We start from the raw sequence: 122,977 nt of genomic DNA, 5'->3' as shown, positions 1-122,977 counted from the left end.
GAGAAACAGATATGGGGACTGGTGTCCATATGGGACAACCTCCTTTTAAGTGATTAAGTCTGTAACTGGCAGCTGACACTGAATTCCGTCTGTTCAACATTTTAAAAAATGGAATTATTGATGGGAGAATTCTCAAGAACAAGCAAATTGTTTCTTGCTATAGATAGTTCTTCCTTAAGACCACAGTTGTTCCCCAAGGAATTTTATATTTTGCTATTTATGAAGGCATAAAACAGCAACAAAGGGCAATAATGCCTATAGCAATGAATACACCAGGGTCATGTTGATATGCGAAATGGCTGCTTGTAAAATTCTGATGTTTTTGTTAATGTTTCTAAACACTATACTTTGAAGTCACAATTATTTCTTTCTATTAGTTTCATGTTAGTCTCCTGGTGTTCTTCACTCATTAGTGGCCCCAAATGAGGTGTCATTCCTCAATCCTGCTCACAAGAGCTAAAGAGGTATCTTAATGGTAAGTGGAAGGGAGCTTTGTCCTAATTGATGGATTGCTCAAGAATGAACTACTGTTGGGGTTTGGAGGCTACTGAATGCAATTTACACTTTTAATAAAAATCTTTATTCTTTAAAAATCAAAATTTGTTGCTAGTCATTAAAAATCAAGATACTGGGTTTTGGAAGATTCAGATTAAGATCCAACGGTGGCCGGAGCAGAGTTTTGGTTTCCCCTCTAGACGGGCGTCCCACTCCCTTTGCCGCTGTCCACACCTGCTCTACTTGCCTCATTTTGATTTCGTGGAGTCACCTGAAGGCATTTGACTCTGTGGTCACTGAAGGCCTTCTGTGGTAGGCTGAACAATGGCCCCCAAAGATAGCCAGGTCCTAATCTCTGGCACCTTGGAATGCTAACTTAGATGGCAAAAAGGTTTTTGCTGATGTGACTAAATTAAGGATCTTGAGGGACCTCCCTGGCGGGCCAGTGGGTAAGACTCTTCGCTTCTACTGCAGGGGGCACAGGTTCCATCCCTGGTTGGGAAACTAAGATCCTGCATGCTGCGCAGTGGCCAAAAAAAAGAGTAAATTAAGGATCTTGAGATGGGGAGAGGAGCCTGGATTCCCCAGGTGGGCCTTATGTAATCACAGGAATCTTTACAAGAGGGAGGCAGAGGGAGACCTGAACGCAGAGACGGAAGGTAGTGTGATGGCGGAAGGAAGACGCTACCCTGCTGGCTTTGAAGATGGAGCCACGAGTGAAGGAACGCAAGGAGTGCACGTTCTAGAAGCTGGAAAAGGTAAGAAAACAGATTCTCCTCTCAAGCCTCTGAGGAAGCAGGGCCCTGCCAGCACCTTGATTTCAGCCCCGTGCAATGGATCTTGGACGTCTGGCTTCTAGAACTGTAAAAGAATAATTGCGTGTTTTTGTTTTTTTTTTGCGGTACGCGGGCCTCTCACTGTTGTGGCCTCTCCTGCCGCGGAGCACAGGCTCCGGACGCGCAGGCTCAGCGGCCATGGCTCACGGGCCCAGCCGCTCCGCGGCATGTGGGATCTTCTCAGACCGGGGCACGAACCCATGTCCCTTGCATCGGCAGGCGGAGTCTCAACCACTACGCCACCAGGGAAGCCCGCGTGTTGTTTTTAAGTCACTTTGTGTGTTATTAATTTGTTACAGCAGCCATGGAAACTGATAAACCCTCTCGTACATGAGAGCAAGTTAATGATCTTTGCTCCTGGCCCCCACTGTAACTACTTTTTTGAGACCTCCCTGACTCTGCCGTGAAGAAGTTCTTGAACCCTTGTAGTCCAGCATATGAGTGGTCTGAGGAGGAGGAGTGAGGCAGGAGGTACTTGGGGAAGGGTGTTGGCCATTTTCAGCCATCTTTCTGGGGCTCCAGCAGAGCTGGGGTTTGGGCAGACCATGGGCAGAGGAGGTGTGCAGGCACGGGAAGCACTAAGACTGACTTCCCAGAGCCTCCTTCCTGTGACAGCCTTGCACACGTTTTAGTCTGGTCCAGTATCCCTTCCCCCTTCGGCTGTTTTGGGGAAGTCCGCTGCCTCCCTGGAAATCCACCCCACTGTAGTCCCCGCTCCTTAGTCAGGGCCTGGAATGTGACCCAAACCAGCCCATTCCAGTGATCCTCTGGGATGGTGGTTCTCAAGCTGGATTGTGCGTCAGTCACCTGGAGGGACTGTTAAAGCACAGGTTGCTAGGGTTGCATCAGAGTATCTTATTCAGTAGTCTGGCCTGACGGTTTGCATTCCTAAGGAGTCCCCAGGTGATGCTGGTCCAAGGGCCACACTCTGAGAGCTCCTGCTCTGGGACTTTGAATCCCTAGAACGTGGAAGACAGGTGGTGAGTGTAACCAAAATGGATGGTTCCGGATTTCCTACAATGACATCTCTGAATCTGACCTGGTTCTGGGCATTCCAAGGGGCTAGTCATTCCTCTTTTCCTTTATTTCTCCGAGTTCGATTACTTTACGCTTGAGGTATCGAGATTTGATATCTGTTGCTTGCAACCAAAGATATCTAATGGATTGGACTTGCAAGGAACACTCTTGATAGGGGAAAAGGTGGGGCTCATGGAACACTAGACATACAGAGGATAGGTTAGACATAATCTCTAACTGCCAAGGCCGTATTAATGTGGATCATAACGATCATTCACAGAACGCCTGCTATGTGCCTTATGGATGCTAGCATATGGTACATCTTATGGCATCTTACCAGCCTTACTCTGAAGGGAAGATATCTTTACCTTTATTTTTTAAATAAATTTACTTATTTTACTTATTTACTTTTGGCTGCGTTGGGTCTTCGTTGCTGAACGTGGGCTTTCTCCAGTTGCGGCGAGCGGGGGCTACTCTCCCGTTGCGGAGCACAGGTTCCGGACGCACAGGCTCAGCGGCCATGGCTCACGGGCCCAGCCGCTCCGCAGCACATGGGATCCTCCCCGACTGGGGCACGAACCCACGTCCCCAGCATCAGCAGGCGGACTCTCAACCACTGCGCCACCAGGGAAGCCCTTTACCTTTATTTTTCATTTGAGGATATGGAGGCCCAGGAATTTACTATTTTATTGGGAAGATATAAAATCAACATAATATTCTTAGTGAATGGTAGGCAATACTGAGAAAAGGACAGTATTTCCCTTCCTCTTAGCATTTTTCTCCCCTCTTTCTTCATTTTCCCTGGGTGACTAATTGCCCCATTAGCCTGCCCCCTCTGCCCCTTAAAATTCTTTTAAAGGGGCAAGAGGAAACTGACTTTTTGACCATAAAAATTAGGCATTTAAAACTTTTTCTAGTTTGCTTTTCAAGTATTAGATGCTCCATAAGTCCTAGAGATATAAAAAGAGCCTTATTTGCCTTCTGACCCACAAGCAGATAAATAAAAACAAGTTTGATCTTTGGAATTCATATGGAAAGCATCTAGAATGAAGTGGGATGTTAGCGAGTGTTTGCGGGGAAAATAGCTGCTCATTTTATCTTTATAACTAAAAATACTTATGGGGCACTTCTAATGCCCTACACTACATCCTCTTGATTTGCCGTTTACTTCAGCCTTGGCTATAGCAACTGACTTGTGCCTGACAGTCCCTCCTGTTAATTGTATAGAGTATCTCTTGCTTTTGGCCCCAGCGTCTCTTCAGTGCCTTGGTGTGGGACATCCATGGGAATCTGTTTACTTATATTCAACCTGGAAGTGAAAGATTATGAAAAACCCATGGTTTAACCTTTCTCTAACGGAGGATGAGCCAGTGGCTAAATGTTCCCTTCCAGCTCTTACTTCTTGGGAGGACAATCTTCAAGGCTCCTTAGAAGGTCCCAGTGAGATTGAGTGTAAGTTGCCCAGAACAGGACCAACCCAAGAATGCTCTTCGGATTAGCTGTCCCTCCTTCCCTGTTTTAGTCTTCTCGGTCCCCCACGTTTCTTCTCTGGAATCACTCCTACAAATAACTAGCTGCTTGCAAGCCTAGGTCTCAGGCTCTGCTTTCTGGAGGAACTCAGGCTGGGACAACATTTATTGTAGCAAATTATAATATACAGATAAAGAAAAAGAACACTAAAACACCCATAATTCTGTTCTCTCTAGAGATCTCTTTTGGTAAGATTTGGGTGTATATTCTTCTTAATGCATACACTCTCTTTAAGGGACACCACTGGGATCATGCCCTACATACAGTTATGTATCCCGACTTTGCTATATTGTGAATAATTTTCACGTAGTTAAGTTTTCTTCTCCAACGTAATTTAATAGTGGCACAGTTTTTCAATAGCTGCACAGTTTTTCCTTTACTCATTCATTATATGTAGTACTATGTGCCAGACACTGTTTTGAGCACTGAAGACATAGCAAAGAACAAATAGATGAGGTCTCTGCTCTCACGAAGCTGACAAGCCAGTTAGGATCTTTCTTACATTCTAATGGAGAATAACTTAATTAACCAATGCCCTATTGTCAACTACTTAGATTGCTTCTGATATTTAGCACTATAAACAATGCTTCAGTGAACCTCCCTGAACGTATTCTTTGAACTCCTCAATCTTCTTCTCTTGGATAAATTCCTAGAAGTGGAATTGCTGGAAGAAAGAGGATGTGAGTAAATGAAGGTGCTGGGATTCCCACCTAGATCCACCTCTGGCACCCAGGCTGTCAACAACCATGCTGGTGATATCACTGAATTTAAAAATAGACACACACACACACACACACACACACACACACACACACACGCATGGTAACCAGAGGTGCCACCAAATGGTTCCTAGCTGGTCTAGATGTGTGGGCTCTATGATTCTGATAATTAATAGGTCAGGTATGGACTAAGAGAGGATTAGAATCCTGGGTCTGCAAATTACCAGTTGTGTGATCTGTGGCTATTTATCTGTAAAGTGAAGACAGTAGTTCTCACTTTAAGTGTTGTTATTAAGTAAATATTTATTGAGCTCCTATTAGTCACTGGCCTCCAAGCTAAGAACTGACAGTCCAGTAGGGAAGGGAGATGTTAGTAAGACATCACACAGATATAAAATTACAAATTGTGTTCTGTGCTATAAGTATGGGATGCTGTTAAGAATGAATAGCAGGGAGACGTGATTTGCGGGGGCGGGGTTTGGGAGGTTTGGGAGTTTGGGAGAACTGAGATATGAAAGATGTGTGAGAGTTAACCAGGTCAAGGTGGGGATAAAAGTCCCTGAGGAGCGAACAACAGACACAAAGCCCTTAGAAGGTGGTATGCTGTTGTATGCCTCTTACTTTCCAATCTCATAGCCCTCTCACTTGCAGTTCCTTCTGGAAAGATCTCTTATGAGATCTGATTTCCCATGGCTGGTTTCTCTCCTCATTTAGCTTTTAGTTCACACGGCGTATCAGACAGTCCATTCTCTGAACATCCTTCTAAAAGTAATCCTCCCATCCCTGTCCCTCGCCTTGTTTTATTACCTTACCTTGTTTTAGCTTCTTCATAACGCCTCCCACGGATTCAAACGTTCATATTCGTTTGTTGAACGCCTCCTCCTTCCCACCCCCTCACTTGAATGCAAACCCCTAGAGGGAAGAGATTATTTTTGTTGCTGCAGATTCAAATACTGAATTCTCAGCACCTGACATAGTAGTTGCTCAATGCATGTTTGAATGAAAAAACAGGGCTTGGCTCACAGTCTGCGCTTGGCAAAAGCCACAAGCGGAAAGTTGAGAAGCTGGGGCGGGGGCAGGGTACAGACCCCGGCCTGGGTTGCCGCAAGCCACAGCGCCAGGGACAGCCGGAGGGGAGCACTGGGGGCGGGGCGGGGCCGGGCACGCCACCCGGAACCCGAGCGCGGCAGCGGCGGCGGTTTCCGGCGGCGGCGGACACTTCCCGCGGAGGGACCGTCCCGTGGCACCTGGTGGGCCGGAGAGGACGCGGCGGGCCGGGAGCGGCGGCGATGGCCGAACACAGTCTGGACGAGTTCCGCCGGCGCTGGGAGGAGGAGCTGGCGCAGACCCAGGCGCTGAGGAAGCGGCGGCGGCCCGAGGCTGCCGAGCGGCGGCCGCGGCGGCCCGAGGTGGTCCCTGGGCGCGACGAGCAGCAGGCCTCGGGGTACCTGGCGCTGGCCCAGGGCCTTTTGGAGGGCGCGGGGCGGCCCCCGGTGGCGCGGGCGACCCGGGCCGAGAGGCAGGAGGCGGCGAGCCGTTCCCGCTCCCCTCCGGCCCGCGAGGCTGCCGGCGGCGGGGAGCAGCTGGTGGATCAGCTCATCCGGGACCTGGTGAGTGGCCGTCGCCTCCCGCCGAGGCACGGGCTGGCCGTCGCCCCGGTACAAATGGCCTAATGAGTTGGAAAGTAACTGTGTGCCACCAGTGTGGGGGTGGGGAAATGAGTAGAGGTACACACCCCTGTGTTTGTGCGTGCATTGAGTATCTCTGGAAGGTGTGGTTCCCAGCTGGGGGCGATTTTGTGCCCCGTTTTGGCAGTGTCTGCAGACATTTTTGGATGCCACAATTGGGGCGGGGGTGTGTTCGCTGCAAGCGTCTAGTGGGTAGAGGCCAGGAATGCTCATGAACATTCTACAATGCACGGGACAGCACCCACAAAAAATTATCTGGTCTAAAATGTCAGCAAGTATGAGACCGAGAAATCCTGATCTAGAAGGGTTCCTAAACTTTTAACAAGGTTGCCTTTGTGGAGGACAACTCACGACGTGGATAGGAAGGAATTTAAACTTTTCTCTATATAGTGTTTGTACAGTTCAAGTTTTTCTAACTGTTCATGCATTACTTCAGTTAAAGCAGAAAAAAAACTTTTGATAAGAACCTCCATGTTAATCATAGTGCTCATGTTGTGGGGCATGAATCCCTTCCAGAATCTGGAGGAAGCCAGGAACCCTCTCTCTTAAAAAAAAAAAAAAAAAAAAAAAAAAAAAAAAAAAAAAAAGCCCCTTTCACAAAGGTGGCACAATCAAGATCACCTGAAACACATTCATGTTTAAGAGTTGGAAAAAGGCAGCAGGTTTTAATGACTTAAATTGGGCTCAAAGGCAGCGTCTATGGCTTCTCAATAGGGAGGAATTCTGTAATTAAGCTGTTTCCAGAAGAAGTGGCTTATTCAACATAATATGTAGTAATATTCAAATAACATTAGTAGCTATAAGATTTCTCAGAGTTTCTGGTTCTGTGCTCTGCCTATCTCTAAGGTTAGATATAAACTGTGTGTGTGTGTGTGTGTATGTGTGTGTTATAAGCGTTCTCATTTAATGTGTTAATTCTTATATATGAAATTCATATTGGCGTCATGCATGCTTCTGTAAGAAGCGGGTCATCATTGAAGAAGCCTGACATGTAAAAATTAAATTTGTTGGGCTTCCCTGGTGGCGCAGTGGTTGAGAGTCCGCCTGCCGATGCAGGGGACACGGGTTCGTGCCCTGGTCCGGGAAGATCCCACATGCCGCGGAGCGGCTGGGCCCGTGAGCCATGGCCACTGAGCCTGCGCGTCCGGAGCCTGTGCTCTGCAACGGGAGAGGCCACAACAGTGAGAGGCCCGTGTACCGAGAAAAAAAAAAAATTAAATTTGTCAGTGGCTTGGGAAGGTGACTTAGCACCTGGTAAGTTGTTCAGGCCAGTCCAGATCTGCACAGTAGTTATCCCCACAAAAGTAAACTTGTAGGCTGAGGCAAGACCAGCTTTGGGGGTAAAGAGAAACAGGAATGTGGATTATTAGGACAAAGGCACATTTGGGGCCTCACAAATCCTCCCCACTGAATATGGCATTGTATTCAGGAGTCAGAACAATCCTGGGAGGTAGGTATTGTCAGTCTCATTTTACAAACGAGGAAATGCAGGTTTTCTGTAATTTGCCCAGGGTTACCCAGCTGCAAGTTCTTGGGATTGAATTTGGATTCAGATCTGTTGGACTTTAAATTTCACCAGGTAGGAGTTCCCAAAACTTGACTTGCTGTAACAATCACATTAAGCCTTATTAAAATATAGGTTCTGGCCCTTCCCAGCCCTGCTGCATCAGTTTCCAGAGGAGGGGCCCAGAAACCTGGTGATTGGGATGATTAGGTGAGTTTGAGACATTGTTCTCAGCTGTACAGCTTATTTTGGTTTGAGTTCTTGATTCCCTAGTCTTTCTAGTCCTAACATTCCTGAGGCACAGGCATTGATACCAAAAACAGTGGAGCCCTAACTGAAGTATCCTGAAAATGGAAGCGGCCTGCCTGCTGGAGGATCCAAGGGACTTAAGAATCTGTTTCATTTATAGTTAGAAAAAGCCTGCCCTGGAGTATATGCCCTCGATCCCTTCTGCTCCCTTTGGAATCACCACATTAGGTTCTGCTAGGCTCTAAGCTATCGTGAGGAGCATCCAACTTTGGGGCACCGCTAGTGGTTTTGTTTTTTTGTTTGTTTTTTGTACTTAGCAATCATCAGTAACACTGCTATAAATAAAAAATAAAGTATTAATAATTCATTGTGTGCTTACTTGTTTGTCTCCTGGGTATTGTCTTGTCAGGGTTTAGAGACATTGTCTTCTTCAGTTCTCCCAATGGCCCTCTCCAGTGGACAGCATTAGTCCCATATGACAGATGAGGTTTAGGAAAGTAATTGTTTTAAGGGACCCACCCAGTATCTTCAGTCTGAGAAATGATGGCAGCCTTTATAGAAAAGGTATTTCAGGGGTTGTAAGTCCCAAAGCCCACAGAGGGCAGGGAGGAAATGCAAATGAGTGAAGTAGGCTACATGTTACTCATTTGATCCTTCTTTTCCTAGTTCATCAGGTGTTGTGTCTTCAGATTCCAGCCATACTTTTGTAATAATTTGTTTCATAACGGCTACCGTTCTTTTTGTCACATTAAGTAGTAAACATAACGGTGTAGATATTTTCTTCACAATACCCCTAAAGAAAAATACTTAACCGTTTTTTCTTGAAGCACAGCCCTCCTCTTGGTCTTGTTTCCCCCCTTTTTAAAAATTAAAAAGAAAAGGCAACCTCTCTATTGAAGTGTACCAACCATAAATGTACATCTTGATGTATTTCCAAGAGCGTACACATCAATGTAAACAGCACCCAGGTTACAGAACAACATTACCAGCTTTTCAGAACCCTTATGTGTGCCATTCCACCCAAGGGTAACCACTCACCTGACTTCTAACGTCTTATTTATTTATTTATTTATTAAAAATTGGGCGGTCTCAATTATCCTTTATTTGTAGTTTACCTTGAATTACTCTGGTAACCTATTGAAGTTTTTTTTTTTTTTTTCCCTCCACTTCACGCTGTCTTGGCGCATGTACGTGTCACCGGCTCTTTTTTTGTTAATTTTATTTATTTATTTATGGCTGTGTTGGGTCTTCGTTTCTGTGCGAGGGCTTTCTCTAGTTGTGGCAAGTGGAGGTCACTCCTCATCGCGGTGCGCGGGCCTCTCACTATCGCGGCCTCTCTTGTTGCGGAGCACAGGCTCCAGACGCGCAGGCTCAGTAATTGTGGCTCACGGGGCCAGCTGCTCCGTGGCATGTGGCATCTTCCCAGACCAGGGCTCGAACCCGTGTATCCTGCGTTGGCAGGCAGACTCTCAACCACTGCGCCACCAGGGAAGCCCCTAACGTCTTATTTTAATTTTATCTGATTTTGAACTATATAAGTAGAATCATACAACACATACTTTTGGGTTCTTGTGCACAGCATTATGTATGAGATTTATCCCTATAAATATGCCACATCTTACTAATTCTGTTGATGGGCATTATTGATAACTAGTTTGTTAATAGGCAGTTTGGGGCTGTCAGGAATAGTGCTGCTGTGAACATTTTGTACATCTTTTGGAACATATGTACACACTCTTCTTGGGTATTTGCTTAGGAGTGGAATTGCCGGGTTACAGGATATGTGTATGTTCAGCCTTAGTAGATAATGACCATTTTCCAAAGTGGTTGTGCTGTTTTTTTCACCTTTCATAGTAACTGGAGTATGTGGAATATAGTGTTTCACTTTCTTCTTTGCCATAAATATACCACCACCCAACTGAGACGACATATGGCGACTGAACGTGACCCTAGCATGGATGAGATGATAGTGACGAATTGGAAAATGTTAAGCTGTGGCTGGGCTGAAAGCGAGAACCTCTGCCCAGGTCAGCTCCTTGTTGCCGTGTAAGAATGTGGTCCCAGTGTTGCAGAGTCTTTAGGGTTTTTTCCCCCCAAATTGCGATTATGTATTTTTATGTGGGCTCTATCAGTTTTTGCTACAAAAAACCCCCAAAACTTTGGCTTAAGACAACCAAGATTTATTTAGCTCACCATCTTGCAGAGTGACAGTTGAGCTGGGCATGAGTGGGCTCATGTACCTGTCTGAGGTTAACTCCTGTCGGCGAGGCAGCTCCACTTCTGGTTGTGTGTGTGTGTGTGTGTGTGTGTGTCTGGATTACGTGTCTCATCTTCCAGCACGTTAGCCCTGGGTGGACCTTACCAGAGTTATGAGAGCAGCAAAAAGGCAAGTCCCAACCCCCAAGTGCTTTTGAAGTCTCTGCCTAGGTCATGTTTGTTATTGTCTCATTGACCAACGCAACTCATACGACCTCACCCAGAGTCAGATACCCAAATGCTTGAACACAGAGAGGCATGAACAAATTAGGGGACTAGTTAATATAACTATCTACCACACAAACTCTTCCCACTTTTAGTTTTTGTTAACATATGTACACGATAGAAAACGACACCTCTCCTTCGACTAGATTTGCCTTGGGCCATGAGTTTGTGATCTTTGCCTTATGTCTTCCCAAGAATCCTTTGATCTGTGGGTGACTCCTGAAAAGGAAAATTTAGTTCCATTTTGGACTCCCCAGAAACTCTGACAGGCTCGTCCAGTTGACATGAAAGGGAAATAAAAAGCCGGTACCACCTCCTAACACCCCCCTCCCCTTTTCCCCCGCCTTTGGAGCACTCTGTTTACCAGCACATCCTGTTGTGTTTTTGGTGCAGTCTCCGTCACTTCAGTTTTCAGTATCATCACTAGAGCGAGAACAACTAGTACGTTAGCACTCAGCAGTGAAATTGCCTCTTGATGGGAGCGTGAACAGCATCGCCTTACAGTGTCACATGGCCGGTACAGGCAAGACCTTTGATGGACAAGCCCAGCTGAAACGAAAACTTAGAAATGACTCCCACTGAGCCTCGTCTTCTCTTGTGAAGCTTTTGGTCATAGTGCTTAGAAACCATCTGCTTCAGATGGTGAGTTAGGGACACCTAAATTGTCTTCTTGGTATATGGTTGAGTTAGTGAAAGAAATGATACAGCCCTGCATAGAATTTTAGAGGCAGTAGGCACTTTGTCTTTTTTGTCTTTTTTCCCTTTCTCAGTAAATTCAGGCTTCTCACAGATAGTGGAGTATAATTGCAAGTATGCTGCTGCTTTCTTCACTGTGGTGGTTATGAAATCCAGTTGCTCGGTCCCATCTCTATTTAGGTGATGTGTCAGGACTCTGGGCTGCAAGCAGTCAGCACCCAACTCATACTGGCTTAAAAAAAACCAAACTGGAATCTGTTGATTCATGTAACTGAAAATTCCAGCTGTGGTCCTTGTTCTGGGTGGTTTTATGATGTAACTAGAAGTCTCTCCATCTCTCTTTTTTTTGTCCTCCCCCCACCCCAGTTTTACTGAGATGTAATTGACATAGAACATTGACAGGTACAGCACGGTGACTTGACATATGTATATGTTACAAAATGATTACCACAGTAAGTTTAGTGAACATCAGTTACCTCAGTAGTTACAAATTTTTTTTTCTCTGTAGAAATCTCTCCATCTCTCAGTCCTGCTTTCCTTTTGTTGGCTTTATTCATAGAATTGGCTTTATCCCAATTTGGGATAAAATGGCTGCCAGCAACTCCAGTCTTATATTCTGTCAGCTTAGCAACCCAGGGGAAAGAGAGCATCTGTTTTATGCAGCAGAAGTTACGAACTTAAATTCCCATTGATCCAGACTGGGTCATGGAGCCATCCTCAAACCAGTCACTGACGCAAATTGGCCAGGCTCATATCCACTGCCCACTCCTGAAGATAAGTGTGGGGTCAGCCCCACCTAAGCCATGTTGACCAAGAGTGGGGTGGTTTCCTAAAAGAAAAGAGGGGATGGATGTTGGGCAGAAACAACAGATGACCACTTTAAGTGGGTAACTGTTTGAAGTGGCGCTAACTGTAGCAACGTAGGTGATTTCTGTTCATCCAACATATTTATGGATCAGCTGGGTGCCAGGGAATCAGTAGTAAGCAGAATGGACACAGTCCCTGACCTCAGGAGCCTAGTCTTGCTTCTTTTAACTGAAAGGGTAACATTAATGGAGCAGGATGGCTCTGGTTACAAGGCCAGGCTCAGAATCGGGCGGACCTGAGTTCAGATGCGGTCTCTGCTGCTAACTTGTTGTCTGACCTTGGGCAGGTCACTTACCCTGCCTTATCAAATGAGGACCAGGCTAGTATGATCTTGTGTAGAGGCTGGGACATTCTTAGCACCAAGCTGGCTTACAATAAGTAGACAGTAAATTAAAACTGGTGCTATTATTATCATTAGTATTGCAGAAAAGTTCATTATACTATCTCACTTCCTCTTTGCTAAAGCTCATCCCTGGTGAGCCTCTTGCTTCAAGCCGCCCCCTGGAATCCCTGGAGGGCAGTGTCTCTTGTCTTCCTCTTGTAACCCCACCTATGGTACTCAGTGCAGTGGGGGCCCCGTCGGCATGTGTGGAATTGAAATAACATGGGCAGAGCTGCTGCTTCCAACAGCAGCCTCATAAGGAGGCTCTGTGATGGTTAGAACCCCTGTGAACATTCAGAGCGTTACGATTGGGGTTTTCAGGCCTGATGAAAGTTTTAATACTGTTGGCCAATATTTATTGCTCACTTTGTCAATATTTAATTTGTCAGAGCCTACATCTATGTTGTCAACAGGTCAATTTGATGACTTGACTTTCCTCTTTTTTTATTTTTTATTTATTTTTTATTATTTTTTTTTGCGGTACATGGGCCTCTCACTGTTGTGGCCTCTCCCGTTGCAGAGCACAGGCTCCGGACGCGCAGGCTCAGCGGCCATGGCTCACGGTCCCAGCCGCTCTGCGGCATGTGGGATCTTCCCGGACCGGGGCACAAACCCGTGTCCCCTGCATCGGCAGGCGGACTCTCAACCACTGCACCACCAGGGAAGCCCTCCTCTTTTTTTTAAAGTTAGAAACAAGTAAGGAAACTGACTAATACAAAATGAGAAGGCAACCGAGTCAAATGTGAACTCATGCATTGGCTTACCTGGAGTGACTTTCCTTCCGCTTTCTGTCCTTTGCCTTCCTTTTAAGGCTTAACTTGATTCTTGTTCCTATGTTAACTCTCTCCTGATCCCTCCAGCCCGAGGTTCTCTGCCTTTTCCTTTACTCCAACTAAAACGTTCTCTTGTCAGTGCCATGTATTTTTTTTCCTGTTACGAGTGAGCACATGTCTACTTGGGCACGTTTTATAATGGTCTCTGTGTACACTAGAACAACTTGTAACTTAGGACGTCTGTTTGTTGAAAGGTTCTGCTGCTTGAAGCAGCCTGGGCTCCATTCATTCACTCCTCAAGTACTCATTAGGCGGCTTCTTGGTACCAGGTACTCTTCTAGTCACTGAGGCTACAGCAGTGAACAAGTCAGAAAAAATTCATGCTCTTAGAAAGCCCACATCCTGGGCAAGAGGGAGATGGACAATGAACAAATAATTGTCAGGTAATAGATGCCCTGGAGAAGAATAAAGCGGGTGGAAGGGATAGTGTGTGTATGTGTTGGGGGTAGTGCTGTCCAAGAGGGCCTTCCTGGGAAGGTCATGCTTATGGAAGGGGTGAGGGAGCAAGTGTGCAGAGATTTGGGGGAGGGCATTCTAGGCAGAGAACGGCAAGTGCAGAGGTTCTGTGGTGGCCAGGGCCAGCTGGCCTCGTGGGCCCGTGTGACCTGTGCAGTCACATAGGGCCTCAGGCTTAGAAGCACCCTGTGCTCGGTTTAATGCTCTGTTGTTGCCATCTTGACATTCTTAATATTAAACAAGGGGCCCTGCATTTCCAGTTTCCACTGGGCTCTACAAATGATGTAGCCAATTCTGATGGTACGAATGTGCTTGGAGTATTTGGGACCCTTGACGTGAAGCTCTTTCCGCAAACAACCCGTACCCGCACAGGCCCCCCTGGGACCGGAAGCTTTTGATAAGGGAGCTCCCCCTCCCCCTCCCCTCCTGACTTCTTTCTGGAGAGAAAAACTGTATCCCAGTTTAGACTAAAAGGGGGCTTAGAAAGCAGAGGTCGTGCGTCCTCTGCCTCCCTAGCTTTCTCCACTGCCCAGCCTCCTGGGGTCGCCCCAGCCCGCGCTGCCCGATTGTTTAGGTGGCTCTCTTGTGTCCACCCCTTGCCAGAGTGCCCAGGGGAATCATACCAGTAGGTGGTGGATGATAATGGCTCTTGAAGTTGGGAAGCCCATTAAAAAGAATCAAATCCCATGGACGTTTAATGTGCATCTACTGTATGCAGTGCAATGTGCCTGTTAGATACTGTAGTGTTAAAGTTCAGCTATATCATCCATGTATGCTGTCAACAAAAATTTATTGAATACCTTTTGCTCTTTCTCATAGCGAGGCAAGGGATTAGGTTAAATGTTAAACAATAAGTTGGCCTTTTGTGGACTGCTTGGGAGCTTAACCACTCTTTACAGCATTGTTGCTTCGGAGAAATGATTTCCAGGTTCTAAATAGCTGGCTTCCTGATGAACTTGGGAATACCTTGGGGGGCTATCTCTATTGCCTTTTGTAGACTCCAGTTTTTATTCCATTTTATGGGACAGTGATTTAGCTCTATAAAAGATTTTAGCTCTTTGAGTGTTGATATCATTTCTTATACATTTGCTAACAGTACCTCCCTCCCCCCAGCACCTGGCATGGACCTGAATTCAGATAATGTTTTGAACATAAAACACCTTATCTTAAAAATGTATTGTTTTTCTTTGTGAAACTATCACATGGTTATTGTAAAAAATATTGAGGAAATTCAGAAGAATAGAAAGACGAAAACAAAAATCTCTTGTAATGTCATTGCTCAGTGGCTACAGCTGTTAACATTTTGGTGGACTTTTGTCATTGTTTTTCTTTTGTATAAATAAGAACATGTTTTGAGACACATTTGGGAATGTAAATGAATGGCTGTTTATCTTGACAGTGTTTCAGACCTTTTTTTCCCCTAATCAACTAATTTTATTTTTCTTAAAGAAAATGCGGGTGAAACTGGAACTCATCTATTCCTCCTGATTGAGATTGTGTGCGTCTATTCCTTAGCAGTATGTAGAAAGTTGAGATAAATTCATGTAGAAAACAGTCTCCTTTCAGTGACAGATTTAGCAGAAATGCTATATATCTATTGTTTGAACTCAGGTGCTTTTCTTAGTTTCTTAACACACCATCTAGAGAGATCTCTCCTGTTGTTTGCCCTGGAGATTACCCTGGGAACAAACCTTAAGTCAGTTTCTTCACTTTTTACTGATTTGGCTCTTAGTAATTATTCCTTCTTCTACTAAACAAGAGAAGACAGATTAAATGTCTAACAGTAAGGCACAAAACCAGTCCATTTACAGACTTAGTCTTACATTAGCACATAAGAGTACAAATCAGCCTCCCTGGGGATGGATCTATTTGCAATTTCTCTTAGCGTTTTTGGAGTAAGTCCAGTAGACTTTGGGAAAATCTAGTATTCACTGACTTTGAATTAACAAAGTAACATGACCCCTTTGTGGTGGCTGTTTTTTTTTTTTTTTGGCTTGATTGGGAAAGGATTGATTCTTACATCTTTTGGTAAGTTAGGGTTGTGGTTCTCAACTTTTGGTTTGTATGAGGATTCCTGAGGAAGAGTTGCTTGAGCCCCATCTCTGGGAATTTGGGACATTAGGTCTGAGTGAGACCGTGGGTTTTTGGTTTCACACACACACACACACACACACACACACACACACAGACACACACACACACCCTCCACAGATGATTTTGATGTATAATATAGGACAAGAGTCACCAATACTGGAGAGAGAATCAATATCTCAACCATTAAAAAAAAAATTAAAACCCAAGTTGTATGTTGTCTAAAGGGTATCCTTCTTTAAATTTGAAGGAATGTTAATACTTTAAATTTACTGGTCTTCTGTAGCATAAATTTGTCCATTCTAAATTATTCTCTAAACATTGTAGTCATACATTTTTATAGTACGACCACGTTTCCTATATTTCAAGTGTCTCTTTTCTTCTTGGAATATCTTAGTTTCTGAACTGCCAACTTGTCCATTTCCATATTTAAGTTAGTATAGATATAGTTGGTTAATGTGGCCCATAACTTTTAGGGTGGCTGTATGCTTCAAAATAGCCTAGATGGAAGTCTGATAGAACCTTTTATTTTTTTTTATTTTTAATTATTTTCTATTTAGAGACTGCAGTTAAATTCTTTTTATTAACATCTTTATTGGAGTATAATTGCTAAAAATAGGGAACACTTCAGAAATTTGCGTGTCATCCTTGTGCAGGGGCCATGCTGATCTTCTCTGTATTGTTCCAATTTTAGTATATGTGCTGCTGAAGCGAGCACTGATAGCACCTTTTAGATGGCAGGGTATTTCTCTGCACACTAGTAGCAAGTAGTAGTTTTTTTTTTTTTTTTTTACTTTGTGAACCAGGGTAGTACCAAATGAGAGTGCTTAGGACCTTCTGCTACTATTAAGGTATATGTGGTTACTGGGCTGAAGCCTCTGTCCAGGATGTGGCTCCACATCCTTGTCCAATTATGCTGTACCTATAAAAGAATTGGATTTTTAACCACAGGATCGAGCATGCTCGTAACTCTCAATCTTTTGTAAGGTGTTCCCCAAGTGATATGTTACTGATAATAAGAGAGAGAAGTTTATGAGTGATTTACTTAACCCTGAAGCTGATCTAGCTTTTTGTTTTTGGTATAATAACATCACTCTAACTTACCTGCATTCCACTGTTGCCTCCTTAGTAGAAAGGGAAGTAGGTTACCTAGACTAATGTCTCTGGAGTTGTGCATAAGAGCCCTTGTGAATGTGCTGAACACAGGACTGTTTGGGAATAAAGATTAGATTTTCCGTGAAACAGACTCTGAGATAGAGATTTGCATGCAGGTGGTTTCATGGGTTGGCCTTTCTGAGGGGTCCCACATACAGGTCTTTATACTTTATACTCAGCTGTTGAGTAGTCATTGGATGCACACTGCCCTCGAGGAGGGAGTGTAACCTGGAATGAGGCAGCTTGGCCAAGGGCAGTGCCTGGGAAGGGACACAGCTATAAGCCAGTGGCAGGCAGTATTCTGGGCATCTGGGGGGAAAGTGTCATGGATCCAGAGGGGGAATCTGAGTGACCCACCACAGCCTCCACTACAAGAGCCAGTGATAGAATGTCTTGCCAGAAGGATTCTAAGGGTGCAACATGAAACTTCAGCATTTGGTCTCCTGACCTTGTGGGTCTACATATTTCTTAAGATGTGGAGATGTGGACCTTCCTTTAGTATGTTGGTTTCTTTTTTTTTTTTCCCTGCCATTCCCAGCCAGTGGTAGCAACAGGGAAGCTCATTTATATAAGAGTCTGGGACTTGATCTGTTTGGGATTGACCATCATTTTGTAGTTTAGATGCAATTCTAAGAGCACAGTGATTTTTTTTCCCACTCTTCACACCTTTTATTTTATTATTTTAAACATTTATTGGAGTATAATTGCTTTACATTGTTGTGTTAGTTGCTGCTGTATAACAAAGTGAATCAGCTATATGTATACATATATCCCCATATCCCCTCCCTTTTGGGTCTCCCTCCCACCCTCCCTATCCCACCCCTCTAGGTGGTCACAAAGCACTGAGCTGATCTCTCTGTGCTATGCGGCTGCTTCCCACTAGCTATCTGTTTTACACTTGGTAGTGTATATATATCCATGCTACTCTCTCACTTCATCCCAGCTTACCCTTCCCCCTCCCCGTGTCCTTAAGTCCACTCTCTACGTCTGCTTCTTTATTCCTGTCCTGCCCCTAAGTTCTTCAGAACCTTTTTTTTTTTTAGATTCCATATATATGTGTTAGCATGCGGTATTTGTTTTTCTCTTTCTCTTACTTCACTCTGTATGACAGATTCTAGGTCCATCCACCTCACTACAAATAACTCAATTTCGTTTCTTTTTATGGCTGAGTAATATTCCATTGTATATATGTGCCACATCTTCTTTATCCATTCATCTGTCAGTGGACACTTAGGTTGCTTTCATGTCCTGGCTATTGTAAACAGAGCTGCAATGAACATTGTGGTACATGTCTCTTTTTGAATTATGGTTTTCTCAGGATGTATGCCCAGTAGTGGGATTGCTGGGTCATATGGTAGTTCTATTTTTAGTTTTTGAAGGAACCTCCATACTGTTCTCTATAGTGGCTGTATCCATTTACATTCCCACCAACAGTGTAGGAGCGTTCCCTTTTCTAAGAGCACAGTGATCTAAAAAAAAAGTTTGGCTTTGTGATGTTGGTGTTTACATAATTATCATTCAGTGCTTGGAAGCAGTTGTTGCTCTCCAGAACTTATAAATGATCAGGAACAGTAACCCCGTGTGTTAGCAGTGAGACCAGCGTGGAGTCTCTGACTGTTTATTGGCGTGGGAGCCCTCATACCCCGGACTGGCTACCTCCTTTTCATCCTCTGTACACCAGAGCAGATCCGTCTGTAGTTATTACTGTAGTATAACCTTTTAAAATTGATGATTCTTTTTTAAAAGCCCTCTTGGAAAAGCCCTTGTTGTGTGGATACTTTCAGTATTCATACTTCTGAATGACAGCTTCTGCTGTACCATTCCCTTTCCACTGTCATTGACTATCATGTGCTTATCTCGTGACAAGGGGAGACAACTTTCTGTGTAAACACCAAGCTGACGTGGGGGCTACGTGGAATGTGGACCTAATCAAAAGTATGTGTTGAAGGAAAAAAAGGGACCTGGAATGCCACTCAAGGACAGAAAATAGTGCTATTAACAATCAATTATTACATGCTTAGCCTGGATACTTGTGCCAGGCCCTTTCCATGTATTATTTCATTTTATTCTCATAACTGCCCTATGAATAACATATTAGGTGTGTTAATATCTGTTTCATAGATGAGGAGGCTAAGAATCAGCTGCATTTAGCCTGGTCTCGTGGCTAGTCGGATGGCAGAACTGGGATGATCAGTTGGAATCTGTGCTCTAACCCTCCGTGCTCTGCTGCATCCCAGAGGTCGTGGGGGCTGGCCTGAAGGCGGATGGTGGCAGAGGTTGGAGTGTGCTGAGGCAGAGGCGGTGTTTTCTAGGATGAGAGTAGAGAACTGGCCAACTGAACAGGCAAAAGGGAGAAGGCACCTGCCACCAGAATTGTGACTTTTCTGCACCAGCAAAACTAAAAACAGAGATGACTTCTCATGCTTCATCGCAGTAGTGTCAAGTACAGACATCAGTTCATAGGGAGTCCCGAAGGGACTGATTGAAGAAAGCAATGCCTCTGGCAGCGGGGAGAGAAAAAAAAAAAAAAGCTAATTATGAGTTCAGTTTGCATGAGTGCAGACTTTTCTTTGCCTTTATTCTGCTTGTATGAGGACAGGGAACATTTTTCTCTTGTTTCTTAACTGAGTGGATAAGGTAGACTTCTCCACTTCACCATAGTCAAAAAAATCCAAAAGAGAAAGCAGAAGAAAGTCCAGAGCTGTGAATGATAGTCTTGTACTGTGTGCAGCTTTCCTCGATTCCCTCCATAGTTACGATAAGGAGTCTCAAGTTGGATCTGGGCATAGAGAAGGTGATGCCTCTCCTTCTTGATGAGCTGTAGGAGGGGACCTAGCATGACATTAGACAAATGACTTTCCATTATTTTTTTAGGCAAGGACCGCTTTGTCTTCCAATTACACTTGCAGATTTTTTTCTGTTGTTTTCTGTACAGCCAACACTGCTGTCCTGATTTAACATTCCGTTCCTTCTTTGCCCGCCGAGAACTGTCAACTCTTCCTCTTTTTTCCTCTAGAGATTCTTCTTGGCCTTCATGCTTAGCCTTGCGCTGTTTTTGCAGTTGAATACATTACCTCCTTATGCCCTGGATTATGTTTTAGCCCTGAGACTCCTAGATGAATGGAAACGTGATTCCAGAAAGATCTTCACCCTGAATCGTGGTAGGGTTTGAATCAGTGCTCACACTCCCTTAAAAATGCTGAGATTCTTTTCATGCAGCCTTGCAATATACAACTGTTGTATTTGAGTGGTGAATTAATAATTTGCTTGCAACCAGTAAGTCACCGATGTCAGCCAAAGCTTATTAAAAGTGAATTTCATTAAGCAAGTTTTGTTGGGATGCAGAGCTCTGCTTTCCCCAGCTTTACGGGAGCATGCACCAAAGTGAGCTTTGGCAGGTGGATTCGGTGACAGGCAGAGGGATACATGTGCACACTTGGCCTTTTTTCTGTTTCACCCTCGTATTTCTTTGTGCTACCAGGATCGTCATGACAGCCTTATCTCTCAAATAAAGCCTGTTACCTCATCCCTAATTGCTTATCCAAAGGCAGGCGAGCTCTAATTTCTCCACATTAATAAATGACACCGAAGAAGAACTGCTCTGTTTGCACTGGCTCACTCAGGTTAAGCAGCACAAGCCCCCGGGTGCATTAGGAAACCTTGTGCTTCTCCTGTGGCCACGGGGAGATGGACTCACCTTACCCAAGAGCAGCACTTCATCTGTTTACTCTTTGCTCACGTTCACAGCCCTGTCCCCCTCTTCCTGATGAAAACACCGCAGTGACCTAGGTCAGCATTTCTTCTCTGTGGGCACTCATCCCCCTCCAAGTTGGGGGCTAGTAGCAGTTGTCCTGGAAGGACCAGTGGCCTCCCTGATTCCAAGGCTCTTTCTTGACTGCCTACCACTCACCTTTCCTTAGAAGCTGAGAGGTTTTCCACAAACCTTTGCATTGATTCCTGTGGCACACCCCAGGTTGTGAGATGGCACCCCTGCTTTTTTGTTTTGTTTTGTTTTTTTCTTTTTTTTTTGCGGTATGCAGGCCTCTCACCACTGTGGCCTCCCCCGTTGCGGAGCACAGGCTCCGGACGCGCAGGCTCAATGACCATGGCTCATGGGCCCAGCCGCTCCGCGGCATGTGGGATCTTCCCGGACCGGGGCACGAACCCGCGTCCCCTGCATCGGCAGGCGGACTCAACCACTGCGCCACCAGGGAAGCCCTCCTTTTTGAAACATTACGGGAAATGGTCTTGTGGAGTTTATAAGTGAATGTAAGGAGGGTAAGCTTGTGGGGTCGGAGAATTGAGAGTAGCTGTCAAGCTCTGAATTAGTTCTATGACAGTGCTCTGCGGAATAGTAAGAATGCTTTGCTCCTCCTGGGAATCAGCATCTTCTCTCTTGTCACCACTTAAGGCTATTGCTGGTCATTTAAAGGGCCTGTAAATATGAACATTTTCATATCTCAGAATCTTAAGCTTATTTCTTTTCTTTTTTCCTCCTCAGAATGAAATGGATGACGTGCCCTTCTTTGATATCCAACTGCCTTACGAGTTGGCAATCAATATATTTCAGTATCTGGACAGGAAAGAACTAGGAAGGTGTGCGCAGGTAAGCTGTCATTAATGGATGGTCAGGATTTACCTACATGTGTAATTCAAGTATGGGAAGCTCCTCCATAGCAGAAATTTACTTTACAGAATGACAGACTTTAAAGAATTAATGAGTTGGATAGCAGCTTTACTTGAAGGAAAGCAACCTTGACCTTAAACAATTATGTTCCATATCACCATGTCGTGTTTATCTTTTTGTGACCGTCTGTCCCAGAGCCGTGCTCCTCCTGCAGTCTGAGTTATGGCTGACCTGTGGCAGCGTGCTCAAGGCTGACAAGGTTGTACTTGCCTTTACTGAGATCTCCAGACCTGTTAACGTCCTCACCGTTTCTAATGCAAAGATGCAAGGCCTTGGTTCAGTCACGCCAGTCGTTAGGTTGGGAGCTGAGGGTCAGCCTGGGGACAAAACAGTGAAGTCATGTTCCACTGTATGATCCAAATTACCCTTCAAACACCAGAGTTCCACTCAGTGAGGCGAGAGGCATGTGAGAGCTGAGATCCACCGAGGGAATTGCAGATCGGCGTCACCCATCGCATGCCTACTCTGGGGCACGTGCCCATGGCGTGGAATGGTGGGAGATACAGTCTAGGCTGGACTTTATTGTGTGCATGAATCACAGGGGATCTTGATAAAATGCTAATTGGGATTCAGGAGGTCTGGGGTGTGGCCCAGTGATCCGCATTTCTACCAGGTGATGCCAGTGTGGCTTTGGCCATGCTTTAAGAGGCAAGCATTTATATCAGTAAAGTTAGTCTGTTATTCTCTTCCTTTTGGTGAAGAATGTCTAATTTCTCATAAGTTAAATGTGTATGTGATTGCTGACCATTTGGCTTTTCATGGACAACTGTGTTCCCAGAAGGCACTGGAGTATCCATTGCCAAAGAAGTAATTTGTTTAGTGGTTACTGTTTCCCATCCCTGGATCCTATAATGCATTTGATACAAGTTTCTGTACCTTCAGGAGAAAGAGTTCAGTGAAATTGAGTGGTAGGAGAACTATACAATAAAAATCCGAAACACCACCATGAGTATGAAGGTAAAAATATTAAGGCAGTTTGAGGGTGGTGAAAACTGTAGACAGACTCTAGAGCTGTCAAACTCCATGGCAGTTCAGTGAAATGACACAAAATACAGGACAATTTAGAGAGTTTCTGGTTTTACTCTATTCCCCTATTATGGTTTTACTCTATTATGAAGCATTTTGCTTAATCAAAATTATTTTTCTACTTAAATATGAATTTGAGAAAGTGTTCAGTATTTTTGATTGCCACAGCATCAGTTAAGGGAGGGTATTGGCAAATATTTTTTGATGCAGGGTGTGGAAATATTTTGGAAGAAACTATGCAGAGGCTAAAATTCACAAAATAAAAATGTTTGAAGTGTAAACCATGCTCAGAGCCTATCGACTGCATTAAGTAAGAGTACCTACATTGTCTTCTTCTTTGCCTTGGAAATTGGATTTGTTATATTCTAACTTTACACATTGGCCCTGTTCCCAAGAGTTGAAAACAAGGGTGTAGCTAAACGAGTCCAGCTCCTGGATTTCAGCCTGATGCTGTTAGCCAAAGTCTTGGAACAGGGTCTAATAGCTAGCTTTCCACAAAGTCAGCCTTAGATGATAAAATCTTCATTCTTGATAGGGAGCTGCTGTTTAAGGAATCATTCCTTTTTACATTACTTTTGCTCTCCTGCTTTGTAGAGGGCCATGTGGCTTTCACATCTGCTGCTGGTTTTCTCATCCAAAGAGTTTATCAGTGAAAGATAGGATCTGGTGGAAGAAGAAATCCCCCTTTTGGTACAGTGGGGCTGCATTCCAGGGTAGATTGGTTATGCTGGTGAGATTATTCTGCAGGTGTGAACAGTTTAATTTGCAACACAGTAGTCCAATTGTGCACCAGAATTCTTCCCTCTTGGGCCAGTTGGATTTGGGTTTTTGTGGTTGAACCTAATTTTTAGAGCACATGTATAAGAGTAGAAAATATCCTTAAACAGAACCCCTGAGGTGGCTCTGATCTTCTAAGCCAGGATTTTTTTCGTAGAGCTTTTGCACAAAGATGACGATGGATGGCCAGTAGTTTGTGACTTGGCTTTGTTTTTTTCAAGCATTAAAAGAAAACCACAAAGTAATAAAAATAAGTAGCATTTTCATTTGTTTCTCATGGTGTTTTTATTTTTGAAACAGGAAAAGGGCCTTCTGTTGAATGGAATGTCCTGCTGCTTTATGATTTTATTTTAGAGGGGGCTCGCTCTCTCCGTCTCGCTCTTTCTCTCTGGTTCTCTTTTAATTTAGCCGCCTTGGGATTTCAGTGAAAGTGGTTGGGCCACTTATGTGGAATTGGCACCATAAACTATATGAGTGCCCTTGGAGAAAACCTGTTTGCTTAGATCCTTATGCCAAATTGGTAACTGACTAACAGTAAGGAACCCTGATTGGGGCGGACTTCTGAGATTTCATTATGCCACAGACTATACTGGAGAATTGATTTGGCTCTTGACTTTGTCTCCTTTCTGCATCCCCTCTCTTTTCTGCTTTGTGAGGCTTTACGCTTCAAAACTAAAGTCCCCTTACGTTAGTTTGTGATCCTGTGTACCCTGAATGCTGACCTTCCTAGCTCCTTGGTATCCATACTTGTCCCTCGAGGGATTTAGTATCTCTGTGGGAGAGCATCATGCTGGGATGTCTCAAACAGTGTGGGTTTTAGTAAGCAGTTATGCTTGGGGCAGTTCATTGAGCAGTTTATCGTTTTGCTACTTATAATTTTTTGTTCTTTTGTGTGTGTGTGTGTATGTGTGTGTATGTCCACAGGATTTCCAAACACTTTAAAGGGTAATATTTTAAAATGGACAACAATGACAAAATTGTCGATTTCGAAATTACAAAATTGTTTGGTTTTTATGAGAAAAGTGAGTGTGCTGTTATATTACAACATGAGTAATTCTAAGGAGTAAAGGTTTTTAAGTATTTACCGATGTTCATTTAAAAAACTTTAAAAGTAATTAGAAATTCATAAGTTGCAAAAAATAGTGCAGAGAAGTTCTGTGTACCCTTCCCCCAGTTTCCTCCATTGGTAATGTCTTGCAGACTGTAGCCCAATATCAAAACCAGGAATTGACATTTGCAGAGTCCATGGAGCTTATTCAGATTTCACCAGTTTAATACTCACTTATTTGTGTGTATTTAAGTCTACGCAGTTTTATCATGTGTGTAGATTTGAGTGACCACACAGTCAAGATATAGAATTTTCATCACAAGAATCCTGCTACTCTTTTATAGCCATGTCCTTCCCTAACCCCTGGCAACCTCGAATTTGTTCTCCATCTCTATAACTTTATTTTTTCATTTTCAATTTTAGCATATATTTTAGTTATGTGTATTTCCTAATGTGTAAGTTTAGATATAGAGCTGCAAAGGCAACAGGGCCATGATTTTCAAGTAAAAGGTAGAAAAACATCCTTGAAGAATGTAATAAAGAAAAAGAAAGAAGATGGGAGAGGTTAAAAACTTAAGATTTATGTTAAAATTGGCAAGCAAGAAGTACGTGTTGCAAAAATAAATAAGTAGCTCTGGAACTAAAGCCCAGTGTATTAGATTATGATATTTCAAGTTTCAAGGCAAATGTGATCTTATGATCTTCCCAGATGTCCAAATAGGAGAAACTAAAATTTGAGTTTTTCTAGCTACAGATCTTAATGACATTTTTTTTTTTTTTTTTTTCTTTTTGCGGTATGCGGGCCTCTCACTGTTGTGGCCTCTCCCGTTGCGGAGCACAGGCTCCGGATGCGCAGGCCCAGCGGCCATGGCTCACGGGCCCAGCCGCTCCGCGGCATATGGGATCCTCCCAGACCGGGGCACGAACCCGTATCCCCTGCATCGGCAGGCGGACTCTCAACCACTGCGCCACCAGGGAGGCCCCTTAATGACATTTTTAAAGGTTGGGAATTTAGAGCCAAGCGTGCCTGGTTGATTTTCAGAGCAGAAATTATTCTGAGGACCTGTAGTTGCTGGCAGGGTTCCGTTAGTTCTTAATTTCCACCTTTGCCCCCAGACTTCTCTCAGGGAGATATGTGCATGCCTGACACCCAAGCATCCACAGAAATTTCCTTTTGATTCCCCAGGTTGCAGTGGCTGCTCCCTCTAAAAGGGGTTAGGGAGAAGCAAAGCAACTCCGGAAAAAAAGATGGGGAACTAGATGAAACAAGAATGGCAAAATATTGATAATCATTTGAACAGAGTGGGGGTGACTTGGGAGTTTTTTACGCTGTTCACTTTACTTTTGTGTGGTTGAAATTTTTCATATTAAAATTTAAAAGAGAAAAAAATCAGAAAGCAAGAGATTATATTTGAATAAGAAAGTCAAAGCCTTCTGAGAGCAGCAAATGCCAGGAGCTGACCTTTGAAAATAAAAACAATCCAGTTTTTTTTCATAATTTTTGAATTTTATTTTATTTTTTTATACAGCAGGTTCTTATTAGTTATCTATTTTATATATATTAGTGTATACATGTCAATCCCAACCTCCCAATTCATCACACCACCACCACCCCCTGCCACCGCTTCCCCCCCTTGGTGTCCATACATTTGTTCTCTACATCTGTCTCTATTTGTGCCTTGCAGACTGGTTGATCTGTACCATTTTTCTAGGTTCCACAAGTATGCGTTAATATGCGATATTTGTTTTTCTCTCTCTGACTTACTTTGTATGACAGTCTCTAGATCCATCCATGTCTCTACAAATGATCCAATTTCATTCCTTTTTATGGATGAGTAACATTCCATTGTATATATGTACAACATCTTCTTTATCCATTTGTTGATGGGCATTTAGGTTGCATCCATGACCTGGCTATTGTAAATAGTGCTGCAGTGAACATTGGGGTGCATGTGTCTTTTTGAATTATGGTTTTCTCTGGCTATATGCCCAGCAATCCAGTTTCTTTAGGTGTTGAACTTAAAAAAAAAAAAAAAAGTTGGACTTATTCTTCTCATTCAGTTATTTACAGAGGGCCTACTATGTGCCATGTACCATTCTACATGGTGAACAAAACATAAAAACCCCTGCCTTTTGGAAAGCTTTACATTATGTGCAGTATCTATATCATTAAATATCGAATATATCTGATGGTGGTAAGTGCTATGGAGAAAAATGAGACAACAGAGATGATGTTGGGGGTTGCATCATCTGGGGTGGCCAGGGAAGACTTCCTAGAGAAGGTGACCTTTCAGCAGAGACCTGAGGAGGGAAGAAGGAAGCTGGGCAGGTCTCTGGCAGAGGGGGATAGCAGGTGCAGAGGCCTTGAGGCGAGTGTACCTGTTGTGTGAGGAACAGCAGGAAGGTCAGACTGGCTAGGCTGTGGCAGCCGAGTAATGGCCTCCCTGAGATGTTCATGCCCTAATCCTCAGGCCTGTGACTATGTTATCTTTTATGGTAAAAAGACCGTTGCAGATGTAAGTTAAGGATCTTCACATGGAGTCATCTTGGATTATCCAGGTGGGTTCATTGTGACCTCAGAGCTCCTTAGAGGGAGGCAGGAGGTCAGAGAGGAGAGGAGATGCTATGTTGCTGGCTTTGAAAATGGAGGAAGAGGTTGCAAGCCAAGGAATGTACATGGCCCCTCAAAGCTGGAAAAGGTGAAGAAACAGATCGTCCCCTGAAGCCTCCAGGAGGAATGCAACCCTGCTGCCAACACCTTGATTTTATTTTATTTTTTGGCCACGCTGTGCAGCTTATGGGGTCTTAGTTCCCCAACCTGGGATTGAACCCGTGCCTCCTGCAGTGGAAACATGGACCTCCAGGGAGTTCCCCCAACACCTTGATTTTAGACTTCTGGCCCCCAGAACTGTAAGAGAATAAATGTGTGTCATTTAAAGCCGTAAGTTTGTAATAAGTTGTTAGAATATCAATAGGAAACTAACACAGGGATGTAGTGAGCAAACAGGGCTAAGAGAAGGAGAGATGGTCCAAATTCAAAAGGCACTTAATCTGTTAACAGAACTTGAACTTTTATTCTGAATGAGATGGGAAGCCATTGAAGTGTTTTAATCAGAGGAGTGACAAGGTCTGACTTATATGTTAAAAGGGATCATTTTCGCTGCCATGTGAAGAATATGCCGGGGGACAAGGCCGGCAGCAAGGAGACCAGTTTGAAGGCTACATGGTGGTTTGGACCAGGACTGTGCTGGTAGAAGTGGGTGGAGTCAGGGTTGCTGACGGGTTGGGTGTGGGGAGAGGAGGAAGAGTCAGCAGGACTCCAGGGTGTTTGGCCTGAGCAGCTGGGTGGATGAGGTTACCATTACTAACCAGGGGAAATGGTGGGATGAGCAAGTCTGGGGGGAAGATCAGCACTTGAATGTGAGGCTGCAGGTGGGTTCTGGGTTGAACTCAGGGTTGAAGATGTAAATTTGGAAGCAGTCAGCACATGGATGGTATTTAAAGCCAGGAAACTGAGTGTAGATAGAGGAGGAGATTAGGGGTTGGGCCCTGGCACGACAGTGAGTAGACGATAAGCAGACTGAGAAGGCGGTACCTGTGAGCTGGGAAGAAACCTAGGGTGCACAGTCCTCTGAACCAAGGGAGAGCAATTTTCAAGGAGGTGAAAGTGATCAAAGGTAACAAGCGGTCAAGTGAGAGGAGGGCTGAGAAAAGACTGCTGGGTTTAACAAAGGGAGGTCAGTGGTGTGTCCTCCCCAGGTAGACTTCCTTATGTCATTGTGTGACTGGAACAGTGACACTTTTTCCCCTGTTGTGGGCCTCACTGGTAACCTTAATCCAGGCAGAGTTAATAAAGCTAGTTTTTGAGACAAGGGTTTTTTTTTTTTTTTTTTTAATGCTGCAATTCATAGTGGTGCTATAAAGCAAAATGCTGGAGACACTTTTATTAGCAAATTCTTGCAGCTGAGGCTCACTCAGTGGGACTTTTGCTGGGCAGGGCCAGTCCAATCCTAGTGTATTAAAGAAAGACCATTAGGCCTTTGGAAAATTCAGGCTCGTAAACTTTCTAGATTTAATGTAATTTAAGAAATCAAAACAATTAGATTTCCTTTTGGTGATACTCTTTAAAATTTACTTGTGAAAGTTTTAACTAGGTGTTTTTCTTGTTGATTTTTTCCCCCTTCAGGATTAAAAGAAATTCTTACAGCCTGTCATTTTTGTTCTCCTTTAAAAGAAGAATAAAAAGGCAACCCTCTCTTTTTCATTTGCTAAAGAAATTGTTGGCACATTTGTGTTCAATACCTAATCGTAGATACAATCCTGATCCCTTTTTGGAAGTAATTCTCACCTCTAGCTTTTATAAATCCCTCAAAGAGCTTTATTGTTTGTTTTCCAGGATTAAACTTTATCCTGAATATTATTTTCTACAGAAGAGGCCCTGTGGTCTAGGGGTTAGTGGTGGCGATGACGCACCGAAACATCAACTTTTTGTTCTCAGGTTTTTATCCCATAACCCTGTTGTACAAATTTCAGATTGTGTTATTTAAGACAATTTGACATTTTCTTCAAAGCTGATATAAAAAAATGTTTTCGGCTTCCAAGATTTTTTAAGGTCTGACATATATTTGAGAGTTCTTGAAAGTCCCTGAAAAGTTTCTCCGTTTTAAAGTGGCTGGAATTTGTACAGTTTAGTACTCATTAAAACTCATCCAGAATGTTTAATTGGGATATTCTAGTTTGTAGTCACTGAGCATTGAATTTGGATCCTCCTGAAATGATGATGATTCACTGGCTTCATCTAACAAAGTGCAGCCTTGTAGCTAATTTTTGGACTGCAGAATTACAAAGATTACCCGCTGTTGGGGGCCAGTCTTGTGATCCAACTCGACTGTAAGGGCAGAGACCAGAACTTTTCCCTCTAGCTTCCTCAGCCATGGGCAGGCGGCCCCAATCTGGTCATGTCCGTGGGGTGTCACCACCTGCAAAAGGTGTCAGTTTGGCAGGTTGAGGTGGAAAGTAGATAAGAATTGCTGGCCTTAGTGCCTGCGTACAGTTGGTGCCCAATATATGTTTTAATTGACTGAGTGATACCTATATCAGTGTTCTGTAAGGTGTCCTCTGGAGGACACTGGGCTTTTGAGACACTCCTTGTAAGAAGAGTTCAGGAGCCAGATAAGTTCGAGGAATGCAGCCTCTTATATTTCCTTCTTAGAGATATGCAACACGTGTCAGTCTGTTAAAAGCTCTGAGAAGTTCTGCAGTGAAGAGTCCTGCTTAGTTTTGTTTAAACCAGTGTTCTCCAAACTCGTGTGACCGTGGAATCCTTTTTTTTTTTTTTTTTTTTCTTTTTGCGGTATGTGGGCCTCTCACTGTTGTGGCCTCTCCCGTTGCGGAGCACAGGCTCCGGATGCGCAGGCCCAGCGGCCATGGCTCACGGGCCCAGCCTCTCCGCGGCATATGGGATCCTCCCAGACCGGGGCACGAACCCGTATCCCCTGCATCGGCAGGCGGACTCTCAACCACTTGCGCCACCAGGGAGGCCCCGTGGAATCCTTTTTTAAAGTAACTTATTAATACCCTAAGGAGCTGCTATTCTATTGAATATGCTTTGGGAAGTGCTGGTCTGTGTAGTGAAATAATGAGTCTGGGTCTTTCATCTAGTAGTTACATTTCATAAATTCTACAAAATTTTACATTTTATAATTTTTACACAAAAGCGCTGATGTATCCCAGGGATCAGAGTAAACTGCCATGTGGTTGGCTAGCACTTTGTGCCTTTGAGAACCCATGAGGGTGTCTGTGTGTTCACCCTTATACTTTATTTAACCCTGAATTGCAGGGGCCTATGGGAGAAGTACTCTGCTCTGGAGCTATTTGAGCTGTAGCCTGGCTCCGTCACAGCTGATGTTGGTCTGTCCCTATCTGTGCTTCATGATTGCCTAGTGCTGAGACTCACTTTGGCACAGACAGATGGACAGACACCACCCAGTGTCATGGACAGGCTCAGCTGTGAACCAAACATGCCAAAAATAAAATCATGGTGTTCTGTCTAGTCGAAACTGGAACTCCAGTGTTACTGAGTCATTATCCCATTCTTTATTGCCTGACCACTTGTGATCAGATGAGGGTTTGTTTCCCCGATGCCTTTATGGCTAAGATGGAGAAGTGTGGGATGACAGTGTGGTTAAGTGGATTTGTAACTGATGCTGTGGCCGTGCCTGGGGTGGGCTGCTTAATGGATCCATGTCAGCCTTGGGGGAGGGCTCTAGTGGTTTGCCACGGGCTCCGTCCTCAGCCCTATCCTGGTGAATTTTTTTAAATAATTAAGACATGAAGCCCCACAGACTGTATTTTGCTGATGACTTATGTAAAGGAAAAGTAGCATACCTACAATGGATAACAGAATTGAGATGCAAAAATGATATAAAATGCTGGGGGTGGGTATGTGCGATGAGCTGGAATTTAAAATGGATAGAAGGTTTAGAAACTTAAGAATTTAAGTTTAAAACATAATAGTGTGAGAGTAAGAAATGGGGACTTTTTTTTTCTTTAATTGCAACTTGTATTTAAAAAGACTCTGAAGATTGATAAATACCAAACTGAGGTTACTGTTGGCGAGAAAAGGATGTGGACACTGGGAGATGCATAGGAGTTTTAAGCTTATTGGTAATATTTCTTAAGCAGGGTGGTGTATCCGTGGGTGTTTGTAATATGTACCTTTTTGTCTGCCTTAAATATTTAATAAAATAAACAGACTCCAGAAGCTCTGGACCATACGTTCTGTAACCATGAGGATGTATCTTCAAGTGAAGTAGCAAATTAGTATCTGGTAAAATCCTCTGTTCATGGCACTTGACAGTCTATATCTGGGGTATTGTTTAGTCCTGAGTATCACTTTTGAAGAGGGACACCAGAGATGCATAAATACTAGGGTACATCTCAGAGATAATGGGTAGGGGAGCTAGTCCTATGACAATTAGTTGGAGAAAATGGGTGTGTTTAGACCAGTGAAGAAGTGACTAAGGGGAAATGTGATGGCTGCCTTCAGCCATTTAAGGAGCTGTCAGTATGTCTTTTTTGTTCCTCTTTTCCTATATTACTATCTTCTTTTTTTTTTTTAAGAAGTTTATTTATTTAAGTGTGTTGGGTCTTCGTTGCTGCACGTGGGCTTTCTCTAGTTGTGGCGAGCGGGGGCTACTCTTTGTTGTGCACGGGCTTCTCATTTGTGGTGGCTTCTCTTGTGGAGCACGGGCTCTAGGCGTGTGGGCTTCAGTAGTTGTGGCACACGGGCTTAGTTGCTCCGTGGCGTGTGGGATCTTCCCAGACCAGGGCTCGAACCCGTATCCCCTGCATTGGCACGTGGATTATTAACCACTGTGCCACCAGGGAAGCCCTGTTTGGTTCTTTAAAAAAAAATAAAATATTGTCTCTTTGTCAATATTCTCTACTTTGTGAGACATTTTGCTCATAAGTTTATTTCTTTAGATATGCTTTCCTTTAGTATTTTGAATATATTTATAATGGGGTATCCCACTCCCCAGGTTTTCCTTTTAAGGCTTTCGATTAGCCTCCTTTTAGCCCTACTTGGTAGTGCCATGTCAGGCAGCTGCACTGTTAAACAGTTGTCCCTTATTTTTTTCTGACAAATGCCCTGGATATAGGACAGAGTTAGATCTAAGTCAGATTAGATAAAGACAAGCCATGAGAACAGAGCTTTCTAGCAAGCTGCCAGACAGGCCAAATAGTGACGGTTCTCTGGGGATGGTAGCTTTGCAGAGCTATAAACCCATTTGGCCTCTCTGGGAGCTGCTAGACTGCTGGTTTTTACAGCTGCTATAGTTGGAGGCTGTTGGTTTTCAAGGCTACCATGGAGCTAGAGGATGAGGATGGGATTAATGCAAGTCAAGACAATACAAAGGTTGCTATTCTTACCAAGATTCAGCCATTTTTCTTGAATAGATGCTTCTCAGAATGTTGCAAGCCTTTAGTTAATTTCTAGAGTTCTGAAAAAGTTGATTTTGACAGTTTTTGGCAGTATTCTTGTTGGTTTTGTGGAGGAGCAGATTTTCGGAGATCTACAACTCTGTAGTCCTGGAAGCTAACTCCCTAGAGGTATTTCTCAAATGAGGCGCCCTTGTGTCATGAGAGTCTGCCATGCACGTGCTGTGTGCTCTCTCTCTGTCTCGTGTTCTCTCTTCTTGTCTGAGTATTTGATGTCTTGAAGTGGCCCCAAGGGAGTGTTAAGGAGCACACGTTACCATGAACCACTGGTCGTGACTCTTACTGTATTAGAAGTGAGGCTAAACCTTTGGGTGGACAGCAAGCAGAGTGTGGTGCAGACCCTGGATCACGTTGATCTGCTGGATCAGTTTCTCATTTTGCGAGCAGAGTCCATCTTTTGCAGTCTGCCCAGCTTTGTACATTATCCCATGATGAAGTAAATCCATCATTCCCCAAAGTTAGGGTTGGAAGACAAAGCACTAATAGCTAAAATGGCCATTTCCTCTGGATACTGTTGGGATTTGAAATTCAGTCCAGTCATAATATTAATTTCTCTATATCAGATCTTTTTTTTTTTTTTTTCCCTGCATTACGCGGGCCTCTCACTGTTGTGGCCTCTCCCGTTGCGGAGCACAGGCCCTGGACGCACAGGCTCAGTGGCCATGGCTCACGGGCCCAGCCGCTCCACGGCATGTGGGATCTTCCCGGACCGGGGCACGAACCCGTGTCCCCTGCATCGGCAGGCGGACTCTCAACCACTGCGCCACCAGGGAAGCCCTCTATATCAGATCTTACCATCCTAGAGAATTGCTTGAGTTTTCTGTTAAATAATTTTTTTAATCTACGCATTTAAAATCTAAGTTTTTGCACATAATATAAATCTGAATTTCTCATATGACTAGAAGTTTTGGGTTATGGATATTTTATTACAGCTCTTTACTTCAGACGTCATTGGTCTCTAGCTCTATAAGAGGGAAATACAAGTGCTTATTGGTAAAAAGTAAAGAGATTCTGTTCTGAAAAACTGTGTATGATTTTATATCTATTAACGTGTTACAGTGTGTATTTTATGCCTTTTATGTATTTGTGTATTTTTTCTCTTTATATTTTATACATATATATGTATAAAATAATTTAACCAAGTAGTTTAAAATGTGATATTACATGGTAGTACAACAATTTTGAAATCTTGAAAGATAAAACAGGAAACATTTGCTTGTATTTTTTTTCGCCTCAGAGTGTTTTGTTAATGAGACATTTTATACTGCCATAAACCCAGGGCAGTAATAAAGGTGTTGATTGATTTTTGGATGACAAGGGACTTCTCTAATTGCAGAATTTGACATTTGTGTCACTTCTGCTGTTTTAGGTGAGCAAGACGTGGAAGGTGATTGCAGAAGATGAAGTACTCTGGTACAGGCTGTGCCAGCAGGAAGGGCACCTTCCCGAGAGCAGCATCTCCGATTATTCTTGCTGGAAGCTCATCTTCCAAGAGTGCCGAGCCAAGGAACACATGTTAAGAACCAACTGGAAGGTAGGCAGTGGCCAATATCATTACCTGTAGGGGAATAGCCTGCAAGGACACAGGAATCCGAGCCCGGGATTAAACACCGAGTCCTTCCAATTTCACCTGAGATTAACTGCCAGAAACAAAGAGAGGAGGAGGATGGTGAGCGTCCGTTCAGCCGTTGGTGATTTGTTGCCCCTTTTGTTGCCCATTAGAGTATCTGCCCTTGTTTTCAAGCACACTCTTTGGGAGCGTCCTGTTGTCCTCTAGGAGAGGAGGGGCGAGACCGAGGATCCGGTCCCCTCGCCTCTGATGGTCGGGGTCTTTGGGCTAGTGCTCAGTGCAGCCCCTTTTCACTGCCACCATCTCCCTGGATGGACCAAGAAAGCACCGCCTGAATACAGAAGAGGGGCTGAAAATGCTATTTCCAGCAAATTCTAAGAGGGAGATCATTAAGCATCTCTAAGTACTGGCTTCTCTTCCCTCACATAACCTATTGGCTTGCTTCCATAACATTTATCACTTCAGAATTTCTACAGAAATATTAGATCACAGCTATGAATTTGCACAGAACAGTGTTTCTGTAGAAAATAACTGTCAAGAACAGTGTTACATAAAGCTGTTTAAGGCATGACAAGACAGCAGTGTGGTGCCCGTTTCTTCCCACCTGGGTAGCTGGAAATTCAGTTGGAAGGAAAGGACAGAGCTGTATTCTTTCCCCTCCCGTAAAGGTCAATCCTAATAGACTTTGAGATTAACAGGCTTCTGCTCATTACTGATCGTGACGTATTGCCTATGTGCATGTCTGTCCCCAGTCACCCCATAACCTGATTAGTGACCGATACTCTTGATCTGGGCAGCGTCACAGTTGCTAGCAAAGTTAATAAGAGTAGTGTCCCTCTAACTCGGGTTTCTCAACCCCAGCACTAGTGCCATCTGGGACCGATACTTTGCAGTGAGGGCTGTCCTGGGCATTGCAGGATCTTCCGCAGCATGTCCAGCCTCTCCCCAGTATATGCCAGAAGCGTTCTCTTCCTCCCCGCAGCTCTGACAACCAAAAAGTCTTCAGACCAGTCCGATGTCCCCTGAGGGCAAAATCAGCCCTGGGTGAGAACCATCCTTCTAAAGAGGATTAACATAGCCATCCTTCGGCCATGAAGACCCACCACTAAGTACAAATCCCTCTGGCCCCCGCTCTGTGTATCCACTCCAGGTAATAAACTCGCATGGAGCGCCCCCCTCGCCCTCTTGCCCATTCGCTTGGTTATGTCTGCGTGAAGGACATAAGTGAGAGCAGGCATTGGGTTTGCCAAAGCTGCTTAGACAGGCTGGGGGCCGGAAGGCAGAGGGTCTGAGCCTGGCAGGAGGAGCCATAATTTAAGGAAAGCTTGAGAGTGAGGCATTTGCTAGGGCCTTTCTGTCCGGGAAGGAGGGATACTTTTGAGATTTGTGAGCATGAGAGCTGGAGATATTCCATGTACCCTGGCTCGAATTCATAAATGTCAGATTCTAAGAGAGAAAGCAGCAGCTGAGTTCTTTGTTTCCTCTTTGGTATTAGAAAGCTAGGGAGGGAAGCAGGTACAGCCGCCTCATCCAGGCTGGAGGGGGCAGAAGTGAAGGTGTTTAAAGACCCGCCTCATAGCATCTGGCACTTAATGCCAGTATACAGGTTACATGCAATCTAACTGAACGTCTGTTCTGTTGTTTTTCTCCAGCAAGCCCAAAGCCATGTGTTTGATAAGTGCTCAATAAGAGGTCGTTGCTTGAATGACCTGGAGTCAAACTGCAGGGAGACTGGAGGGAGGCTTCTCTGTGGAGTGTCTCTGGCCCATTTCCTGCACTGTTACCTGTGAGGACTACAGAAGTAAAATGTCAAATGACGACTCTTGCGTTAACTGTAGTGATGGGATTCTTGTGATTCTAGAATGAAAGGAATTCTTATGAAAACATGAAAGGTAGTGCAGAGCAAGGTGTTTTCCCTTTGTGTGCCTCTGCTTTCTCATCTCTAATGTGGAGCTGAGAGTAGCTGTGTCTAATGATATATCTAACACTCCTCCCACAGGGCGTGGCCTGTGTCTGCTGCTCAGTTAGCATTGGCCTTGGCACGCAGATGCTATGGTTTGGTGCTATTCGTGGTCAACCTCAGGATGGGTTGGGAAGGTGATTTGGTGTGGCATCTCCTAGGTTGGTGTTTGAGGAAGCTGAGAAGGGGCCCCAGGGTTCTCAGTACTTCCACACAGGGGATGACCTGTGAATGCAGGAACTTACCTGGACCTGCAGTTCAGAGCCAGCGTGCAAATGATGCTCCTTTCCCTGGTGTTTGCATACACTCATTTCACTGTAGCATTCTAGGATCTCTCTAATCCAGAATACCAGTGTGGGGTTGGAGCCCTTGATGGGGAGGAAGCCACGTGACGAAACTTAGTGGAGGACGTGAGCACGCAGGCCCTCTCCTTTTCTTTCAATAGCTTGTCCCTCAAAAGAGCTTTGCTTTTCTTGTCATTTTGTCTGTGACCCTCGAACAGATGATTCTCAAGTCCTTCCCTTCCATCCCCATGTCTCCACTAGCAGGACAGCCCCACCTGGATGTGTCCAGTTGTGTCCCTCAGCCTTGGACTTGGTCCTCGAGTTCAGTGAGATCACCATGCAGACCGTCTTGCACAGTGCCTGGAGTACAGCTGCTTAATAAACGTTGGCTTTAATGGAACAGATGTCATCATCTGTCTCCTAATAATATAAATAGTAATAGTAACTACCATTTATTGAAAACCTGCTGTGTGCTGAGAACTGTGCTTGCCATTTACACACACTGTTTCTAATCCTTGTGCTGGTACAGCAAAGTTGAAATTATGGATGGCTTGGTATTTTTTTTTTTAATTGAAGTATATAGTTGACTTACAATATTGTTTCAGGCGTACAGCAAAGCAACTCAGTTATGTGTATATATTTTTTGATGGCTTGGTGTTGAATACCTTTTATTCATGCTTGCTTTTTGGCTTAACTGTCCTGCCCTGCCCTTCCCAACATCCCACATGTAAATACTTTCTATTCTTCAAGATTCCCTTTATTTTAAAAATAATTATTTTATTTATACATATTTTGAATCAATAAATAAACAATCGTGTTGCAGTAAATCAAAAGTCATAAAAGGGCATCTACTGGAAAATACATCTCCCTCTCACCTCTCTCCACCTACCACCTAGTTCCCTCCTCAGGAGCAACTGTGTTACGGGTTTTAGGGTTTCCTTTAAATACCATTTCCATGAACCTCTGACCTCTCAGTCAAAAACAATGTCTTTTCTTTTCCCCATCCTGATTTTTATCTTGTTGTATATACTTTTTCATTTTATCCTGAGAGCATTTATAAGAGGTGTTAACAGGTAAAATACCATTAACTACTTTCTCTCCTCTGAACTGAACTTTTTAAATACACTTTATACATGTCTTCACTAGCAGCCTACTGCAGAGTGGAGAGGTTAACGTCCTGTAATCCCCTCAGGGACAGGGCCAGCGTCTCGCGTGTCCCGTGCCCAGGAGTTTCATTCAGTATGCTTGTAACTCATAAATACATAGCTTAACATATTAGTTGTCTTTGTCCTTTCAAATGTCTTGATAACTATGGACACGGTCCATGCCATAAAAAAACTGCCATGAATGTAGTTGAGAGCGAAATGCTTTGTCTCCCAGCTATCCAGAGAATAGTATAAACCGCACCCCCTTTTCTTATGCAGAATCGCAAAGGTGCCGTGAGTGAGCTGGAACACATTCCTGACGCAGTTTTATGTGATGTGCATTCTCACGATGGTGTTGTCATTGCTGGGTAAGCAAAAACAGTTTTTCAGTTAATATTCTTCATCCTAAGGTCTTTCACTTTTCATGGACCACCCTCTGCGTCCCAGCCACCTTATTCTCCCTTGGGAGTGCGTGCCTTCCCACTTACAGCCCTCGTGGAGATGGGCCGTCTCCATGACTCTATCCTCCAGTAGTTGAGATCTCTGAAGCTAGTGGTGAGAAGCGAGTGGTGTGGAGCGGCTCTGTAATCCATTTGTGTCTTGTATCTTTTGAGCTTTTAAATCACTCTTATGGCATGTTCTGTTAGATTTTCATTAAGGCAAACAGTTTGTATTTTATGAAGACATAAAAAAGTCAAGCAATAATAATAAGTGTTGGCAGAAACAGGTGCTTTTTTTTTTTTTTTTTTTTTTTGCGGTATGTGGGCCTCTCACCATTGTAGCCTCTCCCGTTGTGGAGCACAGGCTCCGGACGCGCAGGCTCAGCGGCCATGGCCACGGGCCCAGCTGCTCCGCGGCATGTGGGATCTTCCCGGACCGGGGCACGAACCCGTGTCCCCTGCATCGGCAGGCGGACTCTAAACCACTGCGCCATCAGGGAAGCCCCAGGTGCTATTCTTGCTCTCTTGTTCTGAAGCCTTTATTATGAGGAAGGGCTGTGGCCACAGGTAATCTTCCTTCCCCACTACACAGTTCGTATTTGCAGTTAACTTGCCCTGAAATAGGCTTTTTGTTTGTCTCCATTGCCAAGAAATTTAATTCTAACTTCTGTAAATTCCTTTGGCTTCTGTTCCAAAAACCACTTTCATGAATTCTTCATATTTTATTACAGAGATGTTTTTATGTGTTTCTTTAATGTATAATAAGAAGATAACTTTCTTCTTGGATTAACAAGATGTCTTGAACTGGAGTCTCACATTGTGTACTTAATGCCATAGAGACCAGGACACGTAAACTTCTGAGTCTGGATTGACTTCGGAGTGAGACACCTAAAAGTGGTTTCTACCTGGAGGAGCAAACAAAAACAAACCTTGGACTTAACAGCTTAGTAGTAGGAGAGCCTTTTTTTTTAAAGAAAACTCTTTCCTTCAGAAGCATTCCTTAATTGAAATTTCCAAGAGTCAGATTATTTTAATATTTTGTGGTCCGTAGTACCTATGTAAAAGTATTTTGCTTCAAACAAGATAAGCCTTAGGAGGAACACTTTCCATTAGCTTGTGTTTTACTGGCCATGATTTTGAGGCCAGTAAATACCCTTCTTGGGAGTGCTATAGAACTGTTACTTTCAGAAAAATTAATGGACCAGAAATCTAGAATTTTATCCCTTCAGTTACCAGTGTGGCTCAAGGCTTCTGCCCCTCATTGCTCAAGTATGGGCCTGAGAGCTCATGCTAGGGAAAATTCTTTTCACCTGCTAATTCTGAGATTCCTCAATAACTCCCAAAGGGACTGGGATCATTCTAGCTTAAAGAAGTTTCCTGGTGTGTCAGAGGCCTTTGAGGACAGACTGTTGAGCCTGAACTGAAAGAGTCATAAAAGGAATTAGAAATAAGGGAGACGATTCTCGAAAGCCAATTATGAATTTCTTATCTGGACACTAGTCCAGATGCCAGTCCTTCTTTCCTGCCTCTCCGTTCCCTCGAGGCCTGCTCAACATTACAGATTATGCCAGCACAAAGCAAAGCGATGGCAGAGTTTAGTGGATCGATAAGATGAAACTTGATGTGTGGGTCAGAGAGGCTCCTCATGGCCCCTCTTTCTAAGAGAACCTTACGTTTATGGCCTAGCATCAGATACTTCAATCTTGCTTGTATATAGAGCATTTTGTGTTTATCATTAAAATTTTATTAGGTGGTTACGATGCTTGTTTTCTGGGTCAGATCTTGAATCCCTTTTCATTTGAGACAGCGGTGTTTGTGGTTACCTCATTCCCAATCAATGTTGTATTCACCAGGCTTTCTGCAGTTATGTATCTCCAAGGAGCTTCTTAAAGAGACAGTGGCCATCTCACCATTTCCTTCTCTTTTACTTCTCTTGCATTTCTCCTATTTTGCATCTTCCCTTCCTTTTTCTCTATTTTTTTACACAAGTAGAATCTGTTCAGATGCTTAGTTTTTTTATATCTGCAGCTAACCGATGTGACATTTTTGCATTTAAACCTGTTAAATGTATTTTATATAATTGATGAAGATTATGTTGCAGAATCTCGCCCCAGCTTCTTCCCAGCTTTTCAGTCCTTTCGTGTGAATGTTCCTGGTTTGGAGCTGCATTGCTTAGGCTTAGACTAATTTGTGTCACACTTAAGCTTAGAGCGAACCCAGTCTTGGCTCTGCCTTACTCTTCTTTGCGCACAGAAACAGGGCACCCTTCAGACACGCATTCACTCGGACACGCTGAGACACTCGAGTCCCTGTCCAGTGAAAGGACCTGGACGCCTCTCACCTGAGGTTTGTTTTTCCAGCAGAGGAAACAGACGTTATTCTCAAAGCTTTTGATCTTTCACTCCTGTCCATGAGTGTTTGCTTCCTTTCCTATCTCATGGGTGATAGTTCTCCAGTTACCTTTTCCTGATGTTTGGAGCCTTTGAAATTTGTTTCCAACCTCCCTTTCTCCTCATTATTCTTCCCAGGGCACCTTTGGTTCCCGACCCCCCACCACACTGTCCTAGTTACCTCTGACCATGTCATTTTTTTAACTTGAGATGCAATTTCCATACCATAAAATCCACCCTTTTAAATTGTGTCAGTGATTTTTAGTATATTCACAAGGTTGTATAACTGCCCACCATTATCTAATTCTAGAACGTTTTCATTACCCCCAAAAGTAACCCAGTCCCCGTTTTTTCACGCCCAGCTCAAGCCTTGCCTCCTCCCACAGGTTCCATGGGGCGCTAGCCTATTAGCACCCACTGCCGCTCCGACCGGGCGTCTACCCTCCTCACACCTCCGGAGGGGTGATTATCTGCAGCTTATAAGGCAGCTAATCGCGCGGCCTTGAGGCTTCGCCTAAGCATTTTTGTCTTAACTTTACAGCCATGTATTTTTTTTTTCAGTTAATTTGTAAGCATCTTTTAAAAGTAGAGGTGATATATAATATTTCATTAAATGCTCTGTAGTACTAATACATTTTTGTTAGTCTGAATACATTTTTGTTAGTCTGAAAAAAAGCATTAACATTTGATAGACTCCCTTCCCCCCACCTGTATACTACATGTTACGTGGGAAGCTGGAGGAATTCCTACTTTCTTTTGTCTGTTCTCCGACTTCGTTTTTTTCAACTTAGAATCACACAGCTTGAAACCCGGAAGGAACTTAGAGATTCTCTTCGGAAACGCGCATTCTGGGTGAGGTAGCTGAGGCCCCGCAGGGTCCGGGGAGTGCGGCTGGCACCCGTGCCCGCCTGCCCCGCGGTGCTTCTGTCAGGGGCGTGCAGAGAGCCGGGCCCCGGCGCTGCCTTCTCCAGCCCTCGCTCGCTACTCTGATGGCTTGGCTATTATAGCGTCACTTTGGTTTCTTTTATGGCATGTATGGACCTTTCCTTTCTGTTAAAAATGAAAACGGTAGTAAAACCACATTGTCTTTGCAAAACTATTAGAAAGTGGAGAAGAGAAATTCCACCTAAATCCCTAAATTCCCTAAATGCTACCACAATTCCCGTTGTGGTTTTTGGTGTGTACCGTTTATTTTTCTGCCTGTTTTTTAATACATATTTTAATTACTGGATTTAGGCAGATGGATTTTTATTTTTTCCAGATTACGAAATTATTTTAGGGACTTCCCTGGCAGTCCAGTGGTTAAGACTCTGCACTTCCACTGCAGGGGGCACGGGTTCGATCCATAGGTGGGGAACTAGGATCCTGAATGCCGTGTGGCACAGCCAAGAAATTTTTAAAAAGAAATTATTTTAAAATGCATTCATAATCCTCAACTTCTTTTCCATTTAACTTTTTGCCTTGAAGTCTCTAAACCATCCCTCAAACCCCGTCTCCTGAGTGCACCTTCCTTTTTTTCGGTCAGTGCCATAAATAAAGGTAAAGATCAAGAGTTTGATCTTGTTGACTGTACCATCTTAAAATGGTGGGGGCCATGTATTAAGCATGTTTGTAACCTCAGAGCCTAACACCAGTCCCAGCACCGAGGAAACTTTGGGGAAGGTATGTAGAGAAGGAAAACTCCTTGCACTTCTGAGACCCTGCACTCTCTGAGCCTCCTTACCGCATCTTTGACTTACCAAACTCTTACTCTGGCCCTTCCTCGTGCCTCTCTGTGGTGTCATGTGGCCACCTAGCAGTGATATGCACCATCCCAGAAAATACCAGAAACAGTTGTTTTCTTTGCTGGTCAGGTAAGTCGAAGTTCCTTCAACGGTGACTATGTATGTAATTCAAATACAACCTTTACTTTGATTTTTTTCTGGATAAAATTTCCCATTTCTTTAACCTGAGAATAATTTGTGCTGAGAAGCCACCAATCTCTGCGATAAGCCACCTGTCTCTTTCTCTCAGAGCTCAACCTCTGTCTGTTTTCTTTGTGATCTGGTAGCGTTCCTGAAATTCGGTGAGGTTTAGTGTGTGCCTTCCTTGGATTTAGAAGAAGAGATGTTATCTAGAAAGTTGGTTGATAATAAGTGATTAGGAAGCATGGTGTTTGTTTCTTTGTTTTTGTTTGTTTGTGGTGAGAGCTCTGAGAATTTTAGAATGTCTCTCAAATTATACGTTTAGCATTGAGGGAAAAGACTAGAAGGGACGAGGTTATGACGGCATCCGCGTCCTGTTTTGTGAGGCCTAGACTGTCCTCTTTCTCCACAGTTGCACTCTGGGAGTTAAGGGTGTTGAAAACAGATGACATCGTGAGTTCAGAAGGGTCACATTATAACCTGAGATGTAGGTCTAGGTATAATTTGCCAGGAATATATTCGCTTTACTGCCATCTAGTGAAGGAGAGCATCTCGGGTAAAACTTGCGGGAGAAAGTCAAGCGGGGGGCTCACTGGGAGCCTTGTGCCAGCTCTGCTAACCATTAAGCTATTAGCTCGCGAGAAGCTTTTATCAGATGCCCAGGAGTATGGTGGTGTTTTGCAATGAAGTCCCTCCTCACTGTTACTTAAGATTCATAAGTCTGAAGCGTTTCAGTTTGCATAAGAAAGCACACTATTCACATTAGAGGACCATTCCCCGTGCCCCCCGCCCCCGTTTTGGTTTTAAAAAACATCACGCCCCCTCTTTGTGTCAAGGTTTTTCTCAACACTCCTAAATGCCTCTCCTTCCATTTTCCACTGTGGTGATCTGCCTTTTTAGGGTGCAACTCCTGCCTTGACTGGAAGGAACAGTGACTGTGTATCCATGTTTCTTCCCTGTCAAGTGTGGTTGGAGGGAAAACTGGATCGTCTGATGTCTCCAAGTGCTAGGTGTCTTCTTTCCCTGAAAAGTACTCAGTTGTCCTGTTTGGTCTCCTGCATTTCCTCCATCTCCGTTCCCTCTGAGGCAAGTGACACCAAGCAAAACCGCCCACACATCTCTAGCAGCCAAGTGACCTCTGGCTGTCGTTCTGGCTTTTATCCTTCCTAGAGCTCTGTCACAACCTGGACAGAGTCGAGAGGGTTGCCAGTCTTATGTAGACATGAAGCAACATTTTTTTTTTTTTTTTTTTTTTTTTTTTTTTGCGGTATGCGGGCCTCTCACTGTTGTGGCCTCCCCCGTCGCGGAGCACAGGCTCCGGACGCGCAGGCTCCGGACGCGCAGGCTCAGCGGCCATGGCTCACGGGCCCAGCCGCTCCGCGGCATATGGGATCCTCCCAGACCGGGGCACGAACCCGCATCCCCTGCATCGGCAGGCGGACTCTCAACCACTTGCGCCACCAGGGAGGCCCCATGAAGCAACATTTTGAGCTTCCAGTTTATATATGTAAAATTTGGTGTCTGAATCTCTGGTTGGTTCACTTTGCCTATTGACACTTTATTGGAATGTTATCATTGTTTATAATTAAGAACTGTTGGAAAATAATAGTTCAGACATAGGCACGTGTCTAAGGTAACTTGAAATATCTTGCTTTTAGCCATTTTTTCTCCACTTTTCCCAGTAATTAAAAATGTGCCTTTGTATTGACCATGCACCATGCCAAAATATGGCTTTGATCTGAAATAGTGTGTATTTGCCCTGAATTTTACAACACTTGCTATTCAGGAGCTGAGGACCTCAAGGATGGTGTTTATAATACTCTAGCTTCATGTGAATGTATAAAAATGGATAATACCTAGGATTACTTTGAGGCTCTTGAGATGATAACAGATGCTTTGTAAATACAGATTGGTGATAAAAATTGAGGCTCTTGAGATGCTAACAGATGCTTTGTAAATACAGATTGGTGATAAAAATTGCGTTAGATAAATGTCACCCCATATTTATACTTACTAAGGACTTGCTTTCTGTCTTCTTTTTAAAAAACTTTTTCTCTTGACAGTTCCTTTCAACCTTGCGTTATATAGATTTTGTGCTGCTGCTTATTATGACATTGGATTGTTTCCCATAAAGAATTCGATCATTACCCGCTAGGGACCTCTTTTTATAAATACTTTTATTTATTTATTTTCTGCTGTGAGGTATACATGCTTTTCTGGTAAATAAGTCTGAGGTAAGATATTGATAAGAGACCAGAGGAGAGCTTTACATTTATTATATCCTTAATGAAGGAGCTCCAGAATATCCTTAATAAATACTGGTGAACTCATGACTGCATTTATCCATCTCTGGCTCTCCAAGGAATAATGGGAAGGGCCACAGCTACAGTAACTCTGCATAATCATCATTGACTCTGACTCTATTGATTGTGATTAACCAAGATGTATGGAAAACAGTTTTCAGTGTGTAGTGCATGGATCTCGTAAGGTCCATTAAGATGTTCATTATTTTTCAATTGATGCATCTTAAGCTGCCCTTGATGTTTGTAGTAGTGCATTTCCACAGAAAGACTGCACCGTGGGATTGAGTTCATTTTGTTAATTGCATAACACAACACAGTCATGTTTCATAGAAAACAGTAAATACTCTTGCTTTCATTGATTTGTAATCTTTGGTATTACTAAAGAAAGTATGGAGTATGTGTGACTAGATCCTAAAACCTCTGCATGTTAAGGGCATAAACGTTTCTTGAAACGTGGGCACTGCACTTGTAGGGACCCCTGCCTAATTGCTTTGTAGGCTTTAAACCACTTCCATCTTCTGAGTTTAAGTCAGAATCGTTCATTCAGTATGTACTAAGCACCGATGAATACTGCAGACACATTCCTTGCTCATAGGCCAAAGGGATACAGTTACAGGTGGTTACAGGACAGTGTGAGAGAGGTTAGGGTAGGGGAAGAGTGGGCACCATAACACACTGACTGGCGAGAGGCTCCTAGTGTAGGCTTCAGGTCCGGCAGGGTTTCTCCTGAGAAGTGACTTCTCAGTTGAGTCTGGAAGGGATGACTAGGAGTTGGCCAGGCAGAGTTTTTATTTATTTATTTATTTGGCTGCACCAGGTCTTCGTTGCGGCACGCAGGCTCCTTTAGTTGTGGCATTCGGCACCTAGTTCCCTGACCAGGTATCGAACCCGGGCCCCCTGCGTTGGGAGCATGGAGTCTTACCCACTGGGCCACCAGGGAAGTCCCCAGGCAGAGTTTTGTATGGAGTAAGGACGCAGGTAACTTGCATAGATTCCGTGGCTCCTCACTCCCAAACCAACGGTGGGCATGAAAAATCCGTGACAGCATTTATTTTTCTGGTGAGTTGGATGGAATACAGCTTCAGAATCCTTCTCAACACAGGGCTGTAGGCAGCCACTACTGATTTATTGGGTTTGACACACAAATGAAACCATTTGCTGTTCCTGGCCTGAGGCCTCATAACAAGGCTCCGTTTGGCTGCTGTGAGTACTTGATCAGAATAGACTTGTGACTTTGGGGGTGGCTGTATGAGTATGGTCCTGTAGAGGATGAAGTTTTACCAGCCATCCCACATGTGCTCCCACATCACCTGTGAAGCATGTGTAGGCGGCACCTTTGCATCTGCCCAGTCCCACGCCCCTTGCCAGCATACTGAGCTTTTTTGTTGTTGGCTTCTTGCCTTCCAGTTGAGCTGTAGTGGTAGAATTGATGAGTTAGGGTCAGGGGCTATGTCCCGCAAGCCTGAGTCACAGTATTGAAAACAGTAAGTTCCTTATATTGCACTTAAATGGGGATGGTTCTTAAAAGCCGTATGTGTTTACAGACACTCATCGGAGGAGGCAGAGTGACTTGTTGGCTAAAGCAGCAGTTAGAGAAAAGCCTGGGGACCCGGTTTGACCCCAGCTGTGCCACTAAAATGTTTCTTGTGACCTTGGGTAAGTCACTTAACCTGACTTCCAGATTCTTAAAACAGTGCCCCAGGTTGTTGTGAAGAGCCTTGAAAAAAATTTTTTTAGCAAATCACTGGCAGCTGGAAGCAAAATGGAACCATCCCCCCACAGCTCCCACCTGCTTGGCTCCTTAGACGAGGAGAAAGGTTCAAGGTTGTTTGTAGCTGTACAGCATTTCTTCCATTTTCTTCAGGTCTCCTAGTCCAAATAAGTAGTCTGCTTATTGGAAATGTTCTAGTTAATGAAAGCTCTTCAGTGGTAAATCATTTTAAATTGGCAGTTCCTCTGGTGTGCCGAGCTTGAAAGAGGCTCTATTCCCATTCTTTCAATAAAAAATCAGCTGTGGTCTCTGACCTATTTATTTGGAGGTAAACTCAATGTTGTCAAGCATAAAAAAAGACTGGGAAAAGCATACATCTTCACTGGTCCGTGCTGTGGGCCGGGACCTCCTTACTCGTTTGGAAAAGGCTTCTTTCTTAGTTTTTCTTTAGTGTTCTTACATCAGCTAATATATTAGTCGCAGTTGTACTTTGCACAGGCACTAATTAGAGAGCCATCAACATTGGGGTCCAAAGGCTTACTGACAATGCAACTGTCATAGTGGTGTCTTAATTGGTTGAGTGTAATTGTCATTAGGCAGCCGTAAAGACATCTGGAGCTCTGGAGAAAAATCAGCCCTTTCCCTACCTCCCTTTCCTATCTGTTCTTGCTTCTCCTGGCCAACGTTATTAAGCGCTTTTAGATCACATTTAGGGTTTGGTCCAGGTCCCTCTGCCCCAAACAATGTTTTACCCTCATGAAAATGTCTGTTTCTTTAGCACGAGTTCATTAACACAGTCTGAGCACCACTGCTGTGGTTGCTTTCATGTGTTAGATTTTAGAGCCTATTGCTGAGTCATCGTGTAGTACCTGCTGAAATAGGATATTTATTCTCTTTTCCCATCACAAAGGAGACACCGAGTCTTTTATATTTGCCTCGTGAGTTGTTTTGCAGCATTTATGCTATTATCATGCTTTTTGGCCATGAAGAATGGAGTTGATTTAAACGGATATATATGGAAAATTTCATGTTTACCAAAATAATTTAGCTAATTCCGTGTTTTATAGAGAGGTTTTAATCAGTTTGGAAGTAAATTCAAGAAGTCTGACGCATCTCGATGCCTGCATTCCGGGTGTTTCACTGCTCATTAGCACTAGAAGGTGGGCAGCAGAAAGAAAAGGAGATGCCACTCAAACCAGCTGGGGACCCCCTTCTTCCAGCTGTGTGTAAGGCACTGTGACGGGGGCTGTGGCGTTGAGGTGGGGCGTTCACGAGGACTTCACGGTCAGGGTGAGGAGACGTGGGATGTAGCAGTGAATGCCATTTCTTCAGGTCCAAGGGCACAGTAGTTGTTGAGTCAGAGAGGCTTCATGGAGGAGGAGGGCCTGGGCTAGGCCTTGAGACGTTGGTGGGCTTGAGTGAGGTAGGTGGTTCTCAATCTTGGTGGCACGTTGGGAAACACTGTTGTCTGGTTCCACCCCCAGAGAGTCAGATTTCATTGATCTGGTGTGCCCTTGGGTATTGGGAGTTTTAAAAGCATCCCAGGTGACTCTAATGTGTAGCCAAGGTTGACCCACCCAGCTGGGTCATGGGGAGGGAAGGGGCTCCAGAAAGGTGGAGCCAAGGTGCAGAGGCACCTATGGTGTGGAAGCCAGTGAACGGCAGGCCTGCCTAGAGGCCAGCTCATGCTAAGGAAGAGGAGGAAATGAGGCTGAAAGAGGGGTGGAGGCCAGTTTATGGAGAGTTCTCAGTGCCTGGCCGTTAGTTAAAGCTTCATTCAGTGTGGTGTTGAGGCCTCAGGATTTACAGAGGGCTTCCTAGGTGTCAAGTACTATTCTAGTTCTACTGTTCTGGTCACTGGATCAACATCAGTGACCAAGACCCAACCCCTGACCTTAGAAGCTTGTGGGTTCGTACGGGAGGTGAACAGTCAGATGACTACACACGTACTCACACAATTGCCACGAGAGGAAAGTCTAGACCGCTGTCATGGTAGATGATAAGGCTCGCGGGGTCTAGTGTGGAGGGCGAGGGAGAGAGGGAGAGAGATCCACGTAGTCAGGTATTTTTTTTTTTTTTTTTCTTTTTGTGGTATGCGGGCCTCTCACCGTTGTGGCCTCTCCCGTTGCGGAGCACAGGCTCCGGATGCGCAGGCCCAGCGGCCATGGCTCACGGGCCCAGCCGCTCCGCGGCATATGGGATCCTCCCAGACCGGGGCACGAACCCGTATCCCCTGCATCGGCAGGCGGACTCTTAACCACTTGCGCCACCAGGGAGGCCCCGTAGTCAGGTATTTTTGAGGGCTTGGCTGGTGCGGGGCTGGCTGCAGGTGGGCGAGGCTCAGGAGTGAGGAGGCTGCCGTGGGGCGGCTGGGAGCTGATGCGGGAGCAGGACCCGGTGGCAGCCTGGGAACGAGAAGAGCAGGACGGGCGTGCGGACCGCATGTGTAGCAGTGTGGGTGGCCGGGGAAGGAGGTGTTGAGGAGCCCCTCGGTTTTGTACCAGTGACCTGGGATGGGTGCTGTCACCGACAGAATCAGGAACTTGCAACAGGCCAGTCTGGTTGTGGGCTGAGGCTTTCTGAGGAGAGCACGTGTTTAATTTTAGGTGGGTGGAATTGCAGTGGGAAGGGGACAACCTCATGGAAGAAAAGGCTGGTCGGGAGCCTTTTAGATGTGAAAAGGTGCTCCTCTCTGTGTGACCTCTGCCCTCCGTCTCTCCTCTTCCCCCAGAAGAGAGAGACAGATTGTATTTCATAGCTCACGGTTGTGTGGTTCAGCAGTTTTCCAAGTTTTGGTTTGATTGTTGTTGCTTTACCTTGGAACTCCTTGTGTAAAGGGAGCTTGCGGATGGTGGAGCTCAGGCCACCCAAATCCTGTCCTCTGTACCCACTAAGGGGGCACCTCAAAGGACTACGTGAAGACGGCTGGTGTGGTCCCATATACAGGCCATAAGAGACAGAATGACCAAGACTGATGGGAAGGAAATACATTTTCCTGGTTTGGGTACTGCTTTCTCTCAGAGTTCCGGAGTCCTCTGATCTCCTGAGGTCCCTCTGCCTTTCACTTACCTTCTCTGTGTTTCTGAAAGACATTGCCATTCTTACGCTTCTTTTCTGAACTGGCTGGTTCCTTTCACATGGAATTTAACCTTAAGAATCTAATAATCATACACAGCCTAGAAATTCAACCATGTTATCTCTGGTGAGTGTCTCTGTTGCTAAGCATGTGGCCTTATTGCAGGGAATGCTCGAGTCATTTTAGGGTGTCAGGGTGAGCCTGGTAGTTTTGGTGCAGTGCAGTGTGTGTTCTTACGGAGGTTTCCTCATTGAAGGTGGTCTGGAGCACTGCCTGGAGGGTCTGGGAGCCAGCGGCCATGCTTTGGCCGTGGCGATATCAATATCTGCCTTTGCTTGTGCATCGCCAGGTGTAATGACACTCATGGAGTGAGCGTTTCTATTTACTGGAAGATCAGTGGTCAGACAGAGCCCCATCAGTCCAGTTTTAGAAAGCACATCTCTCCTATTTGCCTCTTTACACTACGCATACACTCCAGTCACTGTCCTACAGGGAGAGAGTCCAGTGCTCCAACCTAGAGAATGTGTGTGACAGAATGGCCTTTGAATTCATAATGTACGTATTTGCTGTCAACTAATAATTTGAGGGAAACACTGCTACATTTAGTAAATGAAGCATTCCTGAATCAGAATATTCCCAGTTTCTTTATTAAGAAACCTCACATGAGAAATTCATCTATAACTACTTCCTAGATGCATCATGTCATAGACTTCAGTAATTAAACAAATCTTGGAGTTATCTTGTTCAATTCTACACTTGTAATGTGAGGTCAGAGAATTAACTATGGCTTGGCCTCAGGAAGACAGAACACCTTTACAGTTGTCTGCCTGTCTCTGTGTTTGTGTGGGTTCATCATGAGACTCTTACCCCGTTTCTTTTTTTTAAAAAATCTTTATTGGAGTATAATTGCTTCACAATGCTATGTTAGTTTCTGTTGTACAACAAAGTGAATCAGCCATATGCATACATATATCCCCATATCCCCTCCCTCTAGGTCGTCACAAAGCACCGACCTGATCTCCCTGTACTCAGCCATAAAAAGAAACAAAATTGAGTTATTTGTAGTGAGGTGGATGGACCTAGAGTCTGTCACGCAGAGTGAAGTCAGAGAAAGAAAAACAAATACCGTACGCTAACGCATATATATGGAATCTAAAAGAAAAAAAAATGGTACTGATAAACCTAGTGGCAGGGCGGGAATAAAGACACAGACACAGAGAAGGGACTTGAGGACACGGGGCTGGAGGGGAGAGGTAGAAGCTGGGGTGAAGTGAGAGGAGCATCGATATACATCCATTACCCCGTTTCTAACGTGCTTTCCCACCGTTGCTTTACATGCTGAATCAAACCCCCTGTAGCAGATGTGAGGAGCTTAGCGTAGACACCTCAGGGGCAGCCAGCACACCACCTCATCACCTGGCCATTCCATTAACGTCAGGGCCTGGTGTCTGAGCAGGTTCCGGCCCTGCCTTGGCTTCGATGGAGCGAGGCATTTGCTGGAGTGGCAGGAGGAATCGGAGAGAGTGAGGGCTCCTGTCCTCTGAGCGGGCAAGACCGGGGAGTGTCAGACATTTCGGCAAGAGCTTTCATGAGAAGGCAGCACTGTCTGGCTGCTAAAGGCAAGATTTAATTGTTTCAGCAAATCAATTAGTCTTTAGGGACTTTAATCAGTCAACTCTGATGCATGGATGAAGTATTAGAAAGCTTGTGCCTGTAAGACCATTAGTCCTTAGCAGTTCCCTCTCTGTCTTTCGCGTGTGTGCGTCTGTGTATAAATAGTGTGGCTTCTACACATTTCTGCTAGTGATCCCTTTACTGGGAGGACTTAAGTTAGCAGATTGGTTATAATGGTCAAAAAGGAAAAACGAGGAGATCTTGCTACCCAATTTTTTTTTTTTTCGGTACGTGGGCCTCTCACTGTTGTGGCCTCTCCCGTTGCGGAGCACAGGCTCCGGACGCGCAGGCTCAGCGGCCATGGCTCACGGGCCCAGCCGCTCCGCGGCATGTCCGATCCTCCCGGACCGGGGCACGAACCCGCGTCCCCTGCATCGGCAGGCGGAGTCTGAACCACTGCGCCACCAGGGAAGCCCGCTACTCAATTTTTTATTCTAGTATTCTCATTTGAAATTGTCCCATTGTGTTACGAGAACAGGAAACGTGCTCTTGGCCTTTCTGTTACGAGTTGCCATTTCCTCTTGTTGGAGTGACTCGTGTAAGCAGTGCTGCAGCAGTGGCCCCACACCGGCCAGATCGGACGCCTCTGTCGTTTTAAGGCTTCTCCACTCTCTCCACGGTGGCCCTGCTCTCCACTCCCCGTTTGGAACCAAGCGTGTCCTTCTCTTCCAGATACACATCAGGGGACGTGAGGGTGTGGGACACCCGCACCTGGGACTACACAGCCCCCTTCCTGGAATCGGACTACGAGGAGGATGAGCCTGGAATGCAGCCATATGTCTCCTTTGTGAGGATAAACAGCTCGCTGGCGGTAGCGGCTTATGAGGATGGTAAGTAACCACAAGCCTCCTTGACAAAGCTTGACAAAAATTAAGCAGCTGTGGCCGGCTCCACCCATAATCCCTCCATACATACATGTGGGCACACACATATTCACACACACACACCCTTATTCTTGTCTTTATGTGAAGAAGTTGGCCAATAACCCTCAATGCATTAGTAGGCATTGGAACACAGCGCCCTTTGAAACTGGTGTTTAATTCCTACTGGAACTGTAGGGCTGGGTTTTAGAGCCAGACACAAGGCTGGCCAAGCCATCTTAAGCAAATAACTTGTTTGGTGTTAAGTATACTTGGCCTACTTTTCCCTTAGTCTCTGCTTGATCCAAAGGAAACAGTGAAAAGAGGATAGACATAGATAATCTGTTGACAAATATGGAAATAGAAAAATAAAGGTAGGCAGGGCCTACCTTTTCCTGGCACTTACATACCATACGAGATAATTTATGGTAATATGTTGTCTCTCTGGGACCAACAGAATTCTCTTTGTGTGGGGGCAACTGTGGATTTACAGCACTAGGTAAGAAGAGTCTCATAATTTTGATGGCCGTGATATTGTATTACTACCTCTCATGCTCCTGACTTCCATTATGTTGTAAAGTTTGAGTCTCCAAAAGCTTTGTTTCCCCACTTGCCTGAAAGTTGGATCACAAGATATTGCAAAATGTTAGCATTCCTGTCATGGCATGGTTGCAGATCTTCAGAGGTAGCTCAGAGGGACAAAACTGTAGTAAAGGAGCTAATGGGGAATTTTATATCCATATGCCTTTAAGAAATAAAAATTAGAGCTGAAATATTAAATATTTTCATTTTATTACTTTAACAACATGAACTCTGTTTTTTTGGTTTGACATTAGTTGGGCACCATTGATGGATTTTCCTTCAGCCTCTAGAAATTCAGCTAAGCTGTCTCTGGGGTATGTCATAGTTCGTGTATGTTGGTTAACATCCTGGATAGATAACATAAGAGCAGCTTGAGTGTGATTCCTATGTGCCGAATTATCACTGAGGTTTTTTTCAAACAACTATGCAGAAGTTGTAATACTTTTAAGTTAGAATCATATACAGTTTTATTTATTTATTTATTTATTTTGTGGTACGCGGGCCTCTCATTGTTGTGGCCTCTCCCATTGTGGAGCACAGGCTCTGGACGCACAGGCTCAGCGGCCATGGCTCACGGGCCCAGCCGCTCTGCGGCATGTGGGATCTTCCCGGACCGGGGCATGAACCCGTGTCCCCTGCATCAGCAGGCGGACTCTCAACCACTGCGCCACCAGGGAAGCTCCCATATACAGTTTTAGAACCATCCAGTAGCCTCTTCCTGCCACACACACATTCTTCTTCAGATCGGGAGACTGAGGTCCAGAGAAGCCGACTAAGTTATTTCCTTGAGGTTGAATCATTCATCAGTAGCAAATCGAGAACTTTGGTTGTATCTTCTAGGCCGTGCCAGGGATGTAGTGCTGTTTATGTGATGACTCCACAGAGACACTTATAAAGAGGTGCATCTCAGTTTTTTGCACCCTCACATCTCATATCTTGTGAGCTTGAAAATACAGCTTTTGGTGATGTGCAAGTGTGCTGCTGGTTTTAGTTTGTTGGTTAGAATTGTAGTTGTCACCCTTATCCCTGTCGTTGCACAGAAATATTAGGAAACCTTGTAGATAGGCTAGGGAAACTTCTTTTTTCAGTAAATACTTGGCACATAATTGTCATAATGTATTTTAAATACTTGGTTTAAAAAAATTTCGTAGTTAAAATTCAAACAAAGCACAAAAGGATAATATATAAAAAAAGAAAATGTATACAAAGAAGTTGAAGTGTTCCTGCCTGCTCCCCTAGTCCTAGTTCCTCTGACGTTTCACACGTATGTCCCACTCTGTGTACTCTTCTGCATGTTGCTTTTTCACCTAATGACACATCTTGGGATCTTTCCATATTAGCACTTATAGGTAAACCGTGTTCTTTTTTAGCTTGTGTAGTATTGCATTATGTGGCTGTACTATATTTATTAGGGCCCTTAATGGTGCACATTTGGATTGGTTTTTGTTGTTGTTGTTATTAGAAGCAGTGCTGCAAAACAATATCCTTGAACAAGTATTGTGATGGACTTATGCAAGTGTAGTCACAGAGTAAATTACCAGTAATTACCGGATTGGAGGCTACAGATGCTTTACATTTTGATAAATGCTGCCAGATTGCCCTCCAAAAGGGTTTCACTAGTTTATAGTCTCACTAAAAGTATATGAGAATGACTGCTTCCTCATGCTTGTCTGATAGGTGGACATGGTATTTCACTGTTGTTTTTGTTTACCTTTCTTTATATAAGTATATATGAACTTATATATATAAGTATATAAGTATATATTTTCATTGTGTTCTTAGGTGTTTGTATTTCTTTCTCTGCAGATTGTTTCCCCATTTTCTTTGGGTTGTTATCTTCTGCAGTTGAAAATAAAGGGCTAAGGAAATAACCCTTGTCATTGATTTTAAATATTTTCTCAATTTGTCCCTTATTCTTTTTTTTTTTTTTTTGGCGGTATGCGGGCCTCTCACTGTTGTGGCCTCCCCCGTTGCGGAGCACAGGCTCCGGACGCGCAGGCTCCGGACGCGCAGGCTCAGCGGCCATGGCTCACGGGCCCAGCCGCTCCGCAGCATATGGGATCCTCCCAGACCGGGGCACGAACCCGTATCCCCTGCATCGGCAGGCGGACTCTCAACCACTTGCGCCACCAGGGAGGCCCTGTCCCTTATTCTTCAGTGGACTTTGTTTATGGTTTATTTTTCTAGACAGTAGTTATGTGTGTATGTGTATATATGATTTTAATTTTTTAATCCGTAAATGAGTGGGTTTTATTTTGTAATTTAATGCATTTGACTAAGTAATACATTTTTAAGGGATGTAAGATCAAGCTAATATATAAAGTTATGCATTGCCAAGTCTTGCTTCTACCCATTTTTGTCCACTCCATTCTAAAGCAGCCATATTTTTTAGTTTGTTTTCGATCCTTCCAGTATTTCTTTATTGTAAATACAAGTAAGTATTAGTATCTATTCACATTCTCTCCTCCCCCCGCCCTTTTTTTTTTTTTTGGCTGCGTTGGGTCATCTTTGCTGCGCGTGGGCTTTCTCTAGTTTCGGTGAACGGGGGCTACTCTTCGTTGTGGTGTGTGGGCTTGTCATTGCGGTGGTTTCTCTTGTTGCAGAGCACGGGCTCTAGGGGCGTGGGTTTCAGTAATTGTGGCGCACGGGCTTAGTTGCTCCGCAGCATGTGGGATCTTCCTGGACCAGGGAACGAACCTGTGTCCCCTGCATTGGCAGGCGGATTCTTAACCACTTCGCCACCAGGGAAGTCCCTTCCCTCCTTTTCAAACAAAAGATAGCATACTAGTTTATATCATCCCATACCTTGGTTTTTTTACTAGTTTATATCATCCCATACCTTGGTTTTTTTCACTTAATGGCGTATCTTTTTTTTAATTGGATAAATTTGACATGTAACATTGTGTAAGTTTAAGGTATACAGTGTGTTACTTTGATACATTTATATACTGTAATATGGCTGCCATTGTAGTGATATTTATCACTACATAATTACAGTACAATATTGTTATCTGTATTCATTATACTATACATTAGAACCCTGTGGTTTATTCACCACTTGTTACAAGTTTGTACCTTTAAACACCATCAATCTTATCCCACCTGTCCCCCCACCCCCTGGTAACCACCGTTTTACTCCGTTTTTTTAAACAGGTTTGACTTTTTCAGATTTCACATGTAGGTGATACCATATAGTACTTGTCTTTCTCTGACTTTGTCTCACTTAACATAATATGCTCAAAGTCCATCCACGTTCTTGAAAATGGCAGGATTTCCTTCTTTCTCATGGCTGAATAATATTTTATTGTGTATGTATACCACGTCTTTTTTATCCATTCATCCATTGATGGGCATTTGGCTTGTATCCATATCTTGGCTATTGTAAATAATGCTGTAATAAACCTGGGAATGCTTACATCTCGTTAATGACATAGCTTGAAACGTTGTCCATGTCAGTGTATGGAGAAGATGCTCCTTTTTCATGGTATTCCATTGTGTACAGGCACTGTGGTTTATTTACACAGTCCTTTATTGAGGAACAGTTGTGTTATGCTTTTGCTATTACAGTGTGGTAGTGAAAAGCCTTGTATATATGACATTTCATGTAAATGCAGGAAGGATTATTTCCTACAGAAATATCTGGGTCAAAAGGTGGGTGCGAATGGGCTTATATTACTTTGCACTCGAACCAGCAGGGTATGAGGTTGTGCCCATTTTCTCAGCAAAGTATGTTTCAAACTGTTCAGTATTTGTCACTTTGATAGATAAGAAATGGTATTCAAATGTTTCAACTTACATTTCTCTTAGTGTGAGAGAGGTTGAATTTTTTCACATGTGTACCTGCTACTTATAATTCTTTTTTCTTCTGTTACTGTTAGGGCTTTAAATTTTTTTTTTTTTATTGAGATGATACTATATAAATTTCAGGTGTACAACATAGTGATTCACAATTTTTAAAGGTTGTACTCCATTTATAGTTTTTCTAAAATATTGACTATATTCCCTGTGCTGTACAATATATCCTGGTAGCTTATTTATTTTATACATAGTAGTTTGTACCTCTTAAACCCCTACCCCATCTTGCCCCATCTGCCCCTCCCCCTTCCCTCTCCCAGTAGTAACCACTAGTTTATTCTCTGTATCTATGAGTCTGCTTCTTTTTTGTTGTATTTGCTAGTTTGTTTTATTTTTAAAATTCCACATATAAGTGAGATCATACAGTATCTGTCTCTCTGTCTGACTTATTTCACTTATCATAATGCCCTCTAAGTCCATCCATGTTGTTGCAAATGGCAAAATTCTATTCTTTTTTATGGCTGAGAGGTATTCCATTGTGTGTGTGTGTGTGTGTGTGTGTGTGTGTGTGTGTACACCACATCTTCTTTACCCATTCATCTGTTGATGGACAATTAGGTTGCTTCCATATCTTGGCTATTGTAAATAATGCTGCTATGAAGATTGGAGTGCATGTATCTTTTCAAATTAATGTTTTCATTTTTTTTTCAAATATATACCCAGGAGTGGAATTGCTTAGTCATATGGTAGTTATATTTTTAGTTTTTTGAGGAACCTCCATACTGTTTTCCACAGTGGCTGCACCAATTTACATTCCCACCAGCAGTGTATAAGGGTTCCCTTTTCTCCACATCCTTGCCAACATTTGTTATTTGTGTTCTTTTGGATGATAGTGTTATGGCTTATCTTTATATTTGAATCTTGACCAGTATAGAGTTCATCCTAGAATAGTATATGAATCTGATTATATCTTTCCAGCATCTCTTATTAGAAAGCCCATCTCTACCTCACTGGTTTGAGGTGCTGCCTTTACAGGTTTTTGCATCTGAAACTCTTTTAGTATTTCGGTCTGTTTCTGGATGTTACATTCTGTTCAGTTGATCTGTCTAGTTGTTTACACTTACATCATCACGTTTGTCTGTCTTACTATTTTGGGTTTCATTTTACCCTTCTGTGGGTAAAATCTATAGTACTTCCTTGGCTGCATCATTTACATTGAAATCTTTGCTTTGTCTTGAATTCCTTTTGGTATTAGGATTGTTTCTTTGATAAAAGCTCCTGTGTTTTCTTGCTCCTGTCTCACTCAGCTTGTTTTACCAGTCTGATGGGAATTGTTACTTTCTGAGATAAGCAACAGCTTCTCATTCCCCCCTCCAACCTCACCCCAGACCTCAGGTAGCATTGTCTTTGGTCTTACTTCAGTTTAACAGATTGTCACTGTGGTATTTGTACCAACCTACTCCTGAGTAACTACTTCTGGGCAAAGACAGGTTGAAATAATCAAACACACATTTTGTATTGCTTCTTTCTAGGAGCAGGGAACATGCGCTTCTTAGGCAGTGCCATAGCACAAAGGAAATTCACCTCGTGAGGTCTGAAATTCGTGACTGTGCCCCACAGAAAAGAAGAATAAGATAATAAAATGAGCCAGTGAACTTCAGCTCCCTGTTTGTGCCAAAGGGAAGCTCTGTAGCTATTGAGACCCCCTTGATGGTCTGTCTGTACACATATTCTCCGCAGAAGGAGTCAGGTCCAGAGGGGGAGATGGAAACTGCTTTGGGAAAAAGTTAGTCATCCCCACGTCCTTTTTAGTCTCCTGGCCCTGCAGGAACACTGTACCACCCACCTGGGGTGTTGAGATTTGGCAAGATGATCCACAGTTGTGATTTTTTGAATTCCAACCCACTGGCCTCATATTTCTTCTGCCTTGTTTCCGATTGTCAGCACTGGCCGTCCTCCAGTTTGATTTTACCACTAATTGTGTTGCACGTTACCGTACCGAAATGAATCAAATCAAAATGCTTTTCCTGGAGCATTAGATAAAGCAGGCGAAGGTTCTGAGTAATGAGCAGATGCTACTAATGCAGGGACAGTGCAGACCTTGCCAGGACTCCATCTGCTCCATGCTTGCCTGCCTTTGGCCTGGAGCCGCAGCACTGGGGAATGGCAGTATACTCGAAACCCGCTCCCTGTTCAGAGTTTGTCACGAAAACTCACTCTTCGGTGAGAAATGAGGTTACACACTTCTTAGGTGCAAAGAAGTTCTTATTTGTCCCCCTCAGTGGAGAGAGGAGAGACAAGACCCAGTGCACATTAGCATGTGGAAGCCTAGATAGGACAGCCAACAGTCGTCTTTCTGTGGTGCCATCAAGCAAGGCAAAGTGGCTTATCCACTCCTACAGCACTCCTAGTGCAATTGTCTGAATACACCCATGCTCCATTGTCTAGGGTTGTGCCTGACCTGGGCCGAAGTGACTATGATTTCTCATTTACTGTCGTGCACACAATGGGTGGGAGTGGGTCTCTCCAAGTGTCTTCTTAGCAGTGAATAGTAGGACTATATTTTGGACGGCTGTAGAGACTAGGTGCTTCTGAAGTTTTATTTGTAATTTTATGTTTAATAAAAAATCAGTTCTTCAATAGTTTTGTTTATGTGTCTCATTTGTATGTTGATGATGACATTTCAATTTAATAGCATAACCTTTGAATGTAATATTCAATCTTCTCCTCTCCCCTGGTGTTTCAGAAGTGGATTATTAACATAATAATGCATTGCTTGGGAGATGGCTAAGATACCTGACTGTGGATTGTGGAGAATTTTGTGTTTTCAAGGCCTGCCTTTTCTGGTCATTTTTCTCTTAAAAGTTTCAATAAGTAATTCTTGCCTGAAACCGTTGCCTACCCTTAGGTCTTAGGAGTCTTATTCAGACACTCAGTGGATAAAACAATATGAAACAACTTTCTGATAAAAACCAAAAAAATACCAGATGGAGTCCTTTTTTCTTAACAGTAAGAGTGCTCACATTTTAAAGATATTCAGAGTGGATTTAAAAATTGAAATGCAGAGTTTTGAACTGAGGTGGTTCTTTCCATACTGAGGAAGTATTTCTTAGGGCACTGAACTTTAAAGTTGACTGCCGCCTGGAATGGTCTAGGGTGTTAGATTTTGTTTCATAGACAAGCCATAGAGACTATGTTTATGTGATGGAGGAAGTTGCTGAATAAAAATGCTTTTTTAAAGTTTTTCTATTCTTCAGTGAGGGGAGTTTGAAGTTATATTTGTTTTACACTTGCTTATATGTGCTTTGGACTGAATATGCATTGTAACTAAATAATAGTTCAGTGTTCCTCAAGTAGCATTCCACAGATAAAATCGTGGGTGGGAGTTGTGAGGTCTCTAGAAAATTTTTTTTTTTTTTTTTTTTTTTTTTTTTTTAGTAGTAGAGGGAAGGATTATTTATTTATTTATTTATTTATTTTTGGCTGTGTTGGGTCTTCGTTTCATGTGAGGGCTTTCTCTAGTTGCGGCAAGCGGGGGCCACTCTTCATCGCGGTGCGTGGGCCTTTCCCTGTCGCGGCCTCTCTTGTTGCGGGGCACAGGCTCCAGACGCGCAGGCTCAGCAGTTGTGGCTCACGGACCCAGTTGCTCTGCGGCACGTGGGATCTTCCCAGACCAGGGCTCGAACCCGTGTCCCCTGCATTGGCAGGCAGATTTTCAACCACTGCGCCACCAGGGAAGCCCAGGAAGTTTTTTAAAATCTGTGTATTTTTATGGTAATTTTAAAAAGGAATCTGGATCTTTTGACCTTGTAACTAAACCATACTGAGAGATCTCATTATTTGAATTTGCATTTTGTAGTCACAGGCTGTTGGCACCAAGTGATCACCTGTGTGCCTTGTAATGCTTTGTTTTTCACACTGACTGATTCATAGATGAATTCTTAGAGGTCTGCAAACTCAAATTTAAGAAACACTGGAGAGGGAAGTTCTCATGCTTTAGGCACACATTAGTAGATGATCAATTTCTAGGATGACTACAAAATTTTGAAGTTACTAGTGAAAATAATTTGAAATAGTTTTATCATGCAGGAAACAGTGGCACATTGCATTTATGATACAAGGTTTGGTGTTAATCCTTTGGTTAACTTGGGGGTGGTTTTACTGAACACTGATATATTTTTTTAAATCCATCTTTATTGGAGTATAATCGCTTTACAACGTTGTGTTAGTTTCTGCTGCACAAGAAAGTGAATCAACTATATGCATACATATATCCCCATATCCCCTCCCTCTTGAGTCTCCCTCCCACCCTCCCTATCCCACCCCTCTAGGTCATCACAGAGCACTGAGCTGATCTCCCTCTGCTATGCAGTAGCTTCCCACTAGCTATCTATTTTACATTTGGTCGTGTGTATATGTCAGTGCTACTCTCTCATTGTGTCCCAGCCTCCCCTTCCCCCACTGTATCCTCAAGTCCGTTCTCAACGTCTGCATCTTTATTCCTGCCCTACCACTAGGTCCATCAGTACCAGTTTTCTAGATTCCATACATATGCGTTAGCGTACGGTATTTGTTTTTCTCTTCCTGACTGACTTCACTCTGTATGACAGACTCTAGGTCCATCCACCTCACTAAAAATAACTCATTTTCGTTCCTTTTTATGGCTAATATTCCATAGTGTATATTGAACGCTGATTTTTTTTTTAACATCTTTACTGGAGTATAATCGCTTTACAACATTGTGTTAGTTTCTGCTGTACAAGAAAGTGAATCAGCTATATGCATACATATATCCCCATATCCCCTCCCTCTTGCATCTCCCTCCCACCCTCCTTATCCCACCCCTCTTGGTGGTCACACAGCACCGAGCTGATCTCCCTGTATGTTGCAGCTGCTTCCCACTAGCTAGCTATTTTACGTTTGGTAGTGTATATATGTCAGTGCTGCTCTCTCACTTCATCCCAGCTTACCCTTCCCCCTCTGTGTCCTCAAGTCCATTCTCTACGTCTGCATCTTTATTACTGTCCTGCCCCTAGGTTCATTAGAACCATTTTTTTAGATTCCGTATATATTGAACACTGATTTTTAATGACACAGCACGATGCATAAATTTTGAACTGAATGAAATTTAGAAACAGTATATCAGTATATGGGATGTAGCTAAGGCAATGCTTAGAAGGAAATTTATAGCATTAAGTGCTTATATTAGAAAAGAGAAAGTCTCAAATCAACAGTATAGTTTTTCACCTTAAACTAGAAAAAGAAGAGAAAGTTAAACAAAATAAGCAGAAGGAATAAAGTAATAAAGATAAAGGCAGAAATCAATGAAGTAGAATAGAGAAAAAAACAGTAGAGGAAAATCAATGAAATGGGCAACTGTTCCTTTGAAAATTTTGACCGAATTGACAAACCCTAACCAGATTGATCAGGAAAAAAAGAGAGAAGAAATGAATTACCAGCATGAGGAATGTAAGAGGGGACATCACTACAGATCCTATAGATATTAAAAAGTTACAGTGAACTATTATGAACAACTTTATGCCAGTAAATTCAACCAGTTAGATAAAATGGATACATTGATTTTTTGAAAAACAAACTACCTAAGTTCACTTAATAAGAACTGTAAAACATGAATAGCTATATTTCCATTAAATAAATTGAGTTTGTAATTTAGAAGTTTCCACAAAGAAGACTGCAAGCCAAATGGCTTTACTGGTGAATTCTCCCAGACATTTAAGGAAGAAATAATACCAGTTCTACACACTTCCATAAAATAGACTAAGAGGAACACTTCTCAACTCAGCTTGTGAGGCCAGCATTACCTATCAAGACTAAAGAAGAAAAAATAATAACTAATATATGATAACAAGTATACTACAGATTGATAGTCCTCATGAACATAGATGTAAAAATCCTTTAGTGTTATCATTAGAACTTTCATTGTAAATCCATCCTGATTGAGAAGTCACTTAGTTTTCAGGGCAGCTACTGAAAACATTTGTAAGATAAAAGTTAATATGTTTTTACTTTTGTTAGAGATAGCCTTTCAAATTATTTTTTAAAACCATTTTATTATGGAAAATTCAAAATATGCAGAAGTGGAGAGAATAGTATGATGAGCCCCCACATCCCTGTCCCTCAGCTTCAGTAGTTACCAGCATTGCTTTTAAATTACACAGGTTTCTAAATATTACACAGTTATATCACTCAACATATGAGTGGAGCTATTTTTGAAGACAGACATATTTTCCTGTTAGCAGTAAACAGTAGTTTTAAAAAGAAAAAGAACAAGGAGGCTAAGACTTAACTGAATGCCAGTCCTGGCCCAGGCCCTACTGAATGCCAGTCCTGGCCCAGGCCCTGTGCCGGCCTGATCCAGGAGAAGTGGTGGTGATGTTACAGATTCCTTTGGAGGTTTTTTTTTTTTTTTTTTTTTTTTAAATTTATTTTATTTATTCATTTTTGGCTGCATTGGGTCTTCCCTTCTGCGCGTGGGCTCCCTTTAGTTGCAGCGAGCGGGGGCCACTCTTGCGGCGGTGTGTGAGCTTCTCATTGTGGTGGCCTCTCCTGTTGCAGAACACGGGCTCTAGGCACGTGGGCTTCAGTAGTTGTGGCATGCGGGCTCAGCAGTTGAGGCTCGCGGGCTCTAGAGATCAGGCTCAGTAGTTGTGGCGCACAGGCTTAGTTGCTCCGTGGCATGTGGAATCTTCCAAGACCAGGGCTCGAACCTATGTCCCCTGTATTGGCAGGCGGAATCCTAACCGCTGCGCCACGAGGGAAGTCCTTTCCTTTGGAGTTTAGTTCACTTTAACCCATCAATGAATCGGAAGTAGAATTTGAGTTTTTAATTTAATTTTGTATATCCATGTTAAATATTAATTATAAAATTATGTGGATTGTGATTGGGAAAAATAATAAAGATATCTCATCACTGATAAAATTAATATTTATAAAGATATGTGTACAAATTATAACAAATTGTTTGATGTAGTATTACATGTAGAAAAAACATCTAGTAAAAAAGTGTTCTTTCTCTCCCTACCACTACCGGGTCCTGGTTCCCCCCAGTCACCCCCTCTCTTCTCTAGAGACGTTCACCACTCCCAGTGTCTGATATAGTTTTCCAGATATACTCTATATTGTTTACATCACTTAGTTACAGTGCAGGAGAAAATTGGCTGGAGTTAGTGGCTGTGTGCACAATGATGTCTTTCTTGCACTATCTGCCTTCTCTGCACTTCCCCTTATAGAAGAGCTGGTCCAAATTCTTCCTCATTGATCTGTTTTTCCTTTGACTTTGCTAACTGTAAATGTTTCTATTTAGTCACATTGTCATATTCCTACACTATATCACTTGCCTCCTTTTTAATTTACTGTCTCTTTGTTTTTGATTCTTCTTTTTAGAATGTTCTTTCTTTCTGCTTTGAACTTGAGACTACTAAATATATTCATCTTTCCTCCTTCTTGACTCAATTTCTGCCTTGGTGATCTTATGTCTTGTCGTTCCTTTGCTTATGCACTAACCAGTCACTTCATTGGTCCACAAGCCCATTCACATTCCCTTGTCAGTCTGGAATGCAGCTTCCAGAATACTTCATATGTATTGTTTTTCTGCCATAAGCAACAGAGTTCAGCTTTAGAGCTCTGTTCAGCTGGGACGTTGAGGATGAGTGGATGCAGCATCTAGGTGAGGGATAAACTTCATTTAGTTTTTTGTTTCAAGACCCTCCATGATTTAGCCCTTCTCTATGTCCCTTGTTTACGCTGATTTTAATGTCCTACTGACCTCTTCTCCCATGAAAGCAGAACTTGTTTCTTGGGGTTTTGTTTGTTTGTTTGTTTGTTTGTTTTTTGGTGGTATGCGGGCCTCTCACTGTTGTGGCCTCTCCGGTTGAGGAGCACAGGCTCCGGACGCGCAGGCCCAGCGGCCATGGCTCACGGGCCTAGCCGCTCCGCGGCATGTGGGATCTTTCCAGAACGGGGCACAAACCCGTGTCCCCTGCATCGGCAGGCGGACTCTCAACCACTGCACCACCAGGGAAGCCCCAGAACTTGTTTTGTCCTCTCAAACTTTACGCCACTTACATCTCTGGCTTACATTTCATAGTGATGTTGTGTAGACTTAATGAGTGAAGAGGTACACGTTTAGTGAGTGCCGTGGGTATATTTATTTATTTATTTATTCTAAATGCCCGATTTAATACATGAATCAAACATGAAGAAGCCCAAAGAAATAACCCTTGAAGCATCCTTGAAAATCTCTTAACAACTGGTTTCTTCAGCACACGTCTCTTTAACACACAGATTCTTTAACATGTGCCCATGATGCAGATATTTTACGCAACTGGTTACAAGGAGCGCCTTACGCTTAGACATGAGACATGCAAGAGGGAAAGCAGTCATTCAGCTGTGGGTTTATGAGAAGCGTCTATATCAATGAACCCCAGTCCCACCAAAAATGTTACTACTGGGACCTGTGCTTGGCTGCCTCCTGACTCTCCCCTCTCCCAGCTCTTCCTACTTTCCCAGCCTGGTCCAAGCTTCATCAAAGCTATTTTTGGTTACTGCATCACACACACACCACACACCACACACCACACACCCACCACACACACACCACACACACACCCCAGTCAGCACTCCCATGACTGCCATGGGCCAAGGAGAAGCTCAGCAGGCAAACCTCCAAATATTTGGGCTGAGAGCAGTGCCTGAAGGGCAAATATCAGGGCCCCTGGACTGGGTGGGGCCCAACTCCATCCTCACCCCATCCTGGGTCAGAAGCATCCCCACACACACACATGCACTTGGCCAGCCTCCTCAGGGCTGGGAGGTGGCCTGCCCTGGGCCCCTGTTTGCTCCAGGTTTACACTGTAGTAAAAATACGCCTTTTCTCTGTCGGCCAGAGATCTGCAGGATTGACTTTCTTGCATGGCTCCTCCTTTGACATACAGGGAAGAGCAAGGAACATTTACTGATCACCTACGACCTGTATGGGTGTATTTTAAATTTCTGTTAAGGTGCTTTTTCTCATTGCAGAATTTCCTTTGACTCCTCCTTAATTTCTTATAGGCAAGTGTTTATTTACATGGTGGAAATTTATGAATAGTCAACGTCACTCAGTGTCTGAACTGCAGTTAGTTGATCTTGTCTACTTAATTATTATGAAGCTGAGACCAAGCCTCAGGTGTTTATTGTGCAAGCTCAAGTGAACAGGAGCTCATGGCTAAAATAAGTTCTGATCAAGAAAGCGCTATGGGGGCTTCCCTGGTGGCGCAGTGGTTGAGAGTCCACCTGCCGATGCAGGGGACATGGTTCGTGCCCCGGTCCGGGAAGATCCCACATACCGCGGAGCAGCTGGGCCTGTAAGCCATAGCCGCTGAGCCTGTGCGTCCGAAGCCTGTGCTCCGCAACAGGAGAGGCCACAACAGTGAGAGGCCCACGTACCAAAAAAAAAAAGAAAAAGAAAGAAAGGAAAGCGCTATGGGACTTCCTTGGTGGCGCAGCGGTTAAGAATCCGCCTGCCAATGCAGGGGACACGGGTTCGAGCCCTGGTCCGGGAAGATCCCACATGCTGCAGAGCAACTAAGCCCATGCGCCACAACTACTGAAGCCCCGCGCACCTAGAGCCCGAGCTCCGCAACAAGGGAAGCCACTGCAATGAGAAGCCTGTGCACCGCAAGGCAGAGTAGCCCCCGCTTGCCACACCTAGGGAAAGCCCGCGCACAGCAGGGAAGACCCAACTCAGCCAAAAATAAATAAATTAATTAATTAAAAAAAAGAAAAAAAGCTCGAAAGACCACCAGACAAACTGTGCAGTTCAATAAGTGACCAGTCTATGACTTTCTAAACTGTTAACCTGTTTTAAATTTAATGGTGCATGAAAAAGATCAGAGGGGAGGGATAATACCAATTGTCTTTTTCCAAAACCAGTTCAGCAGTTATTTACCTTTCAAGCAATTAACATAATTACCATTATGCTAAAAAGCAATTTTGGGAAGTTCTGCCCTGAGCTCTTATGATTCCACTGGGACAGTTTTAGTTGGGACTTATCTTTTTGATGGAAGCCTAATTGCAGTTTTGGCTTTGTGCATGCAAACAGAAGCAGCTAATTGTTTAGGCAAATAGCAGATTAATTTAAATATGCATCCCTAATAAAACAAAAACAGTATCCATTATGGTCCTTGTTCCTGTGATGAGGAATATAAATATTCTGTGCAAGTACCATTAGGTGGAGGTCTTAAGGATTGTCGACATTATTTCACAGTGGTAGCACTTTCCTGATGTAGAGTAATCTTTATAAAAGCTAACGTAAATCAGTTTAAACTCATTTAGATCCCATTTCCACTATGTGCAGTTTCATTACCACACTCTGGCTGGCCTCCTTTGGGAGGTGGGAGGGGCATGCTGCAAACTGGCATGGGTGCCCATCCACAGCTGCTGAGCAGACTTTATGTCTCCTCCAAAGACTGGCCATCGTTACTCATCTCCCCATAAATGACTGTTCCTAGGCTAGGGTGAACTCAGAGTTCCTGCAGCCCTGGTGCTGCTTGTCAAGGTGGAGGGCCCTGAGCCCAAAGAGCAGTGGGACTGCCAAGCCCTACTCCTGTCTACTTTATTGGGCCGATGGCCCTCACTCATTGTGGTCTTCCGCAGTTTTTGAGAGACGCTTTTTTTTTTTTTTTGCCTGTGTCCTTTTCATTTTTCTCCTGAATGAAACAGTATTGTGATCCCAGCACTAGCTCAGAGGTAAACATCTTTTACGCAGCCATTGAGGTTTTGTCATGGAGAAAGACAGACACCTGGTCTCCTTTCAGCTTTCCTGGTGTGGGCATGAGCCCCAGCTCTGAGGGTTATTTATGCCTGGTTCAGGGAATGATGACAATGACCTGTTTACTAAGTCACTACTGAGGAACCACCCAGAAGCTCCCTTTGCGTTTGCTGAGAAGTTTTCTCTTGTTTCACCTTGGCCTAGCGTACGGGATAAGGGTGGTAGACACCTTTTGGGGTGTCTCCTTGCTCTGAAGCCCCTCTAGAGGTGGACCTATTCATAGAATTTGAGTTGGTCTTTTGACATCAGCTGAATAGACAAGGATGGGGACCCCAGGCCTGGGGGCAGCTGATTCATGGTCTTGGCTGAACCATTTAGGCTGCAGACTTTCAGTCTCAATTGTGTGCTTGGAGTAGAAGCCCTTGTGAAGTGGGGAAGAGAGAAAGCTGCTTTGTGTAGAGAGAGAGGGACGCACGGTTACCGAGAGAAGCAGAGGCAAGACGTCTGGTGCAACAAGAGATGGACTACCTTGATCTGAATGTTTTCCTACTTCTGGTTCTGATCCCTTTTACTGTCCAGCTGTATTTCCTGCCCTTGGGTTCCATGAAATAGGCTTGTTCCTTTTCAGTCTGTTTCCTTTTGTATTTAAACCAGTCTCAGTGGATTTGTTTCTTACAACCAAATATTCCATTGCTAAAACATAAGACAAACATTCAGCAAACCTTTATTGATGTTCAGCCACTTTCAGTACTGTGAAGTCACTCCTAGGAAATGCAGCAGAAAAAGGACACAATCCTGCCACTTCAGAAATCCACCCAATGCTAGGAGCCAAATCCATATTAGTGCTGTGTCTGCAATATGATAAAACGTGGCCTTTCAAATGAATTTACATCAAATTTTTTAAATCATCACCTGTTTGGGAAGGAAATTTATTTGGCTCTGATAGGTATTGATTAATATTGTGCAATGGATGTGGACCCAGTTCAACTTGAAATGTCTGCATAAGTAGCTGCTCCTTTTGGGGAATCTTAAATAGTTTGACAGTAGGACTTATCCATTGCGAAGCTTAGCCATTGTCCCATTGCAGTTTGTGTATATATCTTTTATATTTTTGTTACGTTATATTTTCATGGCTATAACATGTCTTTCTGCAGTGAGAATTTTGTGAGAACAGAGATCATATCCCTCCCGTATGCCCCCAACCAAGATGCTTGGTGATGCCACTAGAATGTCAGCTCCATGCGGTCAGGGACTTTTTTGTTTTATTTTGTCTTGTTCACTGCAGTTTCCCCAGAGCTTAGAAAGGCAAGGGCTCAAATATACGTGTTGAATGTATTGTTGCATTAACTCCTTTTTGGCTAAATATTGGTTAACATGGATAATAATCCACTACAATATTATAAAACATTCTTATAATTCAAGTATTCACTGTTCAAGCCCCTGCAGTTTTGAGGTTGTAAAAGTAGCATGATATAAACTATATTAAATAATAAAATTACCTTTTATAAAATTAGCTTTCACTCAGGCATCCATCCTGTTAGCTGCTGTGTCTGTCCCTGCTCACCTTGCCCATGTGTCTTGGGGTCAAATATCCAACAACACAGTTGCAAAGTGAAATTGCACAAGCTGCAGGGTTTAATAATGTTAAAAGTGGTAAGGGGAAGAGCCGTAAAAGTGGTCATTACATGGGTAAATATAAATGGCTTTTTTTGTTATTTCTCTTTAAAAGACAATTGCCTGCTTATGCAAAAATAACAACAATGTATGTGGGGTTTATAACATACAGTGGAAATAAAAAGTGTGGTAACAATAGCAGAGGGGCTGGGAGGGAGGAAATGGAAGTAGGCTGCTTCACTGTATGTGAAGGGGCGTAATATCGCTTGAAGGAAGACTGGTAGTTACAGATGTGTGCTAAAAACCTAAAGCGACAACTAAAATAAACACAAGGAGTTTTGGCTAATAAACCAACAAAGGAATTAAAATGAAATAAACTTAATAAACATTAATCCAAATACTCAGTCCGAAAGAAGGCAGACAAAGAGGGGGAAAGGGAGCAAAGAGCAAATGGGACAAATAGAAAACAAGCAGCAAAATGGTAGATTAAACCCATCCTTACCAGTTATCACATTAAAGATAAGAGTCTAAATACCCCAGTTAAAAGCAAGATCAGTTAAATGCCATCTACAAGAAACCCACTTTAGATATAAAGACACAACGCAAAGTGAAAGGACAGAAAGACACATCGCGTGCTAACAGTAACCGAAAGAAAGTTGGAGTGACTATATCAACATCAAAGTGGATTTCAGAGCAAAGAACACAACACAAAGAGGGACATTTCATGTAACACAGCGTCACTTCAGCAAGAGGACACAACAGTCCTAAATGTTAATGCACCTAAAAGTGATCTTGGAGGACTGTGCACACGATAGTGGCACTGAAGACAAGTGAGGGTCTGGCCGAGTTATACACTTACTAGCGGCAGTAGAGAAAACGGACCAAGATCATGCATGACACAGCAGGCATTCAGGAGAGGAGGATGTGACCATTGAATGGATGGCACCTAGAATGTATTTCCTAAAGAGACCCTTCCTGGAGTAGCTCGCAACCTTGTGGTAAAGGGTATTTTGTTGCATACAGTTCTGTTGGGGAAATGAAGCCAACGAAACCAGTACTTGATTAGTAATGAAAAATGTGTTTATAGATAAACTCCATGTGTGCTTCGAGTGAGCTGTGGTTGAATAACTTCCACACTTGGCAGAAGACAGGTTAAGTTTATGTCGATTACTCATGGAGCTCATGGTTACTTCATGCACTTGTAAAAGCAGCTGCTCATCCTGCACTTTCTTTTTTTTTTTTTTTTTCTGGTACGCGGGCCTCTCAGTGTTGTGGCCTCTCCCGTTGCGGAGCACAGGCTCCGGACGCACAGGCTCAGCGGCCATGGCTCACGGGCCCAGCCGCTCCGCGGCACGTGGGATCTTCCCGGATCAGGGCACAAACCCGCGTCCCCTGCATCGGCAGGCGGACTCTCAACCACTGCACCACCAGAGAAACCCGAAGTGAAAGCTTTATTTTAGAAAGTTGTAGGAAATAGGACTGGATTTATGGATGGGCAATAGAGAGGAAATTAATGTTATTAATAGATTAAATATGCTCTATAACATGGCAGGCCCTATAGAATACATAAAAATGTAGAAATGCTTGGTCTGTCTCCAATATTTTGTGTGGTTTATCTCCTTTAATCTGCCCAGCAGTCCTGTGTAGTGGGTAACGTTACCTTCAGTTTTACAGATGAAAAAACAGGCTCTCAGCTTTAAGTAACTTGCCCAAGGCCTTCAGCTAGCAAGCAGCGGAGCTGGATTTGAACTCAAACAACCACAGACTGTGTTATCTGCACACAATTATTTTCAGTGATTTTTGAAAAATAAAGTCAGTTGGAATTGGAACAGGACATTATCCAGCATGATGCAGAAAGTAACTGTTTTCTTGAATAAAGCTTTGTGGGTAAAAAGGTAGCTTAGTGGATGGGAGTGGTAAAAAGAAATTATTTGGCAAGAAAAGAATAAGTGGCCCTCCAAATACAGAAAATTTTATATTTCTGATAGAAAAGTGTAAGTTCCTGCAGACAACTGGTTCTCAAACTTGGGCATACATCCCAGAGTTTGCTGCCTGAGAACCTGCATTTCTAATAAGCCCCCAAGTGTTGCTGATGCTGCTTGTCCAGGGTCTACACTTGGATATCATTGCTGTAGACAGTTTGAGAAGGGTGGAGACACAGCCAGTGTGTGTAAGAGGAATTCATCTGGGGAGCAGCATTCAGGGGGCTGGGGAGAAGGGTGTATAGTATATGGGTAAATCGTGGTGGTTTTTATTTTTTTTTTGGCTCCTCCATCCATGCATCTTGCAGGATCTTAGTTCCCCGACCAGGGATTGAACCCAGGCCCCTGGCAATGGAAGCGTGGAGTCCTAACCACTGGACTGCCAGGGAATTCCTTAAATCGTGGTTTTTAACAAGTCTGGGATAGTCAAGCTCGTGTTTTAGACTATATGCAAAATAAAACACCTCTGCCAACTGTGGCTAAAAGAAGGTGGTGGTGAGGAGGGATGTAAAATACTTATAAGAACCTCTTAGAATGTAGGTTAATGGCTGTTTTCAGTTGTTTCTAGTGTCTAGGTCAGTGCCTGGCATATAAAAAGTGCTCAATAATAATCATGTTACTTCACCTCTTAGAATGGCTATCATCAAAGACAAGAGATAGCAAATGGTGAGGATGTGGAGAAAAGGGAACCCTCATGCAGTGTTAGTGGGCATGTAAATTGGTGCAGCCACTATGGAAAACAGTATGGCGTTTCCTCAAAAAATTAACACTGGAACTACCATGTGATCCAGCAATTTGACTTCTGGGTATATATCTGAAAGAAATGAAGTCACTATGTTGAAGAGATATCTGCACCCTCGTGTTCACTCACAATAGCCAAGACATGGAAACAACCTAAGTGTCCATTGACAGATGAGTGGATAAAGAAGATGTGGTGTATGTATACAGTGGAACACTACTCAGCCGTAACAAAGGAGGAAATCCTGCTATTTGCAACAACATAGATGGATCTTGAGGGCATTATGCTAAGTGAGATAAGAGAAAAAAAACAAATGCTGTATGATCTCACTTATATGTGGAATCTTAAAAAAAAAGAAAAGCCTCATAGAAACAGATCAGATTTGTGGTTGCCAGGGGTAGAGGAATTGGTTGAAGGTGGTCAAAAGGTACAAACTTCCAGTTATAAAATAAATAAGTTCTGGAGATGTAATGTACAGCATGATGACTATAGTTAATAATACTGTATTGTATATTTGAAAGTTGCTGAGAGAATAGATCTTAAAAGTTCTCATAAGGAAAAGGACATTTGTAACTATGTGAGGTGATGTTAACTAAACTTATTGTGATAATCATTTCACAGTATATACATATATCAAATCATTCTGTTGTACACCTTAAGCTTATATAATGTTCTGTGTCAATTGTATTTTAACAAAACTAGAAAAAATTATTTGTTGCATAAATAGACAAATAAGAGAATGAATTAAGAACTCCATATGTTAAAACTACTCAGCAATTATGTCTTCCCATTTTTCTTAGATCTCTCTCATAAAAGCATTTTTAAAAAATTTATCTTTTTGGCAAGGATAATTTTGGGGAAATTTTTCAGAATATACAAGGGGATGTTACAGTAAATTTCTCTCCTACTCTTGTCCCTTTTCCCTGGTTTCTTTCCTTAGAGGCCTTAACAATTCTTAACAATTTCTTTTTCATTGTTAAGTTTCTTAAGCATCCTTCCAGGATAGTCTGTGTATACATTTGTGTATGTGTGCGTGTACATTTTCTAAAATGCAAAAGTAACATAGCATACTATACCACTATTCTGTCCTTCCTTTTTTCATTTAACAGTATATTTTGTTGATCATTTTATATAGCTCATGTATAAGGCTGACTCTTTTAATTGCTCATTTTATTTAAATTCCAAACTATGGAGATACCATTATTTAAGTATTTCTCTATTGGTGGACATTTAGATAGCCTCCAATCTTTTGACATAATTAAAAACGTAGTAACTATCCTGTATACATTTGTGATTTGGTAGATATTATCAAATTGCCTCCAGAGTTAGGTGAAATAGTTCACATTCCTATGAACAATTTAAGAGAAAGCCTGTTTCCCCATATCCTCAAAAACAAAATGTTTATGAAATTTTTTGTCTTTGTCAATTTGATTGGTGAAAAATACTATCCTATTTTAGTTTTTATTTGTGTTTTTCTAATTGTGAGTGAATTTATATACTTTTTGAATGTTTATATGTCAACTGCATTTATTTTTCTATGAACACCATAGCACGCTCATGTCCTTTGCTCACTTTTTTTAAAATTTTTTTATTTTTTATTTATTTATTTTTTATTAGTTTCTGCTTTATAACAAAGTGAATCAGTCATACATATACATCCTTTGCTCACTTTTCAGTTGCTTTTTTCTTATTGAATCTTAGAAGCTCTTTATATATTAAGGAAATAGGCTGTTTGTTATATGTGATGCAGATTTTTTTTACCAATTTATTATTTATCTTTTAAATTTTCTTTATGTTGCATGATTATTTTATAATTGTGCATACTAAATGAATTTAAAATTGTTACCTGAATTTTTTTTCTACATAGGATTTCTTAATATTTGGGATCTAAGGACTGGAAGGTATCCTATTCATCGTTTTGAGCATGATGCAAGAATACAAGCACTAGCCCTCAGCCAGGAAGATGCAACTGTTGCCACAGCTTCTGCTTTTGATGTCGTAATGTTATGCCCCAATGAGGAGGGATATTGGCAAATAGCTGCAGAATTTGAAGTTCAGAAACTGGTGAGCTTTTAGTCTGGTCGTTTTATTTTTCATTCTTAGAATCTCTGGGTCTGACATAAACAGATAGTAATGATGTTGGCAGTGCCCATTCACTCAGGGCTTTCTGTGGGCCTCATGTCCATAAATCTCACAACAGCCTTGCAAAATAAGTAGTTTTATTTTCCTCATTTACCAAGCAGCCAATAAAGTCTTAGAGCAGTGAATTGACTTTCCCCTGATAAGAAGTTGTGATTCTGACCTCAAGGCTGACATCGGGGCTGCAGTTTCTCATCACTGTGGTCCTCAGCCTCCTTCACATTAACAGGACGTTCACCCCTGGAAATCTGAGATCAGGATCTGGCCTGATACATAAGTGAAGATGAGTTCAGTGGTACCATCACAGGCTATGTGGGAAAGAAAGTTTCCATCCTACACTTTCTCCATCCGAAGATTTTCTCACTTGGCATTAAGTGTAACTCTTGAGTGAGTATAGATTCAAGTCAGTGTTAATCGGGTAGCCGTGTTCCATGATGTCATGTGTGAAGCTCAGTTAACCTTACTAGTTCATTACATAGAGCCTGTTTCTGAGTTCACTTGTACATGAGCCTCAACATTTGCATGGTGGGAGATGATTTGGTGGTAAGAAGGAAGAGCTGAAATCTGTCTATGCTGAATTTGGATTTAATTTAAAGCAAACTTGATTTTGGCACTGGTGGGGGAGTGAACAGAAAAGCCAACGCTGAATAATGAATTGATGGCCTGACCTGGAACATATCCTATTCCTCTCCCTTTTCCCCTGGTGGAAATCTTGTTAGACATGAATAACTAAAAAGCCATGGCATCACCGCTTCACTTCTGTAAGCTGCTTGTCCCTTTAATGCTCAGCCTCTGTGGTTCTAGTGTAGTGTTCTCATGCTGTCTTCTTCTCTTGGGGTTTTATTAGAAAAATGTGAAAGTACCATATTTCTGTGCTCAAAACTACATAGTGCGTGTTATTTGGTTTCTGCCTAAAGAACACTGTAGATCAACAATAGCTATATGAACTCAAGACAATTACTTGAGATGTGAGTCCCTTCAGAAAGTGCAAATCCGGCCTTGGCAATAAGGTGGCATCCTGGCACCGACCGGAAGCTTTCTGAAGGTGTTTACAGTTCCCAGAAGATGGCACAACCGCAGTCAGTCTGAGCCTCTTGGTCTATCGCACATCCAGCATGAAGGTGAATTAAATGGCTAGACTGAGGATGTTGATTTTAGGAAAGCAAGAAGTGATTTTTAGGATGGGGGAGAGAGGAATGAAGCAGCCATTGCTGGAGGCCTGTGTTATAACGCTCTTTATGTATTATTTCTCACCCTGGATGAGGGCTGGCCCCAGAATGTACTATCTCTGGAAAAGGCAGCCCCTGGCCCGGGTTGCTAGGCCATCTTTGTCTTCCTCACATAGGCTCCCTGAATCACCGTGGCAGTGTTCCCAGGTTTGTAATACTGGCCTAGAACAGCTGTCCTTCGCGATGGGCCCTCAGCTGGGGATGTGGGGCCACCACTCACACTGTGGGTCCTCCGGGTTAGCAGAGCCACCCAGATGTTTACTCTCTCGAGCGCTTCTGGACAGTTCTCAGGATTCAGGCCTTTGAACTCGTTTGGCTTCTTGTCAGGGACTGTGGATTTTCATAATTACATAGGTGGCTTACCTTCTGCTTGCCTTCTGCTTTTGTACTCTCAGAATTTACTCAGGAAGGTGAAAACCCAATGTAAACTGCACTCGGGGGAAGCATGCCACTTAACGAACATAGGAAAGCAAGTTACTCTTAAAGGCAGCTCCTCATACCCACGCAGATTAGAGAAAGTAGTAGCAGTGATGCAGCCAGAGGACTGTGTGGCATAAAAGTGCTTGCAGTGGCCTTCCTACCCTAGGATGGCACTGAAACCAGGAGAAAGTAGATAACTCGGGTGCTTTTAACCTTTTAGCAACACATTTTTGCTATTTGCACAAATGTTAAAATGTGATTCCGGGGCTTCCCTGGTGGCGCAGTGGTTGAGAGTCCACCTGCTGATGCAGGGGACGTGGGTTCGTGCCCCGGTCCGGGAAGATCCCACATGCCGCGGAGTGGCTGGGCCCGTGAGCCATGGCCGCTGAGCCTGTGCGTCCGGAGCCTGTGCTCCGCAACGGGAGAGGCCACAAAAGTGAGAGGCCTGCGTACCGCAAAAAAAAAAAAAAAAAAAAAGTGATTTTGGCTAATTTGGAACTGAGTGAATTTTATGTTATTTATTCAGTTTCTTGTGAAAAAAAATAAAAACTAACTTTTATTTTTGAATAGTTATTCTAGCCTCGTGGTTCAGAATTTAAAAGACACAATAAGGTTTACAGTGAGAATCTCCCTTCCACTCTGTCCCACAACTCATTTCCCTCCCTGAAGGCAGCTGTTGTTAGATTTGTGCACGTACAAGACAAGCGTGTCACAGGCTTCCTCTGCCCCACCTTTACACACAGTAGCACACTGTGAATCCTGTTGCCTTGTTTTTTTCCCCCAAATTTATCTTAGAGGTGACCCCGTTTGTATGAGTTTATAAAGGTTGTCTTCCTGCTTTTTTCTGTGACCACATGGTATTCCAATACATGGATGTACTGTAAGTTATTTAATTAGTCCCTTAGTAAGGCATGTTTAGGGTTTTCTAGTTTTTAGCTATGACCAAATAGTGTACAGCAAATAATGTTGTACACAGTTGTTTTGCATAAATGTGAGTTTATTTGTAAATAAATTCCTAGAAGTGACTTGCTGTGTCAGAGCACATGCACATCTGACGTTGTGTTAAGTGTTCCCAGATTTTGGACCAGATTACATCCCACCAACCTTAATAGGATTCATAAATGTGGCTGTCCCCCCTCCAGTTCCAGCCCAGTGTCTTATCAGACTAATTGATCTTTACTGATATGACAGATGAAAATGCTATCTTGGTGAATTTTCACCTTTTATTTCTCTTATTAGGAGTGTGTTGTGTTTCTTTTACGATGAGCATCTTTTCATTTGTGTAGGAACTGCGTTTCACTTCCTGTGAACTGGCCCTTGGCCCATCTTTTTCTTTTGGGTTGCTGGTCTTCTCATTGATGTGTAGGAGGAATTGTGTATTTTTGAGCAAGTCAGCATGAATTGTAGGCGAGACCTGAAGGACTAAAATGACTCTTATTCTTTAACAGGTTGACTACCTTGAAATAGTTCCAGATACTGGAAGGTATCCTGTGGCCGTAGCCACTGCTGGAGATCTGGTATACCTGCTAAAAGCCGAAGACTCTGCCAGAACCCTCCATTATGTCTATGGGCAGCCTGTCACATGTCTAGATGTCTCCGCCAACCAGGCTGCTTTTGGTGTGAAGAGTCTGGGATGGGTGTACGAAGGAAACAAGGTACAAAAATAGCAAGATGTGCAATTAACAAAAAAGAACATGGATTTTATTTTTTTAAGGCAATTTAAAAATTAAAGATCTCTGATATGTTTTTAAAAGATGTGTTCAGGCAATATATATCAGCCTGGTTAGAAAAAATTCAGGTAGTTCAAAATGATATAATATGATAAGTAATTGTTTTCTTTCTCTTCCCTTCCCCCAGCCCTACTCCACAGAAGAAACTATTAACAGTTTTTTAGGTATCCATCTAGAAAACTTAAATGCATATATAGGTACATTTATACACTAAAAAACATAGCTTTGTTGAAATGAGATCACAGTGTACATCCTGTTCTGTGCCCAACGTTTTTATTCAGTAATGTAGCCTGGAGAGCATTCCACGTGAACTCCCTCTCCCTAGAATTCCAGCGATGCTTACAACTCGTAGTCTGCTTAACCAGTCTCCTCACTAGTGGGCATTTAGGTTGCTTTCTCTGTTTGGGCTGTTATAGACAGTGCTACAGTGCATGTTGCAACTTGTAAATCTCTAGGATAAATTGCTAGCAATTATGTTGCTTGGTCAGAGGGTTGATGGACATTGCCAAGTTGCCTTCTAAAAAGGTTGCATCAAAATTTACATTCTTATCCACAGTTTGTAAAAGTGCCTCTGATACTCTTTCAGCCAGAAACAAGGAGGAGACAAGTTTTTAATTGAAATTGTTTGCATGATGACTCAATTTTATCACTACTTAGTATTTTACCATCCTGACTGCAGGCCAAGTACTTAGTCTTAAAGCTGACTTACAGAACTCTTTCTCTTCCAGTGGAATCAGGGGAAAGGGATAAAGGTTCATTTTGTTTTGCTTTTCCTCCGGTTTGTTGGGTCCTGACCCTGCTGGCAGTGGGTGTAACCCTGGGAAGGAGCTTCTCTGAGCCATCGTCCTCTGACGATGTCCTTCTCCCAAGGAAGGAGGCCCTTTTCACGTAGCAGTGTTGTGAACTGGAAAAGAGCCAGTCTCTGGATGCACACCGTCTGCGTTCCAGCTGCAGGCCTACCACCTGCTACCCTGTGTGACCTTAAACAGGTCGCTTAACCCTCATTAGGCCTCAGTTCCCTCATTTGTAAAAGGGAGTTCATGATGGTACCTACTTCACAGAATTGTAGGATTCAATGAAAACATATGTGTAAAGCTTTAAGCATAGTACCTGGCATTGGAGAGTTAACAATCACTGTGTGCTACCTGTTATTTCTAGCACTCATAGTTTGAGTCTAGCCTCTGGTTGTGATTTTTATATCTTGTTTCTCCTATGCAGTCACCTGTAAGGTCAAATCTCACCTATCTAGGTGTTCACTGGTTTTGCAACATGGATTCCAATTATATATTCTTCAACCAGGAAGATAGATAAAGCCGTAGAAAATACATGTGGCTTAGTTTAGTCTCACTGTGAGAAGGGATCCCTTTGTGCTCAAGTTGGCCTGCTTTGCTGGAGCATTTTCAGCATATCTTAGCTGGAAAGTCTGTGGTGATATAATTCCTGTGTTTCATCTTCCCAGGAAGTGGGGGGAAAGGGACAGCACTTGGTTTCCTAAGGCTGTTTCCTTTCTTGGCCTTTGAAAACACTTTCTTTTCTGATCCCTGGTGAGCTCATTTGACGAGACGAGAGAGACTGTTTGCTTTCTAATTTTTCATCCATCATGCTTTCAAGTTTCAGTTATCTCACTTATTTCTCGAGTTCTCAGTGTAGTGAGGTGATAGTTTATTTAACCCTAGCCTGGCTTAAATTTTTCATATTTTTAATAAACTTTTCATGTAACAGGTCCTATTTCTCTGACTTACCTGAGTGGATCTGTTTCTATAGTGATACAGTTGCAGTGGATATATTTGAGAAACCAGTTAAAGGGATAGCTCAGCACAAAATTAGACTGGGAGCATCCTTTAAGTGTTGATGTAAGTAGGCACTTTTTTGGATGCCTCTCAATATTTCCAACCCAATTAAAAAGCGTTAATTGTAAGAATTAGCTGATTCTTATGTTAATTTGATGAAAATTCATTTTTAAAAGTTTATAGTCCCTCTAATAACTTGTTAGCGGGTGGTTTTCATTGGTGTTTTAAAATGAAGCGTGGAAGTAAATTTGCTACAAGAATGTGTTTAAGTGCCTCTTTGAAATCTGACAGTAACATTTAGTCGTGCAGATATTCTGTGAGTAACACCTCCAGACCTTCACACACTGGTGTGGGTGGGTGGGTTGCTGTTAGTAGTGCTGGTGGTAACTCTGCATTGAGAAGCTTTTCCAACATGAACGCCACCCACTTGAACGTGAGGGAAGCCAACTTTAACTGTGAAACTTGCCTTATTTTTGCAGAGGTAGGACTTTCTGTCTGATTATGTTTAATGGATTTTCTGCTTCCTCAGAAAACCCAACATTTCTGTGTGAATTAAGCCATGTACTGGGTGGCTCTGTGAGACTTTAGTAGCATCCTGCCACCCCATAATGTACTGTCATAATTCTTAAGTCTTATGTGCAGGCTCTGTGTCACCTTGCTTGTGAGCTCCATGCTTTGGTCCTGTCGGTCTCCATCCGGCCTGGCAGCACGTTTTACTAGGTTGGTATGAGACTGGGAGCAGTAGAGTTTGCCTGGAGCTGTGTCCACGTGAGGGTTTGTGTCTGTGCCTCTAGGCCTGTATGTTTAGGATTCAGATGAAGCCTTTATGAGAACAGAGTCTGGTTTATCTTCCTTTGTACCTGCTACAGAACTGGGGGTTAGCTAGAGTCCACTGCTGGTTAACTGTGATAAAAGCAGACATGAAGTTCAAATGTTGGTAATAGAATTTTAGTCAGGAACTGAAATTTCCCTGACTTGTAGGAGTATTTCAGCAGTGTTACTTTTGTTTACTTGGAAAATGTCTTTATACCATATGATGATCCCATTAGCATTTTATAGACACCACAGCTGTCTGAGCATCAGTAATAATGGTTCAGACTCACCCATTCACATATCTCCTAGCCAGCCTGTCATGTATTTATCACAGAGAGTCACAGAGCACCAGTCGTGTCCTGGCATCAGAGCATTAAGACAACATCGTGCACAGATTCCAGCAGACGGGCATTTGTCAAGTAACTTAGCTCTGTTAGTAAACATACTTAGTTTTCTAAGGAAATGAAACCAAGTAACTTAGCAGAAGTTTATCCATTTAATCTTAAGAAAAGGCTTGTGAATATAGCTGGTTCAGTCATTTCCAGCTCTGGTAGGAAGGTTCAGAGAAAGTGTTAGTGCTCGGGTACATTAGGGGCCACGCTTGGGTTTGCCAGCGTGTTCTTTCTTTGGCCAAGTAAAGTTGTAGGGAAAAAAAGGCTATTATCTATTTGCACTCTTTCTTAAAAGAGCAGATCTTTAAACATCTTTAAAAAAAAAAAAAAGAAAGTATTTTTTTGACTAGGTAATGCATTCACCTGATTCAGAAATCAAAAGACACGAAAGGAAGGGTGTGCCGTGGGATGACTCCTTCCCACTCTTTTCAACCCGCCACCCAGCTTCTCTTCCTGGAGCAGCTAAATCAGTGTTGCCAGTGTCTTGCACATCCTGCCAGAGATGTTTTATGCATATGTAAGCAAATTGTCCATACATGCCCTCAATCCCCTCTTTCTAAAACATATAAATAGTAAAATACTCTATTTTTGTCCTGCCTCTTGCTTTTTTGTGCAACAGAATCTCTTAGAGATCATTTCATCATTTCTTATAACATAATAAAGAACTTCCTGGTAGGTTTTTTTATTTTTTGCAATTTTATGATATTGCACCTTGTAGTTGTACCTTAAGTAGTTCTGCGACCCCCTACCCGCCACTGATGGATGTTAGCTTGCTCCCAGTCTTCTGCCATTGTGAACAACACTTGGTCCACATGAACGTATTTGTAGGATTAGCTCCTCAAAGTAAAGACTTGCTGGGTCAGAGGGTGCTGTGCCTTCATGATTTTGATAGCTGTTGCCCTCTATAGTAGGTGTTCCTTGGAAAGTGGAGGATGGCAGTGCATCCCATTCTCCTAGCAGTTCCTTAACATCTTTCCTCTCACAGGCTTTACAGAAGGGTCACAACAAAATGAGGCCAGAAGGAATAAACAGAGCTCTGTCTGGTCCTGCCTTCATTTAAGTTATTTTGTAGCTCTCTGCTTTGAGGATGAATGACCTCATCTAGAATCACATGCTTCACCTAGAATCAGTGCAGTGGGACTGACAGCCTTATCAGACCACCGTTAGGGTGGACAGAGCTACAACACACACTGATATGTGCCCCTTCTTGGCTTGTTTGCTACCATTTGAGGGAGAGCCCATGGTTCTTTAAAGACAGTAGGCTCACCTGCCTCTTTTTTGTAAAATGAGGAGGGTTGGGCATGTGACTTTTGGTCTCCCATCCAGCACCCACGTTCCTTGATTCTTTTTATTCATTCATTTATTTATTTATTTATTGGCTGCGTTGGGTCTTCGTCGCTGTGTGCGAGCTTTCTCTAGTTAGGGTGAGCAGGGGCTACTCTTTGTTGTGGTGCACGGGCTTCTCATTGTCGTGGCTTCTCTTGCTGTGGAGCACGGGCTCTAGGCGCGTAGGCTTCAGTAGTTGTGGCACGTGGGCTCAGTAGTTGTGGCTTGCGGGCTCTAGAGCTCAGGCTCAGTAGTTGTGGCGCACGGGCTTAGTTGCTCCGTGGCATGTGGGATCTTCCTGGGCCAGGGCTCGAACCTGTGTCCCTTGCATTGGCAGGCAGATTCTTAACCACTGCGCCACCAGGGAAGCCCCCTTGATTCTTTAAGCAGTTAGGTGGTTTAAACTTTTTCCTTTACCTGTGGAGTCGTGTTGAGCTGGTCTGTCCTTGGAGGCTACTGGGGAGCTGAGGGTTTCTGAAGTGGGTTGAGGAACCTATTGCTCTCCTGTTACTTCTCTAATGGGATCTCCTAAGGGCCATGCTTATAGCTGGCAGGAATGATTGGGCAGGAAATTGTTTGGTACTTTTTCATCAATTCCTGTGTCTTTCTGGGCAAGGGGTATGTGGTGAGAAGGGCTGCTTGAAGGTCTTTTACTTTTAGATGAAAATGGACTCTTAAGTGTTGATGTTGCATTCTTGGGTTCTCACACTTCAGTGGCATAAATGATCTTAAAGGTAGTCGTTGCTAAGTGGCATATGATTGTAAAAGAAAACAAATGGAATAGCAGTTACTCTGGCTTCATCTCTTCATCATGTTGCAGGGCAAAGATCAGTGTCAGCTCTGTTAATGTGGCCCTTTGTGCCCAAATAGCCTTTTAAAATTTGCTTTTAGTCTCATACTTCCTGAATCTGTCAAAAATACTTCACCCATGAAAACGTTTTTATGATGCTAATCATCTTTATTAATTCTTTTGCTGCCTGAATTAAATTTTGCTCTCAGAGGTGGAGGGTTAGGAGATAGAATTGCCTCATTTAAGAGCATTATGTTGACGATGAGTCTCATGCCTCATAAAGGAAGAGAGAGACCCACTTACAGCTCTCAGCATCATTCTGTGTATTTGGACATACTTCCTAATTTAGTTCTGAAGTGCTTGGCATTCGGTGGCAGATTGTATTTAGCAGCACGCGGCGTGCATCCTAATCCGGGTGACGTGAGTGAAGTCATCCAGGAGGCTGGGGTGTGTTTGACAAGGACACTGGCTTGGCGCTGCTGCCGCAGCTTACATCACGCTGGAAAATAATTGCTAACGTCCCTTAGGATAATCATTCCCTGCACGCGGACGTGAAAAGACTCTGGATTGGTTACTGCACTCGTCACAAGTTGAAACACCTGTCTGGAAGAGCCTTTAGGATCAAAGGCTCATGGATTCTGGCACCATTCTCCATACCTACACCAGAATATGAAATCCATCTTTCCTTTTGTTCAAGGTTCCATTCCAGAGGAGAACTAAAAACTGTATTTTACAAGCAGGATGAATAATTTGAAATTGAAAGTTCACAGAGTAAATAAGTGTCTCATTTCCTCTTCACTTTCACCTTAAACCTTTAACATTTTTCATATTTATTTACTTTCTGCTTGGAAAAGTTTAAGAAAATAGCTCTTGGAGACCAGTTTTCTGGGTTGTTGAGTGATGTTGACTACCAAAGGGTCCACTTTTATTGCTAACGTTGCTGTCATTGTGAGCGACTGCTTACTGAACATGCACTATTTGCTGGATATCTGACCGTGCTGCAAACAGGGATGTCTCAAACGTGACATCCACGTCAGGGCTTACCTCCTCGTGGGCTTTAACAGCAGCTTAGTGATACAGAGGTGGTTTTCTCCATGTTGAGATGGACATGAGGCCGTAGGGAGACCTTCACAGTTAATTTGCTGAATTCCAAAGTACTGAAAAGTTATACAGGTTAATACGTAGATGAGGATTGAATATTCATATGCATTTTGTACATGTTTTAATATTAAAATGTATCAGTGGTAAGAGATTGGTTCAAGGTGGCGGAGTAGAAGGACGTGTGCTCACTCCCTCTTGGGAGAGCACTGGAATCACAACTAACTGCTCAAGAGTCATCGACAGGAAGACACTGGAACTCACCAAAAAGTTACCCCACATCCAAAGACAAAGGAGAAGCCGCAGTGAGATGGTAGGAGGGGCGCAATCACAGTAAAATCAAGTCCCATAACCGCTGGGTGGGTGACTCACAAACTGGAGAACACTTATACCACAGAAGTCCACCCACTGGAGTGAAGGTTCTGAGGCCCACGTCAGGCTTCCAAACCTGGGGGTCCGGCAACGGGAGGAGGAATTCCCAGAGAATCAGACTGTGAAGGCTAGCAGGATTTGATTGTAGGACTTCGACATGACTGGGGGAAACAGAGACTGCACTCTTGGAGAGCACACACAGAATCGTGTGTGTGTCAGAACCCAGGGGGAAGGAGCAGTGACCCCCATAGACCCACCTGCTGGTGTTGGAGGGTCTCCTGCGGAGGTGGGGGGCGGCTGTGGCTCACCATGGGGACAAGGACACTGGCAGCAGAAGTTCTGGGAAGTACTCCTTGCCATGAGCCCTCCTGGAGTCTGCCATTAACCCCACCAAAGAGCCTGTAGGCTCCATTGCTGGGTCATCTCAGGCCAAACAACCAGCAGGGAGGGAACTCAGCCCCACCCATCCGCAAACAATCAGATTAAAGTTTTACTGAGCTCTTCCCACCAGAGCAACACCCAGCTCTACCCCCCACCACTCTCTCCCATCTGGAAGCTTGCACAAGGTCTTAGAGAGCCTCATCCACCAGAGGGCAGACAGCAGGAGCAAGAAGAACTACAATCCTGAAGCCTGTGGAACGAAAACTGCATTCACAGAAAGATAGACAAGATGAAAAGGTAGAGGGCTATGTACCAGATGAAGGAACAAGATAAAAACCCAGAAAAACAACTAAATGAAGTGGAGATAGGCAACATTCCAGAAAAAGAAGTGAGAATAATGGTAGTGAAGATGATCCAGGACCTCGGAAAAAGAATGAAGGCAAAGATCAAGAAGATGCAAGAAATGTTTAACAAAGACCTAGAAGAATTAAAGAACAAACAAACAGAGATGAACACTACAATAATTGAAATGAAAAATACACTGGAAGGAATCAGTAGCAGAATAACTGAGGCAGAAGAATGGATAAGTGACCTGGAAGACAGAATGGTGAAATTCACTGCCGTGAAACAGAATAAAACGAAAAGAATGAAAAGACAGCCTTAGAGACCTCTCAGACAAAATTAAATACACCAACATTCGCATTATAGGGATTCCAGAAGGAGAAGAGAGAGAGAAAGAACTCGAGAAAGTATTTGAAGAGATTACAGTTGAAAACTTCCCTAACATGGGAAAGGAAATAGCCACCCAAGTCCAGGAAGCAAAACCCAAGGAGAAACACGCCAAGACACATAGTAATCAAATTGACAAAAATTAAAGCCAAAGAAAAATTATTAAAAGCAACAAGGGAAAAATGACAAATAACATACAAGGGAACTCCCATAAGGTTTAACAGCTGACTTCTCAGCAGAAACTCTACAAGCCAGAAGGGAGTGGCATGACATATTTAAAGTGATGAAAAGGAAGAAGCTACAACCAAGATTACTCCACCGGCAAGGATCTCATTCAGATTCGAGGGAGAAATCAAAAGCTTTACAGATAAGCAAAAACTAAGAGAATTCAGCACCACCAAACCAGCTCTACAACAAATGCTAAAGGAACTTCTCTATGTGGGAAACACAAGAGAAGAAAAAGACCTACAAAAACAAACCTAAAACAATTAAGAAAATGGTCATAGGAACATACATATCAATAATTACCTTAAATGTGAATGGATTAAATTCTCCAACCAAAAGACACAGGCTTGCTGAATGGATACAAAAACAAGACCCATATATATGCTGTCTACAAGAGACCCATTTCAGACCTAGGGACACATACAGACTGAAAGTGAGGGGATGGAAAAACATATTCCATGCAAATGGAAATCAAAAGAAAGCTGGAGTAGCAATACTCATATCAGATAAAATAGACTTTAAAATAAAGAATGTTTCAAGAGACAAGGAAGGACACTACATAATGATCAAGGGATCCATCCAAGAAGAAGATATAATAATTATAAATATAAATGCACCCAACATAGAAGCACCTCAATATATAAGGCAACTGCTAACAGCTAATAAAAGAGGAAATTGACAGTAGCACAATAATAGTGGGGGACTTTAACACCTCACTTACACCAATGGACAGATCATCCAGACAGAAAATTAATAAGGAAACACAAGCTTTAAATGACACAATAGACCAGATAGATTTAATTGGTATTTATAGGACATTCCATCTGAAGACAGCAGATTACACTTTATTCTCAAGTGCACACGGAACATTCTCCAGGATAGGTCACATCTTGGGTCACAAATCAAGCCTTGGTAAATTTAGGAAAATTGAAGTCATATCAAGCATCTTTTCTAACTACAATGCTATGAGATTAAAAATCAATTACAGGGGAAAAAAATGTAAAAAACACAAACACATGGAGGCTGAACAATATGTTACTGAATAACCAAGAGATCACTGAAGGAATCAAAGAGGAAATCAAAACATACCGAGAGGCAAATGACAACAAAAACACAATGATCCAAAACCTATGGGAGGCAGCAAAAGCAGTTCTAAGAGGGAAGTTTATGGCAACACAGTCCAACCTCAAGAAAGAAGAAAAATGTCAAACAATCTCCACTCACACCTAAAGGAACTAGAGAAAGAAGAACAAAGAAAACCCAAAGTTAGTAGGAGGAAAGAAATCATAAAGATCAGAGCAGAAATAAATGAAATAGAAACAAAGAAAACAATAGCAAAGGTCAATAAAACTAAAAGCTGGTTCTTTGAGAAGATAAACAAAATTGATAAACCATTAGCCAGACTCATCAAGAAAAAGACGGAGAGGACTCAAATCAATAAAATTAGAAATGAAAAAGAAGTTACAACAGACACTGCAGAAATACAAAGCATCCTAAGAGACGACTACAAGCAACTCTATGCCAATAAAATGGACAACCTGGAAGAAATGGACAAATTCTTAGAAAGGTATAACCTTCCAAGACTGAACCAGGAAGAAACAGAAAATATGAACAGACCAATCACAAGTAATGAAATTGAAACTGTGATTAAAAATCTTCCAGCAAACAAAAGTCCAGGACCAGATGGCTTCACAGGTGAATTCTATCAAACATTTAGAGAAGAGCTAACACCTGTCCTCCTCAAACTCTTCCAAAAAACTTCAGAGGAAGGAACACTCCCAAACCCATTCTATGAGGCCACCATCACCCTGATACCAAAACCAGACAAAGATACTACAAAAAGAGAAAATTACAGACCAATACCACCGATGAATATAGATGCAAAAATCCTCAACAAAATCCTAGCAAACCATATGATCATCTCAATAGATGCAGAAAACCTTTTGACAAAATTCAACACCCAGTTATGATAAAAACTCCAGAAAGTGAGTGTAGAGGGAACCTCCCCCAACATAATAAAGGCCATATATGACAAACCCACAGCAAACATCCTTCTCAATGGTGAAAAACTGAAAGCATTTCCTCTAAGATCAGGAATAAGACAAGGATGTGCACTCTGGCCACTGTTATTCAACATAGTTTTGTAAGTCCTAGCCATGGCAGTCAGAGAAGAAAAAGAAATAAGAGGAATACAAATTGGAAAAGAAGAAGTAAAACTGTCACTCTTTGCAGATGACATGATACTATACATAGAGAAGCCTAAAGATGCCACCAGAAAACTACTAGAGCTAATCAATGAATTTGGTAAAGTAGTAGGATACAAAATTGATGCACAGAAATCTCTTGCATTCCTATATACTAACAACGAAAGATCAGAAAGAGAAATTAAGGAAACAATCGCATTCGCCATTGCAACAAAAAGAATAAAATACCTAGGAATAAACCCACCTAAGGAGGTAAAAAGCCTGTTCTCAGAAAACTATAAGACACTGATGAAAGAAATCAAAGATGACACAAGCAGATGGAGAGATGTACCATGTTCTTGGATTGGAAGAATCAATATTGTGAAAATGACTATACTACCCAAAGCAATCTACAGATTCAATGCAATCCCTATCAAATTACCAGTGGCAGTTTTTACAGAACTAGAACAAAAAATCTTAAAATTTGTATGGAGACACAAAAGACCCCAAATAGCCAAAGCAGTCTTGAGGGAAAAAAAACGGAGCTGGAGGAATCAGACTCCCTGACTTTAGACTATACTACAAAGCTACAGTAATCAAGACAATATGGTCCTGGCACAAAAACAGAAACACAGATCAATGGAACAGGATAGAAAGCCCAGAGATAAACCCACACACCTATAGTCAACTAATCTATGACACAAAGGAGGCAAGGATATACAATGGAGAAAAGACAGTGTCTTCAGTAAGTGGTGCTGGGAAAACTGGACAGCTACATGTAAAAGAATGAAATTAGAACACTCCCTAACACCATACACAAAAATGAACTCAAAATGGATTAAAGACCTAAATGTAAGGCCAGACACTATCAAACTCTTAGAGGAAAACATAGGCAGAACTCTCCATGACATAAATCACAGCAAGATCCTTTTTGACCCACCTGCTAGAGAAATGGAAATAAAAACAAAAATAAACAAATGGGACCTAATGAAACTTAAAAGCTTTTGCACAGCAGAGGAAACTATAAACAAGATGAAAAGAGAACCCTCAGAATGGGAGAAAATGTTTGCAAACGAATCAATGGACAAAGGACTAATCTCCAAAATACACAAACAGCTCATGCAGCTCAATATTAAAAAAAGAAACAACCCAATGAAAAAATGGGCAGAAGACCTAAATAGACATTTCTTCAAAGAAGACATACAGATGGCCAAGAGGCACATTGAAAGCTGCTCAACATCACTAACTATTAGAGAAATGCAAATCAAAACTACAATGAGGTATCACCTCACACTGGTTAGAATGGGCATCTTCAGAAAATCTACAAACAAATGCTGGAGAGGGTGTGGAGAAAAGGGAACCCTCTTTCACTGTTAGTCGGAATGTAAATCGATAACAGCCACTATGGAGAACAGTATGGAGGTTCCTTAAAAAAGTAAAAATAGAAGGTACCATATGACCCAGCAGTCCCACTACTGGGCATATACCCAGAGAAAACCATAATTCAAAAAGACACATGCACCCCAATGTTCACTGCAGCAGTGTTTACAACAGCTAGGTCATGGAAGCAACCTATATGCCCATTGACAGACAAATAGATAAAGAAGATGTGGTACATATATACAATGGAATATTATTCAGCCATTAAAAGGAACGAAATTGGGTCATTTGTAGAGACATGGATGGACCTAGAGACTGTCATACAGACTGAAGTAAGTCAGAGAAACACACATGTCGTATATTAACGCATATATGTGGAATCTGGAAAAATGGTACAGATGAACCTGTTTGCAGGGCAGAAATAGAGACACAGATGTAGAGGACAAACGTATGGACACCAGGGAGGAAAGTGGAAGGGTGGTGGTGGTGGGATGATTTGGGAGATTGGGATTGACATGTATACACTGATGTGTATAAAATGGATGACTAATAAGAACCTGCTGTATAAAAGAAATAGAATGTATCAGTGATTGATAAATTGTTAGTGTATTGTTGATAATGAATAGTTTTCACATGTGAAAACCCTGAAATGCCTCCATAGAGCCCCAAGGGCTTCTCAAGATAACGTCTGTGACTTAGAGACCTTTGAGGACCCAACCACCTCTGATATTCTCTACAGCCATGATGGGTGATTCTGCGAAAACTATTTCTTAGAACGCTGCCACTTCTTGTAGAAGCTAAGAGTGCTTCAGGATCTCCAGCGATCCTGGGCTGCTCCTGGGAGGGAGCGATGGAAGTCATAGAAAGTGAATACAGGGAAAAGTATTTTCAGCTAAGTCGGGTAGTGGTATAACCACTGGGGACTTGGAGTCAGATAAACCTTAGGCAAGTTGCTTACGTGCCTCAGGCTTCCCATTTGGAAATGGGAGAATACCTGGGGAAAGGAGGTAATGTGCTTATGGCTGGTGCTCAGGACTTGTTAGGCGCCTCCTTCGCCTCCCCATCCCCACCAGCTTTGGGGTCAGGTCAGAGTTCATCAGGAAAGCCTGGGCAAGGGGGCAGTCCAGGCAGAGGCACCAGGCCTGGAGGAGGGTTTCTGGGGGGCCCGGAAGCAGTGCTGGGGTGGTCCAGGCGGGCTGGAGCACAGGTGCTGTGGGCTGGTGTGGGAGCTGTGCTAAAGCCATACCTGCTAGGAGTCATTTTCCTGAGAGTTGTTTTACAAGAATGCATTTAGAATAGGAAGGGCTGGGGGAATTCAACTTTTTGCAGGATGAATGCAGTTAAGTTAATGTGAATGCTGAGTCACTTCGTGTATGGTCACTTTGAGATGTGGAGCCTCATTGGAGAGGGCTGGCACTGTGTCTTAAGTATCTTTTGTCTTCGCTCACACTGGCGTAGTTTTTGTATATCATGACACGCGTATCATTTTCTAATTTCTAAAAACATTGATCAGAATTCTAGAAGCACTGAGCAAGTTTTTACAAGACCATTACATTGACATATATGATGATCATTTCCTTTTTTCTCATGGGTCTTTTTTAAAAATTTTTAATTAATTAATTAATTTTTGGCTGCATTGGGTCTTTGTTGCTGCACGCGGGCTTTCTCTAGTTGCGGTGAGCAGGGGCTACTCTTTGTTGCGGTGTGCAGGCTTCTCATTGCGGTGGGTTCTCTTGTTGCAGAGCATGGGCTCTAGGTGCGTGGGCTTCAGTAGTTGTGGCATGACAGCTCAGTAGTTGTGGCTCATGGGCTCTAGAGCGCAGGCTCAGTAGCTGTGGTGCCCAGGCTTAGTTGCTCCGTGGCAAGTGGGATCTTCCCAGATCAGGGCTTGAACCCATATCCCCTGAGTTGGCAGGTGGATTCTTAACCACCGTGCCACCAGGGAAGCCCTCATTTGTCTTTTGAATTAAGCTTAGAATTTTATATAGGGCCTAATTTTTCTAATGGCTTTCCTATTATTTATGTGGGATTTCCATCTGGGTTTATTTCACTGTTTGAATAGGTGGCTTTGGTTTCTTTGTGCCAGATGAGCAGCAACTAGTTCGTTAGGGTTAAAAAATCAGCTCGTTTTTCAGTTAATGAAGATCAGGGGGGCCTATTGGAAATGTTTACCTTTGTTCTATAATCAGTAACAGTAACACTGTAGAATAGGCTGCAGGCTTTCCATGTGTATATATCCAGACAGTTGAGACAGATGGTGTTTGATAGAGGGTAGAAGAGGGCACACAGAAAATGGCCTGAGTGGATTTGAATTTCACAGTATTTAAGATATTTTATTGTTTTCAAGTACACATAGCAGCTTAAACTAACAAAAATATTACAAAGTAGAGGGCTTTTGCTTTTTATTCAATACGTAGATGAATATGATTTTTTAATTTACCCGGCACTTCAGTCTATAAGGCACTGTGTTAGAGAGTGGGGTTTATAATTAACTTATCAACTATTGAGTTGCAGATGAGTTCTTCTAATGGACGCAAAGTTACTCTCTTAAGCATTCTCTCAGTGTGTTATTAATTTACAGGGTAAATCCAGTTTTGTAGCTGGTCAAAGGAAAACTCCAGTTCAGCCCACATTTGAACAATCACATTCCAGATTAAGGGACTCGGGAGGTTTTCAGTGGGTTACAGTGAGGCCAGGAATCATCTGAATGTGCCACGTGCAGGAAGCAGCTCTGCAGTGACCTGGGTTCTGACTGTCTCCTGCTGCAGGTGGTCCGTTGATATGGGACTGACCGACTGGACCAGGACCGAATTCAATACCCACATTTCTTTGGATCTTTCTAGGTTAGGACCTCTGGCCCAGGCTCTACCTGTTCCCCTGGGTGGCCTCCCTGGACTGAGGAGTTTCCTTAGGGTGTGAACTCCTATCTCATGTTCCACAATAAGTTTTAAAGCATATGTTGAAAATGACATGAGAATACTTCTTCCCCAGCTCCCCCCTTCACCTGCCCCTGCCCTTTCCCCACCTTTGGTCTCTTGTCCCACCTGTCAGTGTCCCTCCTCATGGTCCCTTTCAGATTTTGTCGGAGCAGTGGCTGCGTGCCAAGGACTGTGGGTGACTGGCTGGTGCGCACCTCCTGCCTGGCCTTCCAGACCCTGGAGAGTCAGCCTCCCACTCTCCACCCTGCACCTCCGAAAGGAGCCTGTGCAGTCCAGAATATGCCATGTTTATTCCCGACTAGCAACAGCATTCCCTCTTCCCCTCCTGTCTCTCCATGTCCTTTCAGGAAAGGTCCATCCAGGGTCCCACTTATCAGGAGAAGCCGTCCCAACTGTCGTGGCTTTCAGTGAGCACCTCCCTCCCCTTACGCTTACAGTACACGGGGTCCTCATCTCACATCGCCTTACTGGTACTGCCCAGCGCTCTTCTTAACCAGATTGCTGTCAGCTGGGAGGCAGGAAGTGAGCATTTAGAGCTGAGTACCACTGCTTTAATGTTTCCGATTCTTTTTTGGCTTGGGAGGCAGTCAGTGTTGGTGTAGTGCGGGGGTCCTCAAACACCAGGGAGTATCAGAAAAATACAGATCTTGGGCCTCCACCCCGAAGGCTTCTGACTTACCGAGTCTGGGTTGGGGCCTGAGGGTCTGTTTTGCCCAGTGCTGCCGATGCTGCTAGTCCAGAGCCGCACTCTGAGCACCTGGGGTAGTTGGAGGTCCACCCACCCAGCTTTGAATTCTGGTTCCAAACCTTCATTTCTGTGTAAGTGATTTGGCCTCTCTACACCTCTGCTTCCTCATATGTAAAGTGAGTAAAATCATGATAGCCACTGTATGGCATGGTGGGGATCAGGTGAGAGAACGCACAGTCGCAGTGTTTTGCACATGAGGACACTGTAAGTATTAGGCATTACTAACTAGTTTTGCCAGGACTCAGGAAAAGGCTTGTCATATGGTGGCAAACACTGACCTAGAAATGAGATTAGCTGGGCTCTGTCTAGTGCATCCTCAGCTGCTGTTGTTACCTGTGTAATTTGGGGCAAGTTATTTAAATAATTTTAAGCCTCAGTTTCTTTATGCATAAAATGTGCACGGTACTGTTTGTCTTCCTTTGCTGGTTGTGAGAATCAGATGGAATGATATTCTGAAAGGATTTGTGTGAAAGGAATACCATGATGATTATTAGCAGCTGATACTTACAGTGTGTACCTCGCGTGCAAGACGCTGCTGACCACGTTCGTGCCGGCACTGTCGCGTGCCACGCAGTACCATACAGTGAAAGGTTGTTATGCCCTTAAGCGTATGAAGGGGACTGGGGTGGACTGTGTGCCCTACACCAAAGGCCCCAATAGTTCACTGCAATTTTTCATGCTCCTGCATCAGCTGTCATTTGTCTCGGTGATCTGATTGTAGCCACATTCTGCCTGTCTACCCACTTCTAAGCCTTCGTCCAGTCTAACTTGGGGCCAAATGAGAAGTTGCCAGGCCGGTTGCAAACTGACGTGCAAGCACCGTAATATCCTGAATTGCGTATACAGTGTGAAGTCTACAGGCTCACGAGTGTTGTTACACAACCAGCTCTCACTTGCAATCTTCCCATGTAAAAAAATCATGTCCAGGTTGTCTTTAATTTTGAAGAATTCATTTCGTAGTTTGCAGCCTCAGTTTTCCTCCCTACATAACACAGATTTAATGATAACTTTCCTTCTCGTGGGGACTTTGGTCAGTTACATGTAGTTAATATTTGTGAAGTGCTCCGAAACTGTCCGTGCTTTTTATTATGATGAGGCCTGTTGGGAACCTGAAAGGAGTATGTGAGGCTTTTCAGCTTTGAGTTATATATTTGCATAATAATTATAATCTCTTCATTGTGCTAAACGCTCTGACAGCGAACGTTTCCTATTCATTTTATGTACCCCGTCAACCCGTTCTTTGTTAGTCGTACCTCTTATCCTTCTTCTAGTGCTAGGACAGAGACTGTCTGAAGAGATCCCTGAAGCAAAGCAGAGAACCATATTCTGGTCACTACCTTCCTTTATTATTTGCAGCACCTATGGATGTGGGGGGAGAGAGAGACTGGATCATATTGGCCTGCATTTTCACCCAAGTGCACTCTTGCTCTCTGGGTTCTTTTCAGGCTTAGGTCACAATAGGTGTTGGTTTGGCCTGCTCTGGTCCTTTGTAGACATCTGCCCACATCACAAAGCCCCATGTCTGGCACAGTCTGCGGTGATTGGCAGTGCCTTCCCGGGCAGAGTCCAGTCCTGGAACAGCAGGGGTTGCAGGTGCATTGGCACGTGGTGGTGGGCAGTGCACACGGGCCTGCCTACCCGATGCCTGGCGAGGCTCAGCAACACCGTCCCATCCCTGAAATATCCTGTCCTTGTGGGCTTGTCACTCTCATTAAAACTTAAACATGAAAGCAGCTCAGGCTGCTTCTCCCTTTGTGCCGCGTTTGAGGGTGGACTGTGCCAGAAGCATGTCATGGAAACTGTTGAGGGGCTGCTGTGTTGCAGGGAGCTGTGCTCCTGTCAGGGGTCCATTTCTTCAGCTCTGCATCTTGCTGTTTGCTGCTGCTAAAAGCACCTGAGAGGCAAGTTTTTGTTTGCCAGCAGAGTCACCTTTGGGATGGTGGTGAAAGTCATTTTCCACATGTTCACAGATATGCCGCGTTACCAAGCCTCTTGCGCTGACTTATCTCTGGCAAGGACTTACAAAATAGTCTCTCTGGCTGATTGTCAAAAATTACATCATATCAGAGTAAACTGCTTTTAAATCAGACATCCATTATTCATGTATATTAACTGCTTTTTTATTTTTTTATTGGCTGTCTTTTGTATGATTTACTCTTTTCTCACTAGCTCGCCTTCCCTCCCCAACTGTCTTTCTCATCGTTTTTTACAGTCTTAGCTCATCTTTGAATTTATAGAGACTGTTCACTTAGCTTTGTATGTGAACATCAATATGCAGACCCTGCATTTTTTGTAGTAAAATTTTTGAGCACGTTTTTGTGGGTCATATTTATGTTGGGTCAGAAGAGCAACTTGGGTCGTTCACATGAGTAAATTCTACCCCAAAGACTGAGAGGTCTTTTTCTTTTGTATCTTCTGTTTTTTTTTAATTGAGCATTACTAGTCTTGTACTTTAAGTTCTGTATGGAATAAAACTGTACCTCCCACTTATGAAACAGCTAAATACGCTGCTGTTGGTGGAAAGCAAATTGACTTAATGTGTTCATCTGTGGGGGTGCATATCTTTAATGTAAGGCTGGTGTGTCGTTCACCTGTAATCGACACAGGCAGAGGTGTGCAGCACTTATTCATTCTTTCAGCAAATAGATACCGAGTCCTTCCTTTGTGCCAATCACGGTACAGGTATCCAAGAAAGTATCTGTTCACTCCAAACCATGATGCTGGAGGTCCCCCGTGCACCTGGCATCTTTATGCTCCTGGTACTTTGCCCTGATGCATGGCACTTGACTGTTTGGAATAATAAGGACTAGATAGAGTTTATTCTATTTATTTAACCCCAGATCAGCATTGTTGTTGTGTATAGTCAACATTTGCATATATTCGTGCACATTTACCTGAATCTTCTCTCATTGTTCTTGCCAGCATTTCAGACCTTTTAGTCTGGAATGATTTTATATCTTCCAAAAGTATATTGTGTAGTGAGGGTCTCTTGGCCACAAGTGCTCTCTGCTCTCGGTATTTTTATCCCAAAACATCTTTATTTCATACTCATTCTTTTTTTTTTTTTTTTTTTTTTTTTTTTGCGGTATGCGGGCCTCTCACTGTTGTGGCCTCCCCCGTTGCGGAGCACAGGCTCCGGACGCGCAGGCTCCGGACGCGCAGGCTCAGCGGCCACGGCTCACGGGCCCAGCCGCTCCGCGGCACATGGGATCCTCCCAGACCGGGGCACGAACCCGCATCCCCTGCATCGGCAGGCGGACTCTCAACCACTTGCGCCACCAGGGAGGCCCCATACTCATTCTTGAAAGGTGGTTTTACTAGTCCTTTATCATTCCAGGATGACAGGTATTTTCTCTCAGACCTTTGAAGAGATGATTGGTTTGACTTCCACTGTTATTACTGAGAAGTTGTTTAACTGTTATTCCCATTAAGGACTTTTTCTCTTCTTTTGGCTGGTTTTTCCTTGTCTTTAAATTTCTGTGGTTTCACTCTGCTGTCTCTAGGTGTGGATTTAGTTTTATTTTCCCTGTTTGGGGTTCTCTTGCACTTCTTTCCTTTCAGTTGCAGAAAGTTCTCAGCCATTGCCGTGTTGAAATTTCCCCTCATTCTCTCTATTCCTTCTGTCTAGAACTCAGGTTAGATGTGTGTTAGACCAACTTGTTCTCCCTTCTGTGCTGTTTCTCACTCACTCATCTTTTCCATCTCCATCTCTCTCTGTTGCATCCTGAATAATTTCCTCATCTTTGTCTTCCAGTTCACAAATTCTCTCTTGGAATCCGTTTAACTCATCCATTGATTTTTTTTCCTTTGGTTGCGCTGGGTCTTAGTTGCAGCACGTGGGCTCCTTAGTTGCGGGACATGGGCTCCTTAGTTGCGGCATGCACGTGGGAGCTAGTTCCCTGACCAGGGATCGAACCAGGACCCCCTGCATTGTGAGTGCAGAGTCTTATCCACTACACCACCAGGGAATTCCCCTGGTTTTTTTTTTTTTAATTTCTAGAAATTCTATTTGTTTTGTTTTTCAAAGCTACTTAATCAGTTTTGCTGCTTTTGACCCCTCACCCTCTTTTATTTCTGTAAACATTTCCAGCATGCATATTTTTCTTCAACTGATAAAAATCTGATATCCTTGGAAGCCTGTTTTCTGTCTCTCACTTATGATGAGCTGTTTCTGTGTTGGGGAAAAAAATTTTTTTTAAATTGTGAGCTCATATTTGGCTGATCTTGATTTGGAGATCTCCTGTGGGGCCTGGGTTGAGAGGCTCTTCCTCCTGAGAAGATTCTGCCAGGTACCAGGAAGCATGTTACCAACATGAAAGTACTTCTATTACTAGACCTGGGTCTTCTGGCATTGCAGGCAGTGTAACTTCAAACTCCCAAACTCCTGCGTGAGGCTTGCAGGCCGAGGGCAAACATTTTCCATCCTGAGCTGAACCTGAGACAGGCAAGTTGCCACGTAGGCTCTCTTCACCAGTGGATAGATTTTTGTTCCTATCTTGCTTTTTGCTGAGTGTACATAGCTATCCAAGGGGTCCAGCTTTAGGCAGACTTATCAGTTCTGGTTCCACCTGGCACTGGCTGGAAACCTTGCCTCCTATTTCCCCAGTTTTCCAGGCTCCTGACACCAGCAGATGTCCCCAGAGCAGCCCCTGATGGGAGTGCTACTTCCCTTTCTGGTTGTAGTGCTCTCTTCATTTTTGCCTCCTCGGACTTTCTCGGGTTTCGTAGGAGTTAAACAGAATGTTTACAGGAATGTTTACTAGACTGAATCTTCAGTGTTCTAAACAGGATGGTTTTCCAGACATTCCAGACATTCACAGTATGCTGTGTTGTCAGAGGTGGAACCTTGGGCCTGGATATAGTTTGGGAGTTCTGGAATCTGGCGACTGTGGAGAGAGATCTGTGGAACCTTCTGTTTTGAGTACAAGGAAGTGGTTCCTTGGTACAAGCCAGCAGCAAGATTAGGCATCCAGAAATGGGGGAATGTGTTAAGCAAAACAAGGACTATCTGAGTACTTACTATGTACCAGACCATGGTAAGCCCTGGGTTTGCCTGATAAATATGTACCAGTCAGTTAATCTACAAGCACTTACTGAGTACCCAGCACGTGCTGGCCCTTAGTCAGTGCTGCAGGAATGAAAGATAGGATTGCTGCCCCAAGGAACTAGTCTAAGTCTAGGACAGTGTTTTACAGTATGTGGCATGGCGCTTGGTAACAGTGCCTCAGCTGGCCTGCTAAAATCACAGTCTCCTCGGTGACCCTCCTGCCCTCCAGCATTTGAGAACCATGGGTCTGGGGAAAAGTTGGAGGAAGCAAATGTACAGTTCAAGGTGGCACCTTGGGGACACCAGATGGGGAGCATAGATGGTGAGTACCTTCAGCGCTGACAAGAGGGAATAAACTCTGCTAAGGGCTCACAGAGAACACACAATAAGCTTAATTGGGATGGAAGAGGAGAGAACATGAGGATTATTTGCTTTACTCTCTAGAATTTGGCTTCTTATCATGACTTTACCCCCTCAGAAGGGCAAAATATATGTGGTAGTGATGGAGGTGGGTTGTTAGAGATCAGAAAAGAAAGTAGGTAGACTTTGTTATCTCCAGGAATTTCAGTCAAATCTTCCTCCCCGTGCCTTTTTTTAATCTTTTACTTCGCTGCAATCCAGCACAGCATCTCCTAACCTTTTCTCTCTCTGTCGCTTCCCTTTTTTTAGATGGTGGCAGACAAATTATCTTTAATTCACAACGCCTTTTAAAAAGCTATGGTCTTGTAAGGAAGCCTTCTGACCACTCCTCACCCCTTTGGAAAGGCAGTGCCTGGGGTCCTGAGGCGCTGAGCCTGGTGCTCAGGTTGACATTGTGGGTGGTGTAATGCCTTTGGCAGATGACACATAGGAGTGTGAGGAAGACTCACTATTTTGGTAAACTTAAAGAAAACACAAATGGAATTCCTTTTTTCAGTCATTAGCACACAGCCAAAAGTCTGGGACTGCAAGGCTCTGTAATCTCTTCATAGCTATTTCTGTATACAGTGATTCCTGTTTCATTATGAGGCTAACAGCAGTCCCAGATTTAGGAAATGTTTGTATTGCTAAATCTAGTTCTTACTGGGTGAAGGAGGAAGTTGGCCTGCCTTGAGCTCACCCCACTGCAGGGGCAGTAGCCATTTCTTATCCCTTTCCTCATGGTTTCGTTGGAAAGCCAGTCCTAGGCACACTAAATGGTCCGGGTCACACCTGAAAGGGGCGGGGCCTGCCTGCACCAGGGCGTTGCCGATGTTTCCCAGATGTCAGGCCTGTGGCCACCACCTCCATCCTGACTCTACACTGCTGCCCCTACTGTTACACCACCACCTGCTAGGACATGGCTGTAAGGTGGGTCTCCTTAGAGAGGCGAGCCCCACAGATGGCGGACCAGGACAGTTGGTGGCCGTGCACTAGCTGGTGAAGAGGTGGATTGTTTCAGCTGGCAGCCGGCCGAGGCTCCTGCACATCATCCACCCTCCCTGTTCATTCCAGTGCCTGCTGGACAGAGAAGAGGCATAAACATTTGTTTACTGGCTGTTGAAAGAATTACAGCATTATTTATTTTGTCTAAAAAATTAGAAACAACCCAAATATCCATCAATATGGAATCATATATCCATAGACAAGTTCTATGCAGCCTTTAAAAAGAACAAGATCTATGTATAGGTACTGATGAGGAAAGAACTCTCATGTTATTTAGTAGGAAAAACAAGTTGTAGAACGACAGTCCCATCGAGAGAAAAAAATAATTTTATACACAGAGAAAGAGTGTGCACGCAACAGACAAGACAGACATGTATATAGAAAAAGTCTAGCAGTACATAGCCCTCCACATCCACAGGTTGCGAATCCACGGATTCAACCAACCTCGGATCGAAAATATTCCCCCCCAAATTCTAGAAAGTTCCAAAAGTCAGAACTTGCTGAGCACCAGCAACTATTTACATAGCATTTACATCGTATTAGGTGTTGTAATTAATCTAGAAATGATTTAAAGTAGATGAGAAGATGTAGGTTATATGCAAATAGTACACCATTTTATATAAGGGACTTGAGCGTGGGCAGATTTTGGTATCCGAGGGGTCCCGGCACTAAACCCCCATGGATACCGAGGGACAACTGTATACACTAAACTGTTAAAGTGGTTATTTCTGAGAGATGGCTATCCAGAAGGTTACACAAAATATATTATGTTTGAAATCAGAAAAAAACAGATTCTTTAGAAATTTCAGAGAAATCTGAATAATTGACAAAAATGAAAGTTAGGATTCTAAGACTAGGATTTGTGAAAATACCTTAACATCTCTAAGAAGGAAAAAACAAAGTTCTTTTTAAACAATGCTTGCTTCCACCAGGTGCCCTCTAGATCTCCCTGGAAGCCAAAGAGAAAGGAGTAGACCCTGCAGTGTCCGAGACTACACACTGCATCTCCTGCAGTTACCTTTGTAAAATATACAACATGGTTCAGTCATTTTAGATAATTCTTAAAGAAACATCCAACTTCTATACAAATTTGCTCCTTAATCACTATTTAAATCCTTTTATAATATACATGTGGTGCTTAAAAGAAAAAAATCCCAGCAACATCTATTGATTTTGGCGGTCACATTAGTGCAGAACATTTTCTCCAAGATTTTAGCTATGGGTCGTTTTTTCCTTCTTTCCAGCATATCCATACACTTCTGAGAGTAAGTCAAGTGGCCATGGGTTGAGACTCAACCCAACTAGGGCTATAAAGAGAAAAATTAGTCTAATGCATGGTCTTAACAAGAGGGAGAGTGTGAGCATGAATAATTAATCTCACTAGTCTGTGGCAATCAGATAAAATGAAGTCCCATTTGCTCAACCTTATTAAAAGAGAGAGAGCGCAGAGGGGAGAGAGAGATGCTAAAGGTCGTTGAGGGACTCGTAACGTGGGAAGAACCGCCTCTGAGATGGGTAATGTGTTTTCTGATCTCTGCGGTCTTTAACTAAATGTAATGGTCAAGGTACTCTTTGGATAGTTTTGATTCATTGAATTATTAAACATTTTAGAAAATACTTGACTCCTGACTACTAACTTATACGATGAATTTGCAGTCTTTTTGGAGAGGGATTAGATCCCACTGTTTCATTCAGAAATGATCTATCCTCTTGTCAAAAAAGAACTTCTAAAAAAAAAAAAAAAGTAAAGACATAGGAACAGACTCAATATCAGATTTTAATTCTTATATTTATCATGGACATTTCTTCCTGTTATAGATGTTGAAGTATTTTAAAAAGAAGAAGAGAATGAGTCCAAAAGCCCTCTTGAAAACTGTATAGTGATATATAAGTGCAGAATGCTACTTTCAGGGTAGACCATGAGATTGCTGGGTTGTTGGTTTTTTTCTCCAGGAACCGATTTTTATGTAATTTTTAGGATATTCACTGTAGATAGAAGATTTGATTTATTTCTATGTCCATACTTGGAAGAAGAATCTTATTTTGGATATTTTACAGTTGAAATTTTCTCAGAAACTTTTATTTTCAACTGCATGAAAATAAAAATAAAATTTAGCTTGTTCTCTATGGTCTTTAGGGATTAAGAAGGCATTTTACATTTTGAAATTGCCTTCTTTCCTTTCAGATATTGTGAGCAATTTTACTTAATATTATAGTGTTGTTTTGACTATTAGGAATTTGCAAAGATTCAGTTGTTAGAAATGTGTCAACAATGAGATCAATGGTTTTCAAGGTGGAGTCAGTTTATTAACCTCTCAGTACTAAAATAGGAATCTGTACATTGATAATTGATAAATGTATAGGTTAACAAGAAAAAATAGCACATCATTTTCATGTGTGGGCTAAGAGAGGAGACTCTAAAAAATACTAACATTAAAACTTTTGAGTTCAGTGATTTTTTTTTTTTTTTTTTTTTTTTTTTTTTTTTGCGGTACGAGGGCCTCTCACTGCTGTGGCCTCTCCCGTTGTGGAGCACAGGCTCCGGACGCACAGGCTCAGCGGCCATGGCTCACGGGCCCAGCTGCTCCGCGGCATGTGGGATCTTCCCAGACCGGGGCACAAACCCGTGTCCCCTGCATCGGCAGGCGGACTCTCAACCACTGTGCCACCAGGGAAGCCCTCAGTGATTAATTTTAACCACATGATCAACAGAATATAATATATGCTCACATGTGTGTGTGTGTGTGTGTGTAAATGAGGAGGCTTTTGAACAGTGAATTTGAGTGCAAGGACTGTGTCTTCACTACTTACAACAATTACTGACCCATGGCAAGCACTTAATGTTAACTGAATTACTAAGATCTTTCTGGTAAAAGACTTAAATAATCTTCAGAAAGATTCCTTATGAATCATCCTTGTTTCCCCATTTGCTGGAGAAAAGGCAGTGTTCAAATGTAATGAATACATTGTCTAGAGATCAAGGATACTTTCTCACTTGCCTCCATACCTTATGGAACAGAGCTTACTATAATTAGCTAGTGGAGAGTGACTGAAGAGAGAAATGTTGGGGAATATCAGTTATTCCTCAATTAAAAAAATTTTTTTTAACGTTTGGGAATAAGACTTTATGTTTTGGTTTGTAGTTTAATCTAAAGGAATCATCTAGTGGTTAACTGTACAAGCTTCATCATCCTGGATGCTTATACTGTTTGTTCTTTTTACCTTCTGTGGTATAAAAACAGAGGGGGAAAAGAGAGAGAGAACCCTGTACACAGACTTCTTGTTCGCCTCCCCCATTAACTAATCAGAAGCAGTCAGTGACCCTTAGTTTCCATGCTTCTTTTTCTGTGTTAAGAAATTGGGATACCGAATTTCCCCATCTGGCATTTTTTGTGTGTCCTATGAGTTTCTTTGCACCTTGGCCTGGAATTCTTTGAATTTTCTTTTCTCTTGCGTTTCCTTTTGTCGTTCTAAGAGCCACATCCTTACACTGTCATTACCTGGAAGGGGTCAGGAAATGAAGTTTTAGAGCCTCTTCTCTAATGGGAGCTGGTGCTGTGACCGTGGCCCGGGGCGACGCTGGGTGGAAATGGTTTGTGCGGGCCTGCTGCCCGGAACGCACACCCACGTGTTTTTCCTCCTCCCCAGATCCTGGTGTATAGCCTGGAAGCAGAACGCTGCCTCTCGAAGCTGGGCAACGCGCTTGGCGACTTCACCTGCGTCAACCTCCGGGACAGCCCTCCCAACCTCATGGTCAGTGGCAACATGGACAGGAGGTAGGTGTCAGTCGAGTTGCATCTTAGAGCCGCAGGCAGCTTCTCTTGAGGCCTGGCCGCTCGGCCTCCACTGAGCTCACTGATTTCCTCCACGGCTCACCCTCCTCACTTCTCACTCACATCTCTGCCCACCTGAGTTCAGCCCTGATCTCATAAATACTGTCTCTGTGAACTTGGAGAACAAAGTCTTGTATTCGGTAATAGTTGGATGGAGTTGCCTCATTTCTGAAACACCATGGGAAGGTTGTCTTTTAGGCCATTTGGTGGACGCAGTTGGTGGAAGGTCCAGTGAGACAGCTTGGAATATCTTTTGTCCCCCTGCTGTAAAATTTGTTTGGCATTTAAAAGCTCACTTTCTCATATTAAAAACAATAACCTAAGGGATGAATCATGTTCAGCAAAATAGGTTTGCCTGCCAAATGATGTCAAGAGTGTGTTTCAGACCACTATGGTGTCCCTCCGGTGATGGGGGAAAAAAGAGACTTCATGTGAACAGATTCCAGTTTCTATTTAGCTGATTAGCAGTCTTCCCTTTAACGTATTGGCTTAGGGAGCAGGATTTTCCCGGTACAGGGTCCAGTGCCAGCTCCGGCCGCTCCAGGACCCATCAGCATGGAAGGATTAAAGTGTTTGAAAAGACTGTCTGAGTCCAAATTTTAGGCTCTTTTCCTTTCTCTTCCCTCTCCCTCTTGTCTTTTCCTTTTCTTTCTTCTTCCTTTTTTTTTTTTTTTCTTCTTTTTTTTGACTGGTTATCTGTCATGTCCGATCCAGTGCCCTGAAGAGAGGGAGCATGGCTGGAGGCCAGGTTCAGCGGGCGCCCCCTCCCCTGGCCAGCCCCGGGCTGCAGGTGGCGGGCCACTTGGTGGGGTATCAGATCGTGAGGCGGGTCCTCTTTTGTGCCAAATCCCAGACCTCTGTCGCACCAGTGCAGCAGCTTGCAAAAATAATTATTTTGTCCGATAATATTTTCAACTTCTGACCTTCACTACTACTGTCTGCCTCCCAGAGAGCAAAAAGATGTGAGGATGCTTTATTGAAAGAAAATACCTGATCTTTTTTTCCTCGAGCCCTCCTGAAACAGCTGATGCCTCTCATGCTTGAGAATTGAACTCCTCAGTGTATGTCCAGGCAGTTTTTCTCTTTAAAAAAAAAAAAAAAAAAAACTAGGCTTGATAAGTGGCCCCACTTGTGGCACAGCAAATGAAACACATCAGTTTATAGCTTTACTCTCCCATTTTCATTTCTGACTGAGCTGTACAAAGGCTCCAAGCTTATCTGATAGGACCTACCCGCAGGGACCTAACAGCCCTTCGCTTTCCAGGAGAGCAAATGCAGAGGCTCTGTGGGGCATCCAAATGGAAGGGTTTGGGATTGTAGGTTATGCTTCAGGGTTTGTTGACAGCATGACCATTTAGGGATTCAACCACAGCTAGGCTCCCAGGAAACCAAAATGGTGTTCCAGAGAAGAGACCTCTGCTTTCTGTATAACGTAGCCTAATTAGCTCTAGAAGCACAGTTACAGCCAGATTGTCATGACCATTGTCAGCTGCACATCCTGCTGTCAGTGAGGAGACCTGTACATACTCGGTAAGGCTGATGTTTTCCTCTGGAGCAGGGCTGCCTGACCACGCTCCCCACTGCCAGAGGAGAAGCCAGATGCGCAGTGTAAAAGGGCTCTCTGGTCATTTTGAAGGCCAAATCTGACCATGTTAAAATCCATTTTATTAGTAAACCAAAGTTACGTTTTTTGGGGTTTTTTTTTTTTTTTTTACACACTTTGTCTTTTTGGATGAAAAGAATAGACTTGGGACTTGGAGTTGGGGAGGGGGCTGTCCAAAATGGCATTTAATCAGGGCCACTTCTAGATCTGTGTGCCAGCTATTTGACCACTACTGGTACCACAGAGGCCTGCCATCATATATAAGATTGTTCTTTATGAATCACATTAACAGTGTAAGCAATATGAGTTCCAAACATGGGGCTTAGAAATATTATACATCTGGAAAAAGGAAGGAATAAGGACTCTAGACTTTTAAGTGCACAGAGGCATGTCTTGTGGGGTTTTTCCCCAAGACTTAATAGCTATGAGTAGGAACTCATCAGAGATGCACACCCAGGCTTGTACAGCTTATGTTTTATTTCAGAAGTGGGATGGAGGGGGCAAATACTATGAAGAGAGCTAGGTGGCTATCACTTAATGACAGATGCAGTTTAAAAACCTTGGAACCTCCATTTTTATTTAAAAAACTGAACTTCTATTGCATTCTCTTAGTACTTTATAAATAACTTGAGAATGAAATGGACTCTAAAGGTACATAAAACTGTCCAAGGTTAAAACAAAAATAATGTTTCTTTAAAGTAAGGAAATCAGCTTGAGTAACTTTGCTAATAGCATGGGTGGAATTTTCTAAGGAGTTGTGTTTTTTTTTGGGGGGGTGGGTATAAGCTGAAATTAAAAATGAAAAAATAGCTCACCTAGCCTGTCACTAGAGGTTAAGTAGAGTCTGATAAAGATTAAGAGAATGATCAGGGTGGGAACTGAGTTATGGTTGGATTGTACTTTTCCCTCGCTGGGAGGGAAGGGTTATAAAGTGGGGTTATATAGGTGGGGCTCTGCACAAGAGTTTTAACACTACAGATCAATGAGGGTTTTTTTAATGCATATTTTGTCCTTTCCTGCTAAGCCAAGAAGAAAGAGTGGTAATAACATTAGAGGAGGGAGTGGTGTGCATCCGGTGTGAGGACAGGATGCTTGTGTCTTACCACAGTGTCTGTCTAGCGCTCAGAGAGGGCTTAACTCTATGTTTTGCATTTATTCTAAGATGCACTTTTTTTTTTTTTTTTACATTTTCACATCTATGAAAAACAAGATGTGTCTTTTATAATAACATCTTACAAATGGCAGCATGTTAAAATATTACATAAAGTAATGGTGCTTCTTGAATTGATGGTGTTTTCAATTAAATAAAAGCCTGTATTTGTTCAATGAAGGCAAAAATAAATCTTAGGAATTAGAACAGTTATGAGAATCTTGAATGGGTTACCAAGATAAAGTCTGCAGGAAATAGACCACTGTGAGTTTTTTTGTTTTGTTTCTTTAGTTTAACCTTTGGGGTTCACTGAACATTTAGAATCTGTAAATTTATGTCTTCCACCAAATTTGGGATGTGTTTGGCCATTATTTCTTCAGATATTTTTTTCCACACTGATCCCTTTCCCCTTTCCTCTGGGACTTCAGTGATGTGAAGAACAGGCTTTTTGATATTATCCCACAGGTCACTGAAGCTCTATTCATTTTCTTTCCTAAGCCTTACATTCTTCAAGTTGCAAATATCTACTGATTTAACTTTGGGTTCACGAACTGTTTCTTCTGTCACCTCCATTCTGCTGTTGAACCCATCTAGTGAATCTTTTATTTCAGATTTTATACTTTTTTGGTTCAAAATTTCCATTGTTTCTCTGTTCAGAATTTCATTCTTTCTTATCATTGTACCTTAACCTCATGGAATATAGTTACAATAGCTGCTTTAAAGTCACTGATGATTCCAAAAGTCTGGGTTATTTTAGGGTTGACATTTTCCCTTGAGAATGGGTCACATTTTCCTGGGGCTTTTGGGGTGGGGGTATGTCAAGTAATTTTGGATGTATCCTGGACATTTTGTGTCCCCTTTGGATCCTGTTACATAATCCTCTGGAGGATCCTGAGTTCTATTTTTGTTTTAAACAGTCAGTCCCCCTGGTTAGGTTCAGACTGCAAGTTGTGTCTTGCCTTCCGTGGGTGGTGATTCCAGTGTCAGTTCAATTTCCAAAACCTTTGCTGTGCTTCTCTGACTGCCCTGCACATGTGCCACCCAGAGGTTAGTCCGAGCTGGCAGTGGTTGAAATCTTATCTGAGGCTTTGCTGTACTGCTTTGGGTCTGTGCCTGGGCCGTGCGCGGGGTCGCATGCGGTATCACGGGCTCCCTGTCTCCAGTTCCTCCCTCTCTTCATGCCTGTGATTCCTAGCTTTCAGGGCCCTTGTCCCCTGGGCCTCTGACGAGAAGATGGGGTTTCTCGCAGGGTTTCACCTGCTGACATCCCTACCACCATGCAGCTCTGTGAATAGGGACTGCCTTGGGGCAAACCCAGAGAGAAAAGAGATGGGGGAATCCCCAAAGACACCATACCCACGTTCTCTGGACTTAGGGGCTTCTCTCCTTGGTTCTTCAGAAAGAGGGTGTTCCTGTTAGCGTTTTAGCTCCCACACCACCACACAGCTCTGCTACAGGAGCTCACACTCGGGGTGAGGCTGTGAGAGAGAAACTCCTTTCCCCATGGCCCCTTCCTCCGTGGCCACTTACCCCACAATCCACTGTAGTGAGTCAACTCCCCAGGGTCCTCAGGTGTTTGCTTTTTGTGTTTTGTCCAGAGGTTTGGGTTGTAGCAGCAGAAGACAGAGGCAGTGGTGGGCTTACTTTAGGTCAGACGCAGAACTCCTACTCTCTTTAAATTACTTAAATAAACTGTTTAGTTGGCAGTAGAGGGCTGTATTAAAGGGGGTCCCTTCGCCTTCTGTGCTCTCAGTCTTCTCATCTGGGATCTGCTCATTTCTAACGAATGAAATCAGAGATCTAGACCAGAGAATGCTCTGGTGGGGAGAATCAAAATAAGAGTTGGTGATAAGGGTGGGACTTCCCTGGTGGTCCAGTGGTTAGGACTCTGCGCTTTCACTGCCATGGCCCAGATTCAATCCCTGGTCAGGGAACTAAGATCCTGCAGGTGGCACGGCGGGGCCAAAAAGAAGAGTTGGTGCTAAGGCTTACATCAGGTTGTTAGTGGGCTGCCAAAGCAACGTGCACTGAGCCAACAAATCCCACTGCTTTTCCTCCTGTAATCTTAAATTGATTTAAAAAAATTTTAGCTTTATTGAGATAGAATGCACATACCTACAATTAACCAATTTAAATTATACAATCCAATGTAAAGTTCACAAGGTTGTGCAGTCATCACCAAGTCAGGCTTAGAACATTTTCATCACCCCACGTAGAAACCTTGTGCCCATCAGCAGTCACTCTCCATGTCCCCCCAACTTCTCTAGCTCTGGGCAACCACTAATCACTTCCTGCCTCTACGGATCTGTCTGTTTTAGATATTTCATATAAATGGAATCATAGAACGTGTGACTTTTTGTGACTGGCTGGTTCCACTTAGCATAATGTTTCCAAGATAAACCTGTGTTGTAGCTTGAATCACCACTTAATTCCTTTTTATGGCCAAGTAATATTCCATTGTATGAGTATACCACATTTACTTATTCATTCATCAGTTAACATTTGGGTTGTTTCCATTTTCTGGTTATTATGAATAATGCTGCTGTTACCATTCAACTACAGATTTTTGTGTAGACATATGTTTTCAGTTCTCTTGGATATATACCTAGGAGTGGCATTGCTGGCTTATATAACCCTATGTTTAACTATTTGAGGAACTGCTAGACTCTTTTCCAAAGTGACTGTACCATCTTACATTCCCACCAACAGTGTATGGGGGTTCCAGTTTCTCCACACCCTTACCGGTACTTGCTATGGTCTCTGATTATAGCTGTCCTAAAGGTATGATGTTGTTGAACATCCTTTCATGTGCTTTTTGGCCTCTTTGGATAAATGTCTATTCAAATCCTTGGCCCATTTTTTAATTAAGTTGTCTTTTTATTTATTGAGTTGCAAGAGTTCTTTTTATAGTCTGGATACCAACCTCTTATCAGATATGATTTGTAAATATTTCTCCCCGTTCTATGGGTTGCCTTTTCACACTTGATAATGTCCTTTGAAGCACAGAAGTTTTTAATTTTGATGAAATTCCATTTATCCAGTTTTTCTTTGTCATTTGTGCTATTGGTATCATATTGAAGAAGCCATTTCCTAGCCCAAAGTCACAAAGATTTACTCCTGTGTTTACCTAAAAGAATTTTTATGATTTTGGCTCCTACACTGAGGTCTATGATGCATTTGGAGTTAATTTTTGTATATGGTGTGAGGTGGGAGTCCAACCTCATTCTTTTTTGCATGTGGATATCCACTGTCCTAGCATCATCTGTTGAAAAGACTATTTTTTTCCCTTTGAATTGTCTTGGCACCACTGTTGAAAATCAGTTGACCATAAAATAGAGAGGTTATTCTAGGTATACTCATCTGATTGAAATTTAAAAGGATTTATTAAAGTAAGCTAAATGTTTCTATACTTTTTTTTTTTTTGGCGGCGGTACGTGGGCCTCTCACTGTTGTGGCCTCTCGCGTTGCGGAGCACAGGCTCTGGACGTGCAGGCTCAGTAGCCATGGCTCACGGGCCCAGCCGCTCCGCAGCATGTGGGATCTTCCCGGACCGGGGCACGAACCCGCGTCCCCTGCATCGGCAGGCGGACTCTCAACCACTGTGCCATCAGGGAAGCCCTCTATACATTTTTGTCCACAGGTGGTGTTATAGGCTGGCTTGTAAGGGTTGCAGAATGTTCGGTCTAGCAGAGCTCTTTAAGACCATCTAATGCTGGCCCAGCTAAGGAAACAGGTCTAGAAAGGTCGAGTGATCAGTCCAAGGGGCTTATTACTCTTTATGGGCAATAAACAAAGAACTCTAAACTTCAGAGATACAGCTTTACAATACATAGAGCTCTAACCATAGCCTACTTGGATTAAACTGGGCAGTTCTACCTGAAAATACAAGTTTTTCTAGTTGCTATTAAAAATGAATCATTCACCAAAGGCCATCATTGGTGCTATGTATACGTTATAGCTACTGATTTGGGCATATAAGGTTGTATTTAAAAATCCTCTTTAATATAGGTTCGATGAGACAAAACAGAATCATGTTATTGATTTCTTTAAAAAAATTAGTTTTCTTGATTAATTTGGTCACTTAAAAAAAGGGAGACTGTTTTAATGCCGTCTTGCTTGTTCCCTTTATTTTCTGGATAGAAATATAGCTGAAGGTCAGGTCCTTCTTAATGATACTGCTGAGCCAGAGTCTGAACAGGCTTCATCTTTGCCATCAAATACAGTTTGCCTTATTATTTTATGGGACTATTTTATCCAAACCAATGGGAAGCAGGCTCTTGAGTTGTGACCCCTAATTAGAGAGTGTCGGAGCTTTCTTCTCGCCTTGACAAATACAAAGTTGTGGTGGCTTCTGGTGCTGCTGGCTGTCAGGGAGAGTGAGTGGGGCGTAAATGTTACAGTTGCTCCATCTGCAAGTGTTGTAATAAGTTATTCAAAGCTCTTAGCACAGGACCAGCCAGAGCGTGCCTCCCTCTCAGTTCCAGCACGTTTTCCTGCCCATCAGATGGATGCTCCTCTGTTGGAGTCTTTGGAAGGTTCTGGTGTCTTTTGTTTTAATTGGCGGGCTTGAGCCGACTCCTATGGTGTGATTTTCATTAGAGAGGGGCTGGAGAGAGGGAGTATTGGAACAGCCCTCCAAACCCAACCATGAATATTAAACATAATACAATTACAGCTTTCAGACCAATTATTTTTTTCTTTTCAACGGGCAAAGTTGATGAAACACACGCTGGATAGGGATTCACAGTGTCTACCATTGGCTTCTTTTTGTCCCTGGAATCAGTTGTCTTGGCATGTTTGTGCCCATTTGCTGTGCTACCTGTTTCCCCACGTCGGGAATTTGATTTGAGCACTGAGGGTACGGGCTCTGCCAGGGAACGCTGCTGTGCACGCTGGGGCCGCGCCGTCAGGTGTGTGAAGCAGAGATGCATTTCGTAACATGAACTTGAATGGTTCGCGTGGACTTCGCACCCCGTGCTGTGTGCTATCTCTTTATGTCAGCCAGAAACCAGAGCAGTGCCTCTTAGAGGAGATGTCTTCGAAGTGCTTCTCCTTTTTCCCTGTGGGGAGAAGTTCGAGTCTGTTTTTGGCCCATTTTTGTTTTCCTTAGTGATAAAATACACTAATGCTGTATCTTTTGGTGTATTTGTGTATTTTGTTTGGAGCCATCCATGCCGGTATCTAAATACAATAGGAAAACAGATGGCAAACTTTGAACTTCTGGACCAAATTTGTGTTTGCCTTTGTCTCCTTAACAGCCAAACTGTAAATTATGGAGTATAAATATTCAACAGAGGAGCTCTTTATGAAAATCACTAGAGCAAAATAGACCCTTATTAACCAAATACGCACTGAAAAGTACTCAAGCTAAAAATTTCTCCCCCCCTTTCAGTTTCAAGTTCCCCTTAGTAAGCCGTGCAGCTGTAGCCTCCAGGCAGAGTTCCTTTCACAGCAACTTTACCTTTTCTCCCTTCTCTAACCCACAAATGCCTAAAGATTAGTGCCTGTAAATGCTGACTGAGGGAGCTCTGGAGCTCTTTGTCTTCTGTGTGTTTCCTGCTCGCTCCGCATCTCTCTGGTCACAGACCCCTCCCTGGGAAGAGGGGAGGCGGGGTGGGGGGGTGTTGATTGGCCTGCTGTACTAAGGGAGCCCCCAGTCAGCCTCGTCGCCAGCAGGGAAGAAGCCATGGACCTCACTCACCCCCGTGTCATAAGACTGTAGATTTCTAAAACCCTGTTTTATTTGAAACAAAACATCCACTTGGGAGTGTATACAAGGTACGTTGTGTACAGTTTAAAGAACGGAACGCCTGAGCATTCCCGCCACCCACCCACTTACGGAACAGAGTGTAACCAGTGCTTGTGAAGGCCTCTGGGTGCCCCTCCCGGTCATGAACGAGTTCTTGTTCCTTAAACAACATGGCAGTGTCTAGAATAAAAAGTAAAAGCCGCATTTATTCCCCTCATTCTTCCATTGAGACTTCCCCAGGGTAACTGCTGTTACCGACTCCAGTATGTCCTTCCAGAATTTTATCTTTAAATTTTTTTAACTTAAGCAGGTAACCTTTTGAATTCAAAAGCACAAAAAAGTATATACAGGGAGAAGTTGTCTCCTGGGAGCTTCTCTTTCCTCAGCGGAGGCTGTGCTGCGGCGTTCTCCAGAGGGCGCCTGCGCACCCAGATGCGGGCCTCCCTCCCCTGCCCCCCAGCTGCCGTCACGCAGCCGGGCCTGGTGCGCTCGGTGTGTGACTGTTCAGGTGACGGCTGTCCTCGGTGTGTGTAACTCTCTGCCTCATTCTCTGATGCCCATGCAGGTCTCCACTGTACCGGATGTACCATCACGGCTTTAGCTGGCATCTGCTGATGGAGCTAGGTTACGTGTGCCTTCCCCATTGAGTCACTCAAATTCATGAGTGTAAATACTGTTTCTCATTTTTCCTGTTGGTCTGATTATCAGAAGTCTTTTTGTCTCAGGTTGCTCGAGACCCCTTGTGTCTTTTGCAGCGTCCCCCTTTATTACGACGCTCCGTAGTACGTATTTCTTTTCACTTATTCTGATCAGTGCTCGTGAGTGTGAGTGTGCCTAGCTTCCGTTTTGGAAAAACATTGGCCATTAACACTTTGAATATTGCCTCTTTGCCACACACTGGATTTTTTTCCTTCTGGGATTTCTTTTGGGCATAAGCTGAACCATCATCCCCTTCCATCCTTCCCATCTCTTAACACTTCATTCACATTTTTCATCTGTTTCTCTCTTTGTGCTCCATTCTAGGTAACTTTTCAGATTTATTTTCTAATTTACAAATGCTTTGTCTAATCTGTTTCTAGCCTATCTAATGAGTTTAATTGCAGGGATTATGTTTTCGTGTCTAGAAGTTCTATACTGCTTTTTTGTAAAGCAAGGTCTCAATATTCCCCTTTGAGTGGACCCCAGTCTTACAGCCTTGCCCCCGTGGTACAGTAAGAGCCAGTCCCGTTGCTTCCTGAGATTGGCACCTGCCAATAGCCTCACCCCCACCGCACATGCATAGAGGCAACCAAAATTGCAACTTGAGCTCTCCAACCTGGTTGTCTGCATGGACCCTAGGGAGGTCGCTTACTCTGTGAGCTCAGCAGTGCACTTAAAAGGATGTAGTTACGTCTTATCCAGCAGTATGAAGTGATTTTCAGTGGGAGGGTCAACAAGGGTGCCTGAAACAGAAGCCTCATCTTTGCTACTGAAAAAGTACTGTGGCTGATGGCCTTGTATGTATATATGTGGATGTACATGTATGTTAGATATAGCCTATATAAAACCCTAGAAGCAGAACTGCCAGGTCAAAGTGAAGTATATTTTTTATTTTGTTGGATATTGCCAAGTCACTTTCTTTGGGCTTGTGCTCACATCAGCTGTATAGAAGTACCTCTCTATGCAGGGCTCACCAGTGTGGAAGGGGTCTCGGAGTACTACGAGACTTTACCTTTGCTGGGTAGGCAGGTTGAGTGATATTACTGCATTGTAGTTTTAGTGCATAATTCCCCTCATTACCAGTGAACTTGAACGTCTTACAAGTGTTTAAAAGCCATTAGTGGGCTTCCCTGGTGGCGCAGTGGTTGAGAGTCTGCCTGCCGATGCAGGGGTCACGGGTTCGTGCCCCGGTCCAGGAAGATCCCACATGCCGCGGAGCGGCTGGGCCCGTGAGCCATGGCCGCTGAGCCTGTGCGTCCGGAGCCTGTGCTCCACAGTGGGAGAGGCCACAACAGTGAGAGGCCCGCGTACCGCAAAAAAAAAAAAAAAAAAAGGCCATTAGTATTTCTTTTCCTGTGAACTATTTTTTCTTTTCTTAAACTTTATTAAAGTTTAATACTGGGCTATCAATCTTTACTATCAACTTGAAGGAATTTTTTTTTTATAAGAAATTAGTCCTCTGGTGCAAACATTTTTCCCAGTTTACAATTTGCCTTGACTTTTTTTTTTTTTTGTAACGTTTAGAAAGGCCTTCCTATCCTGAATGTTTGTTTTAACTCTCTGAGCCCTCTGTAAGTAATGTTGGTGTAATGTGTATGGTAGAGCTCCAAGTTGAGAAAGTTGTTACAGGGTATTTTGCTTATCATGGCGAATTTAAGTGGGATCTTTTCTTCAATTACATTTTTAAAGCTAGTGGTTGTACAAAGGATAGTTATTGATTTTGACATATTAAAATACACATTTGATTCTGAATTACTACTGAATTACCTTGGATTGTCAACCCTAATGATAAATTTGTCCACTTCTCATTTTCTTTTATCTAATTATATCTAATTTTTTAAAAACAATGTGAAATAATATTGGTAAAAGTAGATTACTGTTTTTTAAAGACTTCTCATTAGGAATAAGTGTTCTGTGTCATCAAATCTCTCTTCAGTGTCCATGGAAGTGACCCTCTCTGTGGGTTTCTTGTTGTCAGAGAGGCATGGTGGACCACAGGAATGGACATCCTAGACAGAGTCCACTTGCTGGTTAACATGTTGCTGTGAGTTCTGTTAGTTGATATTTTATTCAGGTCTTTGCAGATCTGTCATGCTTGCAGTGTCAGGTTTTGGGTAATAACAGAATGCTGGCTCCATGTAAAGAGTCAGAGCTTTCCTCCCTTTGCTGTGCTGTGGAACAGTAGATGTAGCCTGGGGTTTGGGAAATGTGGGGGGCAGTCTGTTCCTTCCAGGTTGGACCCATTTTGCTTGTTCTTGTTTTGCAGGGACAGCTTGCTCCTCAACAGCTTTCCCAGCTTGCTCTGTGTTCCTTGATCTATTTGGATTTTCTATCTCCTGGGGGTTAGTTTTGATAATTCTTATTTTCCTACAATGTCATTTATTCATCCAGGTCTTCAAATACGGAGATTCAAAAAATGAACTCAAGAACTAGAAAACCTGAATAGATTACAATGATGAAAGAAACTGAATTACTAAAAAGGAGGGAAAATAGACCTACAGAAATTAGGTCCATGTGTGGTTTTTTAATTGAAATATAGTTGATTTACAGTTTTATATTAGTTTTGGGTATCATGTGGGGTTTTTTGTTTCCTTCCTGGCAAGTTTTATCAAACATTTAGTAAACTGTATCCTTCTCATCATTTTGAAGTACTCTCAGGCTAATGCTTTTTGCTCTGAAATCTACCTTTTCAGGTATTAAAATTGTCACCTCTTTCTTGTCACATGCAAACGTGCCTTTCATGTGTAGCATATATTGAGGTTTTTTTTTTTTAACGTTTTTTCTTTTTTAAGTACTATTTGGTTCTTTTTCAAACCTTTTTTCTGCTTTTTAAAAATATTATTTATTTATTTATTTGGTTGTGCTACGTCTTAGTTGTGGGCGGCTCCTTAGTTGTGACATGCGTGTGGGATCTAGCTCCCTGACCAGAGTCTTAACCACTGTGCCACCAGGGAAGTCCCTATATTGAGTTTTGCTTTGTGACTTGAAGCTGTTCCTCTTAAGAGGTGGGTTTGTCCTGTGTGCCTCTGCCCGCCCGGCTGACACATTAGGGCTTTCCAATCCGTCTGCTAACATTCAGTGTTTGTGTCATACAGCCCTCTGCGGTGTGTGTGTTGGCTCCTCAGGGCCCTGCTGACATTTTGCTACATCACTTTCTTTCAGAGGGTATCCATGGGTAGCTCACATTGACTCCTTTTATGTTTAAAAAAAAAGTCTTCATTATGCCCTCAAACTTGGTAGGTAAGCTAGGTATAGAATTTCCCCTCAGAACTCTGAAGATACTTTGTGTCTGTGCATGCTCATGTACCTGTAAGAGTTTAGGACCTAGAACATGTTTAGGTGATCCCTTCTCCCCACATTATTTGTGTCAGACATGTTTGTCCAGCTCCCCTGCTAGCTAGCTAGTGGCATCTTTTCAGGGCAGCGACTCTCTTTTCTTTTGTGACTTGCAGCATAGGGGCTGTTAAATTCACCTGTACTGAAATGTTGCCACATTCAGTTTTAGCTCTTGTGGCTTATTTCAGGAACCGTGTTGGTACTTCTAGTGGATAGGAGATTTCTGTCTCATCTAATTTATCCTTATGTGGAAATTCAGCATATATTTGTATAGAAAGTAGTTTTTAAAGATGTTCTTAAAGAAATTCAGATTATTACAAGGTAAGTAATTATCTCAAGACTTCAGATAAGTGACTGCCAAGTGTCCACATACTCTTATCACGATTCTGTTATGCTTAGTGAACTGTAGATGCATCGCCTTTCCAAATTTCAACAAGATGGTGATGAACTTAAAAGTTGAGTTAAATTACCCAAAAAGTGTTATTTTCCCAACCAGGTAAGGGTTCAGGTTTCAGACAAATGTAGCTGTTTTACAACTTGCTCTTAACAGACTTTTATATGAACAGCAAAACTGCCATGCTGGGCAGTTTACTTACCCTCTGGACAGCCTTCTCAGGCCGACGTCCCCCTGGAGGCACCATGGCAGTCAGGTCAGCCTCCCTCGCAATGGGCTTGTGCCCAGGGCAGGCGTCTCCCCTGTAGAGCACATAAAAGTGAGCAGCAGGGCAGCTGGTGTATTTGTTCTGAGTCCTCCTTATTCTGTGCTTTGAGTGGTTGGGGGTGCCCTAAACTAGTTCACTTCTAGTGCCTCTTGGCCTCCTCTAAGAGTACACTAAGGAGGTGGTGAAAGTTTGGTATCAGTATTTAGGTGTTCGTAACTGAAGGGGTTTCATACTCTGTTTTCATAGGGTTGCTGTACACAGACCAGCATGGCTGAGGAGGAATTCGTCATTTCAGGCTCTAATGCTAACCTCTGCGCTCTTCTGTGGCCCTGCAGGGTGAGGCTCCACGACCTCCGCACTGACACGATCGCCCTGTCCATCTCTGCCCACCAACTTGGAGTCTCTTCAGTCCAGATGGACGACTGGAAGATTGTCAGTGGGGGCGAGGAGGGCCTGGTCTCCGTGTGGGATTATCGGATGAACCAGAAGCTGTGGGAGGTACACTCCAGGTAAGGTGGGTCCTCAGGTGCTTCTAGTAACCACAGTAGCAGCAATGATGGCATCAGTCAGCCACTGAGCCAGGTACTGTGTGAAGTGCTGTCCACACGTTACCACGTGGTCCTCACTGGAACCCTGCAAGTCAGCTGCTGTGAAATGGGCTCAGAAATGGCGCTGGTCACTGTTCAGATTGCCACAGCTCCCAGCTCAGGTAGACACCACAGTGGGGCGGGCCAGACAGCGGGCGGGGGCACTGCCCGGGCCCCCTCTCCTCTCCTCCACTCCAGGAAGTCTTGATCTGCCTTACTGTTTACAAGGGCGCTTCAGACTGAAAGTATTCATTCACCCAAGCGCAGCAGAGGGCTGTATGGATGTAGGTAAATGGATACTAAGGCGGCCCAGCCGGTTAAACGTTGCGTGCTGGTGTCTGACCTTTAAAGCAGAGGTGGCCTTGCCTGGAGCAGGGGTCGGCTGGAGCGGCCCTGACGCTCTCCCCTGTTGCCCACATCCATCCAGCCCCCGTGCCTGTGCGAGACGGGCACCGAGCTCCCCCAGCTGTCCCTCAGCACCTCTGGGACGAGACATGTCCCCACTAAATGCAGAGCGTGATAAAATGAAGACTGCTCACAAGTCTAGCTTAAGTACGAGGTCAAATAGAGGAACTGGTTTCTTCCTTGGAGGGTGGCGATAACCGGTGCTTGGGCCTGCATCTTTCTCAGACCACGGTGCCCTCCACGCTGCTTGGTTGGCTCGGTCCAGCCCTGCCTGCTGTGGTGATGCACTGAGTTGCCACCAGGTGGTGCCAAAAAGCAACTAAAACTCTCAAACTTTGGAAGCCCAGAACTATCTGCCTTTAAGGACACCCTTTTGTTTTAAAGAGCTGGCTCAACCTGGCCTCTAGGACAGCCTCCTCGGCAGTCCAGGCCCCCAGGGACCGCCACCAGCAGCTCCGTTTAGTTCACTAGGCCTGCACTCCAGCAGATCTCATTTTTCTCTCCCTGAAAAGCTGCACCCCCTCGGATGGGTCATTCAGGTGACGACAGGCTAAGCGAGGTCTTGCCCAGAACTGTCATCCTGTCCCAGCCTTCCTAACTCATTTGTAAGTGCATGTCCAGTTCTCACCAGTGCTTAGTGGCTTGTCCCAGAGAAGGTCACCAAAGCATTGTTTACCACAGCAAGGCTGATGCCTCATCGGGCTCCCGCCTGGGATTCTCATACTCACTCAGGTCCTCGCGGCTGCTGATCCTGATTCTCTCTCACGCTCTGGTCTCGCTGTTGCTCGGTCTCCTGCCCACTGCAGCCTCTTCGCCACACTCCCCAGGTCCTCCCGCCCCTCCTCAGCCAGCTCTCCCTTGACCTCCCTTTCTGCTACTGGTACCAGCAGTCACCCAGCTGCAAGCTGGGACTGAGCTCCGACCTCTCCTTTCCCTGTCCTCCTCGCGGCTTTGTTTTCCATCCCTCCGGCCTCACTGGGCCCTGAGCGAAGTCCTCTAGCCACACTTTCTCCGGGTGGTGCCGCAAACCCTGGACTCAGGCACCCCTCTTGAGAGAATCCTCTGCTGTGGCCAAGACGCCTGTCCCTGCCTCTGGCACAGCCGTGGCTCAGCCTGAAGGGACTCCCCCTCAGCCCCTCCGTGCCACCCTCGGCCCTTCTGCAGGGGCCTGGCTGCCCTTGTAGTCTGTGCTGCGGTCTCCTGTTCCTCCTGCCAAGTGCTGAATTCTGTGTCTCATCTTGTGCTCTAGAAACACTGGTTATTTTTTGTGGAATGGATCTCACCTTCTTAACAGTCGGGAATCCCTCTGATGGCAGGCAGCTGCTTGCATTAGACATCTTTTTTATCCTGTCTCCTGGCTCAGTGCTCTGCTGGAAAAAAGTTTTTAGAATGAACAAAAAAGCCTTTGCTACATAGATTTCAAGCCATTTTGTTCCAAAGCTTTCTGAATGTGCTTTCACAACCCAGAATCCACGTATCAGTTGTAGCCCTCTGACTTGAGGACGGGCGGGCCTTTGTAGGGCACCACTCAACACACCCTGCTGCTGGGGAACCTGGCTCAGAGAGCTGGAGTGACTCGCCCAGGGCCGGCCAGCCAGCCGGGTGGGGGGTGCAGAAATGGGGCTGTTCTCCACTGCGTGTGTCCGAATTGTCTCAGGTTGTTTGTCCTCTGTGTCCCAACGCACCAAGGTGTTAGGGCATCAGCCAGTGAGCACAGGGACGTTGAGACGTGTTTACGGAGTAGGCTTGGCATGGGGCCTTCTCCACCTAGCTCTGGGAACTGAGGCCAGACACTGCCCCTCTGGGGGCCCGGTTTCCTCCTCTGTAAAAGCAAAAGATGGCTTAGATGGTTCTGGAGTCCCTTGCAGCTCCAAACTTCCGAGACCACAGCAGCAAAGGCGGGACGTGCTGAGTTCCAGTGGACTTAACCTCGACGCGCGTTCTCTCCCATCTGTTCCAGACACCCCGTGCGGCACATCTCCTTCACCTGCCACAGCCTCATCACGGCCCACGTGCCCTACGAGAGGGTGGTGCGCAACGCCGACCTGGACAACTTCGTCACCCACCGGAGGTCAGTGCTTGGGCTCGGTTGGTCCGGGTTTGTAGGAGTTCAGACGAGACTCTCTTAGCTTGGTTTTATTAATAGAACATCCCAGGCCACATTGGTCCCTACAGGATGGTACCCTCAGGCTTAGCCGTTCTTTTCATAGAAGTCAGGAACATACATGTACATGCGGGCAGGGTGGCATTAGCCAACAACACGTGCTGAGTGCCTGTTCAGGCACTTCAGCAGGACACTGCAGGGGGTGGGATGGGAGCGGGAGGGACACAGAGGGGGAAGGCGGCCACATGTGCCAAGAGCCCAAGACAAAAGGCTTAGGGACCTGTGGTGTTGAATCCCAGTGACAGAGGCAAAGCCCAGTCCTCACGCTCAGCCTGCTGGGTGACGGCTGCCAGAGGAGAGAGGCCCATGCCGGAGGCTCAGGACCCTTTTTTTTTTTTTTTTTTTGCGGTACGTGGGCCTCTCACTGTTGCGGCCTGTCCCGTTGTGGGGCACAGGCTCAGTGGCCATGGCTCACGGGCCCAGCCGCTCCGTGGCATGTGGGATCTTCCCGGACCGGGGCACGAACCCCTGTCCCCTGCCTCGCAGGCGGACTCTCGACCACTGTGCCACCAGGGAGGCCCAGGACCCCTTCTGATTACTGTTGGCCTGGCTTCCAAGCAGCCTCTTGTGAGGCCTTCCCTGAGGCTGACCCTTCCTGCCTCCCTGTTCAGCCAGGTGCCTCCCGGCACTCAGTTCCCTCTATCAAACTTGTCTGCTCACCTGTTTGTCTCTAGTCCCGGGATCTGGAGCGTCCACAACACACTGTGAGGCCGAAGCAGACATGTGTCACGATGACTCGCTCTCCTGTCTCCAGCACGTGCCTGCTGCAAAGACAGAAGTCACTGGGGGCGCTGGGGACCAGGACTGACCCTGCCGCTGTCTCTGTGCTTTCTCTAGACACCGGGGGCTGATCCAGGCCTACGAGTTTGCAGTGGACCGGCTGGCCTTTCAGAGCACTGTGCCCATCTGCCGTTCGTCCTGTGACACCATACCGGGTTACAACTATGACCTGGCGCTTGCTTTTCCCTGTGACAACATTTAGAGAATTGTCTCATTTGGGAGCTGGGAGAAACATGGGAAGAACCAATTCTGTGTATTTTAGAACTACAGAGGAGCACCGCAGTAGGTTTTAAGTGTTGGGGGAAGAAAGCAACTGCAGGGCGCACTTCTGTGACCCCCACACCTTCCTCTATTGCCTTTGCTTTTCTCCTTTGCCAATTCATTTTTCTCCAGCTGCGTCTGTCAGGGCTCGTTTCATCTTACTCTGTTCTCACTCTCTCTCTCATGGCTTTCAGTACCACACACTGATGGCTCAGATTTATACCTCCTCCACCCACCCCGCTCCTCCACTGCAGCCCTGCATCTGCTCCCCACCTGTCTCAGGAGTGTCCCCCGGGCCCAAGCTGGGACCTCCCCACATCACACGTCATTCTGTACACTACACACAGCTCTCGCTCCAGCTCTCAGATAAGGCCCTTCTGCACCCCTGCTCAGCCTCTTTCCAGTCTCCAAACCCTTTCTTCTTTGGGGGCCTTTGGACGTGCTAGTGTCTGAGCCCTTGGATCTGAGACCAAGAATTCAACTCTGGGTCATCTTCTCTGACACCACCACCCAACCTGGGAGAGCAGCACTTTTTCCTGGTAGATTTTAACACGGTTATAATTATATATTTATACAACTACTTCGTTAATAACTGTTTTGCTTACTATTGTGTCTGCGATGCACGATACAAAGTAGACACTTTCTACGTACCGTGAACACCCATCGTCCACGTGGGGTGGCAGGTGATGGGTTCTGGAGAGAGAAGGGGAGGGCGCGGAGGGACCATTACACTCAACCACCGAGCAGCACGCGAGCCCCTTCCGTGTGATGACCAGCTTCCGTTTCCAAGGATTAAGAGGGCAAAGCCTGCATTACTCACGATTTAGACCGTTGTGAGTAGCAGCCATCTACTGTACCTTCAAAATATCAGAGCAGAAAACTGATAGAACTACTCAGAGAAACAAAATCCTTGCCCATGGTGGGTGATGCGGAGGACTTAATTTATAAGCGTGACATGATTGATGGATGTAGATGGGATTCTGTCCCTTTTCAAATACCCACAAAACATGCATTAAAAAATGACCATGTATGAAGGCCACAAGGAAAATCTCAGATTACACGAAGAGCAATACCAGACAGGTCCAATCCAGTGCCCCCAGTCCCAATGCGGTACGATTAGAAATCAACAAAAAGCTAAACAAAAACATACACCTGGAAGCCCCAGGCACTCCTGAATTAACGGTTTTAAACAGGGAAAGAAAAATGGAAAATAGAAACTCTCCAGACCAGGGTGATGGTGGAAGCACTGAACACCAAGACCCAGGGGACGAGGCCCGAATGGGCGGGGGAGACGTCATGACTTCATGGAAAATAAGACAGCAAAACAAAGTAGAAAGGAGGAGTTAAATCCTTCTTTAAAGGAGTTAAAAAAGGATAAAAATACACATTAATGAACTAGAAAACCAACAAATAGTGAAGTTGATCATAAAGCCGAAAGCAGGTTTTTGAAAAGATAAAATATACAACTCTTGATAAAGAAAAAAGGCACAAGGGACTATCCAAGTATTTTCAGCATGGGGATAACGTCCCACTGATCCAAGAGCAAAGTGAAGCTTCCCTGCTGTTCACAAGCGTGCACGGTTGGGAAATGCGCCACTACGCGGAGTCCTAGAACTTTTTTGAGTCATGAGGGTTTTGGAAGGTTTTTCAAATTAAGATCCTCAGTCATAAAAAAATCCACATCCAACTAGACAGCCACATAGCCGCGACTGGGAACCATCCCCTCAGTCCCGAGAGCACTGCTTTCCTTCAGGCTGCCTTCCCGGGAAGGAGGGTTTTCTGCTTCCTTTCAGAAAACCCAATTACTTCCTCAGTGAAGCCAACGTGCAGTTGGCAACTGAAGTACGTACTTGATTTACGCTCGCTGCCTTGTGCCGCTCTGACACCGTAGTGACCTCACTGCATACAGTTTTCACCTCTCACAGTCTTAATGCACCTGGACCACTGCGGAAAGTTTTTCCTTTTAAGCAGCAGCCCCTTCCAGTCTCATTTCACAGTTCATTTTGCAGATACAGTCTCCCTCCTAGCTTTGCAGGAATTAAGGGTAATGGAAGAGTTCAAAAGAAATTAGACCCAGAAAATGTTACTGAAAGTAAAAACCGTTTTAAACTACTTTCATTCACTGCCAGCTGCTGGTCCAGTGTAAACGTTACAAGCGTGGGGTTTTTCCTCCCAGCCTGTTGATAACATCTCCCATTCATGAAAACCACCTGGGTTTTGTGAAGTTTATTGGACCCAAATAATCTCCAAGCACACCAAGTTCAGTCAGTGTTTTTTGCTGTAAACCTTACATTGTGGAAGAAATAGCCTGATGGGGAAAGGATCAAAGTTCCTTTATGAACCAACATTTACCAGTGGCTTAAAAAAATCTTGGCCCATGTCCACCCCCGTCTGCTCATCCCATCTTACCTTTGTCCCCGTTGGCTATTTTGTGGGAGCTTCTTTGCAAGTTCTGAATTCTTAGTTGACTTATCGTCTCCTTTTCTTCTGTATCTCTTCTGCTTTTCAAACTCGGGCTCCATGTCTTCCCTAAAGACAAGAGACTCGGATATGCCGCTGGGGGAGCCAGAGGGCCAAACACCGGAAATCTCTGTCCTGTCTTAAAACATTGTATGACTTTGCTTTCTGCATTATAACATGTCCATGTTGGTTCTAGTATTAAATTTTTTAAATGTATTTATTGCTGAAATTACTTGTCACCCTGGCAAGGTGCGTGGTGACAGTCCCCTGGCATACCACTTTACCAGCTTCCCCCCACCCTGGAAATCTCACCTGACATGTTGAATAGTTTTTCCCAGAACCACTATTAGAGGGGCTCCTAGGCCAGGATCCAAGAAACCCACACAACCATATGTGAAATTGTATATAAGAGCATTTTCTGGGAGGAAGTATGGCTCTGTCGTCAGATCCTCCAAGGGAACCAGAGTTGTTCATCTGCGGCCGCTAGGCTGTGCTTTGCAGTCTCAGCCGTGTGCTGCCTTGGTGTTGCCACTGCCACTGCCCAGGCAATAATCCATTTGCAGAGACACCCTAGGGCCAGCAACACCTCCCCTACCAAGGCTCACCAGATTCAGCTGATTCGAGGAAAAACTGAATGTCCCCAACAGTGGAGTTTTGGTCCTTTCTGTGCAGGAGAGTTGACCACACCAGGGTGAAGTCCTCCGCACCCCTCCTCGGAACCAGAGGCCCCACATTTGAGGGGATAGCACGTCCCACTCTGCATTCAAATGACAAACACTGGTCACTGCAAACCAACTTTGCTCATCCTAGGAGAG

At 43.7% G+C, this 122,977-nt stretch overlaps 1 protein-coding gene and 2 non-coding genes across 4 annotated transcripts; 1 reads left to right on the top strand and 2 right to left on the bottom strand.

Moving 5' to 3' along the window:
- The first annotated feature begins 5,813 nt into the window (after positions 1-5,813).
- Positions 5,814-122,378, top strand: FBXW8 (F-box and WD repeat domain containing 8). Of its 2 annotated transcripts, XM_060118849.1 has the most exons (11): positions 5,814-6,207; positions 21,501-21,605; positions 33,908-34,072; positions 37,777-37,865; positions 51,668-51,825; positions 73,206-73,402; positions 76,575-76,781; positions 102,122-102,249; positions 115,841-116,014; positions 118,458-118,568; positions 119,499-122,378. In XM_060118849.1, the coding sequence occupies exons 1-11, from the start codon at positions 5,887-5,889 to the stop codon at positions 119,641-119,643; spliced, it is 1,800 nt and encodes a 599-aa protein (XP_059974832.1). In that variant the 5' UTR covers positions 5,814-5,886; the 3' UTR covers positions 119,644-122,378. The 2 variants fall into 2 exon arrangements, with proteins under 2 accessions (XP_059974832.1, XP_059974833.1); XM_060118850.1 differs by lacking the exon at positions 21,501-21,605.
- On the bottom strand, positions 16,456-16,562 carry LOC132503331 (U6 spliceosomal RNA). The gene has a single exon (XR_009534580.1). It is a non-coding gene; the product is annotated as a U6 spliceosomal RNA (small nuclear RNA).
- On the bottom strand, positions 95,918-95,990 carry TRNAV-CAC (transfer RNA valine (anticodon CAC)). The gene has a single exon. It is a non-coding gene; the product is annotated as a tRNA-Val (tRNA).
- Positions 122,379-122,977: the final 599 nt, after the last annotated feature.

The sequence above is a fragment of the Mesoplodon densirostris genome, chromosome 15, assembly GCF_025265405.1.
Source record: "Mesoplodon densirostris isolate mMesDen1 chromosome 15, mMesDen1 primary haplotype, whole genome shotgun sequence".
Lineage (NCBI taxonomy): Eukaryota > Metazoa > Chordata > Mammalia > Artiodactyla > Ziphiidae > Mesoplodon > Mesoplodon densirostris.
This window is presented reverse-complemented; position numbering and strand designations above follow the sequence as displayed.

Bases quoted from the DNA above. Each gene is read 5' to 3' on its own strand.
- FBXW8 (XM_060118849.1), top strand. From the start codon at position 5,887: ATGGCCGAACACAGTCTGGACGAGTTCCGCCGGCGCTGGGAGGAGGAG. The intron at 21,606-33,907 runs GTAAGCTGTCAT...CTGCTGTTTTAG, and splicing joins AACTAGGAAGGTGTGCGCAG to GTGAGCAAGACGTGGAAGGT. The intron at 102,250-115,840 runs GTAGGTGTCAGT...GTGGCCCTGCAG, and splicing joins AGTGGCAACATGGACAGGAG to GGTGAGGCTCCACGACCTCC.